Genomic DNA, 112107 nt, shown 5'->3' on the forward strand with positions numbered 1-112107 from the left:
CACTCCTGATTTACAGCTATGAAGCATTCGATAACGCTTAATGGGTCTTTTTACATTGACTTGGTCTATTCTAATCTTAATGAGTGAGGAAGGCGCCTATGATGAAGATATGCCATGTTCTGTACTGTTATGGCTGTTGACATAATTTACTCGTAAAAAAAGAAAATAACAAATACAGTAAAAAGACGTTTTCCTTAAAGATCCATTAGCTGTAACTTTGGTCATTTTTAAATTTTGTTTGTTCTGTGTATCATCTGCAGTTTCTGGTTTGAATCCCTGAACCATGGAGAAATTCCTAATATTTAGCTCAGAAATATACCCTATATGTGTATAATCTGCATTGTTATTGTTTAAATTTTGTATTCAGGTCCGGACTAGAATACATTTATCAACAATAACAATGGTCATTTCACATATACAGGCCATGTTGGCAAGCAAGACACCGGGCATTGGTCATGATGATCGGATTATAGTAAAATTCTGCAGTTAATACATTGAAACATAGTAGTGAAAAATTAGTCAAAAGTTACAGCTAATGTCCCTTTTAATGATGCCAACACCCAAAGAAAGCTGCACGACAACCTGTTAGCTGTATTCTAAGCAGATTAATTGGAGAATTTAATGACAAAACGAAATTTAACGAAACAAAACAGACGGCATTTCAAAAAAAATTGCATACAAGCTACATTTTGGTTATCAATTACAAGCATTTTATATAAGAGAATATTTTCCATCTGAAGGATTAATTATGCGAAGATGTATCTTCAAATCCTGTACCTATGGTTCAGTGCATCATCAAACATGAAAAATGATCCTGATAGTTTATTTTGTTTTGTCTTTTTCTCTTCGATTACACTTTTAAAGACAAAAACAGACAAAACACAACAAATCTTTTCCTCTCGACCAACACAAGTGTTTTAATAAAATAATTAAACTGAACAATAAAGGAAGTTTGATATGTGTTAAGGACGTTGTACATCCAACAATTTTAATTTTGTGCAGTCTTGCCGGCGACAAAACTACGATTGTAATGTAAAATTGTGTAATTGAATTTATAGTATCTTCCGAGTTTTATAAGTGAAAAACCAACAGTGGTACAAATTTAATATAACTTTGCAGGGTAAAAATGTAGTTTTCTGCAATGCAAAAGGACAAAATGAATAAAGAAATGTAGACTCTCATGAAATAAACAAATCTGAATGGATAAAAACTGTGACTTTTTAATATCTGTCCTAAAGGACAAGGAAAAAGTTTAAGGTTGACAGTATTTATCCCCGTTTAAAACAGGTATCGAAAGCGTAAACCTTTAATATTTTCGTTTATTCGTTGGATGCAAAACCCGCCAGTCACAAATAAAAATTCACAGGGCAGAATCATTGCGATCAGTTCTATAATAATTGGTGTATCACAAGGAAATTTGTAACAAATCTATCGTGCAGACTTCACCTTATCCTCAGAGTTTGTTTTTACTCCCTTCCTGTCATCGTTTCAAGTCTTCCACTCAAAGATCATATTCTCTTATATTAAAAATGCAGTACATGTTTTAAATAATGTGTAAGTCATTAGTGCGTTATCTATCGTGCTAGATTTTGAATTGGGAGTCTCCTCTTTAATAGTAAGAAATATTAAATTGAATTGAATTGAATAGATTCAACACATATGTCACCCAGTGCCTTACATGTAAATGTACCTTGCGGTGTATATTACCACTCTCTCTATATATACTGTGCACGACACAAGTGTCACATCTTTTTTCAAATGCAATATGTTGTTGGCATTGTCTCTCCTATTTGAAGCTGTAAGCTTCACTGGCGAACAAGGTTGACAATATTACAGCTGTACTCGCCTGTTTGTATGTGCAGTTTACACATCCAGTATCGCCTTGTTTGCATGAAACATTGTTTTGTGCTATAACGAGTTCCGGAGAAACATAAAGTGTCAACAACTATTATCATACTTAAAAAATTGTTTTCACCACTAAAAGTTAAGGTGTATAGCCATTATTAATTTATCTCTATGTTATAAATTTTACACTTTTTCTGAGATTAGCCCCGTTGAAATTGAAACAGTTTAAGAGAAAGTGGGCTTAACCGTCCTATTTTTTTGAATAAGGGGTCCTTAAGCACTCATACCCTACACCTTATTTACAATCCTACTGCATGCAAACGGGTTTCATTTTTGTCATTTTTGATACCGTACCTTTCAGCAAAACACACGCCTAAAACTTGATAGGGAATATTGTATGGTGTATTAAATTATAACAAAAATACCGCAATTATACGGTGTCGCTCAAATTTGATCAGAATTGGTACATACCAGTATGGGTTAACAAAGATCAACAATAAATGTTGTTTCTATCTGTTCAGCGTAGGAAAATTCTACGTTGATGTTATGACAATGATTTCTGCACAGTACAACCAGAAAAACAACAAGAAATATTTAAACCAGAAAAACAAGAATGACAAAATTAATTAAGGTCTGAAATTTTAGGTAATGGAGGTCAACTTTAGCAACATGCATAGCTGAAAGGCAGCTAGCCCCTCTTAGTTTGACCATAGACGCTCTTCTTCCCCTCTACTGACGGTCTTCCTCCCCTCTACTGTCTATGGTTTGGGCAGTTCTGTTAATATGTAACAGTTCATAAACAACTCCCCTCTACTGACGGTCTTCCTCCCCTCTACTGTCTATGGTTTGGGCAGTTCTGTTAATATGTAACAGTTCATAAACAATGACAGGAAATGAGTCAAGATAAGTGGAGTTTGCCTGTCACTACTGCACACATGCAGAAATTCCCTTTTTCTTACCTCATTTGCACATTTTTGACACTGATATGTTCATTTGAACATTTGCACATTTTTGACACTGATATGTTCATTTGAACAAATTCACATCTCAACCCCTACATCTACCTGTACACCAAATACTGAGATGGTAGCTTTGGCGGTATGGGAGCCTTTGTGTGTGACGGACATACATCCGCACATACCCACAAATATACAGACACAGACGCCACTCAGACTCACCATATAAGCTCTTTTTGGTATTTATATATATATAAAACCAAATATGAACAAAAGTAAATAAGAAAGAGGGGGCACACCGGATCACTTTCTGAGTTCTGTGATCCTGAGGTATGCCTACTCCGTGACTGTTCAACTACAGGCGGGCATCTTTTTTGCCAGTTTCAACATAACACTCGCCTAAAATTTGTTTGTGAATATTATTTTTTTCAGATTTTTATGTGTGGTAGAGAGAATAAACAAGAAAAATGATACGAAATTACAGTGTTCCCTTCTCACTTTTCGGGATAAATCTTACAGAAATGTGTTTGAATGTTTAATTTGTCATCAATGTAAAGTTTGATATGGAGGAAGGGGAGACAACCCCGCATTATTTCCTTTGTGAATTTTATAGTGTCATGAAATGAATGCTGTTGAAAATACATTTTCGATATGGAAGCTGAAGATATTGAAGGCGTCATCGATAAACAGTTTCCATAGAAAGGGTGAGCAGAGAGGATTGTGTAAGTCTCTACTAACACTTTTTAATGTAAAATTATTGTTATAAATAAAATGTGTTATGGTTTCTGTTGGCGAATTTGTTTGCTGTCTTTGATCCAGCAGTATATGGACGGAAGGCTTTCCTACAGAGGCACGTAATACACTCATCAATTGGGATTATTCGTGATAAGAAGTTAATATCAAAAGTGATCAGGTAACTCTCCTAGGCAGCGGCTGTAGTTTTTAATGACTTGAATGTGATTGGTGTCTGTTGGGTAAGATGGAATTGTTGAAACGAGTGGATATTAGTGATGATGGAAACATTCAGAACTGTTCGTGTTCGATGACAATTGTCGAGATAATTGGTTTAAATGGTATCATTTCTTATGGATCTTAAGGAAAATATAAAATTTGCCCAGTTGTTGCAGTGCAGATACGGTACACGTAATCTCTAGTTTCTTTATTAATTTCAGTTTTTAAACTCCTCTTCCATTACAGCTCAGATTTTTTATTATTACTTATGAGATATGAACTCAACCTCTTGTTTATATCCGTAAACAACTTGGATGGCTTTATCTGTGTTTAACGTTTTTTCTGTCATTACGGTTGGTAGCCTTTACCAGCTGGTAAAACTGTAAAAGGATATTGATGCATAAATATAACTACATGTTTGTCATTAAGCGCTTCCATCCACTTAATAGCTTTTAATTTAAAGTATATATTCTTGATAAAGATTTCAATAATTCATGAGCATTACTTTATACAGTATATTTTTATATCTTAAATAACATTTTAGTAGTACTTTAAATAAAAAACACGTGATAGTATGTTCATGTTCCCTTTATTTTATGATGAAAATGTTTTTGTTATCGATATTTTAAATTGATTTGCATTTATTTGACACTTTCCGTTCTTTGCCGTACATACATGATAGTTCGTCTTTCTTGACATTAGTATTTCTAAGATTCATTTTTGTTTGATATCATTTTTAAAAATCTTGCGATAAGCGTACCAAGTTGGTATTTCTAAATTTTCAGAACCCCCTCTGTAGTTTCAACATTTTATCTCTCCTGCATGTTATCGAAATTTTAAGCCTCTCTCTCAACTCTAAGTAGGGCTTGGAATGTTTGGCATAAAGCCATGTATGAGCAGTGTAATCAGCAATGGTTCTCTGGTGATACCCGGCGTCACGTGATTTACTGAAACCCAACCTCAAAACGTTACGAGTCGAGCAAGACTTAAATAAAATTACAGGTTGCTGCCACCCCTGCACTGACATGCTTCCTTATGGTCCTGAATATCCCGCGTAAGGCAATCATTTATACCAAAACTTTGCAAGTAATTCGGTCATGTCAATGTCGCCAAGTAATATAATTGGAATCTATTGCTACATTGACATCGCCGTGGGAAAAACGGCCCGACGACCAGATTTGAGAAATTGCTAAGGGATGGACCATTAGACCTTGGGAGGGGGGTGGTCACAATGCAATTGTGAAATTTTTTTTTTACTATTGTAAATTTCTAAAAAAAAAATTTTCCAATTGAGATTAGCTATGCAAATTTTTTTTTTCAGAGTAAATTTTCAGATTTATAATTTTTTTTTAGTCAGTCGCTGTCTGAAGATAAAGATGGCAAAGATGTGGTGCAAAGCACCACAAGCGGCCGCACAAGCGGTCACCGGGGAGGGGGGTCAGGAGGGGGGTGTCCCCCCTCCTGCTGTTGGAGCTTTTGAAAAATAGAGATTAAAATAGTGTTATTTGGTGGCACTTGGGGAGTATTTTTGCGGGGCGAGGTCAGGAGGGGGGCCGTTGGAGCTTTTGAAAAATAGAGATTAAAATGGTGTTATGTGGTAGCACTTGGGGAGTATTTTTGCGGGGGCAAGGTCAGGAGGGGGTGTCCCCCCTCCTGCCGTTGGAGCTTTTGAAAAATAGAGATTAAAATGGTGTTATTTGGTGGCACTTGGGGAGTATTTTTGCGGGGGGGTGTCCCCCTCCTGCCGTTGGAGCTTTTGAAAAATAAAGATAAAAATGGTGTCATTTTGTGGCACTTGGGGAGTATTTTTGCGGGGGGAGGTCAGGAGTAGGGTGTCCCCCCTCCTGCTGGAGCTTTTGAAAAATAGAGATTAAAATGGTGTTATTTGGTGGCACTTGGGGAGTATTTTTGCGGGGGGAGGTCAGGAGGTGGGTGTCCCCCCTCCTGCTGGAGCTTTTGAAAAATATAGATTAAAATGGTGTTATTTGGTGGCACTTGGGGAGCATTTTTTTCAGATTACACATCTTCCTCTGAAACATGGTCTTCTTGCTCCTCAGTAGCTTCCTATAGTTTTGAAAATTGACTATTTTGGTTTCCTGGCTTCCCTTTCTACTGCATGGTGAAATGCCTACATTCACCCCACCAAACATCATGCATATCTCATGATTTACAATTGGTGATTTTGACAAGCTTAGAAGCTGTTTGCAAAATACAGTGAACTTTGCATATTTGTGTTTTTGGAGCAATTGTTGCCCTTTTTTGATCAAAACATCGATTTCTCTGTAGCAGCATGTCCAAATTGATTGGATGTGTATAGATGTGGTGAAATTTCAATATTTGTCTTTTTAGGGCAATTTGTGCCATTCATGGTCAAAAAATCTGTATTCTCTGAAAGGGCTTGTCCAATTTCTTTGAAATTTGCTACATAAGTCCCTTAAGATTTGTTTAAATCATGCTCTTTTTTGTGGTGGAAAAATTCTTCAGATAATTGTCATTCAGCATTTGCTACACACAAACGATTATTAATGCAGATTTATTCAGTATTTGCTATCGAGAAACTTTCAAAGTTCAACCCTTTTGTGTGTTTTTGTGTTGGGATTTGTTGGATAGATGGCATTCTACGTAGTGTATTGTTGAATGTTAAAAAATGTGTTGCTGTTGTTTTTTGAGGCTGTTTTTTGAGAAAAAAGGATTAAAAATGCCTTTTTAAAAGCAAAATAATACATAATGACTTGATATGTTGTTTTATCATTATTGACGTGTTTCTACTTGTTCACCCATTCTTGCATTCATCATTGCAATAAAATGCTGTGAAAAAAAATGAACCTGATGTGGCCTGCATCTGTTTACCTTGATCTTAAAAGGCAAATACAACTTTCTGTCTTGACAACCATACCATAGTTTCAATGTTTTATCTAGTGTACCTGCTTGGTTTGTACGCAGGAAACAAGTAGAAAACAGGCTCTATAATTTTATAATTTTAAAGTGATCAGAATACAAAAGTCCTGAAAAGATAAGATAATCACAACTTCCAGTATAAGGGATACAGTCACTCTAAATGTATAGATTAAAATTAAAAATGTGCCTGGAGGATGTACTAAAAAATACAGAAAGTTGCTTCCTGTTGGTAAAATCTAAAAAAAATTCAAGATTTTAAAGACTTTTGCAGATTTTTTTTTTTTTTGCATTTGTCTTCTTATTTATTTTTTTTTTATTTTGCAAACTAGTTTGAAGATTTTTTTTCCCTAACTTTCTGCTCTGAAAATTTTTTTTTTCTGTTTTTGACCACCCCCCTCCCAAGATCTAATGGTCCGTCCCTAAGCCAAAACTGTGAGCACGTACGATGGACTAGTTTGTACATGTACAGTTTGATTTATATGTTTATTTGATATGTACTACGCACGATCTAAGTCACGCTTTCAAAGATCGCGGGAAGATTGTCAGCTCTTTCTTATTAGTTAACATTCATTCCTCTTTCGCTAAGCACATGGGACTTTTGGACGATTCTGCCGCCAAATACATATGGTCGTAAGTGATTCTCATGTAGTTGAATATACGTGTGGATGTATATCGAATCTATCGGTGATTACTGATGTAACAGGACTGAGATACCTGAGGACTACCTTCTTGATCTTGACTTGTTATGTGAATCTTGTTGAATATACTCCGTTGATTTGTTCGTTGCAAGAGTCGTCTGTCATCAGGTAAACCAGTTCTACTCATCATTTTTGGCTGCGGTAACGCAGGTCTTTCATTATAGCTACTGAACATGTGACAGGAATGTTTATCATTGTCAGAAAATTGGAGGTGAACACAGCTGTGTTTCATGGCTAGGATCAGGAAGGTGGAAGGCGGCTGACATAGCATAATGTATAGGTCAGATTGCGGTTAGATGCTGTTCTCGATTACCAAGAAGTAAGCCATAAACAGTTCAAATATACACTAGTATAACTAAAACTATTCAAAAAGGTTACATGTTAAAAATACACTTCAAAGATGGTTTCAGACCGTCTAATGTAGTAAAAGTTAAACAAGATCTAGAACCATTTTGTTGTATTTCATTACTTTTGTCTCGAAAAAATCTAAAATTGTATGAGTTTTCCTTAAAAACCAAACAAGTAGGCCTAGTATTGGGGCAGAAGCTGCAACTGTTCTTGCAGCGGATCCGTAGCCCTACCACTCCCTTTGCTTGTTGTGTTGGCCCCACTCCCCCAACACAACACACAAAGGGAGTGGTAGGGCTACGGATCCGCAGCAACAACTGTTCATAAGTTTTTCAATATTATTATGCAGTATATCAAATACAGTTTCTTGCTGTCTGCTTACAGCATGCTGCAACACACAATATTCAGTCTGTCGACAAAAGTTTGCACATATGAATATTGGCTGATAATTGAATTAGAGTCCAGACTGAAAATCATTTGTCAATGATGCAAATGCGGGGTACATATGCACAGGTTGTGTTGGCAAGCTGAATAGGACAGTTCAACACGCCGTAGGTATATACGTAGTTAAACAAGAATGCTGTTGTATGAACTGAACAAAATTGTTGTCAAAATTATCAAAGTCAATAAATCTACTGCCCTGCTACTGTCTTTGGGCAGTGTAGCTGTCACTCAGCATAGCGATAGCGTTACAGATAGCTCTGACTATGAAGTAGCTGAAAAGAGTTATATATTAGTTATTAGGGTCATGTGACGCTTATGACACTTAAACATACATGTACACAAGATCGGGCAAGAAAGTAAAACAAGGACGACCTTGAGACTTCAAAGTTATCAGGCATTTTTGAATTCTGACATAAAAGAATAATCAAATATTTGAGAAAAAAGATGAGGGTCACCATGCTTGATTTTGTAAATTTTCACATTCTCATCGTTAACACAAAAGTAAAACTTTGTACAGAAAATAATTTTCATCAAAAATGTGTGACTAAATGGAATTGTTTCGATTTTACTAAATTTGCCATTATTACAACAAGAAGTTAAAATGTTCATTTGATGGAATATTTTTACTTCCAGTATTGTCAGTTTTGAAAAACTTATAAGTAGCACCTAAAACAGCCAAGAATTCACAACTTGCTTACTCTCTCATGATCATCATTTTGTGCTCCTCAGCAGGTGCCATTGGCCTGGCCAGATCGAGTTAGATCAACTTAAGTCGGCTTTATCAAAAAAGTCCACTGATATGTCTAAAATAGAATCAATTTAAAAATTTGCCTAATAATATGGCTCTTCAACTGCTACTAATATGTATTGTTGAATATAGTCGAGCGGAACTGCCCAATACATGCTTATTTTTTATTGTTCGCATCCCTAATAAATATGCGGCTATATGATGATAATTTGGGGGGACTTGAAAATTTTGGATCATATATTGGGGGACTTGAAATTTTTTGAGGTTATCGAGGAGGCGCAATCTGAAGAAAAACGATTCCAATCACGATTCCCCTAGCCACCGAAAGCCGTTATTTGTGAGCGTAGCCTAAAGAAGGAGGATTTCTTGCGGGAGCGTTTTGTCAGATAGTTGACAAAGCCTCGGGAAAAGGCTACTATTATTATTGCTTTCGGTCCAAACTTTTCAAGGAAATAACAAAGGAAATCTTAGGAAAATATTCCGTTAAAGTTGATAAAAATCTTTGCTTTTTTATATACTAATTATTAGCTTTTCCATATGTTTGTGCAATACACGATAACCCACGACGCATGCATATTTTCTATCAATGATACACAGCCAAAACAGTCAAAAGTTCTAATTTAATATCAGGTATCTTAAAAACAACATCCAATGAAATGATTAATACTACATCTGGCATCTTAAACACAGCATCCAGTGATAACAGGTAAATTTTATTTTATATCAGTCATCTTCAACACAGCATCCAATGATAACTGGTAATTTTATATCCGTCATCTTTAACACAGCATCAAGTGAGAACTGAAACACAATTCTAACAAAGCTTCTTGCTGACTGTTCTTGCCTGTTCGCGCCATTTTGAACTCTTCAACTTTTCTTTCACATGACCGATCACGTCTTCCATAGCCTCAAGTTTCGTGTCATTGGAGACATTGGGCTGTAACATTGCTGTTTTTGCTTAGCTCAGCGCCGAAAATTCACATTAATCAACAGTAGTCCTTCGTAAAACAAAATAGAAGACCGAAAAACGGCAACAAAACCACAGCTTGTAATGTCCTTTGAAAGTAGGCTCTGTATTCAAAATGTGTCAGCTGACCAAGTTGAAGAGTTCGAGGATCACCTGCACTGTAAGTCCGTCATAGTCAAATTAGCGTATATGTCCTTGATAGAAGTGAAAATGCTAGCCCGGTGAAAGTCGTCGTTAAAAATTAAGCTATCTTACATCATACAACCCTGCCAACTGCCGTAAGCAACACTATTGTTCTTAAAATCAATGTGATTGGTGCATTGTCTTTTAGGATGTTTGTCTTTTAATCGCGAAAGATCTCTCCCATCCATGTTTTTAGAGCCTTGGTCTTCATAGTTGTTGAATTTGATCACAGGAATGAAGATCGATTATTTTTCTTTGCAGCCGCTGTTGAATTGCTATCGCCGTGACAGGGAGAAAGCAATCGAACAAAATGGAGGAGAACGTCGATTCAAGAAACAGTCACGCTCAGACTAAGGAAGTCAACCTTGACGTTACGACACAGGTATGTGTGTGAGATGTCATATTGTCCGACAACGATGTCAGGTTCAGACATTGAATATAGTCCTTCATATGTCTCATGTTTTGTGTCTGGTTTGAAATAATGGCAAATTAAAGGAGTGGTATGACCATCAAATGATTGCACCATACCTGCTATAGACAAAACACAGAAACTCCATCATGGCGGCACTTAGGGCAGTTTATTACCGTTACCACTTCTTGAATGACGGACGATTTCAGATTTCCAAGCCTGTGGAACAATATGTCTGATCCATAAGACATGAGACTCAAGGGTTGGACCCCGCAGTCCCTTCTCTAGAATGAAGCGGTCAGATTAAGTTGACAGTTCCAGGTCTCTGTCCAGAGATATGAAGCAACTGCTGACAAAATCAGCTCTGTCAGCATTTGCCATCAGCACTGACCACACTTACTTTGTATATTGACTTTGTTAAAACACAGGCAACAGTAACAAACGACACGCCAGACATAGAAAGCAGTGACAGTAGAAACGACAATTAGCATTGCCAACAAACAGACAATTAGTGCTACCATCGTGATGTAAACAGGTCCAACCATTTTCAACTCGATGATGTCATACTTGCAGTACATTTCAGCTCAGCGTCATACCTTCATCTGTTATTTGAAATTATACAAAATAAATTGCGCACTAAACTGTTTGACAAAAGGGGCGATTTCAATTTGAAATCATTAACTTTTCCTACTTAACCAGTAATATTCCATCAGGTTATGGAGTGTACATTACACAACTCCCGAGATACTGTAAGGCTTTGATAAATATGGAAGACTTCCAAGCCAGAGACACAGCTTTCTAGTCTTAAAGCTAGTGAGACAGGGGTTTTCGAAAAGTAGGTTGGCTAAATCATTTAAGAAGTTTTATGGTAGATATGGAAATCGTTTAACAAAATATGACAAATTTTTCACTCAAGTGATGAGAGACAGTATTCCTGACTGTGACTCATAACAGTAGTTCGATCTTGACGGGTGTAGCGCGCTAGAAGGGTACGCTTACCCATTCCAGACACCTGGTACCACCACTCTTCTAGCGCTTCGAGATTGCACTATTGATTTTATCAGTGTTTTCGTTGGTTTTTTGTTTGATTGTTTCTTGGACCTGGTGAAGTACTTGCCTTAAATGATAACAATTGCTTGAATTGATTTGCTGTCATATTGCAAACCCGACACTGGTTGGTGCAACGTTGACAAGCAACAAGTGATGCTCTAATCATATGTAGATCACGGTTCAGGCCCGAATATTACCCTTAAGAGTCAGTGAACTCAAAACAGAAAAATACTTAAAAATTCATGAATAAAATAAAACCTCGACAGTCCATACTTATTTCAGCTTACATGATTTGTCGTCATAGGCTTGTGCTTATATGTGACGTAGTCTGTCTAGAATTGGATGTATATTGAATCTAAGGAAGAATTTCTGTTTCCCTATCAATGGACAGGAATTGTCGTCTGAAAGCAACGTCCTTAGAGAACGTCGAACAGCAAAAGAGGAAGCGAAGGAAATACTGGCGAATTTGAAGGGTGACATTGCCTATGGAATCACTGAAATCCCACGTTGGCATACGGCCATATTGCTAGGATTTCAGGTATTTCGAGTATTAATGTACCCAAGTTTATCGGGAAGATCTCACTTCTAGCATTATTTACATAACGGTAGACAGGCCGCCAGTCGCTTGGCTTTTTACGGCAGCAGTTGCTTGCTGGCCAAGCGTGGGCCAACGCGTTCGACTCACGATCTAAACAACAGCCTACCACTAACGCGACAGTCTGCTTATAAAGCTTCTCCCTGAATTTATTCTGTTTTGATATGTATATGCCAACGGACTTGGAGCAAGTCTACAATGACGGTTAAAAGGTTAAGAAATATCATGTATCCCATGATCAACTGATAAAAACAATGGAGAGAGTAAAGCATTTTGTGTAGAAGTCACGTGACTAGAATCGCATCTCCCACCAGCAGCACCATTCTGGTATTTTAATATGAGCTTATGAAGTGTGAGTCAATAAAATTACCGATGAATGCATAACTTGCAAATCCGCGTGTTTTTTTCCTTTTGAAAATTAGCATTACCTGACGATGTTTGGTGCAACTGTAGCCATTCCGATCTTGTTATCAGATGCGCTATGTATCGGGAAAAGTGACGTTGCTCGTAGTGAACTTATCGGCACTATATTCTTCGTGTCTGGTATGGCTACTCTACTGCAAGTACTGTTTGGCGTCAGGTATGAATTACAAAATTATACAGGCTGTCTGTCAGATAATTGTCATGCAAAGATAATTTAACTTTTGTATTTCCCGAGACAGTGTATCATAAGCGCACGTTCCTGCAATCGAATTCCGAAAAAAATAACTGAACTAAATACTACATTATATTGATAATTGCCCACTGACGATGATTACCTTCTGCCCTTGAGGTTATCAGTTGATGTAAAATCGGAATACATTGTTAAAGTGTTGAACAGTGCAATAACGGTTGATAATTTAAACCGGGTCCCAGTAAAGGCTAGAGGGCTTGACTTGTAGCTAATATTTTGTAATTTCCAAAAAGCCTCTTTGAAAGGCGATGTACGTTAAAATAAGTTGTGGTAAGATGGTTAATAATATTGCGTCTGTATGATTCTCAAAAACATACGTTTATCATAAAAGTGTAAGAATATTTCATGATATCTGTAATATTACTGCACTTCCAGATTACCCATAGTTCAAGGCGGTACATACTCCTTTTTGACTCCCTCGTTTGCATTGCTATCACTACCACAGTGGCAATGCCCAGCAGAGCCTGGACCAGAACTTGAAGGTAGGTTAAACCTTGGAGAAGCAACGAAGTCAAAAATGTGAAAAATATGTATAAAACTGTTTCAATAAGATATTGAAATCAATCGTTAAATATGAGACATTCTTCATAAACATGTTCAAGTTTTTGTTACAACTAGTCTATCATGCCTTCGATGATTCGGGTAATCATCTATGACCCATTGCTATTTATTACAAAAAATAGTTTTCTTGGTAATTGTTACCTCTGTTACGCCCTGTGTGTAAGTTTACTGTTTTGCGGTACTCGTTTCAGCAATACTGCAGAACATGACGTCATCTGAACGAACTGAACTATGGCAAGTGAGAATGAGAGAGGTACGTAGAAGGAATAATCACGATGGAGCCTAACAATTATTTTCTTCAGCACTATCGACGTTCTAGCAGGCAAAGAGTACCCAATACTGTGGTAGTTTGCCGTTGCCTGTCACAAGCCATCAGTTCAATTGAATCTATTCATTCAGAATTGTTGAAATCATACGAATGTTGCCAACGTGGTATATGAAATCACTTCAAAATTATTCGTCAGATAGGTATAAATTTATGGTTTCCAAATTCCTCAGAGATAACTGCACCTATTTATAATGTGACTGCATTATCCGCGATTTGTGGATTTGTTTTTACCCATTTTCTGTCTCACTGAAAAGAACGTCATCAATTGCTGTGATATTTGACCAACAAATTACAAGATTACCCCATTATACTTTGTTGAAGATAAACATGTATTTGTATTTTGTATTTGAGTTATTCTGATGAATATCATCTACACGAACATAGCTGACAATTGCCTCGTAAGGTCTTGGTATTCGTGAGAGATTACTCGATAAAGTTTACGTGATATTCGGACAACATTTTGAAAATTGCCACCGTATTGCTCAACACTAGAAGACCGAGTCTGCATCCAAGCAAGCCGAACGTTTTTCTCAATACTCATTCTTACTAGATTCTAGTCCACAAACTACTCGTAGCCTACAGCACAAAACACAACAATTTCATTGTGGATACGTTAGCCTAGCACGACTACAACAACTGTGCTGAATTCGCAATTAATATAAAAGCATGTCTAATATTTTCTCATTTAGGCCCTACTAACTTTTTTGATTTGCTGTGTTTGCACCTTGGTAGTAACGAACGAGTTTTATAAAGTCTGATCATTCTATATAGGCTATTGAATATTATTTTTTCAGGTAAGCTCACTCTACTACTGTTCAACTTTCGCGCTCAATTTTCCTTTGTCCGTCCTTCCCAGTATTGGTTTCTTTAATTTCACTGCATGTGTCTTGTGTTCTGCTGATAAAATCTGCTCTGAAATTGAATTAAATAGCTATAATTGTTTTTCACACTTCACAGATTCAAGGTGCCATCATGGTTGCGTCGTGTTTTCAAGTTCTCATCGGCTTCACTGGTATCATTGGTATGCTTCTACGTTTTATCGGTCCGCTAGCTATCGCTCCAACCATCGGTCTCGTCGGTTTATCTCTGTTCGGGGTAGCAGCAAACTTCGCCGGCACCCATTGGGGAATATCATCGTTGTATGTATTAAGCTAATCTCCTTGAATAGACTTACGTCATAACACACCACGTTGTTCATTAGACAGATTGAACGGAACGCGACGGGGAACAACACTAGAATTTTAAAACCAATGATTTCATACTTATCATGTGGAGTCTCCAGATCACTAGTGCCTAAATCTTAGGGAAAATGAATGTTGATTGTTTTCATAGGCCCAAAACATCAATTAGACAAAAACAAATATTCATTGTAAACACTGTTTCAATGATTATTTAACTTGACAATTTATCTATATGGATCGGGTACTTAAAATGACGAATGATTTTTCAATATGTTTTCATATTTTTTGCTTAAAAAGAGCGACACTTAAATACAAGATGCTGGGATTTCTGTATTGAGTGAAACTTACCTCATTTAGATATTCACTAGCAATACCAACATTCCATTATAAATCATGTAATCACATTGACAACTTAGAAGTGCTTGACACCATAAAACGTTGCATTGTTCACATTTTTCCTGATCAACCATAAACATACAACGGAAATCAGAGTTCGACTTCTTATTGCAGACAATAAGGGTGCGTTCACAAAAATGGTAAGCGGGGACTGGAGGAATCGCAATTTAAATCTTTTTTCAGATCTCCCCTCAATACCAACCCCATCTATATGATCAAAATTGTTAAAGTCCCCAAAATTATCATAGGGCTGCATACATTAGGAATGCACGATGAGTAAAAATATACATGTATTGCGTAGTTCTGCTGTCAGATGATTGACACTACCTCTTATCAGCAGGTTGTAGAGCCATATTCTTAAGGCAAGTTCTTGAATTGATTGATTTTTAAATGCATCAGTGGACATGTCGAATTTATCAGTCTAGGCCGACGAGTTTATTCAAATCAGGCCGGGTTAATGGAACCCCGGCGCTGAAGAGTTCCTAAATGACAATCATGAGAGAATATGCAAATTATGAATTCCTGGCTGCATTTTGCCAAATTGTGAAAACTGAGTACAGTGACCTACCGAAAAAATGATTTTTAAAAGTACAATTCATATACGACTTAGATGCTACGTATAACTGTTCTACAGAACTGACAATACTGTAAGGTTAAAATATTCCATCAAATAAACGTGTTTAACACTCAGAAATTTTTGGTGTAATAATGACAACTTTGGTAAAGAGCATGATTGGAACTGATTTGGGATAATTAAATGATGAAGTAATGTCTGTCTAATCTGGAAATGTAATCTCTCTACTTTTCTTTTTACATTACACACTTGTTTTTATGAGTAATTTGTAATATTGCAACATTCAGCTACACGGAATCGAACACTTTTGAGAAATTTTAAAAGTATGAAAATCCAATTATCCCAAATTAGTTCCTATCGTGTTCAAAAATAAATGATTACATTTAATCACATTTTTTCATTTAAATTGGAACCTTTACTGTTCAAAGTTTTACTTTGTGTTATTGTACGATGAGATGGGATAATTTCAATCATTGCATGAACTTGAAATGAATGGTTTTATATATCATTCTTAAGTGATTTTCGAGAAAAACTGACTTTTCATCGTACATTTGTAGAAAATCAAGCACGGTATCCCATCTTTTTCTATAATATTTGATTATTCTCATTTACGAGAATTCAAAAATCCCTGGAAGCTGTTAAGTCTCCTGGTCTTCCATGTGTTGCTCTCTGGCCTGATCTTGTTTCAGTGTCAATTGAGCATCCATGACCCAAGTCTTTTTCAACTACATCAGAGTCAGAGTTGGCCGTGGGCAGTAGAAGGACAGTAGCTGTATGAACTTTGTAGTTTAACAACTTCTTGTTCTACTCCCTACAGCATGTTGAGCTGTCCATTATTGAGCTTGTCAACACAGCCTTTGTATGTGTACTATGCATTTGTATCATTGACAACTTTCGGTCTGGACTCGAATTCATTATCACCAAATTTTACATATACAGGTTTTGTTGACAAACTGAATATTGTGTATTTCAACTAGTTGTAGAGAGACAACAAGAAACTGCATTTGATACATTGCATAGAAATGTTGAAAAAATTATCAACAGTTGCAGCTCTGCCCCGTTACAAGGCTAACTTGTTGTTTTGAACGAAAATTTAATGACATTCATAATTTTTTAGATTTTTTCGAGATTAAAGTTATAAAATGCGACAAAACGATTATAACTAACATTAGAGTCATTTGTGATGATATCAAAATATTGGGAACCAAAATATTTTCAGCCCCCCCCCCCCCCACCTAGGCAGAGCAAAACTTTCAGGTCCCCCATCGACTACTCCCAGAATTTTCGGATACGCCTGAATTTCTCCAGCCTCCCTTCACCACGTTTTGTAAACGCAGCCTAATTCTTGCTTACCCGTCCATGAATTTCAAAACGCTCGATATCCTGCTCGACAAAACATCCGACTTAAACACGTTTGCCTGTGGACATTACTGTGGTTAAAATTCTGTGAATATTTTAACGCAAACAGTTAAAGCACATTTACAAGCTGTCTAATACCGGTAGCTTTATAAAGAAGGCATTTCCCAGTGCAAACTTGCATGCACGCCTTTTCGTCATACACACATACATACACACATACATACACATATACATACATACATACATACATACATACATACATACATACATACATACATACATACATACATACATACATACATACATACATACATTCATACATACATGTTTGTATGCATGTTGGGGAAGTCATATTTCGTATACTTTTGGCCAATTTTGGTAGTTTTGTCACAAACATAAAGATCAAAATATCCCCTGCCGATAGGATTTACTTTACAGATCCTCTTGAACTATAAATTACGAAGAGTATATGGCCACTTATGCGCTCACCAATCTTTTCGGCCCTCTACGTGAAATGGATCTATCTAATTATGAAATTTTCAAAAAATATAGCTTTAATAGCAGTTTGCCTGCTACTGAAGTACAACAAAAAGTCAGACAGCCAACATATGTGAGAGTGTGGTATTTGTACACACGGTGTTTACACAATCTTAAAATGTCAGTTGAACTTTTTCAGTCAGCCATTCCGCTAATTTCAATGAACAGTTGTATCTCCTTTTTCTTCTCCTCCTTTCACAATGTTATCTCCTGTCTTCTCTAAACAGGACGATGGTTCTTATTATTGCTTTTTCTCAGTATTTGAAGAATATCAATATTCCTTGTCTTGGATGGTCCAAGGAGAAAGGCTGTAGCGCTGTATGGTATCAAATCTTCAAACTTTTCCCGGTATGTCAAAGCAAGTGGTTTTCACATCTATTTTCCGTCCATCATGAACACGGAAACACTATTTTTCCGGTGTACATATATGTAAAATACATTTATTTGTACAAGTTGTATTTTTATGTCGATTGATTGATGATTTTAATAACTTTTGTTTTATGGTATGCGTTGACAAGCTGATCGAGATTGCGATCTGAATCTCGATTGTGCAATACTACATAGCCAATGGCATGTTGTAACAGTTCATAGGGAAAAAAGGCATTACACATGTTTGAAGAAAGCGATGATTATCAAACGTAATATTACTACCAGTATTATCCACTGCTTTTACTACCACAACTACCGTCATTTATCATGTTCATGGTAACATCACGAAACGCTTAGCTCGTGCAAAATATGTTTGGAAATAATTTCAGTTTGAATAGTTCAAGATCATGCTGTCAAAAACATTTTTATCATAATCTACAGCCAGTTTCTATTATTATACTTTCTCTCATTGTTCTTATTGCGTTCTTCCCCTCGACATTTGAAGCTAATTAAAAAACGATATTTTCCAGGTCATTCTAGCAATTCTGTTGTCATGGCTTCTATGCTACATATTGACCATAACCGATGCTATACCAGACGATGATTCTAGATATGGGTACCCTGGCAGAACCGATACGAAGGGAAATGTATTGGAAGAATCGGATTGGTTTAGATTTCCTTACCCTGGTAAGAGTTCACGTGTCTTGGTTGACAATGTAGTGACATCAGAATGTCAACATAATCGCATTCAGTGTTTATTGAAAGTGTGTCGGTATTTTGAATTCACGTTTAACTACTGAGCTTAAACTTCAACTGCGTATATCGTGGTCTGAGCAAATCATTCTTCATATGGTTCAAGTCAATTATAGGTGTAATCTCAGTGGCATATTTCAGTGAAAATAGCATCAAATGATCCCCCTCTGCTGTTTACATAAACACAACTAGCCGCAAAATGTTATGGGGTACTGTTGCTTATAGTTACTGCCAGTGTGGCCCCAATCTTTAATTTGAGGAGGAGGGTTTTTTTGTGTTAGGTAGAGGACAAATTTAGGGAGCTTTCAATTCACAACGAAGTATTGAAATTACAAACTTACTGAGGAAAGATGACGCCACATATTGCACATTCCAATTTTATAACGAATGCAAAATCTCATTACGTTAGAAACTTTTTACGACAATTTTATGAGAATTGCAGTATAAATATATTCACTATAGATAGCGCAGATGACAGGTCCAAACTGATCCAATAAGCTTCCACTGGCATTGTATGCGTATATCTCTATCCATCGATCTATGTATAGGATAAAGCCCGAGTACGAGGGCTCTTCTGGTATATAAAGTCCAACCCAACGATAAAATGTCGAGGCCGCAGGCCGAGATATTTTATCGCAGGGTTGGACTTTATATACCAGAAGAGCCCGAGTACGAGGGTTTTATCCGACTTAAAAACTATCGCCCCTTACTGATATATTTTCGTTTTCAATGTGTTTACGTCAACCGTCCCCTTTGTCAATGTAACATGTTTAGGATATGAATTAAAACTTTTATTTGTGAAATAGCCTTCCAATGTAATGGAACATCCTATATAGGCGAGCGGCAGACTCACCTATTTTTCACACTTAATGTACCCACCTTACATACGGCCACATCATACGTCATTTGAAAGCTTATTATCTCTACTTCAAGAATATTGACGATGTGGAGCTGCCAAGTAGGGCCATACCTCCCTAATTTGCATAATTCACACGGGTATTCAATTTGCATAAATGCGATATAAAATTAGAAATTTCATTGTTAACTACTCTAAACATACTTTTAAACTATCGAGTGATATATCAAATGAAAGGTATTTGCCTGTAAATACAACATGGATATTCAAAGATATATTTAAATTAATGTCACTGAAATATTTTCCATATTTATTGTAAAAAAATTATTTTCCCCTTTTGAATAACAATATTTTAAAAAATTTAACACATACAGCCACATCAAACAGCCACATCATTCGTCATTTGAAAGCTTATTATCTCTCCTTTATGAAAATGGACAATGTTGAGCTGTTTAGAGGGCCATAGCCCCTAATTTACATAATTTACATGGGGGCCCAATTTTGCATAAATGCGATGTAAAATTATAAATTTACTGTGACTTCTCTAAACATACTTTTAAACTATCGAGTGATATATCAAATTGAAGGTATTTGCATGTAGAATACAACTATGATATCCAAAGACATATTTAAATTGATTCCATTGAAGAATTTTCATATTTATATTGAAAAAATATTTTCCATTTTTGAATAACAATATTTTAAAAATTTTAATGCATACAGCCACATCATACAGCCACATTATACGTCATTTGAAAGTTTATTATCTACTCTTCAAGAAAATTGACAATGTTGAGCTGTCAAGTGCGGTCATAGCTCCTAATTTGCATAATTCACATGGGTACGCACATTACAGAAATTTGATATAAAATTAGGAATTTATTCACTAATCTATGCATACTTTAAACTATCAAGTGATATATCAAATGAAAGGTATTTGCATGTACAATACAAAATATATACCCAAAGAGATATTAAAAATGATTTGTTGAATTCTTTTCATAATTATATCGAAAAATATATTTTCCCCTTTTGAATAACGAGATTTAAATAATTTTTACACATACAACTACATCATACAGCCACATTATACGTCAGTTGAAAGCCTATTGCCTCTGATTCATGAAAATTGACGATATGCAGCTGCAAAATACAGCCGTAATTCTTTAATTTGCATAATGCACACGGATACCTAATTGCATGAGTCCGATATAAAAATATAAAAATCCATTGTTATGTAGTCTTCACTTACCTTTCAACTATCGAGTGATATATCAAATGAAAGGTATTGGCATGTAGAATAGAAATATGAATTCAAAACACGTATCTTAAATATTCTTATTGAATATTTTTATTCAAATAGCGATATCTTGACTTATTTTTAATATGCATAAAATTGTGTAGTAATAGGAATAATGCCGCACTATGCAAAATAAGAATAAAATATATACAAAATAAGAATAATTTAGCAACACACAAAACAAATATCGCTCTGACTGAGATTCAGAGACAATGTATGACTTTCATTGGAATCCAGCACGAGCTTGATAAATTCATATCAAACATAAAAAATGCATCCTACTCTGAAATGTTGAAAGCTCTACTCAAAAAATCACATCTTTAGACCTCATTATCTGTGAAGGTCATCGATGCATCAAATTATCATTCTCGACTTAAGAACACACACGCACAATCAACAGATACCAGATTCAGTTTATGCAATCAAACGGCACTATTCAAGGATTTGTGAAAGGCGAAATATTACAATACATAAGAACAATTATGCCAAAACAATACGATACAAAATGCAAGATTTTTTGAGATGAAAGTAATCAAGTATAAATAAAGAGTAAAAGTAATTCTAGATCTTGTTTGATTATTACTAACTTTAGAACAATCGGATGACATTTAACTGTTATTCGATTTTCATTGAATTGCCTTCGAAACCTTGGAATCGCAAAAAGTAAAAGGGAACCAAAACATTTTCAGGTCCCCTATAGGCAGATCAAAACTTTCAAGTTTTCCCCTACTATTCCTCAAAATTTCGATTCCATCCCGAATTCCTCCGCCCCTCACCATCATTATTTGTGAATGTAGTCTAATTACATACATATGAAACAGAAATATAAGCGTTACACCTATGCCAAACAAAACCTACAACAGCTCGATCTCCGATTCACTTGAGCATCCAAAAACACAACAAGACAGAAATAGTAGACATTCTATAGCTTCCTTACTTGAAAAAACTTAACTTCAGTGAAACAACGTGGTCAAATAGTGCGCACGTTTCACCAACCGAAAATGAATCAACTCTATTCTCGAAAGGTAGCATCAAAGGATTGCAGTGTTACAGTAGTCTTTCCACTCCAGTGCGGGTTCAGGGCAGGATACGTAGATTAGGGGTACGTCTCGCTGCAAATCAACACTTTACACAAAACTGCCAAACATAACATACACAAAATTCAAACAAGAATAAGACATGAACGATGTGTGGAGTTTGCTTTCTCTTATTACATGTCACCAGTTGTGCCTGCTGTCAAATTAATCTTCCATGCACAAGGCAGCTATAACTGTGGCAACCCTTTTACTCATGACAAAACTGTTTAAGAAGAGGATGATGAATTTGTAGAATTACTAGATGAACTGGAAATGCATGACACTGTATCGGCATGAATGACTTGGATCACGAATTTATTATGCCATAACTTTGACTACAGCTTACTCTCACATATTGCTTCGGCTACAGAGTTACTTTTCAACAACTATACTAGTGTCATTGGGGATCTTTCTTTATGTTTGGACTTAATAGTAATTGGTGAATTTTCCCACACATCTTTAGGAAAAAATGTCGGCGTTCAAATCATTAACCATATATGTTAAAAATATAGTCAGAAGTAGTTAAACAGTTTAAATTCACTCGGATGGAAATAAGTACAGCAATGGTGTAAAGTAACGTCATGCAAGTGCAAGCAATAGATCATTATGGGTTCTCTATGATTGTGTCATATGAATGATGAAGATATGACATCAGCAGGATTAGTTTATAACAATTAATATACAGCAAAGAAAAAACATAATCAAAATCTCCTAGGTGCACCGTGTTCATCAGTTATTTACCAAGGCGACTGTTTCGGGGATTTGAAAACAATACAGTCAACTGCCTTGGTTCCCAAGCAGTACTGATCAGGTGCCACCTGGTATATATATATATATATATATATATATATATATATATATATATATATATATATATATATATATATATATATATATATATATATATATATATATATATATATATATATATATATTATATATATAAAAATATTGCTGTGAAACCAATTTAAATATATCTTTCGATATCTATTTCATATTCTACATGCAAACACCTTCGTTTTGATATGTCACTCGATAGTTTAAAGGTATGTTTAGTGTAGTGAACAATGAATATGTAATTTATATTGCATGGATGCAAATTGGATACCCTTGTAAATTATGCAAATTAGGGGCTATGGCCGTACTTGACAATTCAACATGTCCATTTTCATATAGAAGAGATAATATGCTTTCAAATGATGTATGATGTAGCTGTATGTTTGGCTGTATGTGTTAAAATGTTTACAATTTTGATATTCAAGAGAAGAAAATATAATTTTCAATGTAAATATGAAAATATTTCAGTGAAATAAATTTAAACATGTCTTTGGATATCAAAGTTGTATTCTACATGGAAATTCCATTCATTTGATATATCACTCGATAGTTTAAAAGTATGTTTACAGTAGTTAACAGTGAATTTTCTAATTTTATATTGCACTTATGCAAATTGGGTACCCGTGTGAATTATGCAAATTTGGAGGTTATGGCCCAATGCGGTAGCTCCAAATTGTCAATTTTCTTAAAGTAGAGATAATAAGCTTTCAAATGATGTATGATGTGGCTGTGTGCTGTGGCTGTATGTGTTAACATTTTTAAAATATTGTTATTCAAAAGGGGAAAATATTGTTTTCCATACAAACATGAAAATATTTCAGTGAAATCAATTTTAATATCTCTTTGAATATCCATTTTGTATTCTACATGGAAAGGCCTTTCATTTGATATATCACTCGATAGTTTAAACGTATCGTTAGAGAAGTTATCAATAAATGTCAAATATTATATCACATTTATGCAAATTGGGTACCCTTGTTAATTATGCAAATTAGAAGGTTGTGGCCCTACTTGGCAGCTCCACATCGTCAATTTTCTTAAAGTAGAGATAATAAGCTTTCAAATGACGTATGATATGGCCGTATGTAAGGTGGGTACATTAAACTCCTAAAATAAGGCCCTTTGTGGATTCGCCGCTCGCCTAATAAATGCCCTAGGGCACATTATATAAATGCCCTAGGGCACAGCAGATTTTGTGTTGCAGCTGGTTTCAGCTGTGTTACCAAATTTGAATTTTAAAACGTACCAGATGTCTACAGAATATGACATGTTCACTTTTGATTGGACAGTACTTTACTATGGCGCTGTCATTCGTTTCTGGAATTTGGTGACCAAGGCTTTACGAGTAAATAAAACACCCTGCATTGAGCACTCTGATTGGTCAATCAACAGTAGATAGTTTTTAACTATAGATAGAAGTACTTGTGCATATAACAAATATACCATTGGAATTTCATCCAAAAATGTCGATTGACAATACACAGGTGTCTATTGAGCAAAACATCAACAATCCCCCCCCCCCATTAGAACTACCATCGTCAGTGCATTTGAAATATGTTTGACACTGATATGACTGCAATATTGGATTAAATGTGCATACGTGAACAAAAATACCATAATGGAATTTCATCCAAAAATATCAACGCACAACACATCACACAAGGACCCTAGAGCTTTATATGGCTTGATCATAAATGTAATACTGTTTTTGAAAAAGCAAGAGTAAGGCTTGTAAACGTGAGAAATTATCATCAAATTTCAAAGAATAAGCTTTCAGAGGACAGACATAATGATGTGAACATAGTGTAACAAGGGAAGTTCGTGTTTCAATACAAAGGTATTTACATCAGTTAGATGAATTTAATAAGCCTGAATGTATTTTGTCACAGACCATTGGCTAACTTCGAAATAACCCGATCATAGTGAACTATTCTGTCATTTCTCATACCTACTTCTAAACAGTCAAGGTTAGTGAAGTTCGTCAGTGGTGCACACAAATGCAAACTATTGTTTTCTGGGATTTTCAAGACACGCCCTTAAACACCCAGACTTATTCTGACCCACTGTACACCATTTTCCTCTTCTGCTTCAGTCATTACTTGTCTTTCACATTGACCGATTTAGGCAAGGAGTCCCAATCTAAGATAGCTGACCACTGTTATAACAAAGTTGGCGGTTCTGTCAATGTCATAAGCGCATTCAAACTTTCAATTTGGAGCATGTGGAGGGTCATGTTTACAAATCCTAAAATAGGTCACAATTTAGAAAGGAATATTGGAGTGAGTGGTTTGGTTCACATTTAACAAGGTGAAGATCTATTACGTCAGCGGTCGTTCAGGTTTCAGAGGTTTTGACGTTCTCGTCAGCAAGCGTTGTGTTTTCTCTCAACGATTCCTCATAGGAGTCAGTATTGGAGTGGTGCGTTCATCTCTTGCCCCTAAGTCACGCTAGGTTACAACGATGCATGCTGGAGAACAAGTTACCTCCAAGCCATATCTGGTTGATTCACCTTTTCCTAAAATAGTGCTATTATCCCTAAATGTTATGGTTTTCATAAGCTCAAAGTATTGTGGAATATGATTGGTAGTGTGGTTCATGAAGAAACACGTACTCTTATTATTTCAGTTCAGTGGGGAATACCAACAGTCAGCGCAGCTGGTGTCTTTGGAATGCTGGCGGGAGTATTGGCGTCATTGATAGAATCCATCGGCGATTACTATGCCTGCGCCAGATTGTCCGGAGCGCCACCACCGCCCACTCATGCCATTAATCGCGGTATCGGCATGGAAGGTATCGCCTGTGTTTTGGCGGGACTTTGGGGTACTGGTAACGGTACTACTTCATACAGTGAAAACATCGGTGCAATCGGCATTACAAAGGTAAACGACACTGCAAGCTTCGGTTGTTTGTCATAGTTACAACACTACAAACGTCAATGGCATTTGTTCTCGAGAATCATTCTATGTAATAAAGCATCCATTTTATGCAAATTTTACCCCAGGGAGGGCATTATCTAGATAATGCCCCGGTCGGGGGCATATTTAGATATTGCCCTGCACCAGAGCAAACATAGAACAAAACACACGTAAACGACAGTATGACAGGTGCATGATAATATGCTACTTTAATAATTCATCTATTAATTACATGATCATTGTTTTGTCATTTTTAAAGAAAACACCCATTTTCTGGGAGAACAGCTTCCACCTTTACGTAATTGAGTAAACCACCTTTCGCGTCGACGGCTTCATTTACTCCACCTTCACAATCTACCTCGTCGCTCGTCTTCGTCGTTTGATTGCTGTCTTTGTGGTCAGATGTCTTCGGTATTTTCGGTGCATTTCCCTGGAGCACCTTGCTCACTTCAAACTGCTGCTCAATACTGGTACGCTGTAATTGTACAGAGAATATCGCCATATGAACGTTATATTACTTGGGATTTCGATTCTGTGCAGTGATACTGTATACATTAATTTTCTTTAATTGTTTGACATACAATTTGACATTTAGCAGTAGGTTGTTCGGTACTGTCATTATTCACCAATGTTACTTGTTCTTGCACAGTACCAGCGTTACAGGCTACTTGGCTCAATGTTTGTTAGCATTCCGTTTTGTGTGATTAACAGTTTACCTTGTAGGATCTGATGGCACAGCTTTGGTGACCTGTTTTTTCGGCAATAAGCTGCTCATCTATTCCATCACTATATAGACGTGTGGCGGCAGCTGCCCTCAAACTGTGGTTTGTGTAAAAACATGATATTCCAGCGTTCTCGCATAGTCTCCCTACTGTTTTCGCAATTGTATTTTTTCCAATTAGCGTAGTTGAATACCAACAATCTGTGTATCTTCCTGGCTGGCTGCAGATAGTAGGGTGACCGGACGATTTTTAAACTTAAATTTTTTGCCAAAATCTTGATGGCACCTGTTGAAAGTGTTGGTACAAAGTCCAAATCTGAAAAAAATAATTTGACTAATTAGCATGATCAAAATTTGGCAGCCTCTGGAAAATCAAAGTTTCCAAATTCTTTCCCTGAGTTATGAGACAATATGACCAAAAATCGGATCAAATATTGTTAAAATGGCTCAAAGGTGACTAACTGTACAATAATGAGTCTGGTGAAAGGTGTATTGATAGTTTCCAAATTATTTCTGTGAGAATATTGTATGGGTTGATGAGTCCCAGTGAAGGAAAATGGAAGATTGTCCTCACGCTGACCTTTGTGTTTACAGTATCATGGATACAAGCCATTGTTTCTAGTCAGAGACAGGTGCGCATCGGTGAAAAAGCACATTGTTCAAGTACGAGACTATTGCGAACTTTACTTCCCTGCTTTGGAAAAACCATGGGCGCTAATTTGCGCTGCGTAGCTTAGCTGTTTTAGAGCACAAAACAAGTAGAAAAATATCTAAGGTACAATTTGCCCGCATGGCTATTCCTTCCCTCCTGGAAAATGATGCCAAAAGTCATAACCGTTTCAAATTAAAAATTTCGTCAGCAGTTTCTCGGAAGAAAAAAAGACCTTTTAGGAAATTTTTGCACTCATCTTTACTTCCTAGTCTTCACAACCTTCACTGTGAAATGCAAGTGTTTCCGTTCACGCGATCTCTCATAGTGACCTATTGCGTGCGAGTAGACGACTTCCATGATGGCGTCCCGTCTGACATTTGTTGACAAAATGTGTTCATAAACTTCAAGATTTTCACGTCATTACCATGTTCATAGACATGAATGTGCACAACTGTTGCATACTTAAGGTGAATTTGTACAATTTATCACTACCTGGGTCCCCCTTTATGCCTTCGATTTCGAGCATTCACCCTCAGAAAACTTGTGTCAGCCCCATCGTAGGGAATAGGAGGGCCTCTCGTCCGGTCACCCTACAGATAGTATATGTCTTTGGGGCGATCTGGGGGACTACACAAGATAGTTATTATTCACTACATGGCGAAATCAGAAGTAATTACGCAGGTTTATAATATTAATGACATTGAACAAGAACTTACCAAAGTTTGTTGTACAAACGGACGATGCATCTTTCTTTGTTGTCGTTTTCAAATGCCGTGGTAATCTTTCACTGCACTTTCCTACATGCCAAGCCGCCACGGAGTTTTCGACACATCCCCTGTGTACTCGAGATAGTTTTAACCCACAGATTTGCAAAACTTTTGTACTATTTGACCGGGACGTAAATTTCTATGCTCTTGACCCCCTTGCAAGGCAAAATGTATACCAAACAAGACTACCTGGGCGTCCACTAAAGTTTGCGGTGTATAGTCCCCTATCAATTTCTGCTCCCAGAGTTTGTCCTTGTCGGCCAGTGACAAAACTTCGGCTTGGCGTTTTTGTATGCCAATACCCATGCTACTTCTAGTTTTCATGACACAGTCTGAACTATCCTGGAGCTGTTTAAAGGCAGAATCATTTGATTTAAAAAGCGGTAGCATTTACCTTGAACAGATAAGTGATTTTGTAAACTCATGACTAATTCATAAAATGGTTTGGCCAGGATATTCACTGCCAAACTTCTTCGTCATTTCGAAAACAAAACGCGATAACGCATAATTCAACTCATCTTTGGTCATTTCTTCTAGCTCTGGATTGATTACACTAATATTTAAAGAATTGTCCTGTGCCAGCTTATTTCTTTCACTTCGCCAAAATTTAAAGGTATTCACAGCCCAATTGTTTTTATACAGAATACTTTTTGGAATTCTTTCGAGTGCCAATTTTTGTATTTCAGCATCACTTTTTATGTTTAAACGAGAGGAACCACAAACACTATTGGGTACATTAGAAGGTGTCGGCTCGGTATGAGCGAGCGGGGCGGACTTTCGCAAACCTGGTGGAATTGCAGTTTCTTACAAAGCAGACTCTTCTAACGTTTTCTCGTTAGGAAGTTCATCGAAGTCCTGGAACAGCCAGTCATCCGAGTTGCTGGCGTCTTCTTGCTTGTCAGGTTCTATTCTGAATGAATTTTGCGTAATAAATAACTCGACGGTTGTCGTTATCTGACATGATGTTTTAACCTCGAACGCCGTGAAGTGAATGACGTGGCATGTAGAAATCTGTTAGGTGTTCGCATCGCTTTATGGTTAGCACGTGACAACGCTCAACCAATAAGAATAAATGAATACAGGTGTACATGTTAAGGTCATTGATTGGCTGACACACGAGCGCTAAGCAGTTTCTGATTGGCTAATATTTGCACCAGGTGTTGTTGACGTGTTGTAAGCCGGATAATGTCACTCGTGTCTTGCAATCGTTGAGATACTGACCTACACTCGGGCCTACGGCCCTCGTGTCGGTCAGTATCTCAACGATTGCACTCCACTCGTGCATTATCCTGTACATAAAGTTTGATGCCTTTTGCATACATAAAATCTTGCCTAATACTAGTCTGTGGCCATTTGAGAGTGAAATCAATCAGAGTTTGTACAATTGCTGTTCCAGGTGGGCAGTCGGTTTGTTATTGTAATTGGCGCTCTTATCATGATGATTTTTGGGATGTGTGGTAAGTTTGGCGCCCTATTTGTGGCCATACCGGACCCTGTTATTGGAGGAGTTTTCAGTGTAATGTTCGGTAAGTTTTGATTGATTTCTCAGATAAGGTACACACGCATAGATATGATAGAAAGTTACTTTTATTATGTCACTAACTTGGTGCTCAACACTAGAACACTAAATCTCACTACGATTTTGTGGTAATATTCATTTTGATGGAACGACGATTTGGCTTTACTTAATCTTATCTGAGAAAAGTTTTCCGTTTCAGGTATGATAACAGCCGTTGGTATTTCTAATTTACAATTCGTCGATCTGAATTCATCAAGAAATTTATTCATCGTTGGATTTTCGTTCTTCATGGGATTGGTAATTCCAAACTGGCTGAATGCAAATCAAGGAATCATATCCACAGGTACTTGTTCAACAAACCGTCGGATTCTATCGTTTTATCTTTCGCTTCCAGGATACGTATTGGGCCCCTGCAAACAATGAATCATTCTCGCGAGCCAGAGCAATAATTTCCGCTCCGCTGACCTACGCAAAAACAGGTAGCGATAAGCTGTTGCCGTAAAGAGGCGCGTGGTTTACAACGATGACAATGAATTATCTTCAAACAAGCTAGTTAATTGGTAACCCTATTAAAGTGCGTAATCTGAAAGTTTAGATATTGGCAAATAATGTTATTTATATTTTGTAATCCTTGTTTACATAAAACAATGAATTTGAATAACTTCTAGCAATCGGTTTTTACTTTCGCTTGCACCGAACGCTGTCGAAATTTCACGATAAAGTAAAAACATAATGAACTCGAGAAGCGTGTCTAGGATATTCTGTTCACATTCTTTTTGTTTCATATTCTATTCACATTCTTTTTGTTTCACACACTCTTAAAAGTGTTAGACCGAGGATCTATCACCAACCAAAAAATTGTAACCTCATAAAATGATCTAGAAACTCAAACAAAAAAAAACCGCAAACACACTTAACAAGATTGATTAGGAATTTTTGATCACACAAACTTCAGTCTTAATGGATAACATGATTTTAGAAACGTACAGCCACTGTCTCTCAGATCAACCCTTGAATTGATTCATTGCATCCAATGACAAGCGCTAGAGTATGCATTCAAACTTAATGTCTGGTATTCGATAAAACACAGCAGTACCATTACACAGTCGCTAACTGCTTTTCATCAATCATCACTTGTAGGAAATCAGGAAGTGGACCAAATAATTACAGTGTTACTAAGTACCAGTATGTTTGTTGGAGGTCTTTTAGGATTCATCCTCGACAACACTATCCCTGGTAAGTATAGATAATTGACATTTTAAAGAAAGTAATTGGCATTTTCTGATTTTCTACCCAGCTTAATACATTTCGTTGTTAAAGATTTTGATGAGCTTCCCCTTATAAAGTTGCAGAAAGTTGTATCATCGTCATCATCATCATCATCATCATCACCACCACCACTACCTTCTTCTTCGAGTGGCTTAAGGTATCACCACAATCATTGTTGAAATTGTTAAAATCAATAAAATGGCTTCTCATTCAGGTGTGCGTTATCGACCCGGACCATATAAACCTGTCTTGAGCATTCCCTTGACAAGGTAAAATTCAACAGATCAACAAATATAGGATCACGTGCAAACGTAAAGCATTGTATTGCAAGTCAGAATATCGCCATGAAGTATATTTCCTGAATTTTTGTCTTTCATGTCAGTAGATGGATCACGTGACTTCAAATGGAAGCAAAATAGATATCAGATGTGAAGTGAATGTGCTCAAGTGGTTTACACAGAACATTCAGATATCTGTCATATAATTATATATAGCCAGTTTCATCAACTTTCACAAGTATCCTTGGAATTAGGTCACCAATTACGGAACGTCATTTAATGTGCAAATGAGTTGTTTATTAACTTGACACGGGTCAATGATTCATGAGACAATTAGATCTATATAAGATCAACATCTGTAGAACGTTTCATCAACTTTAATCCCGTAATTTCGGAGTAATATCCCTGATTTCAAAGGTCATAAAATATACAAATGAGCTATTTATTAATTTGACACTGCTCAGTGCTTCACGCGACAGTTAGATATTTATCAGATAAATATCTGTAGCAGGTTTCATCAAATTTAGTGCCATAATTTCAGACCTATATCACTAATTATAAAGTTCATTAAATATGTAATTGAAACCCTAATTAATTTCACACCACTAAATGCTTTACAACACAGCCAGATATCTGTCGGATCAGTATCTGCGGCAGATTTCATCAAATCTGGTGTAATTATTCTGGAGTTATATTATAGGGTTATTCACAAAATACGGCCCTGTATGGGCGAGTCCAATACGTCACTCACTGAGCCCTCATCCATACAGGGCCGTATTTTGTGTATAACCCTATTATTATACACCTTCCTCCATTAATCGTCCGTATAAACTAATTCTATGGTAAATTTTGAGGGATGCGGCACGCATATGAGTGGAGTGGAACGCGCGCTATCTACTGCTCCGTAGTACAAGTCCCTTGCGTTGGCACGAAGCCAATTAATTTTCAGTGCAGTAAAAGCAAACTTCGCTGAATGTTTTCAATTTAATTAGTTTTTTTTAAATAAAAATCAATTGCATTTAGACTCAGTTTGGTGTTTAGCGTGTTTTAAACCTTATACTACGAATACATTTTGGTGGAAGTTGTTATTATGTCTATAACTCACCGTAAAATAGTTTGTTTACATCCGATAATCGCTAGGCCATAGTTCAAACAGGCGCGTCGCGCGTCTCCCGTATTCGGGACTCCACGTACTATACAAAATATGGAAAGTTATTGGACGGTCAAACTCCCATAGGTTACGGCAGTAGGTGTATAATACCAAATACAAACACTTCACAAAATATGCAAATGAGCTATTTATTAATTTGACACTGCTCAGTGCTTCAAGCGACAATGAGATATTTATCAGATTAACATGTGTAACAGGTTTCATTAAATTTGGTGCCATAATTTCAGGCTTATATCACTAATTACAAAGTTCATTAAATATGCAAATGAACCCTTAATTAACTTCACACGACTAAATGCTTTACAACACAGCCAGATATCTGTCCGGATCATTTGGTAAATATTTCGGAGTTATATGACTAATTACAAAACTTCATAAAATATGCAAATGAGCTACTTATTAACTTGACACTGCCCTATGTTTCTCACAATAAGACATCTATTAGATCAATATTTGTAGCAGGTATCATCAAATTTGGTGTAGGAATTTCGGAGTTTTATCACTAATTACAAAAGTTCATTAAATATGCAAATAAACGGATAATTGACATGACACTCACAGTATCATCAAAGTGTTCTGGAATTTTCATCTGTGAAAAGTTTCATGAAATTTTGTCCAGTTTTATGTATGGTGACACTGTCATTACTGTCTCCATAGGAAACCATTATATTAAAAAAATGATATTTCATTTCTTCATTAATATGCAAGCCACACCAACCAGAATATAATCAGTTCTTGCCATTAGCATATGGTACCCGTCTACAAAATCTGACTTGAATCCGTTGAGGCGTTTTTGAGTTATCTTATAAACAGACAGATAGACAGACAGACAGACTCACATACACATGCACAGACTGGACAGACAGACAGACATCGCTATGACATTAGCTCACGTGTGTAAACACGTGACCTACAAACCGAAGTACTTCAATTTTTTGTTTTTCGTTCCTACTCATGTACGTTTTTTGAGATTTCCAAGAAAAAAAAACAGGTATTTTGAATAGTACTTTATTGCATTAACTTTAAATTTATGGATAAACGCACAACTTTCCTCTTAAGGGAAGAACATCGTTACATGGGATTCATGCACTCATCACTGCAAACCGTTGCCATACAGAACCCTACGAAAATCATCGAACCATATCTGCTGTCCTTGAAATACTATGGCGATAGGCACACATACCTCAATATGGTATAAGCAGCATTTGCAAACATGGCAGTTAGAATTATGATAAACGATGCAATATTGATACCTTGCCATATTTTCGGTAAAAGTATTATGATCAACTAAAGTTTTCTATGACGACCCATTCAAATCAAGAGAAATCTCTCGCTTTTTACAAATAATCTGGAATCCATCATTCCCGGAAAAGATTTCCGGTATTTCAAACATTTTTTGATGCTACTGCCGAGTGTTACAGAGAATACGAAATCCAACTCAACGTGGTGTTTTCTTGAGGCCAGCCACGTTGTGATGACGTCCTGGTTTACCACGCCCTTTGAAGACTGCACACAATAGCTGGTCTTCCATGAAAACATTATGATACCTTACACGTTCAGAATGTCCATTTCAAAAGCGTAAAATTCCCAAGCTCCTGATTCAAACCCATCGAATCTAAGTAAACGCCCATTGATATCTGTTTAGCTTATGCTTCAAGCATATTTTCTCTGTCACGTCAGGCACTCAACAAGAAAGAGGACTAGCTCAGTGGAGACGTATGTTTGGTGAATCTGAAGACAATGATGACGAAGAACACACACAAGCAGTGAGACACGAGGTCATGAAATGTTACGAATTTCCTTTCGGCAACAGCTTAGTCCACAAGTGGAAATCTGTCACGTCTTATATTCCGTTCTGTCCGACCTTCATCGAATTCAGTTGTTCGTGCAGGAAGAAAAAAGAAGGTCTGGACAACAATGACATTGACGCTGTTGACGGAATGTACCTGCATTCAGTCGATACCGGAGATGAAAAAGCCACTTAAACGCCAGAACCAGGCGACAATCCTGATGCGCTAGAGTAGTTTTATAGAAAATAGAACTATGTTGTTCGTATGCATTATTAACAATTTTTCATATACGAACCTATGTATCGATTTGGAAATATTCAATAATAAATGTATTATCTTGGGTTCATTATATATAGTTAGCATTTCAGAGTTGGTAAGAATGTGTTCATTCCATGAGTGCATTGCTTCAAACTACGAGGTAGCGGAAATACCACTTACAGTCACATTTCTCATGAACACAAAAGGGCTGAGATGGGTGCATGATGAATGCCTTTGAATATCATTAACGTTGACTAAAATTTGTTATATCAGCAATAAAATTGTGAACTGTATTTTCATCAACATGAAGCACGTCAGATAGTCTGACTTTCTGTCAACTTTACACTTCTCGAAACCACCGACCAGAAATCGTCAATCTGTAATTCTTAGCTATGCCCTTTTCAATTAGACTGAAAGATTCCGTCGCGTGCGGGCGCTCCGGCGCACTGCGACCTACGACCCTTTCACGCGACGGAATCTTTCAGTCTACTTTTCAATATGATTTGTTTGAATTTTTCAAATGTGTTACTTCATTCAGTTTTGTTCACTTGGTGATGAAATTTCTGTAAGTTTTTGGAGCCAAAGTTAATTTTTCATCACATATAATTGTCTGTTAGCACAGGTTTTCAGGTTTTCAAATTTGCTCGGTAGGTTCGAAGAGGTACATGTATCTTTTAGCAGTTTTCTACAAATATTTTAAGCATATAATTTACAATGTCTATTTCCTGGTTTTTCATAGTTTTCTTCCAAAATCACCTGTTCGGAAAGTCTTTCAGGCATCTACGGCAGTTCTTCCGCCGTTTGGCTATATCGATTTGTGTTGTTTAGGCTGACTTTGTGCTATGCTACAACATGACAAATTGTCGGGGTTTGAAAGTAATAAACCATAGTAGTCAGGTTTTTGAACTACAGGCTAATGGATTTCATCAAGAAATGTGTAATTTATCCAAAAGATGGCGAATTTTAGCTTGCAGGATAGTGCTTGACGCAGAAAAATATACTAAGTGTTATGGAATAAAGTGTTCGTTCACAGTTCACTATGCATGTATAGCTTTTGTACGTTCAGTCACAGAGAAACATGGACAGAGTCGCAACGGGTATTGTTTAAGGCGTGAAGCAGTTACGTAACCCATCCATGTTCGCCTCGCCTCAGGTTGCTCTCGCCTCTCTTTTCCGAAGAGTGCCGACCATGCATCCTTCCGTAATTTTCGGATTTTCGCCAATTGTTAAGCGAAAGTATGTTCGGCAAAGTTTGTGTTGTTGTTGTCGTGTGGTGCTGAGCGGAATTGACGTGCTGGCGAAAACGGGAGTGTTTTGAGCTTCAGGAAAGTGAGTTTTACCTTTTTAAAAATTCCTCTCATATTTTTTTGAATATATAATGAGTGTGTTTGAACCAAATTTGAAAGTCTTTTATCGATACTGTCTGGTTTTCCTCAATGGTTTACGGTCAGTCATACCGTCTTTTACACGTGCGTCAAGGAAGGACATGTTTATGTAATTTGCTGGTGTGTTATGTTTTGATTGGCGTGAAGCAGTGTCTCTGGCTTGAGAGCTTACAAAGTAACTATGGTTGCTACGCGACTGGCTGTACGATGCCATCTCGTCGTATTTTTCGCATAATCTCGTGTAATTATCAACCACAAACAAAGCCTCCAAAAAGTTTAACACCTTTGAAGCTCATTTTAATATGAAAAGCCAATAGTCTACCGAGACGACCATGGAACAAAAGGCATGCAAGCGTTGCGACTCTGTCAATGTTTCTCTGTGGTTCAGTCATAGACTCTCGAGAAAAACAAACTAAATACGTCTTTTTTCGCAGACTTGAGTATGATTTAATTCTATAAATGAGGGAAATGCCTACGATGAATAGGTGCTACATTCGGTGTTGTTACAGCCCGAGGTATGACTATATGCTAACAGAGAAAATAATGACTCAAAATCAAGACGTTCGCCTCAACATGATGCCGACATACAAAGAAAACTATACAATAACCCAGAAGCTATTGCGTACGCAGGTTGAAGAACGAGATCAAGAGAATCGACACCAGGTTATCACATATAAACTGTACGTCACAATGTTTCGTGATGAAACAGGAATCTAACTTTCGTTATCAACTACAAGCACTTAAAAGGGGCGTCGTTATTAACCAATCGATGAAGAAACTTTGAAGTGTATGTATGATGTACGTGAAACATTTATAATGTTTTGAAGTCTTGCCGAGGACAAACCGGTAATTGTAATGTAGAACTGTATATCCCAAGTCTAGTCCTAGTATACCTGACAACAAAGAGTGTCACACATTAGATATAGCTGTCATGACTGCTAATATATTTCCTGCCATGCAAAAAGACGAAATGTTTAAAGAAATACAAATACTATAATGCATATAAGCTAATCTCAATTAGTAAAAAAGTTCAACTATTGGCGCTCATTAATAAAGATAAAATGGTGAAATGAATTTTATATTTCATTACGAAAGATAGTATCGAAAATAAGTGAAAACTAACTTTTTCCAAATGTAGCGAATTACATAAATATATAGTACGTGGCTGACTCCAAAAAGTGATGATGATGGTGGTGGTGGTGGTTATGATGATGATGATGATGATGATGATGATGATGATGAGGATAATGATGATGATGAAATGTGGTACTGACGCAATCCTGCGCACGCACAAGTCGAATCGAGTCCTAGGTTGTTTTCGGTATTTCCCGATTACTGCAAGCTTTGCGTGCCTGTCCCTTTATTTTCTGTATAACTGACAGTCCTCTGAAGTCCGCTGAGATGGTTACGGGATATTTACATCAATTCAAAGATTTACAGTAGCGTAATAATTTATTTAAAAAGTCTGTGAATCGATGGCACCAGACATTTTGTTTATTATACCTAGACATAATAATCATTTATGTTCGCGCGAATTTACGATGGCTAGAGATGAAATCATAGAAACACTTGTAGGAGTTTGCATATATGATAAAGCATTGTTATCTCACACAGTTCCTGGTCTTTATGCAGAGTCGGGCAAGGACGGTAACGGGCGTTGCTTTCTCAGTTTTCTATCGTTTCAATAGTCTGTCGACAGTCCCTCGTGCCTTGAGTAGCATCCAACGTAGCGTAGGCGATCGAGCGCCGAAGGCGCGAGGTCGAGTGCCGAAGGCACCAAATACCGGGAGCTACGCCAATACGCGAGACCAAGCGGTACAAGCGACTGGCGAGAGTCTATCGTTTCAAACACATGGAGGAAACCCTTTCAGTTCAACACTGGCTGCGCCAAAGGCAGCCTCCATATCGTTTGACACGTTCCTGATACCGAGCACAACAGATATCATTATTTTAGCTTTACACATGACTTTTCGATCGATTGCCGGGATTTTCGAGACTCTAGACGATGACTTCCACACGAATAAGGCGTAAAGTCATTGATCACTGACCGCGCGACGTCAAAAATTGGTTTATTACAAAGACAGTGAAAAAAGCAAAAGTGAAGGTTTTAAAACGATAGGGTCTTCAAAAGACCCCATCCCTCTATCATCTAATTCACCCTAGACGCACAAATTTAGGGGCAGCCGACAAAGCTCTTCGCGAAAATAAGGAAGCGGTCTCTTAAAGGGAGACAATTTTGTTCACATTATGGAGCAAGGACAATTTGTGGTTAATTTGTGGTTACCAGCAGGCGGGAAAACTTTTTCGAGTTGGTAGCTTGAAAAATAACTACCTTCTAGTGATATTGAAGGTCTTACTGTTTGATGGAATTTCGCAACGGGTAATGGCAAAATTAAAAGATAATGAGCAGGCGACGGGAAACTTACGTAGTGTGACTGGGCAGTGAGTTTTAGGCGGGATGAAGGCCGATGGGAGTTTTCTGTGTGAAGAGGGGAGAAGGTAAAACTAGTCAGGGATGGAAATTTTCCACATATATTTTAAAGTCTGGTGCAAACAGCTGCCACTTCCCCTCTAGGTTTTAAGTTTAAAATACTTCATATACCATATTTATATGTAAACTATTTTGACGAAAAATAGTTTGTCGACCCAATATTTACTTCCCTGGCAGCATTCCGGCATTATTTCTATTACCACTATACTGCCGTCCAGGAGTTACAGTTGAAAATCTGTTAACATGTTAAGTTTGCAGCTTTTCAGCAAGTAGGCGTAATTTAGAGCAAAATCACCACAATGACGCTGTTATAACGATAAATTACAGACACAGGGATGTTTGACAATGTGTGAAATATGCACCAGAAGATCAAGGAATAGAGTCTCCTGATTTCCGCACACGTTGTTATTATTATTTCAGAGTTTCATTATTTCATTATTTCACAGTTGGTTGTCCATGTTCTAGGGCAACAAGTCTCACGCCCACAAGATATTCATAAAAATCGTATGATTCCGGGTGAAATTCCCCTGTATAGCGTTCACCCGACTCATCGCATCCCTCCACCCACGCGTGCGTTTCACATGAAAGCAAAATACAAATCATTGCGTTCACTCCACTAACATGACTAAAACATTCACAAATCACAGACTTGAAGCAAGTCTATTTCATAGGCTACTTGAACTAAAAACTAGATAAAGTAAGTGAACGAATTTGCTTTGAACATGGTACACTACCGCCATCACTCACACACACACACACCGCGCGAATGCGTCCGTTGTTATTTTCATTTCACAGTTGGTTGTCCATGTTCTAGGGTAACAAGTCTCACGCCCACAAGCCTATTCATAAAAATCGTGATTTTCTTATATAGTTTACTAGCAATATAATCGAAATAAAGGCCTGTCCTGACCATTGCTGTTTATTTATGGTTTTGAGCGACAGGAAAACCACATTAACATTATTTCTTGGTTACACATCGCTCGTTATTTTGTTGATTTCCCTTGCACTTGACCTTGAATGAACAATGATCGTCATCACCAGTTCAACCATCATTTCTTTAATCATTTCTCCAAAGTTAAAAAACCCAGCTAAATACATTACACAATTACATTTCATTAAAACTTCGATTAAAAAGGCAATATTAGAGTATCTTTCTCACACGATACGGTCGGTCCAATCAGACTATTTCACACGGGACACTTGACATGTGACAGGAATTGTACGTACAAAATATCTCAACAATATATTTCTGCCAAAAACCGATAGACAAGGAAATTTAATTGGTTTCATAATGGTATACTCTGGTATTGGTGAATTATCTTCTTTCCCTCCCTGAGCAAAGTGTAGACTATCGAATATAACCTGAGTATTACAGCCAGGATGCAATATTTAATACTATCACAGTGTTGAGGACAGTCGCAAAGATAAAAAATACAGGAATGATACGATATCTTCTAAAAAAATCAACGATATCATAAAATGTACACAAGACTTTTAAAATGTTACAAACGTTAACAAACATAAACCCATACTTTTTCGAGCTTACATATTAACCCTGTCATTCACAATAAATATTTTGATGGCAGTTGTTGTATGTGTTTGAAGGGAGGACAGGTCATGCTTCACTTGATCTTTGCCGTTGACAAGTTACAATGTAAAACGCGAAATTCTGGTCAACGACAATGGTAACTCATTTTCACACTGCTATGGTGTTCTTGATGAGTGTGACAAGATTATAATACCGCTGCCTTTTGTACAGAGTTAGAAGGTATTCAGTGATTGACTTACATCATTCGAACCCTAAGTAAGATGATTGATAGATAACTGCTTTGATTTCAAACTTCGACTCACGGATGTTATCACCTGTTCTTCCTTGGCATTAATTCATGTCACATTTTCTACACATGCCTCTCTATCGTTTCAGGATTGTCCTCTTATTCTGGCGTTTGAGTGGCTTTTTCTTCTCCGGTATCAACTGAATGCAGGTACATTCGTTCAACACCGTCAATGTCATTGTTTTCCGGACCACCTTTTTTCTTCCTGCACGAACAACTGAATTCGATGAAGGTCGGACAGAACGGAATATAGGACGTGACAGATTTCCACTTGTGGACTAATCTGTTGCCGAAAGGAAATTCGTAACATTTCATGACCTCGTGTCTCACTGCTTGTGTGTGTTCTTCGTCATCATTGTCTGCAGTTTCACCAAACATACGTCTCCACTGAGCTAGTCCTCTTTCTTGCTGGGTACCTGATATGAGAAAGGGAACAAGCTTGAAGCATTAGCTGAATTTTGACCATTCATATCGTAACCAGGTTAGAAAGGCCAAAAGTAGGAATTCGACTATGAGCGCGACATCCAAGGCGTTCAGACCATCTTAATATTATGCTGAAAATACAACAAATACATTCCAGGTGATACTTTTTGGAACGGTATTGTAACATTGATTAGCTCACTGCAATATTATAGGGGTGGATTCTGTGTATTCGTTAACAGTCAGCCTGAATCTAATATGAGCATTTTGGAACATCAGAAATTCCTGTCTTCTATTCTGTCTTCTGCTGGGGTGTTTTTAGAAGCGCAGAATATGTTATAGCTTCACTTCAGAACACACGATAACAGCTTTATCTCGGAACAAATTGATTGACTTACGTTAACGTTTCAAAGAAAATAAAACCTGACAGACAGCCAATATATAGGCAATGTCTGACAACAAGAGATAATTCGAGAACCAAAGAATTGAGGACAATCAACTTGATTTAGGACTAATGATACTGTGGTGACCGATGTGAACATATTATTGCAACCATGTAATTTTACTTCATCTACTTGCACGTTAAAGTGAGCTATCAACAATTGGGCGAAATTTGGCGCTTAGAGCACTCTGGGTCACGCGTATCTAACAACGAGAACACTAAACCGTATTGCAATAAAGAGAAGTTTCTATAGTTAGTGCATAAAAATTCGACACTGTAGTTTTTAAAATATCAAATATCTGTTGCAAAGCAAGGCTAGACATCACGCCAGTCGATGTATGGAATTTTAAGGTTGAGACTAACAACTGAGCTTGGATAGCACACTTACTCGTTTGTGCAGGGACCGTGTTGTATTTCTCAGAGACTTGTAAAATCAGGCGAATGTATGTGCAAACGTCATGAAAAACATCATAGAAGTCGACTTATGGCAGAGTGAGATTTGGACACGATGTAAATTTTTCCAAAACTGAGAGTAACTTGTATTATAAATATTTACCATATGCGATCACACTGCCCGGAGATCAATTCACAGATATTTGGTAAAATACGATGGTTTGTTTTATCAGATTCTGTGTATTCTAATGCACACTGTATTACGTACGTTTTGCACGAACTTTGAAATTTACATCTTCATTGCCCAATATACGGAGTACTAAAATTGAAAAGGTGAAACTTTTGGTCGGGGGATATACATCATCACGAGCTGCAAAAATTAAATAAATTCCCCGTTTTTGTATAATAGAGTGCCGGTGAGCGCTCTTAATCAACTTCTGAGAAAATAAGAAATATTTGTACTGATGGGTGTTGACAGAAATGAAACGTTTTCCTGCCAAGTCGATGTTCCACAAAAGAGATTACCATACAATAGTAATGTTTTTAACTCGTAGATTAAGAAGGTATAGAAGAAGCACAATATTCACCATGGTTTTGATAGTGAATGATTCCTCAATAGGTATTGGTCATTTTAAAGGAAGACCCCAATGAATGCACTGCACGGCAAAATCTTTACATTAACCTATCTCCTCTTAAACTGTTATAAAGAACGGATCTTGTCAATTTCTGTCCCTTGCTTTGAAACGTAATAGTGTCAAAGCATTGGATAACCGTTTATCTGTACTTACCAGGGATGGTATTGTCGAGGATGAATCCAAAAAGACCTCCAACAAACATACTGGTACTTAGTAACACTGTAATTATTTGATCCACTTCCTGATTTCCTATAACCAAAGCGGAATGTTTCAAAGTGATGAAATAATACATGGGTAAAGGTATATTAGCTAGATAGCCAGGTGTGCATGTATGCGACTTTAAAAACCGTGACTGGACACTTTCATGCGATCAATTTGCGGATTGATTTTCTACTAAACCAGTCTGGATTTAAAAATACTTATAGCAGCATAACGACACATACAATGTATTATCCCATCTGGCTGTCTTACGGCGCCACTAATAGACAAGGTTACTGGGGGTCCACTGTTTCATTGGCAAACTTATACATTGATTTACACGTCAGGCATCCATAATCAGAAAATGTTGATTTCTTCAGGAGATAGTTTCATAGCAGCAACATAATGTAAATATGAAAATATAACTGACGGATGTTTTGTTGATAGTACCTGTTGAAATGATTCCTTGATTTGCATTCAGCCAGTTTGGAAGCACCAGTCCCATGAAGAACGAAAATCCCACGATGAACAAATTTCTTGAGGAGTTTAGATCGACGAATTGTAAATTAGAAATACCGACAGCTGTTATCATGCCTGAAACGGTGACGTTTTCATGGACAAAATTAAATTTAATATAAACAAATCGGTTTCGTCGCGTAACCAATATCAAATTAGTATAACAGCATTTGTCGAAGACAAAACATTTTGTTCGATGTCATCAGCTGATCAGGTGAGAGTGCATATTAAATAGTTGCAGACAAAATATCTACTCAGTATCTAGTGACAAAGGAGACTCATCATGATCGCTTGAATTGTGTTTTTCCTGTTCCAGTGCTGAGCAGGAAGTCACCGACAAAGTATACGGTAAGTTTTCAGCCACGTCGATGTGTTGATGGACTTTATCGGAAATAAATCATAACTTACCGAACATTACACAGAACACCCCTCCGATTATAGGATTCGGTATGGTGACAAACAGAGCGCCAAATTTACCACACATTCCAAAAAACATCATGAACAGAGCGCCAACCAGAATTACAAGACGGCTACCAACCTGAAAAACAGTTGCAGACACTGATATGTTTGACAGCTCTGCGATTCTGACACTCTAGTATGTTCGTTTGTAAGATCGTCTATTGCTTCTGGCTAATTACCTCCAGAAATAATATTAAATATACGTCAGTAAAGCCTATAGTTGGCAATTTCATTTAAATTGGGAGAACTACGCTTGTATGAAGATGTTAATTAATCTAGCCTATATTGATCTTGGTAGAAATCACTATTGACAGTGACTATTGCGATATATCGTATCACGCTGACAACCTGCAGTGATGTTGACATCATATGACACATTGCGTGCTATGAAGATATTGCACACTTAAAAGTGCATGGAAGACAAGCCAAGGCAGTAAACCAAGTTACTGCCATGAAAACTTATACGTGTGAGCATGCATTGTGCACAATTATAGTAGCTACACCATGATACTGTTTATGATACGCGGTGCTTCAGCTATTGTTTTTTGAACATTTCAAAAAGAGTGCAAACTCATCCCATTGCAAAGAATAACTGGATGATTGCCCGAACACATTACCTTTGTAATGCCGATTGCACCAATGTTTTCACTGTATGAAGTAGTACCGTTACCAGTACCCCAAAGTCCCGCCAAAATACAGCCAATGCCTTCCATGCCGATACCGCGATTAATAGCATGAGTGGGCGGTGGTGGCGCTCCAGCTAATCTAGCGCAGGCGTAGTAGTCACCGATGGATTCTATCATAGACGCCAATACGCCCGCCAGCATTCCAAAGACACCAGCTGCACTGACTGTTGGTATTCCCCATTGAACTGAAATGAACATGAGTTTGTGTTTATCGTAAAGCTTTTTACCATTCTTTTCTATATAGATTTATCAATGCCATGCAACATTGTAGTTCATAGAGTATTCCTGCAGAAAACTGAAAACAATTTCATCAACATGTTGGCGGCAGATGAGGAAAGCAGGATGAATCATTCTTTTCCCTAAACTGACCCTTAAATCAAGTGTCTGAAAGACATGTAATGCCAGTACAAACAAAACCAGTTCATCTAGACGTTTGCGGCACCAGACAAGCTATTCTAAACCCTTGACGGTACTTTTACATCATCGCGTGTTGAGTCCAGGATACGTTTTTTTTTCAGCTCCCAACGATATTTACAACTTCAGTTAATGTCAACGGTTAAACATTAAAATACGCATATTAGCACACACTTTGTAAGCATAGAATACAGTTATGGTAAAAGTTTAACGACTTTATACATGTCAATAGTTGGAAATTGACCGAATAACGTGAACTCTTACAAGGGTAAGGAAATCTGAACCAATCCGAATCCTTTAAAATATTCTCCCTGGTATCAGTTCTAGCTAGGTAGCCATACTTGGAATCGTCCTCTGGTATAGCGTCGGTGAGAGTTAATATATAACACACTAGCCATGACAACATAATTGCAAGAATTACCTATAAAAAGAGTTTTTAAAGATTAGTTTCAAAGTAAATCAAAGTCACAGAAAAGAAGGAGAAGGTACAATCAGCGTAATGTAGTAGTATTTGACAGAACTAAGTATGGAGATGCTAGAACATCAAGTTCATGGTTTTGTCATGACATACATCTCCCTTGCCGACATAGCCGCAAGTCATATGGCGTTAATTTGCTTACAAAAGATGAAATGATGATGATGATGATGATGATGATCATCATCATCATCATCATCATCATCATCATAACAACAGCAACATCTGACGCCCCTTTCTAGTTTTCTAAACGTGACTCATACATGTCTTGCTTACATCTAACACAGCGTTCACAGCATGAGTCGGATGAATTGTCTTATTTTATTTATTTATCCATTTGCTATTTATTTATTTATTTATTTACTCCGGTTCAGCTTGTCAAAATGCAAACTATAAAGTGATTTTACATCGTGAGTTTCCATGTTCATGTTGTACAGAAGAAAGATGTGAAGACGTTTAACATACCGGGAAAAGTTTGAAGATTGGATACCACATAGCGCTGCAACCTTTGTCCTTGGACCATCCAAGACAAGGAATATTGATATTCTTCAAATACTGAGAAAAAGCGATAATAAGAACCATCGTCCTGTTTGGAGAAGGGGCAAGAGAGTATATTGTAGTCATGAGTGAAATTGAGGGAGATGCGAGAGCGACGCGTCGACCATTAACATTTATTTGTATAGGCAACGGTGAGAGAAAAGCCAAAAACTAATAAGCAAAGCGTAAAGATAACGGATATAAACTCATGGCAACTGTTAGCGTCCTTGTGACAGAGTTAATTTCAACATCTTAATACAACTTTCGTAAACATGTTGAAACTTTTCGTATCCATTCAACTAAGTGTAAAAATTAAATATATTAATGATTTAAAGTGGTTCGCCGGAAAATCGAATTCACACCAAAAAAGTGCCAACGGAAAAACATATTGCAATAGACTGTGAATCTGAATCCTGGGCGTTCTCAAATGCATAATGGAGAAGTAGCATAAGAAACAGTATTCCGGAATAAAATTAGATACATTAGGCCGAAAAAGATAAATAGTTTGTTTCTCATCCCCGCGCGCGTCAATGTAGACCCGCCGCGCCAACCTTTTTTTTTTTGCATCTCAAGAGGGAACGAAAAAAAAATGAAAAAAAAACTAACGCAAAAATACGCGACAATAGTGCGCCACAAACGGCTGCGTATGTAACTTAACTAGGCATGCGCAGCGTACAGTTCTGAATCACAGGCGTGGTGTTTACTGGGTAGTTTGTATAAGTGTAGTGTATGCTACATTCCGACGTTCTCTTCCGTAGATAAGGCTACGGAGCAGAACGTCGGAACGAAGCATAAACTAAACTTATACAAACTACCCAGTAAACAGCACGCCTGTGTTCTGAATGATGCATGGCGTATTGTGATCTGTCATGTTTATCTCCATAAAAGTGACGACCGGGGCGAAAGTACTGAGACCCTTTGGTCTCGTGGATGTAAATGCCCAGTGTTCTTTGACAGAAGTGTATCAAGACCTCACAAGAGGAGTGTTGTCCACTGGCGATCGATTTATCCTACCGAATGATTATAAACAGTGCTGTGTCGAGGTGCTTGTGTCGAAGTAGCCTAGATTCCTTTTCCGTCCGCTTGCCTCCGTACCTCCGTCCCGTAGTGGGGACGGAGGTACGGAGGCAAGCGGACGGAAAAGGAATCTAGGCTAGTGTCGAAGGAGTTGAATGGAAAGTTCCAGAGCGTACATGTACCGTTAACGGCGAAAGTTACCGACTGTTTAGACTTTGGCAAGTACTTTCAGTTTACGTTGAACAATGATGAAAACCCCACAAATAAAAGCACCAGACCTACTGTGAATGCATTTGATTTACTGCTTCGTTCTCGGGGTGAAAAAGTGTGGCCAGCTTTCCGAAATATAGATAGACCAAACGCAAGATTTCAGCTGCATAATGCCATTGTGAGGTGGCTTCAAGGTCAAGATCTAGGGTGGCAAAAACAAAGTAAATGCATGGGAGATCAGTTTGTTCATGTTCTCGGAGACTGTTTATGGATCACTGACCCACATGACAAACGTTCCATCAACGATCTTGCCCGATACCAGAGAACTTTGATATATTCCAGGGGTACAATTTACCACAATCTCACAAACACGTATTGAAGCCATTGAATGCTGACGAACTCACATCTATAGCACAGCAATTATTCAACATGGAAAAAATCCACGATATCTTAAACGAAAAAGAAAAGTTTTCACTAAAAGAACAAATTAAACCGTTAAGATCATACCAAAGCAACACAAATATTTTATGATATACAAAACTGAACTAGACAGAACATTGAACATCACACAGTGCTGTAACATTCCATTCAGAACTGTACACTATGTCATTGAAAGCTATCAAAACTGCATTCTGCACTAATAGTCAAAAAGCAGCACTGTTGATATGCTAAAAATTTGCTGTGCATTTATCTCTGCATGCATTCCTATGTTCTCATGTTGTAAGCGTGTTGTTGTTGATGGTTGAATAAAAAAAAAGTAGCAGCAAAAAAAAAACCGCGTCACCGCATCACTTTTGCAAGATGCCTAGGATGAGAAACAAACTATTTTTTTTTTGGCCTTACTATGCTTTACAGTTTCGTTTTCATAGTCCGTTCCACAGGGGAGAGCAAAAACTGTATGCGTTTAACGTATTGAAAGAATTCTTATGCCAGCATGTTTATTTTTATGGCTTTGAAATCTGCATGAATGATATTAACATATAAAAGTTGCAACCTTTGACTTTATCCCAGCTGTTTTTCTTTCACGCATGAAGTTATTTTGCTGATAAATACTACAGCGATATATGTCACTGTGTAATAGCATCAGTAGAAATTTACCTATTGTTCTATAAGTACGTCTAGTAAATTTATCGACAAATCATTCATCACTGAAATGTGTTTACCGTAAGAATCTCTGAAAGTATATTGTTGGGATTCCAAAAGTCTCAAACTGAAAGCTTTTAAAAATCTAGGTTGTCGTTTACATCTGTCTACATTTGAACAGCGTGTGTTATGCCCTGAGTAGATAATCTCGGAAAGTCTCTTTGAGATTTACGAAGAAGATTAGCCTGATCTCAGGCATGTAGTAAATGTCTTAAACTTGATACATACAACGACGATATTCCCCAATGGCTGCCAGCGAAGCTTGCTGCTGCTCCGAACAGAGATAAACCGACGAGAGCGATGGTTGGAGCGATAGCTAGCGGACCGATAAAACGTAGAAGCATACCAATGACCCCAGTGAAGCCGATGAGAACTTGAAAACACGACGCAACCATGATGGCACCTTGAATCTGTGAATTGTAAAAAAACCATTTATTGCTATTTGATTCTATTTCAGGGCACATTTTATCAGTAGAAAACTTGAGGAAGACTAAAGATAAAGAATAACTCCAATGCAAACTCTTAACAGCGAAAGAGTGAGCTTTGCTGAAAGATATTCAACAACTCATGCAATTACGCCTTGCCGTTTTAAAACGTCACAATATTGTATGAAATGTGCCCGCTAATACCAACGTGTACACACATTGAGCAAAACAGTGTGGTTTATTAGCCACAAATTAGCACGATTAGAATTATTTTGTCCCAATCAACAATGATCAATACTGGATCCACTTTTTGAGTTAATAATCTACATCACCCATAGTGGGTGGGTACAGTTTTGTTTTTGGAAATAGGTCAAACGGTATACGAATAAATGAATAAAGAAGAAAATCGTCAACGTCTCCATTGAGGATACTTTTTGGTGAATACGTCTCATTGGGGTGGCCGACACAATCTTGCTGAGTATTATGGGACAAAACTGAATAAACTTGTCTTATTCACAATATTGGTGATATGACAGAACTAAGTCGTTTCCCTGTTCTGAGACCAGTAAACTGAAGCGTCAATGTAAGAGCAGACGAATAGAAGACAATGACTATTTGCAGACTATAGTCACGGAGGTCAAACATTTTCACCCTTTCACGTACCTCTCTCATTCTCGCCTGCCACAGTTCAGATCGTTCGCCTGACGTCATATTGTGCAGGATCGCTGAAAAAAATTACACAAGATAGTAAGCCTAAATGCAAGATGTTGTACAGACAACAAATTTAAACTCACTGTGTCTTTGAAAATTTGTATTTTCAGGCTCTTCAAATGATGGAAGGCAAGGCTGATTGGTTATTATAATCACCAATCTGATTGTCGCAAGTCGGGCAATATCAGATAACAATCATGGAACAAGCAGGCATGTGGCCCCTTATGTCACATAATGTAGACTAGCTATTTTCAAATGATGGTTGACGAATCTGCATATGAATGTTTTTGTCATACTTTCCCAAATTTAACCTACCTTCAAATTCTGGTCCAGGCTGTGCCGGGCATTGCCATTTTGGTAAAGCTAGCAAAGCAAACGTTGGAGTCAAAAAGGAAAACGTTCCCCCTTGAACTATAGGTAACCTGGAATTAGACAATTTTATGCACTGCAGTGAACGCTTGGTTCGATCGACTATTGGACGACCATGCATTGGCTCTTTTACGTATTTTGAAACGTTTGGTTGAATGTAAGGGACTGGTCAATTCCTTTGGTCTGGAGACGCGGGACCCCCTCTTTGGAAAACAATGACAGGCTGCCCCCCCCCCCATTCCAACTTTCGAAAAGAGGGTAACCCTCCGCAAATCTATAGGTAAAAAGGGTTTTAAACATTCTGTCATTCTGTTTGGGGGAAATTGTTGACCTGTCAGTGTAAGTATAGGGATTTTAAATTTCACACTTTCTGTGCATAACTAGATGTCCAGTACTGTAGTACATAAATTAGTGCCATCACAAATATCAAAGAGAGAACAGCAGTAAAACAAAATCTTAAGTGGGTAATTAAACTGTTACAACCATCGTGATGTTAAGTGTTAATGAACTCATGCTTCACTCACTGAAAATCTGTTTTTCTTCTCATTGGTGGGTAAAGCTTACTATATTTAAGGGACAGTAGTGATATCTTTTATTATTGTGCATTATTTTTATTCCATACATTAACAAGAGAAATGCACAGACTTCAGGTTGTCAACAAGGCATACATATGTATAAAACAGACATCAAACAAGTCCAATAATCAGAATCATTCAAGGCAAATAAATTTCCAATACATGAATATTGGTTGGCATTGCAATGTACCTTTAACCCTATTACCATCATAGTGGACCTCTACAGAGGCAAATGGGAGCGAAAATGTTCAGAGAGTACATGACACTGTGGCTGATATTACAGAACAAGAACAACGGAGTTGTATTGTCATGAAATACAGCTACTCTCCCTTAAAAAGAGAACTAAGACAAGATCAGTTTAACTCTGCCACGGTGTTGTTATAATGTTTCGATATAAAAGTTTCTTTTCAGAGACAAAGCATTATTCCAGTTCTCAGAAACCATACTTGAATACTTGCCCTTGTGTTAGCTTCAAAGGTATTGAAATATAATTTTTTCTATCTTGGCCTTTCGTGCATGTCACCTCTTTAATGAAAGGTTCAGAAACTGTACAATCACCACTTGTAGTATTAACTAACAATCACGCCCTTACCAATACAGGGGCGAAGAAAAATGGGTTTTTTAGTTTCAATTACATCTCCGGAAAAGCCCTAGGGAGCTAGTTTTATAAAATTGTAAATGATCGATGTTCACAATGTATGGGGGATATTTTGTTTTATTGTTTAAACCATTTTTTGATTCCTCATGAATCTATCACCTCCTATGCTGAAGAAATTGACGAATCCCAGCTACCGGCGTGATGCTGGAGTATGTTTCTTTGCTTGCCACACCACAAGTATGTTTCCGTTTTAGATCAATACTTTATAATACCGAATAATCTCAAGGGCTCAGGTCTTTCATATTAAGCAGTAAATTATCAATATAAGGTCACACAAGTGTTTGGTTCAAGCCGAGTAATGCTTTGTAATTTGGTATGGGGATCATTTGCATAGGGTGTACTCTCCCACAATTAAGCTACGGGAAAAATTATGCTTCCATGATATTTGCTAGAGAACTAGCTGATTTTGATATTGCTGGTCACCGTCGATGGCTACGATGATGGATAGAAGTGAAACTTTCACCAGCCAATCAAAGGAAAACATACCTCACCAGCCAATCAATCAAAGGATAACATACATCACCAGCCAATCATACCTCACTAACCAATCAAAGGAAAACATACCTCACTAACCAATAAAAGGATAACATACCTCACTAACCAATAAAAGGATAACATACATCACCAGCCAATCATACCTCACTAACCAATCAAAGGATAACATACCTCACTAACCAATAAAAGGATAACATACATCACCAGCCAATCATACCTCACTAACCAATCAAAGAATAACATACCTCACCATCCAATCAAAGGATAACATACCTCACCAACCAATCAAAGGATAACATACATCACCAGCCAATCATACCTCACTAACCAATCAAAGGAAAACATACCTCACTAACCAATCAAAGGAAAACATACATCACCAGCCAATCAAAGGATAACATACATCACCAGCCAATCAAAGGATAACATACCTCACCAACCAATCAAAGGAAAACATACCTCACTAACCAATAAAAGGATAACATACATCACCAGCATACCTCACCAACCAATCAAAGGAAAACATACCTGACGCCAAACAGTACTTGCAGTAGAGTAACCATACCACACACGAAGAATATAGTGCCGATAAGTTCACTACGAGCAACGTCACTTTTTCCGATACACAGCGAATCTGATATCAAGATTGGAATGGCTACAGTTGCACCAAACATCGTCAGGTAATGCTAATTTTCAAAAAAGAGAAAAAAAAACACGCGGATTTTAAAGTCATGTGTTTATCGGTGATAGCAATGCAGCAACAGCAATATTTATCAACGTCATTTAGTAATTTATTGATCTTCAGTTTTAGCTTCATGAGAAAAGCTTATGAGAACTGAGCTTATGAGAAATGAGAAAATTGATATCCCAATAAGCGTATGGTGCGGTTTGTTGAGATGTGATTGCAGAGACGGGCGTATCTAGTCGTATTATCCTGCACACAAAATGCCTCGTTTTCCAAGTCATCGTAAAGTAGGGCATTACCTATGTTGAAATTCTTCTCCTTATTACCCTTAGAAATGATTTAGGAGAGAGTTCACAATACACCTAGACATATTGAAGGTCAAAATACCTGAAATCCAAGCAATATGGCCATATACCATCGTGGGGTTTCAGTTATGCCATAGGCAACGTCACCCTTCAAATTCGCCAGTATTTCTTTCGCCTCTTCTTTTGCTGTTCGACGTTCCCTAAGAACGTTGCTGTCAGACGACAATTCCTGCCAGAAAAAAAATGGTGAATCATCCATATTGTCGACAGGCTGTTAACACTAAGAACTATTTTGATACCAAACATAAGGCACATAGGTTGTTTCCCATTTCAATCTAGCACTGTTATCAAACCTCACACACCTACCTGTGTCGTTACGTCCAGCTTGACTTCCTTGGTCTGAGTGAAATTGTGTCTTGAATCGACGTTCTCTTCCATTTTATTCGACTATTTTTTTCTCTGTGATGGCGATACTAATTCAACAGCGACTGCAAAGAAAATGTAATACATCGACCTTCAGTCTTGTGTATAAATTATTTTGTCTTGTGAACAATTCAGTATAACAACACTCTCGAAACCTGAACAAAGGTTTATATTTTTGCGGAAATATCTCATAAAACGCTAATCACAAATTCGACATAATGTCAAGAAAGATTATTGAGATTTTTTCATCAAAATAAAATAACTTCAAACGTATAATATTCTGATTCTCGATCACTGAATTTCAATGAAAAAATAAAATAGAAAACTAAACACTAATACCAAAATAATAATGTTCTTTGTTAATGAGATCTAGAGTGTGAGTCCGAAAAGATTGTCACAACATTGTTTTAGATAATACGTTTGTCATGAGAAAGTTCATAGTGGCGATCCAATGGTAAGACTGAAACCACTAGGAAGGACAGTGAAGGACAGTGAAGGACAGTGAAGGACAGTGAAGGACCACGGAGGACGGTATTTCTGATTACAGACAGGACAAGAACAGTATTTAAAGTGCGCAACTGAGTGAAGGACAGCGTAACCTGTCAAGAGTAGGTTGATGGACAGTGTTGAAGTCTATCATTTTCACTACACAATGGGGTGATAATATTTTCGTACAGAATAGGGTGATAATACTGCTCTGCGTCTTATCCTTGGCAGAAAATGTTTTCTTTCGCCTAGTTGTGTACAGATAAAAAATGTTTAACCACTTAATAAGTTTACTGTCTGGCCTTTGACGTCCTTCTTTGTCAATCCTTTTAGTTTTCGCTCGAGCCACCTGACATATTTCGGTCGATAAAATTGAAGTAATTGAACTTCACAGACTTCAGCTTTCTTGATGTACTGTTTATTGCAACTTAACCAATGTTCTCAAACATTCTCACGAATTACATAATTTATACGGTACAGTATACACCTTAGTATGCAATGGTATATTTTGGTGTTAAGCATTATTGCCAATGTAAGGCTGCGTTCACGAATAACGATTAGGGGGGCTGGGGGAATTTCGATTGAAATCTTATTTTTTTTCAGATCCCCCCCTAAGTACCCCCCAAAAAATTTTCAAATGCCCCCCCTCTATATGGTCAAAATTTTTCAAGTCCCCCCCTAACTATCACAGGCCCGCATATTTGTAAAGGATGTGAGCGCAGAAAAAATAAACATGTATAGCGCCGTTCCGCTCACAGGTGTTCAACACAACCTGTTTTAGCACTTTCTATAGTCATATTCCCAAGGCAAGTTCTTTAAATGCATCAGCGAATTTTTTAGATTTATTGGTCTAAAAGCCAACATGAGTTAATCCAACTCTGACTAGGTCAATTGCTCCTACTGAAGAGCACACAAAATGACAATCATGAGAGAGTAGGCAAATTGTGAATTTTGGCTAATTGCCATATCGCACAGTGACCTACCAAAAATTTGTTTCAAAACTACAAGACATATATGGATTAGATGCTACTCAAAATTGACAACACTGGAAGGTAAAATGTTTCATCAAATAAATGTTTTAATCTCTGAAATTTTGGATGTAATAATTTTAAATTTGTTTAAAAAAATAATTCCATTTGGTCACATATTTTTTCTTTTAGTCTTTACTGTTCAAAGTTTTACATCAGATTCTGTAACATTTTATAACAAGAATGAGAAAATTTAGAAAATCAAGCATGGTGACCCCATCTTTTTTCTTTAATACCCGTATTTGATTATTCTCATATGCCAGAATTCAAATATTTCTATGTGTTCTTCCATGTGTTGCTCTCTGGCCTGATCTTGTGTACAAGTATGTTTCACTGTCATGAGCATCATTTGACCCAAACTCTTCTGCATGTACATCAGAGTCAGAGCTATCTCTGTCACTGCTCAGGTATGCAGTGACAGTGACACCGCAGGAGGAGAGCATTAATGATAGTGACACTACCCGTAGGCAGTAGCTGTATTAACTTTGATAATTTTGGCAATATTTTTGTTCAGTTTTACAACTGCATTCTTGTTCTACTCCCTACAGCATGTTGAATTCTCTAGTATTCAGCTAATGCTATCACAGCCTATATATGTGTACCATGCATTAAAACACTGACAACTGACTGTCAGTCTGGACTCCAATTAAATTATCACCAAATACGTATTTATATTTATATATACAGGCTTTGTTGACAAACTAAATATTGTGTGTTTGAGCATGCTGTAGGGAGATAGCAGGAAACTATAGTTGTTCCATTGCATAGAAATATTGCAGAAATCATTAACAGTTGCAGCTTCTGCCTAGGTTACGAGGCTCAAGTTTGTTTTTTACGACAAACCACACATTTAGATTTTTTCGAGATACAAGTCATGAAATGTGACAAAATGGTTCTAAATTTTGTTAAATTATTACTATGATGACATTAAAAATGGTATTCATTTTTCATTGAATTATCTACAAAAACTTGGAATAGGAAAATGTAAAACACAAAAGGGAACCAAAAATTTTCAAGTCCCCCCCTACAGGTAGAGCAAAATTTTCAAGTCCCCCCTCTACTACCCCAAAAATTTTCGAATCCCTCCCCTGAATTACTCCAGCCCCCCCCCCCCCAATCATTTTTTGTGAACGCAGCCTAAGTAAATAACCCTGATAGGCGAACTTCTTTTATAATTCAATCCATCATCCAACAGCCGAAAACCATTTGCAGAATGAGTACCTATCACCCATTATCCAATGAACCGATGCACAGTCGCTTGTGAATCGATGCATGACGGCCGCTTTGTGGTACGCATTAGAAAAGTGGGTGCATACCACACAGCAGCCGTCGTGCATCGACTCACATGCGCCTGTGAACCGATGAGGAGTGAAGCGTCTTGCTCAAGAGCACAGCAACATGCTAGCTCATCGGTTACGGGTATTGGTAAAGTAATTGACACTGGATCGGATAGAGGTATGAGATGGCGGCTACAGAACAACCAGAGAGGAATTTGAAACGTGTTTTTATTTTCTACCTTGACATTTTCGATGGGGAAAGAGTTGCTGTTAAAGGGTCACCAGCGGGTTTCCATAATGACACGAGCGTCTGGACGATCCCTTTCATCCCAAGACGACATTCGACGTATTCCAGTTCGGACACGTCACAAGGTACGAAAAAAGCGACCTACTATAAGACAGCCACTGATATCTCATGGTCGGTACATATGTTTTTATTTTATTGTATTTTATTTTTATTTTTTTTTATTTTATTTTGTTGGGAATTTTTTCGATTTTTCAACTCCAACACTGCCATTGTTAAATGAATCGTTATGGAAAGCGTTGTTAACAGCTGTATTCGAAAGTTGAAAGTTGGACGGAGCAAAAAGAGCCAAACGGGACTTAATTGTTTTGGCTTAGTTTGTGACAGGTCAGGTGACGATGATGCTTAATTTAATACAAGAGAACCCGCCGACGATAAAAACTGCTGTTATGTCAAAACTATAACATTACATTAATAGTCTCTCAGCTTAATTATAATTGTATATTCGATTTAGGCCATTATAATAATTCAAACTGAAAACTTAAACCATATCAACAACTCTAACAATATTTAGCGGCACTCGGTGTCTAGATTGTATGTAGATTAGCTGACACATACTTTGTGTTGTTTGTTACTGTTCCAATTAACATGTGACTGTTTTGAATCCATAAAGTCGGCTTACGTAATATGTAATGAGCTTTGCACCATTTTTAACAAAAGTTTGTTGAGAAGTAGACTTGCTCCAAGTCTGTGGTCATATTAATTTATCAAAAAAGAATAAATTGAAGGACTAAACTTCATCAGACTGTCGCACTAAGTGTTAAGCTGTTTTGTATAACGTGGGGTGAACGCTCGCCAGTAACTCAACTGCCGAGAAAAGCCAGGCGACCGGGGGCTTGTCTAGTTAAGAAGCAAAAAGGAAGCCTTTTGGGACCCCTCGAGCCCCACTCTTTCCCCATTAAAATGCATCATAGATAGAAAAAATGGTTTTCAGTCGAAATACACCAAAGAACAACAAAACCCGGCTACAACATAACTTATAGAGGCGCTGTCAACGTCAAATGCGGTTGAACTCAAAACATGTTTTTATGCGACCACAAACTTACATTACGCAGCGTCAACATTGCTATCACAATGCAACTTGACCTTCGGTGAAAACACTTCGCACCATTAACAATCTACTATGGGGCATTTAGTGTGATGAACTATAACGATGACGGCGAATGTTTAACTGTGGACGCGGGAAAAACAAAATCGCGAGGACGCGAAATCTCTACCTGCTCATGACCGACATACGGGACTTGAACTCCATGCTCACGTTTCTGCACTGAACTAGCTGTCATCGCCGAAACTTGTGGGAATCTCTGCCCGAACATTACCTAAATTTGGATATATGTAAGAGTGACGACTTCTTCGTCCGAATTTACCTTTTGAACACTTATATCTGGCATGCATAACTTTGCGAATCCAAGGTCCTTCGTCTAAAGCCGACCGAAACTTATGGACCCTCCTCTCCTAGCGCTACAGTACTTCAATTCAGATAGGTGTTGCCACTGGAAATCCTTTGTATCGACCCATGATGAGTCGTTTTGAATAAATAACAAATGGAATTCATGACGCTTCAATGAGATCTTCAGTGAGCAGGTCATAACCAGTTTTACAAGAGCATACCCCGGATGTTTACTGGGGACCGTTGTTCACAGAGTTCTCTTGAATTTATACTTTGTCGATTGCCGCAAAAGCTGTTTCACCTAAATTGTCGAACTTCATGAACCCAAGTTGACTTCTCAATCATTGATTCTATGCATTTTTTGTTCGCAAGATGTATCTCCAGACTATGGATCGGCCTGTCCACATTCCCGTTCCCTTGGTGACCCGTTACTGTGGTGATTACGCCACCAATGTTGACAGTAAATTTCTGAAGACCTTTCAAATAAAATAGGCACAGGTTCCGATTTTGCGTTTAATTTAAGCAACTGCGCAATAAGTGAGAATCCTCATAGAAGTAGGCGTGCATGCATGGATCGTTTCACTCGCACGCCCGCTTGTTCATCGTTTCCATGTGGAGCGCACGGTCATTCACAGCTAGCAGAATCCAACGGTGTCATGGAAAACTGCAAGGGGGCAGTCATGCTTTTTCTAATACAGCACAAAGGTAGAGAGGGGATCATTCTATTTTTACCAATGCCAATCAGGTAAATAAGCCTTGTTTCAATATACGAATTCAGGGTCCGAACCAACAACATACGGCGCCTGAGCCCGCGCCTGAGTCACCGAACGAAGACATCACAAACAAAACCGCTCGGCTAAATCCACACGCTGTAGCGTTCACGAAGCACTCGCACATACGTACTTGCTATCGTACATTAACCTTATATCAAAGCAATGAGTACATCGCTAAACCGGGCTTCAGACAGCCTCGGGGACGGGGTTAATTCTGTCCATCCGCAGAACTACTGACCAAGGTAGAAAATTGTTACTTGAAATTATGGTGATTCTAGTCAATTATCCACGTATTTTCATTTTCTGACGTCGGAGTAAAGTCGGGTACTAGTGTCAGGCAGGGACATCAAAGAGGCGAGATTAAAGAGTCAAAGAGGCGAGATTAAAGAGATCAATGTATTAGAACGTGATCGTCATTTAGACTTCATTAAGGTCAATTTCGAAAACTCTTGAATGGAGATTTTCCGAACTTCAACGAGTGCTATTGCAATTACAATATGTGTAAAACAGATATAAATAAAAGTCTATACGCTTATTATTTCTCTGGAAGTTTTGACACGCTTTTCCCATGAAACGCCGTGTTGCCAGCATGATTTGAATTGTGGTCCTAGACTACTTTTAAAATTTCATTTCGGCTAAAACAAACCGGAGTCACTCCTCGGGAAGATTTTGAAACAATTGAGCCTGGAATTAGGATAAGGCGAGCTGTTGTGGAGTAAATTGCCCTGCAACTTGGAAACATTGCTTTCTACCATCGTTGTTACAGTTACTTAACCTTCAACGTAGAAACACTGAACATCTCCAAAATTTAAAAAAAAAATCACAATTTTATGTTGAAATGGCATGCTAGTAGGGGAGAGGGTAATGATATTGTTATGACGCGGGTCACTATTATTTTGTTCACTCAGTTTGTCAAATGTCACAGAGGACAGCGACCTTAGTCAATCAGTTTAACATACAGGTACTTGACGGCCCTGCAAATGATGTCGGTTTGAGTCTATTTTCAATCATGTCAGATGAAGTGAACTGGATGTTAATAAGACAGGTAAACCATTTACCAGCGACACTGAAGGCAAGGTCATTAAAGGTCATAGCCCTAAAATTAACCGATAAACCACACCAAGCGACGGTATACCAGGAGAGTTTGACCAGTTCACTGAATATATGTACAAGCGATAACCAGTGCACACACATACGTACACAGACAAAGATAAAGACGAACACACACACACACACACACACACACACACACACACACACACACACACACACACACACATATATATATATATATATATATATATATATATATATATCTCGAAGTACACAGGTATCCTCGTGCGAAATTACAGTGCTTGTCGATGTTAAAGCAGAGAGTTAAAAATAATAACACAAATTACTTCAAGTATAAAGTAATGATATCTGTTACTTAAGTTTCATGTATCCTGCAATCATCAGAGTGAAGTGAAAGGATTACTAGCTCGACACTCTTATTTGGGATGTGCCGTTCTATTTGTTGGTGGTGTTAAAATTTGGTAAATAATATTTCTTTTGGTGGCGACATTTTGAAACCAGCTCAGAGCGTTAGTTTAACAGTGTAGATTTGATGTGCAGCTTATAAATATATATATATATATATATATATATATATATATATATATATATATATATATATATATATATATATATACACCAATACACCATAAGTTACTTCAAATAAAGTAGTTATATCTGTACTTAAGTTTCATCATACATCCTACAATCATCAAACAGATGATTGTAGGATGTATTTTATATATATATATATATATATATATATATATATATATATATATATATATATATATATATATATATATATATAATCTTGTAGTCTCGTCCGAGACTATATAATATATAATATATATATATATATATATATATATATATATATATATATATATATATATATATATATATAATCTTGTAGTCTCGTCCGAGACTACAAGATTAGACATTGACAGTTGAGCGTAAAACTTTTGTCTGAGGTTAACCTACGTTAGTGATTACAACCCATTAGATCCAGATAGCAAACAAATTGTATCATTACATTCTGACACAGATTCTTACACTGTAAAGGTGCTATGGTCATTCTTCCAATTATTTTACATTGTCGCGGCAATAACGTTATCATAGACCCATAAATCCCGAATGTAAACTGATGCACGTCGGCCATGCACGCAACATGATCACTGTGGTTGTATTACATTACGTCCGAAACTACAAATTGCCCCACAGTTCAACAGCATCGACTACGACTAAATTCATTTTACATGTAAGATTGTGGTTGTTAAACAAATCACGAGCAAGGATCCACAGTACAGCTCGACGCAAGAGACTGAAGGGAAAAGTTTTGGATAAAAAGATTTCGCTCATCATTTCCAAATGGACTTAGACGTTGAACACCAGTGTCTGTGTAATTTTCATGATATTGTTCGAACCGCATTCTTTCCTCTATATTCCAACCAGTTCCGAACAACTTCGGTCACTTCTACTTTCCTGCAAGCCAATGATCTGGCCCAGTGGGGAGCGTATAGGAACATTGAATGCAGTTTTCGGTGAACAACACAAAGCATGAAAAACGTCAGTCCTGAGAATATTTCACAGACTCTATATTTTTGGTAAATATCATACTTGATAGTTAATAACGACAGTTTGCAAGTATCATTGTGGTGTCCAACTTACATTGAAAGACGATTGTTCAACCGCTTGACGGTGAAAACGCTTGTGAACAAGCTTGCTCTGATTTCATTTCATTGTGTACCGGTAAACGCATCGCTTCGATTCAATCAGTCTAATAAATGTCTTTTCCAAAACTTTCTCTATTAAATCAAGCAGGTAGTAGTAAAAATCATGTTTACTTCCATAGGACGACTGTACATAATCGGTGAATCCAAACATCAAAGAGCGATCTCTGACCACTTCCCGTCGTTTTGGTCTCTGTCTATATTGTGACATATCATAATCTTATAAATTAGCGCCAATTGGGAAGATATACACATCAGGTGAGGCAAAATATTCGCATTGATATCATTACTTACAAAAGACAGGCCAGACTTCTTTCAAGACGGTGACCTTTCAAAATTAAAATAATCTGCAACAGTTTTTCTTGTGTGTCTTCCTTTTCATACAAACCTTTTTGAAATTTGGCAGCCCAGGGCAGCAGGTTTTCCCAGCGATCGAAAGCGTTACCTTTGAGTCTGCGAAGTAGTGAGTTAGTTTCTGCCGGAACACAGAAACTCCTCGTCTGTGGCCGGATTCACTGACTTGGCATCCTTGCACCGTGTACCGGCGGCTGACGGACTGTGTACACGATGTAAAGCAAAAACAAAATGATTGACAGTCCCATAATTACTTTGGTCAATAAGAAGAACGCATACTGATAATTTTTGCATACATTAAAACATTTGTTGCTCTCCTCATAATGCGAAGCCACCTGGACATTGAATACGTTACCCGCTTAGCCAATATGGTATAAAGTTCGCATACATTGACCGCGTATTAAAACTGATCGGCCGACCATCGCAAATCTTGCGAGATTTCCAGAGAAATGTTCAAGAGTTATATTCAGGGAAAATATGTGTTCATCTCTGTACCAACTGGCAGCGGTTATGACGGACGTAGGAAGTCTCCCCAGGCCCATATTGTTCTGATTTTCATCACTTCGGACACGTAAGAGAACTGACTAAAGCTATCTAAAGTCTCCCCACTTATAGCTCTGATGAAGGAGCAAGCCTAGAAGTTGAATGAAGGACTAAAAGCTGTGTACATCAGCTACCAGCTAGTTGATATGACCTGCGTAGGAAGGCCGGTTCAAGGGGATCCAGAGGTAACTCCTCCCAATACGCAAAATACGATGATGTCATTGTATGAATAACATATTAGTGAATACGTCATTTCATCAATAATTTATAGCAATGTAGATCGTGCAAGAAAACCAAGTCTGTGAATCCAGATGAAACTTCCCTGTATGGCGTTTACCCCACTCAGCACATGTTAAAGAGAGGATGTCGTCGGAACTGCGTGTGTACAACTTTCTTGTTTACAAACAATGTATTTCATGCATGATATCTAGATCCATCACGTCAACAGAGCTGCAACATTTACATTTTACGATATTCAATATTAACAACCATGTTTAACTTTCATCGATCGCCAACGTACCCTAGATACAGTGTTTAGGGAGCATTCGTTTTTTAGGGGGGGTCAGTGGAACTTTAGCGACAAATGAAATGCAAAACGCGACTCCCGTCCAACGTTAATTTCTAAAATTTGCCAACCAAAAGTTCATCAATTGTTAATTGTGACCCCCTAAAAAATCATTCCGTCGCGGCTTCGGACACGTAAAGAACATTAAATTTGATTCATTAGCCCTTTACACCTTGGGGAAAAAATCGGGCCCTTCGAAAGTGTTTTTCAAGAAAATGAGTGACCCTCCCTAATTTTCATGCACAAAAAACAGCCCTTGCGACCCTCCCCAAGATGTCGGTCCGTATCAATAATATCCAAATTGACATATAATTTTGTATTTGACCTTTGAACTTTCAAAGAATCCTTTTTGAACTTTGCAAATAATCACTTGGGTGAAATTCAAATATCATACTTGTTTTCCACATCTGTTTTTTTCAAACCTAATATTCTCATCACGTACTTTTATATCAATTGTCAAACATTTATCAAAGCACAGATTTAGCTAGTTTGGTATTGTAAAAAAAATATTCATAGTTTGTTACAGATCACAATGTATAGTGAATCAACATGTTGGTTGAATTCCAAAATCAAATTTCTTGCTTACACATGCAGCTGTAACCCACCCTTGTCCAATCAAGCTCAAGCATATTAAAGGGACATAAGCTGTAACCTATGGCAAGTTTTTCAGCATTCTGCTTCTGTATATAAACTACCGTGTCTGACCCTAATCCGTTTGTCATGCTGAAATTTCGAGTATTCTTTTTGTCAACACAGCTTATATGTGTGTAGTGATTATTGTTTATTGTTTACAAATGAATTATAGTCCGGACTTGAATACAATTTTCAACAATAACAATGTAGATTATACTAATACAGGTTGGGTTGATATGCTAACTACTTGGCATTAAATTACAGTTTAGGGATTCAATGAAGAAAGTATAGGGAAACCACAAAACAAAAGTTGTGAAAAAATAGCCAAAAGATACAGCTTAATAATCAAGAGTCTATAAATACACAGATTTAGCTACTTTTGTATTAAAATATATCCATACTAGTACTTTCCTCATTGACTACAATGTATAGAGAATCAGCATTTTTGGTGAAATTCCAAAACCAAATTTCTTGCACACACATGGACTTGTAATCACCCTGGTAGTCTAACAGTACACTAATACCGATTAATAATCAAGAGTCTATAAATACACAAATTTAGCTAGTTTTGTATCAAAAAATTATTCATAGTTTCCTCATAGACTACAATGTATAGTAAATCAACATTTCGGTAAAATTCAAAATTAGATTTTTTGGCCATTACTCCATACAAACATTCGTAAAGGTTGGCCCCCAAATCATTGATTGTAAAATTTGACCCCCTAACACTCCTGATTTCAACCGATCTCCTCCCTCCCCGTAAAAAACGAATGCTCCCTTACATCGGTCCTAGGGGTCCCTGCCAACCTTTGAGTAGAGTTCCGACCACAGTCTTCCTTTCACAAATCGCAGACTTGAACCAATTCTAAAGACATGTGTACTTTCTTCCACTTGTAGAACGAACAACACTAAACTAACATATGGAGCGACGTGTTGTCGACTTAAAAATCCGCTGTTCTCAATATTAATCCCCAGGTTCGCGCATTTTAGTGGATACTCCACCCGGTCAATATAGTATAGTTTTCATTGTTTTTCGTCAAACCAAAGGCTCGCCCGGAAATTTTGTAGAGCCCCAACATTCAACGTTTGATAATCTGTTATAATTTGCAAAGTCGTTATCAGTTTTCCGTTCTGTTAAACGATATTTCGCCCATATCCAAGCAGGCGAAAAGCTGTTATGTTTAACAGCAGTCAATTTTTGCCAACTACCAGCTCCTAATAAAAACACTGATTTAATTTAATAGCAAAGACATGTAACAAGGTCACTTTAATATGAGTCATGGAAGAACACGTATGCTACTTTAGATCGTGACATACTACAAAGCCCGCGTTAAGTGGGAGGTCGCTTGGTGCCAATATTAGATAGGAGCGGGTCGGTATTTGCTGGTGCACAGTTCCTCGCGTCAATGATTTCGCCAAACGGCATGCAAAATATAACGACATTTTCTCTTTTGACACCAATTCTAAACATTAATCTCTTTTACAAATCACATTGTCCTCTGCCGACAGACATTGCCATTTGCACGTAGTACCTTAAGCTTTTCAGTTTACAAAAACACCCTGGGGTCCGAGAGAGATGTGGGTTTGATTTGGTAATGTGCCATTATGAGAAGCGCATCTCTAACTCTTTATAATTGAATTGAAATACTTAATTGGAAATAAATCGAATTAAGCAGATACAAATGGTTTGCAGTATTTATCAGACAAATTAGATCACTGATGTAACAAGTTATGTTTATATATTACTGTGTTCTGCGTATTCGGTCAAATTTAGAAATTCATGCCTAGTTTTCAATATTGATCAACACCGGCTACTAGTCGAAGCTTGTATTGAATTATGCATCATGTATGGTATCATCCTGACAACCGATTAAGTCATTCATCTTGCAAGCATTTTTGTTATTATTATTAAATCAAATTGAACGTATTAGCCACAGATTACTGTTCGCTGTACAAGCCGTATGGCCAAATGAACCCATGCTATGTGTGTCACTTTCGTGGAATTCACTTCTATCAGCAATCTGAACATACAATACTATTTGTCGATTTAAAAGTGACACGACCTAATATTGTAGGTATCATAACTTCAAAAAACGATATTATGGGATTTGTCCAAAACGACTTGTGTTTGGGCTACCTCTGACCTTTCGATTTTCTCAAATTACAGTTTTGCTGAGAAATATGACGATATTACAGTTTTTTATCCGATCTCATTTATGTTAGCTCGTCTCGCATCAGCTGTCCGTCTCTGTTTATATCAGATTCTGACTTAGACGATGAACGATAACAGATAACTTATTTTATCAAATCAGACGCTAACGCCTTCTTTACTCTCTGCTATTCGAGGATGTCGCAGAGGTGCTTTAACACTCTGAAATGTACGTTACAGGATGCATATCGTCCATAATAATAATAATAATAATAATGATCATAAGAAGAAGTTGACATGCGCAGCAACATGATTCATCCACGTGTCCATAAGCGCTGAACGAGGTGACAAAAGCGGAGGAAATTTGCAAACAATAAAGATCAAATAAAAATGGCGAAACGCTGAGAAAAAATTCTACTACAAGGCAAAGAAGAAGACGAGAAGAAATCATACAAATTGAAGATAAAATAAAAATGGCTGTCGATTTATAAAAACAGACGGAGCTTGAATATACTCTATAGACGTATCGATGAGAATGTTTTGATTTGACCGGTTGCATTACGCGGTTTGCAGGAGCTCAGGCTGGCAATGACAAGTTTGCTAAATGCGTGGTGGTATAAAGAGAGTGGTGAGACTTGTTTGAATGACATTCAGTATGCCGATACAAACTGCAGGTATCCAGAGGTGCTGACACAGCAGAATGTATCATGGGTCAGAGAGATCACATATTCCATTATTATATTTGATGTGTTCTGTGATATCTCATTGCATGGAAGTAATGTTTTGATTTTTAAAAGTCCATCAGAAGTGAAAACAAAGACTGATCCGAAAATCTTTCCTAGTATTTACCTTTGAAACGTCTGAAGTGTGGGAAGTTTGATGATATTAGTGGTAATTTTTGTGGTAAATTTACTCCCTAACGTGTTCCAACCTGTGATCAACTCAGAAGTTGAATGCTAAAAATCCTTTACAATAAATCGGCAAAAGTCTGTGAGCTTGAAAATAACAGATATTAAGTTGATATGGCAATATACCCTCAGAAGGTGGTATTCACCTTTGGCATTCACCGTTTTAGTGCCTCATCTGGTTTGACAGAAAGATTATGCAGTAGCTTTGCTAAAAAGCGCCGAACATGCAACAAATGAAATTTCAGGAAGAAGACAAGTTTTAAAACGGTCGTTTGCAAATGTTATTATCGACATTACATGATCAACATCCTTGCTTTTCGACAAATTTATTCGTCATGGACCCGACCCCATATCGCTCTTCGGGTCTTTACTTTAGCCATAGTCCCCTCCATACCCTAAACTTTAGCCGACATGTCATTATTTATATAATAATCAAAAGAATCATCTAAGCTGTGGAGTCTTCGAAATTGCTGTACAAGTAAACTTTCAAGAATACTGAAATAGCGTCACCCTTTCTCGCAAATAACAACAACAACAACAACAACAACTAATAATAATAATAATAATAATAATAATAATAATAATAATAATAATAATAATAATTTCTTGCCACATGCATTACAATGAAATGGAAATTGATTTTTCACGTTCGCAGTTAATGGAAGATTTAAAAATATCACAAAAATACGAAATGAGAAAAAAATATGTCAATTGATTTAAAGTTCGAACAGATGATGGATTAAAAAGTTTTGCGAAACCGTTCAGATTTTGTTCTGATGCATCGATAATGCCGCCAAGAAGGTAAAACTTCGAAATACTGGGCTGGATGATTATCGTCATTATGATAGATTTGGTTTTCTGAATGGTCCTGGATCGATAAATTAATTGCAATGATAGTAGATCTGCTGAACCAATGATCTTCCCTGCAGTGCTAACGACTTTTACTAGCGAATACAACTCTGCAGAAGTTATATTTCCAAAGCAGACTATTATAGCATATATTAAAATACTTCTCAATAGTAGTGCGAATTTGCGGTAAAAGTCAACCAAAATGACACGACCCATGCCAATTTCTTTATGTGTCTCAGAAAATTAAGGTGCTGTTGAGCTTTCTTAATCAAAGAATCAAAGACTGTATTTGTCTGCCAAGACAAGGTATCATAGAGTTGAATTCCAGAATATTTAAAAAAACACACAATTTCAACCTCACTGCCTTGACCTACAATAGGAATAACTGGCTGACTGACCTTTTTAAAATCGATGAGTTCTTTTGTTTTATAATTACTTACATTGAGTACAAGATTATTTATATCACACCATTCAATAAATTAAGGATTTCTCTTCTGTAATTTGACTCATCATTATTACTAATCAATCCAACTGACGAAGTATCATCTGCAAATTTACCATTACATTTCCCTCAAACATATTTGTACAGTCGTATGTGTAAAGTGAATATAGTAACGGACTTAAACACAAACTTAGGAGCGCCCTAGTTAAGAATAATGGGAGAGGAAAAACGGTTACCAATCTTGACCACTTGGGGTCTTTAGTGTGAAGTATACAAATGATACAGCGTCCTCAAAAGAGCTGTTGGCACTATACGCAAACTGGTATGGGCCAAAAGATTTTGGCAATATTGACTTGATATATCTTTAATAACACTGGTAATAACACTGGACGTTCAAAGCATTTCATATAATGGCAAGTGTAAGTGCAACGGGACGGTAGTCATTCAGGCACTTTGATTGTGATTTCTTTTGGACTGGAAATTATGATAGAAACACGAGGGCACAATGCAAAGGGAGATTGATGTATTGAAAATATCAGTAAAAACACTCGATAACTGATGGGCACAATGACGAAGGGCGCAAGACAGAATGCCATCCGAGCCAGCTGCTTTGCGAGGATCGACCCTTGAGAAGCACATTTTCACATCAGACTCTTCGATCATAAAAGGTGGCTGTTCCGTGACAGTCTTCAGGCTTAAATCATGGCTCTGATTATATCTTGTCAAAGCGAGCATATAAATCATTCAGACGATCAGGAAGATTGACATCGCTATTGACAATACTGTTTGATTTCTTCCTGTACGATGTGCCTAGGCCTGCCTCAGTACCTTATTTTTTTAGTATATGACAAGCCTTACCTGTGCCATATCTGTGCCTATTACCTTATTTATTAATTGTCCCCCTAATCCATTTCATTAATTTGTTTTGCCCATCACCAATGAGGGGGGGGGGGGCTTATCGCCCTGACCAAATAACTAGTTAGAAGCTCATAAGGCAAACAACGGGAAGGGATGTATCTCTCAGGGTCCGATTTATTAAACTCTGCATTTTCGAAGGATTTGGTGACGTAAATTTTCAAAAAATAGTGTGCACCAGATATGTACAGAAGCAAGCAAGAACGCTGACTAGTTATTTTCAGATTTTCAAAGGTCATATGCCTGTGCTCTCGCTCGTAACGATCGTAAATTACGACAAAAATGAAAACTTACGAAAAAAAATATTGAAAGCATGATCGGAGATTTACGAACGTTTTTGTTAATTTTTAACGATGATTTTCGGTTAAGATTATGAATACCGGGGAAATAGGTTGTCATATCTCGATTTCGTCTTTCAAATACTATCCTACTCCTATCGTCGGCCGTTGGTTGACAGCAAAGTTCTTGGCCTTGGCACGCAATTCTCAGGTGATAGAGTTCGACTTTCACCCGAGCTAAAATGAGCGTGCGCGAAAAGGTGTCAAGATCCCATGGTCGTATACTTTGGTTCGCTTTGTATTAGAGTAGTGTTATGTAGGTCATTTCCCCCACACTCATCATGACCTGAGTTCAATTAGTCTAGAACATTCCCAAGGTCACTGCCCTTGATGACCTCACAACCTTGAATTCAATTAGTCATGTTTGGAATGTTCTGGAAAGTTGATTAGTTGTGTAAGGGAGATAATTTTAGAACAGTAATTAGCATGTCAATAAAAGTTCTAGATTGTTCTTATATGCCTTTATAAAAGGGACGTGCTCAGCTTCCAGTCAGACTTTTGGGATCGTGTCTCTTGTGTGTTACTAAACCAGCAGTAGTCATTCTCAAGACTTTTCAAGACCTTCACTGCCAACGCTGGATTTATACTGTGGACTTTGTGCAGCTTCAAGCCTGCAAGGACTGTTCATTCATCCGACTGACTGTTACAACTCTGAGACTGGAGCTCTGCCGTCCCAGCTGAGATAAGTAGTCTGTACACTTTTAAAGCTTGTACTCTATCCCTGACTTAGCAATTAGTTTTATTTTCGTAATAAATTTTGTTTAAACGTTAACTGCTGAGTTCACCCTTTTGTTCGTTTTCTCTGTATTAGAGTAGTTTCGAGACACCCAAACACTCACATGCTATCAACCTTTCTGAATGGACGGTAGCAACGGATACTTTAGATCGATAGTCACGGTATTCTCAGCTTTGAGAAACTAGGCGTAAAAACAACAACTAATTTGACAAAAAAACCCGGGAAATAAGGAAACGACGATAAGAGAAAAAAGATGGTCGAACTACGTCCCGACTGTGGTCGCAGAAGGTAAGTACTGCTAAGTTTTTGTCAGTGTATGGAGAAGCGAGATTCAATCGTATTAGTTTAAGGTTAGCCGGGAATCTTAGTTGGTGGATCATAGTTTCGTTTGACATTTGACGATGCTCATGTCAGTGAATTGCCAATATGTTTCCTTCAAAATATTTTACAAGAAACTCTCTCAGCAAATGTATGAATGCCAGTAGTTTTCTCTTATGCTCTATGGACATTGCTGTGCACAGTCACGCAACGAAAGTCTAGATCACAAAATGACGATCGTCCGCAGCGTATTAAAAATATCAGCTTACTTTCTCTCAAAAGAATAAAAATAGCAAGATCACCAATTCCAATGAGGAATCTAGGTCATTGTTGACTACCAATTGTTCTGATAAGTGATTGGCTTAAAAGAGTTTCAGAGCAGGACACTGTATAATTACGTCAGCTACAGTCGTACCACCTATGAATGAAATACATTCTTTCAAGGTCACAGAGCTTTCCGAATATGTAGTATGAAAAACGGGAGACAGATATAATTTCTAGCATCTAAAAGTTGTGCCAGCACCGATAATGACTACAGAGACATATTTATGACTTATCTTACAATAAACTTGAAATTATTTTGTTGTGTAATCGAAAATGATTAATTGAATAATATTCAAGGGCCGCTTGACCAAAATGGCACATTTTATTGAGGTGACAATATCTATCAGTAAGGAAGAAATATAAAGGCAACAAGCATTCATAACCCATGATGTTGAGTCTGTGAAGTGTCATGCAATTGATCTTTTGAAAATACGTAATAAAATTTTAGTGTTTAAGTATAAGTAAAAAGCACAAACGAAAAAATTCGTTTGCTCCTCTCCATCTCATTTCCGCAGGTTTTCAATCATGAATAAATTCATCATTTTTATAACCTTAAAATTATTCATCAAATGCTAGAAGTATTTGTTGTAAACGGGCGGGTGTCAGCATTACAATTCTCCTTACTATTTTTTGTCAAACAAAGTCAAGTCGTAAATTTACTAACAATTGGGAAAGGCCAGGTAGAGCACAGTAGACGGAGTAAAACGATCGAGAGGTTCTACCAGTCGATGGCATTAGGATGGGAGTAACGCCGGAAGACGAAAGTTGCGACCTTTGACATTACGCTGGCTCATATCTTACCAGCAAATGGGCAAGTTGTAACAAAATTTGTATACTTCCACTATAGCTTCACTGAGTGCCAAGGTTGATTGATATACCGTCAGTTACTCAAATTTAGTCTACAGTCTATGCTTCAGTACATTGAAATGCTCCAGCATCAAAGTTGGGATGTTCAGTTCCGAATCGTTCAATTGTCCATGTTTTGATTTTGTAGAAATAACTAAAACACTGTTGAGCGACAACACTAAAATTACCGTACAAAGTAATTTCAGTCTTTGTCCCGATTGTGCAAAGTCGGGATGATGAAATCTAGTTAATATTTTTTATAAAACATTAATCTTTCCCTGATCGAAATGAACTCGTCTGCCTGTTTATGTTTTGACCAAAGCCAGTGGAGTGGAAGACCGCTTCCACTGCCAATGGCATGACTGTGAACGGCAATACGCGTTGTATTTCATGCATCTGACCAGAAGTTGATATTTTTTGTTGAGATTTACCGTGAAGGAAAGACATCGGGTGTGACAATGAACACGAATAGAAAACCAATACTATCACTAGGAAAACTCTCATGTCAATGAAAGCAACTCGGATCTGCAAATTACGCATTTGACAAGACTTCTTTTCATTGTCGATGTTATGAAACATAACACTGTTTCATTTGAGTATTTTCAAGCGATCACCTTTCTAAAATCTCAACTGTCTGATATGACCAAAGTCTCGTTATTTTAGCTAGAGACATGTTTCGGCGAAAACCGTAATTTGTCTGAAATTTTGCTGTGACATCATTGTGAATAAATTATTGGCAAAGTGATTTGTGGCCATGGAATAAGTCCACGACTGCTAACCAGAATTTCGTGGTCATATAGTTGCGAAATTCACAAAAATTTCCTAGTTTACAGTGTGTCCGACAGGTGATACATCACGAGAGAGAGAGAGAGAGAGAGAGAGAGAGAGAGAGAGAGTCCAAAAAGCTGACTCTGCTTGTTTTTGTGGCGACTTTCTAGATTTGCCATTTTCACCTACTGTTTTTTTCTTTCCTTTGCTGGTTTGATTGTTTGTGTTACAGACTCGGTGACATTATTGGATCGAGTTGTTCATCATGTTCCCTCCTTTGGATAAATTTAACGGAGGTACACTCATGGATACGTTTCGAGTCAAGAATTATGCAAAGAAACGTTTGATTTATGTAGTAAGTAATGAATCTTGGACAGAAACGACAACCTTTTAAAATCCATTTTTGAATTTCCCTGTTGATCTCTCTCCAAAGTCAAAGAGGTAGACCAGAGACGCACGTGACCATGTACAACTAGGCAAGTGCGTTAAACCTTCAGCTCTCCAAATCTGCCAAAGTTTTCAGCTCATCTCAGAAAGTCTGAGTATCAATACTCAATCATCACCTCCGTGAATACCCAGTCACCCCGCAGACCGAAAATGCCGAGAATCCAACCACCGCAAGGCAAGAAAAAGAAGCAAAAAAGCATCACAGCGTTCACTGGACCTGCTTCAGACCAAAGCGACGGCCAAAACGACACCCCTCATGAACATGAGGCCAGCGACGGGGAAGAACCTTCTCCAGATAAAATCACCATGGAAATGCTCTACAACAGACTGGAAACTTTGCAAACAGATGTCACCACGATCAAAACCAAACTCTTGGCATTATCATATGTCGAAGATCGAGTAACAAAACTCGAGGAGAGGCAAAACGACTTCGAGAAATCGAGTGAATATGCGGTTACCAAAGCCGACGACAATGAAACCAGGATCGCCTCCCTCGAACAGAAAGTCTGTCAACTTACAGAAAACTTAAAAAACACTCAGGAGGAAAGTATTCGAGCACAACGTCGACTAAGAGAATGCTCCCTCCGCTTCTACGGTGTAAAGGAAGAAAGAAACGAAAAGCCAATGGAGGTTGCCCGACAATTGCTAACGGACAAGTTCGAAGTAAGTGATCACGGAATAGAAAAAGCCTTCCGAGCCCCAGTAAGAGGGAACATCACCAATAATCGGTCACGACCTATCATTGTGAAATTCACTCTACCGGCGAAAAGTCAACAGATATTACGCAAAGCCAAGCAAGCCCTAGTCGGAACAGAAATCTACATCAAACAAGACCTGCTCCCCGCAGATTACAAGAAAAAACGCCTGTACCACAAGATCATGGCGCAAGCTTACAAGGACGGAAAGAAACCAATCTTCCGGAATGGAATGCTGTACATCGACGGAGTCAAGTACTCAGGACCCCCACCAACACTCGATGTGGTTTAAGAACCGCGCCTCAGACCACCCATGCGACTGCATGAACATTCGACCAGCAGATTGGCATTAAGGTGCGGAATTGTGTTTTTATCGTTTTTAGAAAGTTTAGCTGGAAGTTTAGAAAGCTAAATTAGAATTGTCTAAATCTAAATCTAAACTTAGAAAGTTTAGCCAGAAACGATAATTATCGCTTTCTAAATAGCGTTCTAAATTTAGAAATTAGCTGAAGTTTAGAAAGTCGGGCCTCGGGTGAAAACATTTTTCCAAGGATATATCGGATAAAAACGATAATTATCACTTTCTAAATAGCGTTCTAAGTTTAGAAATTAGCTGAAGTTTAGAAAGTCGGGCCTTGGGTGAAAAAATTTGTTCGAGGATATATCGGATAAAAACGATAATTATCACTTTCTAAATAGCGTTCTAAGTTAAGAAATTAGCTGAAGTTTAGCTGAAGTTTAGAAAGTCGGACCTTAGGTTGAATTTTTTTTTCCAAGGATATATCGGATAAAAACGATAATTATCACTTTCTAAATAGCGTTCTAAGTTTAGAAATTAGCTGTAGTTTAGAAAGTCGGGCCTTAGGTTAAAATTTTTTCCAAGGATATATCGGATAAAAACGATAATTATCACTTTCTAAATAGCGTTCTAAGTTTAGAAATTAGCTGAAGTTTAGAAAGTCGGGCCTTGGGTGAAAAATTTCTTCCAAGGATATATCGGATAAAACGATAATTATCACTTTCTAAATAGCGTTCTAAGTTTAGAAATTAGCTGAAGTGTAGAAAATCGGGTCTTGAGTGAAAAAAATTTGTTCGAGGATATGTCGGATAGAATCAGGAAAATACTGTATCAGTTTTGCCAAGCGGCAAATCCAAAGCTCAAATGTTTTTTCCATAAACTCGCGAGAAAAGCACCCCTTATTGAATTGACCATTGCAACGGGCAAGAATTGAATGTCATGAAGTAGAGAAATGTGGCTCTGAGTGAGCGATGACGAAAAATTGTGAATGTTATTCTTTGACCGTCAAAACAAAGACTGTCAAATAGCCACCGCTAGTGTTAATGACAAATAAACCAGATGTGTGACGTGAAGACGAATGTAAATAACCATACTGCCACAATTCGCATGACCAAGGTGTATTCAGACACAGACAAGAAGAGGGTCAGATAGTTCCACGACAATCGTGTCCATTGTGGTGCAAATTAATGCTAATAGCCTTATCAATGCCTCATTAGCATTAACTTGAAGCACAAATTGACGCGCGCGATCGTAATTGAACACACCTTGGTCATTAGAACTGTGGTAGTATTGTTCCATTTTGGTTTATTGGACAAGCTCATTTGAGCTTTGGATTTTAAAACTTACTTCTGGGGGAAACGGATAGTATTTTCCGGGTTCTACAAGAAAACTCCTACATACTCACACTTTTTACTTTAATAAAAACACTTGGGAATATACAGATGACAACAGAAACGTTGTATCAGCCTTTTTTCCGACATATTCTTGGAAAAGTTTGCGGGACTTCATCTCACGCACTCCACATTTCACTGTGAGCACGCAGCCTGGAGATGGCAGCCTGGCCGGCAACACTTTTGATAGGGCCAATGCATTAATTTGGAGGTACTATCTCGTCGGTCTATTGGACAAGTCACATTTCAGCTTTGGCTTTTAGAACTTGCTTCTGGGGAAAACTGATTGTATTTTCCAGGTTCTACAAGACTGCTCCTACAAGCTCACACTTTTCCCCTTGAAACACTAGGGCATATACAGATGACAACAGAAATGGTGTACCAACGTTTTATCCGATATATCCTTCGAAAATGTTTTCCACTGACTCGACTTTCTAAACTACAGCTAATTTCTAAACTTAGAACGCTATTTAGAAAGCGATAATTATCGTTTTTATCCGATATATCCTTGGAAAACCTTTCCACTCCAACCCCGACTCTCTAAACTACAGCTATTTTCTAAACTTAGAACGCTATTTAGAAAGCGATAATTATCGTTTTTATCCGATATATCAAGGAAAAATTGTTTTCACTTCAGGCCCCATTTTCTGAATGATTCAATCTTTTACTGTGAGCACGCAGCTGGAAGATGGCGGCCTGGCCGGCAACACATTTGATAAGACCATTAGCATAAATTTGCATTAATCAGCACAAATGGACGCGATCGTTGTGGACAAAGATAATCTCAACACACCTTGGTCATTTAAGTTTGGCAATATGGTCACTTTTATTTACATTCGTCTTCACGTCACACAGCTGGTTTATTTGCAATATACACTAGCCGGGAGGTTGCTTGACAGACCTTGAAAAACAAACATTTACAATTTTCTTCACAAATTTTGTTTTTTAAGCTGACTCACTGTCATATTCCTCTACTTCGTAACATTATACTTCTTGCCTAATGCAATGAGCAGAAGGTATAGTATCTCGGGCATCACATTTGAGATTTCGATTGTAAAACTTACTTCAGGGGAAAACTGATTGTATTTTCCTGGTTCTACAATAATTCTGCTACAAGCTCGCAGATTTTCATCCGATTTATTCTGGAAAAAAGTTTCACTTCAGGCCCGGATTTCTTAATGACGCCATATTTTAATGCGAGCACGCAGCTGCCAGGTGATGGCCCCACGGGGCAACACGTTTGATAAGGCCATTAGCATTAATTTGCATCATTACTTAATCTGCTCCTGTCGTGGAACTAAGATAATCCCAACACACCTTGGTCATTTGAACTGTGGCAGTCTGGTTACTTTTACGGTATTTACATTTGTCTTCAAGACACACAACTGGTTTATTTGTCATAAGCAATAGCCGGGTGGTTATTCGACAGACTTTGTTTTTGAGGGACAAAACAAACATTTACAATTACTCCTCACAAATTGTGTTTGTGCTTACTCACTGTCACATTTCCCTACTTAGTAACTTTAAACTTCTTGCCCAATGGTAAATTTTATAGGAAGGAGACTATCTCGGTGGTCTATTGGATAAGTCATATTTGAGCTTCGCATTTTAAAAATACTTCTTTGGGAAACTAATAGTATTTTCCTGGTTCTACGAGACTACTCCTACAAGCTCACATATTTTCCCTTGAAACAATGGGAAAAAATACACATTTAAAACAAATGCTGAACCAACGTTTTCATCAAACATATCATAAACTACAGCTAATTTCTAAACTTAGAACGCTATTTAGAGAGCGATAATTATCGTTTTTATCCGATATATCCTTGGAAAAAAATTTCAACCTTAGGCCCGACTTTCTAAACTTCAGCTAATTTCTAAACTTAGAACGCTATTTAGAAAGTGATAATTATCGTTTTTATCCGATATATCCTTGGAAAAAAAATTTCAACCCAAGGCCCGACTTTCTAAACTTCAGCTAATTTCTAAACTTAGAACGCTATTTAGAAAGTGATAATTATCGTTTTTCCGATATATCCTTGGAAAAATTTTTTTAACCTGGGGCCCGACTTTCAAAACTTTATAAACTACAGCTAATTTCTAAACTTTGAGCGCTATTTAGAAAGTGATAATTATCGTTTTTATCCGATATATCCTTGGGAAACTTTTTCCACTCCAAGCCCGACTTTCTAAACTACAGCTATTTTCTAAACTTAGAACGCTATTTAGAAAGTGATAATTATCGTTTTATCCGATATATCCTTGGAAAAAAATTTTCAACCTAGGGCCAGACTTTCTAAACTTTCTAAACTACAGCTATTTTCTAAACTTAGAACGCTATTTAGAAAGTGATAATTATCGTTTTTATCCGATATATCCTTGGAAAAAATTTTCAACCTAAGGCCCGACTTTATAAACTTCAGCTAATTTCTAAACTTAGAACGCTATTTAGAAAGTGATAATTATCGTTTTTATCCGATATATCCTTGGAAAAAAAATTTCAACCTAAGGCCCGACTTTCTAAACTTCAGCTAATTTCTAAACTTAGAACGCTATTTAGAAAGTGATAATTATCGTTTTTATCCGATATATCCTTGGAAAAAAATTTCAACCTAAGGCCCGACTTTCTAAACTTCAGCTAATTTCTAAACTTAGAACGCTATTTAGAAAGTGATAATTATCGTTTTTATCCGATATATCCTTGGAAAAAAAAATTTCAACCTAAGGCCCGACTTTCTAAACTTTATAAACTACAGCTAATTTCTAAACTTTGAGCGCTATTTAGAAAGTGATAATTATCGTTTTTATCCGATATATCCTTGGAAAAAAAAATTCAACCTAAGGCCCGACTTTCTAAACTTCAGCTAATTTCTAAACTTAGAACGCTATTTAGAAAGTGATAATTATCGTTTTTATCCGATATATCCTTGGAAAAAAAATTTCAACCTAAGGCCCGACTTTCTAAACTTCAGCTAATTTCTAAACTTAGAACGCTATTTAGAAAGTGATAATTATCGTTTTTATCCGATATATCCTTGGAAAAATTTTTTTAACCTGGGGCCCGACTTTCTAAACTTTATAAACTACAGCTAATTTCTAAACTTTGAGCGCTATTTAGAAAGTGATATTATCGTTTTATCCGATATATCCTTGGGAAACTTTTTCCACTCCAAGCCCGACTTTCTAAACTACAGCTATTTTCTAAACTTAGAACGCTATTTAGAAAGTGATAATTATCGTTTTTATCCGATATATCCTTGGAAAAAAATTTTCAACCTAGGGCCAGACTTTCTAAACTTTCTAAACTACAGCTATTTTCTAAACTTAGAACGCTATTTAGAAAGTGATAATTATCGTTTTTATCCGATATATCCTTGGAAAAAAAATTTCAACCTAAGGCCCGACTTTCTAAACTTCAGCTAATTTCTAAACTTAGAACGCTATTTAGAAAGTGATAATTATCGTTTTTATCCGATATATCCTTGGAAAAAAAATTTCAACCTAAGGCCCGACTTTCTAAACTTCAGCTAATTTCTAAACTTAGAACGCTATTTAGAAAGTGATAATTATCGTTTTTATCCGATATATCCTTGGAAAAAAATTTCAACCTAAGGCCCGACTTTCTAAATTTCAGCTAATTTCTAAACTTAGAACGCTATTTAGAAAGTGATAATTATCGTTTTTATCCGATATATCCTTGGAAAAAATTTTTTAACCTGGGGCCCGACTTTCTAAACTTTATAAACTACAGCTAATTTCTAAACTTTGAGCGCTATTTAGAAAGTGATAATTATCGTTTTTATCCGATATATCCTTGGGAAACTTTTTCCACTCCAAGCCCGACTTTCTAAACTACAGCTAATTTCTAAACTTAGAACGCTATTTAGAAAGTGATAATTATCGTTTTTATCCGATATATCCTGGAAAAAAATTTCAACCTTAGGCCCGACTTTCTAAACTACAGCTAATTTCTAAACTTAGAACGCTATTTAGAAAGTGATAATTATCGTTTTTATCCGATATATCCTTGAAAAAATTTCAACCTAAGGCCCGACTTTCTAAACTTCAGCTAATTTCTAAACTTAGAACGCTATTTAGAAAGTGATAATTATCGTTTTTATCCGATATATCCTTGGAAAATTTTTTTAACCTGGGGCCCGACTTTCTAAACTTTATAAACTACAGCTAATTTCTAAACTTTGAGCGCTATTTAGAAAGTGATAATTATCGTTTTTATCTGATATATCCTTGGGGAAACTTTTTCCACTCCAAGCCCGACTTTCTAAACTACAGCTATTTTCTAAACTTAGAACGCTATTTAGAAAGTGATAATTATCGTTTTTTATCCGATATATCCTTGGAAAAAAATTTTCAACCTAGGGCCAGACTTTCTAAACTTTCTAAACTACAGCTATTTTCTAACTTAGAACGCTATTTAGAAAGTGATAATTATCGTTTTTATCCGATATATCCTTGGAAAAAATTTTCAACCTAAGACCCGACTTTCTAAACTTCAGCTATTTTCTAAACTTAGAACGCTATTTAGAAAGTGATAATTATCGTTTTTATCCGATATATCCTTGGAAAAAAAAATTTCAACCTAAGGCCCGACTTTCTAAACTTTATAAACTACAGCTAATTTCTAAACTTTGAGCGCTATTTAGAAAGTGATAATTATCGTTTTTATCCGATATATCCTTGGAAAAAAATTTCAACCTAAGGCCCGACTTTCTAAACTTCAGCTAATTTCTAAACTTAGAACGCTATTTAGAAAGTGATAATTATCGTTTTTATCCGATATATCCTTGGAAAAAAATTTCAACCTAAGGCCCGACTTTCTAAACTTCAGCTAATTTCTAAACTTAGAACGCTATTTAGAAAGTGATAATTATCGTTTTTATCCGATATATCCTTGGAAAAAAAATTTCAACCTAAGGCCCGACTTTCTAAACTTCAGCTAATTTCTAATCTTAGAACGCTATTTAGAAAGTGATAATTATCGTTTTTATCCGATATATCCTTGGAAAAAAATTTCAACCTAAGGCCCGACTTTCTAAATTTCAGCTAATTTCTAAACTTAGAACGCTATTTAGAAAGTGATAATTATCGTTTTTATCCGATATATCCTTGGAAAAAATTTTTTAACCTGGGGCCCGACTTTCTAAACTTTATAAACTACAGCTAATTTCTAAACTTTGAGCGCTATTTAGAAAGTGATAATTATCGTTTTTATCCGATATATCCTTGGAAAACTTTTTCCACTCCAAGCCCGACTTTCTAAACTACAGCTAATTTCTAAACTTAGAACGCTATTTAGAAAGTGATAATTATCGTTTTTATCCGATATATCCTGGAAAAAAATTTCAACCTTAGGCCCGACTTTCTAAACTACAGCTAATTTCTAAACTTAGAACGCTATTTAGAAAGTGATAATTATCGTTTTTATCCGATATATCCTTGATTAAAAAATTTCAACCTAAGGCCCGACTTTCTAAACTTCAGCTAATTTCTAAACTTAGAACGCTATTTAGAAAGTGATAATTATCGTTTTTATCCGATATATCCTTGGAAAATTTTTTTTAACCTGGGGCCCGACTTTCTAAACTTTATAAACTACAGCTAATTTCTAAACTTTGAGCGCTATTTAGAAAGTGATAATTATCGTTTTTATCTGATATATCCTTGGGGAAACTTTTTCCACTCCAAGCCCGACTTTCTAAACTACAGCTATTTTCTAAACTTAGAACGCTATTTAGAAAGTGATAATTATCGTTTTTATCCGATATATCCTTGGAAAAAAATTTTCAACCTAGGGCCAGACTTTCTAAACTTTCTAAACTACAGCTATTTTCTAAACTTAGAACGCTATTTAGAAAGTGATAATTATCGTTTTTATCCGATATATCCTTGGAAAAAATTTTCAACCTAAGACCCGACTTTCTAAACTTCAGCTATTTTCTAAACTTAGAACGCTATTTAGAAAGTGATAATTATCGTTTTTATCCGATATATCCTTGGAAAAAAAATTTCAACCTAAGGCCCGACTTTCTAAACTTTATAAACTACAGCTAATTTCTAAACTTTGAGCGCTATTTAGAAAGTGATAATTATCGTTTTTATCCGATATATCCTTGGAAAAAAAATTTCAACCTAAGGCCCGACTTTCTAAACTTCAGCTAATTTCTAAACTTAGAACGCTATTTAGAAAGTGATAATTATCGTTTTTATCCGATATATCCTTGGAAAAAATTTCCAACCTAAGGCCCGACTTTCTAAACTTCAGCTAATTTCTAAACTTAGAACGCTATTTAGAAAGTGATAATTATCGTTTTTATCCGATATATCCTTGGAAAAAATTTTTTAACCTGGGGCCCGACTTTCTAAACTTTATAAACTACAGCTAATTTCTAAACTTTGAGCGCTATTTAGAAAGTGATAATTATCGTTTTTATCCGATATATCCTTGGAAAAAATTTCCAACCTAAGGCCCGACTTTCTAAACTTCAGCTATTTTCTAAACTTAGCACGCTATTTAGAAAGTGATAATTATCGTTTTTATCCGATATATCCTTGGAAAAAAAATTTCAACCTAAGGCCTGACTTTCTAAACTTTCTAAACTACAGCTAATTTCTAAACTTTGAGCGCTATTTAGAAAGTGATAATTATCGTTTTTTTTTGCCGTGTTTATCGTTTTTAGCTAGTTTAGCTCCCATAGGGAATACACGTAGTTTAGAAATGGCTTTCAGGAAAAGACACAATTCCGCACCTAACTCCTTTCTTTCTGAGAGCTACACTGCCACATCATCTTCACTCAAGTCATGCGACAACAACTATCTTTAACTTTTGCCAGAACTTTTTTTATTAGATTTAGAAGATATTGTTTTTTCTCCTTTAGTCCTTTTCTTATCCTTGTTTTTTACTATTCTATCCCCAAAAGGGTAACAACCAACAGAATGGAAGTAAGTGTGCTTTTAAAATATCCCAATTTCATCAAACATGCAGAAATTGAAATTCTTATCACGTAACGTGAGAGGTCTCAGGGAATTTAAAAAAAAAAGAAGGTGTTAACATGGTTAAAACATAAGAAGCCAAATATTGTTTTCCTTCAGGAAACACACAGCACGTCAGATAATGAGAAATTTTGGTCATCCCAGGCTTCGGGCGACTGCTTTTATTCTCACGGGACACACAATAGTAGAGGTGTCATGACTATTTTACGCAACTGTAATCATACTGTGAACAAAACACTAACATCCGAGCATGGAAGGTACATTTTGCTAGATGTAACAATTGATGGCAGAAACTTCCTGCTCCTAAATATTTATGCTCCCAATGATGAAAAATCTCATGTTCAATTTACACAGGAACTTCTTGACATACTGTCGTCTCATGAAGTTCAACCAGACACAGAAATTGTCATCGGCGGAGACTTTAATTTTACATTTAATAATGAAATCGACAGATCGGGCTCCAGTGGTCGTAATTGGCAAAAAGCCAAGGAGAGCATTTTGCAACTGTTAGAACATCACACTTTGATTGATATATGGCGAGTATGTAATCCCGGGGTCACTCATTTCACCTGGCGTAGACACAGGCCTTCCATTACACAAAGTCGCTTAGACTACTTCCTTATCAGCGAGTCACTGCAACAAGATATCAGCTCCACCGAGATTATCCCTTCCGTTAGCACAGATCATTCAGCAGTGACTCTGACCTTTGACCCTGTCACCACACCATTTGGTCCGTCATATTGGAAACTAAATACCAGCTTATTACAGGACAGTGTTTACATTGACGAACTTTCCCAAAAGTTTACCCTATGGCTCCAAGATTACGACGGAATAGAGGACAAAGGCCTCAAATGGGACCTCCTGAAATATGAGATTAAAAAATTTTCAATCTCATACTCAAAACAAATTGCGAAACTCAAAAAGCAACGTATCAATGAATTTGAGGGAGCAGTTTCCGATCTAGAGACCTCCCTCAGGCCAAATGCGTCAGAGGACGACATCCTCAGACTCCAAAATGCAAAAGCAGAGCTCGAGAAGGAATATGACTACCTAACTGAAGGTTCAATTATTCGTTCAAGAGTCAGATGGCATGAAAAAGGGGAGAAAAACAATAAGTATTTTCTAGGGCTCGAGAAGAGGAGGGGGAGAAAAGGGCATATCAAAAGAATCATTGGCGCAAACAATGAACTGAAAACATCGCAGAAAGACGTTCTTTCTGAGCTGAAGACATTTTACAGTACTCTCTACTCCTCCAAAACCAACCCAGAAAGGGATATTACTGACCACCACTTCCTAAAAAATGACAACATCCCCAAACTTGGGCACCAGCTCATGAAAAATTGTGAGTCACCAATAACCCACAATGAAATTTACTGTGCCCTCACCATGATGCCAAGAAATAAGACCCCTGGCAATGATGGATTGCCAGCAGAATTCTACACAACATTTTGGCCGACAATAGGGCCAACAGTAGTTGATTCTCTCAACTATGGGTTCGAAAACGGGAGTCTCTCCAACTCCCAGAGACAAAGTGTGATCACACTAATAGAAAAGAAAGGGAGAGACACCAAATACATCAAAAATTGGCGACCGATCTCTCTCATCAACGCCGACGCTAAAGTAGCTGCAAAGTGTCTCGCCAATCGTCTGAAAAATGTTTTGCCTAGCCTCATTAACTGCCAGCAGAGTGCCTTTGTCAAAGACAGAGATATAAGTGACTACATCAGGCTGATAGAGGAAATTCTCTGGCATACAGACGAAAACAACCTCCCGGGAATACTGCTTGCCATAGACTTTGAGAAAGCCTTCGACAGTTTAGAATGGGATTATATTATGGAATGTTTAAATACATACGGGTTTGGCCCACTCTTTAAACAATGGTTCATTACATTTTACACAGACTTGAGCAGTTGCGTTATGAACAATGGTTTCAGTACCGGATATTTTAACATTGAAAGGGGGGTGAGACAAGGAGATCCATTGTCACCCTATTTGTTCATCCTTGCGCTAGAAATATTCTTAATTAACTTGAATGATGACGCCAATGTCAAGGGTATCAGGTCAGGAATAGGTGAATGCAAATATGCCGCATTTGCGGATGACCTGACGACCTTTGTAACAGATGAACAGTCATGTCAGAGAATATTTGAAATGTTGCACGAGTTCCACTCACTCTCAGGCTTGATGGTCAACCCTACTAAAACAGAAGCTATTTGGCTTGGTAAGTGGAAAAGACGTAAGAAAAAACCATTTGGCATCAAATGGCCGACTTCACCAATCAAAATTGCAGGAATTTACATTTCGTATAACCAAGAGTTAAACACCACTCTCAATTATGCAACTGTACACCACTCAAGCAGATCGAAGGAACTCTGGGAACATGGAAAAAGAGATCCCTGACACTCATGGGCAAAGTTCAGATTTTGAAAACATTCGCCCTATCACAACTTAATTATGTCATGAGAATGACCACAATAACACCTGAAATTCTTAAGAGATTTGAACAGCTTATCTTCAATTTCCTCTGGAATGGGAAAGATAGAATAACCAGAAAGGTAATGGTCAGAGGGGTTTCCGAGGGGGGCTTAAAGGCTCCCGATGTGAAAACTACACACAAGCTTATGCGTATAAACCTTATTAAAAGGTATTTAGATGAAAACATAGAACACCCCTGGAAACTCTTTCTAGACCATCGCCTAAAATCTGTAGGTGGAAAGTACCTATTCAAGTGTAACTTCGATTTTAACTCACTCAGCCTGCCCCTACCGAGATTCTACCAAGAAATGCTTGAATCCTGGTCGGTATGCAATGTTGAGGTCAATGACTCTGAGATTGACATTACTTGTCAAACAATTTGGAACAACAGAAATGTTCTAATTGGAGGGCATTCTGTCTATAATCCAAAGCTAAGACAGAAAGGGTTTGAATTTATATTCGATTTACTTACCGAGGAGGGGTATCTGTCATGGGAAAAATTATCCAACAAAAACCTCCAAGGGAACGAAGTCCTCCTTCTTTATGGAGTAATCACATGTCTCAGAGTTAGGTGGCCGGAGCCATTGCTGGTTGAACCGGTGTTTAAAGATGAATATGAATATGTGTTTTTTAATTGTAACTTTCGACCCTCCCACAAAGTTACCAGGGAGAGCATCAGAAACGCCATTTACAGTAAAGAGGAACTAAGTCCAATTAATGAACGATATTATGAAAGAGAATATGACTTTACTGGACCATGGTCTCCCATATATAGTCTACCATTTAAGGTAGCCATAGACACAAAAACACGTGAATTCCAGTTCAAACTTCTTCATCATATTCTATACACAAACTACGATTTATCTAGAAGAGGCATGGCCAATCACCGCTCTGTTCATTCTGCCAAAACAGCAACGAGACACTAGATCATCTTTTCTACACCTGTAAATTCACTGAGACCTTCTGGAACGAGTTTCACACATTTTCGAGGCATCTCTCAGTTTGTTCACGAGACATAACTTAAATGAAGTGCTCTTTGGCGTTGACGGTTACTCTGACATTCATAATCACTTGCTACTGTTAGCCAAAAGACACATCTATGCCATGAAAATGAAACAGAGTAAACCACACTTTGCAGCTTTTATGTTGCAAGTGAAATTCAACTACCATCTAGAGTACGAAATAGCTCTGGAAAAAGACAAATTAGAGAGACATTGCAACAAATGGATTTCAATTTTACACAAAATCGTAGATAACTAAGCACTGTACTTCATTTTTATCTTAAGTTCATGTTACTAAAAAAATGTTACCAATAAAACAATTTTAAATACAAAAGAAAAGAGGTAGACCAGGTGTGATGATTGGTCATGGAATGATGGATGTCGTAATTTCTACATCGGGGAACGTTCCTGAAATGATACCAAATACTGTCGGGGAAGTAGTAGTTACTGAATGGTATATTGTACAAATGGAGGTATTACAAAACAGAATACCAACCTAAATTTCGAAATAGTGCAGTTGAATTTCCTTAACCTTTTATGAGACATCTCCGTCATGACATTGTTCGTCCTTGGTATGTACACGGCTCAGGGACCGTGGTCTGTACAATGATGGACGTAAAGCAATAAAGTCTGTGGCATGGTGGCATTTTGATATCAAAACGGAGTATTAGGATTGCAGGAATAAACGTTAGGAGACTGTCGCGGTTCGTGGTGCGCCAGAGAGAAGCAATGAACTCGTACATGTCGCGTAGATCGTGGAGTGATGGCTTGGACAGCTGGTAAGTACAGTCATGGAGGTACCAAAAGATCTCCATGGTAAAGCGAATGTCCAAGAAATGCCAATTTGATTTTCTCTCATGATGAAAAGGAAGTACTATATTTGGCTGAAATTTCATAAGGCATCCGCGGACGAAATTTTTCTTTCAGACTCAAATATGTTCGCGCCCATTACCTAACACTTAAATTCAAAGCGGACACCCAATATGAAAATATAACGAGTACACCCCCTCCAACCTGGGCAGTAACGGTACTAAAGAGAAGCCCTGAGCAGTGTCGCCGAAAAATAAAAACCATGAAGGCAAAATTCAAAGATATAATCGATCGCAATAACAGAAGCGGTCGGGGAAGGAAGACTATGCCATTCTTGGATGAACTGTGTGAAATCGTGGGCGATCAACTGGCGATAAATACATAAGCCATTTTTGTTACATCACTTTTACGTCTTTTGCCATATGAGCGCAGAACAAATTAATGAAGGGGATTAGGGAGGGGATTAAACAGATATAGACAGATATATGGTTTTCTTTTAAATACTATACAGAGATACCAAGGGTAAAGTAATAGGCACACACACGATACAGGTGAGGCTTGTATAATGAAAAGAACTTTAAGGTAGAATGCGCCTCGGGGACAGAAATGCGAGCTTTCAAATTTTACCAATTCTCTTCTGATCTACCACTTGCGAAGGTTCATTTTAAGGCTCTTGGTGCAAGAAAAGTTTTCACCGCCTTAGTTTTTCGAAAATCGAAATTTTTCTCTTTACCCATAGAGTTAACACAGGGATGGCAGCCATTTTGAATTTCAAATATCGGGAAATCTTAGGTAATTTGTCTCTCTAGTAACCACATTTTGCACGGTGACCCCTGATTTTTATTCTTGCTTTGGTAAGAGAATGGTCGAAAGTTTCATGGAGGAAGGTTTGAGCAAAAGTTTAAGCTTAAGTCTTTCACTTTCGAGACGCATATGACCTTAATACATAACATTTAATGATCATATTCATAACTTCTAGATGAATGATGCTTGTAGTACCCTGTAGTTCATCGAGGAAGAATATTTTTCACATAACGACAAAATGACATAATAGCTGATAGCTAGCCAATAGCTAGTTAGGAGTGGTTGAAAACGACTGAAAACGACTGATACCTTGTTTGAATGGCTGAGTAGCAAAAGTGGCAGTTTGTACAGGCTGTAACATGACTTCGACTATATAGCATGACATATGAGGAAGTGTGTCACAAAGGTGTGAGAGTCTTGCTGGATGTTTGCATTCTCGCGAGCCAGAGCATAATTTCCACTCCGCTGACCTACGCAAAAAGCTTAACCATGTTAACGGGTAGAGCTAAGCTAAATTTGTAAATTGTTACAAATTGTCTGTAGCAAATCAATCATGTTTCGGCTGTTCTCATGGTTTTACGAACGACTAAGTTAATCTAAATGTTGTTAAACTACTGGAATAGGTTTGGGAAGTTGTTTGTAATTTTGTTATAGTAGCTATACAGATTAGTTCTAGTTGGGTAAAATTCAAAGAGATAGTATAATTACTGATGAAACAAAGGCAGGGGAATGAGCGGCTGTTGGTTTACACAGAGAACCCTACTGAGAAAGAAAACTATTATGTGTATGTATCGGCTACAAATCAGACAGAAAGTATGGTTATAAAAGCAAGATTAGAAACAACTTTCCAAGCCCATTCCAGTAGTGCAGCAACATTTAGATCAAGTTAGTCGTTCGTGCCGCAACAAAAGTTATACAGGCAAGTCGTGGGTATACTTTGCTTCGCATATAAATGTGATTATCACAAAATATTTTTTAACAAAGTAATCTGACCAGCTACAAAACGGAAGACCTGTTTTCCCTGGGGACTGATTTTGGCTCTAGCACACCAATACCGCAATAACCGACAGCCAACATCGCAAATTTCGCACACATATTGGATACGTCGACCGATATAAGTAACTGCGTATTAGTGATTAACCAAAGAATATTAATGATTTATTCATAAAATTGACGATTTTTCATGTTATTGAAAATCTCCATCGGGTGTATTTGAAAAAGGTAAGCATATCAGTGATTAATATGCCGGAACCTAATATAAATATATGAGTGAACTCTGGGAAGGCCAAGAAAAATAAAAAGTTTGTTTCTCGTCCTAGACATATTGCAAAAATGATGCGGTGACGCAGTTGTTTTTTTTTTTATTCTCAGTTTTTTTATTCTTCAACCAACAAGAACGGGCATAAAAAACGTGAAAACGACATAGGAATGCACGCAGAGATAAATGCACAGCAGTGTTGCTTTAGTATTTTTGTATAGCAGCAGTTCTTCGGTTTGACTTTTAGTGCAGCAATGCACAATTTTGTCAGCTTAATATAACAAAGACATATGTGTACAGTTCTGAATGGAATGTTAGTGTCAGTTATTTTGTTTACGGTTCTGTTTTATACAGCACTGTGTTATGCACTATCGTCGCGTATTTTTTCGGGTTTATAAAACTTTATTTCCTTACGACCAGGAAAAAAATTATTGACGTGGCGGGTTTGAATTGTGACGCGCGCGAGGATGAGAAACAAACTTTTTTTTTTCTTGGGTTAAGCGGTTTTTTTTCTATCAGCACCATAATATGTACTACTACTCAATAATTTTGCGATGTCTTCGTAGTCCTACTTCAAATAAAATTTGACTTGACGTGAATCATGACAGAAAGGATAAAAAGGAAAGACAAACAATAGTTGTCTACAAAATCTGTTGATGTGGCTTGCCTAAAGGAGTAACTTGCAAAATTAATGAATTTTGATTATAAGGAATTCAATTGAACAATGAGTCCAGATTAACCTGTAAAATCAGTCCCAGAATGAGAGTTACATTGTAAAGACTTATTGTCATTTTGATAAACTGAAGTTGTAAGTAACGAAATTTTATAATCGGTCATGTTGAAAACTTTTTTCCAAGTCCAATTTGTTGACTTGATGAATTGTCAGTTGATTGGAATCTTTACTCTTTGACATGACTAGGTCAGTGGTTGATTTGATACGTCATCGGTTGATTTGATACGTCATCGGTTGATTTGATACGTCATCGGTTGATTTGATACGTTATTGTTCACTTAGCTACATTATGGGTTGATTTGATACACTATCTCTCTATTTATCTATCCGTCGATCGACCAATTTATCCATCTATCTATATATATATATATATATATATATATATATATATATATATATATATATATATATGTGTGTGTGTGTGTGTGTGTGTGTGTGTGTGTGTGTGTGTGTTTATATTTATATCTATAGATCTATTAAACATTCTATTAGTCGAGCAATCGATCAATTCATTCAATCATTCAATCGACAGAAAGATCGATCAATTGATAGATCAATCAAAATATTTTTCCTGTTAAAAGTCTATAGCTATTTCATATGTCTGACATGTCCCTGTACCAAATAGAACAGATTTCGTACAAAGCATTGCATTTTTTATCATGTCTAGCTAAAAAATCAGTAGAATTCGAGATTTACTGTAATTTGCAATGTTAAACTATGGGGTACGGGGTAGCTTTTGGTCATATTTCACAAAAACCGTAGAATATATTGCATAGTACAATATGTCATCTTAAAGAAGAATAAATTGACTTTCTAATGATACCAAACAAGTGAGGTTATGTTGAAAAATAAGTTCAGCAGATGACTTACGAGAAGACAGATTTGACGAAAATGCATGTGGGTTGAAAAATCGTGATTTTGCGGTACCCTTCAAAACATGACCATAACAGCTATTGCATATTTTTTCTTTTAAATTTCCATTTCATATTCTAGGGACCCCAAGGCTTCTGAAAAATACAGGTTTGTTATCCCGTGGGGGTGCACGTAGACCCCCTCTAGCCCTCGGCCTACTAGTTTTCCGATTGTCGAGTCCTATTTACAATGTAACAAATAAATATGACGCAACTTAGGAATGCCAACACAAATAGTGAAGACTGCTAGGACCGCTAGTTCGAAAATTATTGGCAGGAAAGTTGAAAGTGATATACGAACCCAAAATAGGAGTTTACTCAAAAATGTGAGTTCAAAAGATGAAAATGCGATACACGAATCCAAAATGGGAGTTCGAATTTTGGCCTTGATTTACGCGCCATAGGCGACTCTGCGTACAATTGGCCATGTACACCTGTAAAATGCATTAACTCTTGGCCACGGGAGGTTTTTGGTACATGGCCAGGTGTGTTCTCGGCGGTACTAGCTATAGCTTCTACTGAAGCCCTTCAAAGTGCTATGATGACCATCGAATAAAACTGACGACGTGCTTTCGAGATAATAATACAAGTTTGTCTCCTTACTTCCGAAGGAAAGGTATGACGGGGTAGAGGTGACTTAGGACGATTGGTCGAAACTGTCAGGGGTCGACGTGACCAGAGGCCGTCTACGACTATGCGGGTGCACGTAGAGTAGACTCGGACGTGGATGAAGGTGTCTCTTTACTTAAATGTCGAGCCTACCGTTCTTGATATACTGGAAGGTCTCCATGAGAAAATGTAACTGTAACTCACCTTGTAAAAGGATAACTGCGAGAAAACTAAGTGGCGCAAAGACGGCAGTGAGGCTGTCACCACCAAAGTGTATGCTCGATTGACCCAGTTACTTTGGTCTCTACGAAGAGGACCTCATGGCGTTAGGGAGCCGTCATTATTTATGGCCTGGGAGTCGGAGGAATTTGAGGGTAGTCACTCAAAAAATTAAAAACTTTAAGGGGGTGGCTCAAAATGTGGAGAGGAAGAAGGGAGGTTACTTTATTTTTTGTGCGAAATAAATTGAAACATCTCTCAGATTGCACCTTTGCACACATCAATTTCTCAACATTTTCGATGCCCCCCTCTCGAGCTCTCCCCCTTGGGGTGGTCTAAAGTGTTACTAGAGAGAGACAAATTGAAAATACCTCTCAGATTGCACCAGATTGCACCATTGCAAACTTCAATTTCTAAAAGTTTTCACAGGATCTAGGATAAAACTGAACTGTTGTGAATTCATGATTTATTATCACAGAAACATCTATTTTAATTGACTTCAATAATCTTTTCAACATTTACTGTATTCAGGCTTTTCATTAGAAGCTGGCAGCTGGAGAAATGACACGAGAAGGTCACAGATTTTCCATTCCTGCATTTTCTTTTGTCTTCAATCTCTGGCAAACTGAGCACTGTATTTCACAAGTTGTATTGTTATTGTTCGGTTGTTGAATATTGTGATTCAAACGCTGATCATGTAAAAAATATGATAAATATTAGTGTTCAATGTCATTTTCAAAACGTTTTACCGAGGGCAAAATAATTTGAAACACCTCTCAGATTGCACAATTACACACATCAATTTCTCACAATTTTCGATCCCCCTCTCGTGCTCTCCCTCTTGGGATGATCTAACAGTTTTACTTAGTAAAATACAAATTAAAACACCTCTGAGATCCCTTGCGCGCATCAATTTCTCAAAATTTTCCATCCAAGATAGGGGACAGCCTCCTCCGACACTTTCCCCCTCAGCCTCTTGCGTGTTCTCCCCTGTACTTTCAAATTCTGCCCTGTCAGATATCCTAGTGCAAACCCTGTCATGATACCCATCAAGCAATAAACTATAATAATAATAATAATAATGATAATAATAATAATAATAATATTAAAGTGCATTTGTAATGCGCCTAAACTATATGGTTGGATACTGGTTATAGCGCGAGTTTTTATATCTGTATTTTGTTGTGACTTTGAATTTCATTTTGATGGTTTCACCTTTTTCAACTGTCATGAGAGAACGGATGATAATCTAGCATATGGTACATCAGGATTTGAAAGGTCTTTACTATTGCTTTATTTTGTAAATTTTACAAATACATGGATTGGTATTTAATCCGGTCAGTCAAAATTTCTGAATTAGAGAGGGGGCTACTACAAATTCGATCATGGTTGGCAGGGGGGATTACTCGAAATTTCGGAGTTTCTGATGAAATTTCTCCGACCCCCCCCCAGGCCGTAAATAATGATGGCTCCCTTACATGAAAAAGTCAAGCGTTCACTCAACAACAGAGCGGCAGATATTTACATATAGATCGATGTCATGCAGAAAGGAGTTCTCGCAGCACTAAGAAGATATGCTAATATCAAAACTAGGAATGGCCAAAGTGTGTAATCCTGGCAGTTCCGTCGACTACGGACTGTACCATTGAAGCCAACTTTCATCCGACGCTTCAAACGTAATTGTGTGTTTCTTCAATATTTATGTAGGACTGTACTTAACCCTGAATGTTCTCCGTCAAAGCGTGTGAAGGGCATGCAACTATAAGCAAACCTGCAGAAATACAATCACTGAGTTGAATTCTTACATTTGCATAATCAATCTCAATCTGTTGTATTATTGTCCGGCACCCTCCACAAAGATGTTGCTGTACTTTGCTATAGCTACACAGTCACCTGTGGTCTATTCCGCTCTGCGTCTATGCGCCCCATTGACGTGTGTACATTTACCTGAAAAGAACCGTTTCTTCTTAGGCATATATGTACACACGTCTATGGGGCGCATAGACGCAGAGCGGAATAGACCACAGGTGACTGTGATAGCTACTTTCGATTCAGACACAGTCTCGTGTGGTTCCGATGCGCGGCGGCAACATACCTCACAGCGGCTGCCGTGTATCGAACCACGTGCGACTCTGGATTCAGGCAATCGTCAGGCGCCGCAAACAGAAAATTTGAATAGAGGTGTGTAATACTCGCAGATATTGCACGCAGATATATCAAAATGTCATTCTTTTATATGGTGAAAACTGTTGACAACTGCCCCTCACTACGTTTTTTTCCAATATTCCTTCCCGCTTGTTCCCCGGGCCAATGGGAAAAAATGGTCAAAAATACATTAAAAAGCGATTAATTGAATGATTTTTATACTCGATAGTAGGTAAAACATTGCCATTGACGACGGGAAGACAAACTAATAATAGAAAAGACGGACGAAAATATTTGCAAGGTTCAACGAAAAGAAATAAAGCCCTTATTGATCACCTCTGTGTGCATTTGTTCATTCAGTAAGCTTACGTTGTCTCTATATGTTGTCTTAATTGAATATGTGTTCGTAAATTTTAGTAGATTTGGATTAATGTAGTTGTATGCCACTACCGCAATGCTAATTTCCCATATAAGGATAACAAATATTAATTGATTGATTAATTGAATGAATAAAAAATGAATGAATAAATAAATAAATAAATAGATAAATAAATGACAAGCCCTGATACCAGTTCGAAGTTGCTAATGCTTTAACTTCTACTTCGATTCACACAAAAAAACACGGATGGAGTACAACGTTCCAGACCAATAGATTTGATAAACTTTGATTTCTTAAGTTTGTGTATTTGATAATGTTCAGCACTTGGAGTGTATGTTCCATACGGTGGGTTCTGCATTGTCATGAAATCTGCGATGTTTTCACATTTCATTAAAAAGATCTCAATCTCATTTCGTTGCGTAGTTGATCTGTTACTGATACTAATAGGATGTGGAAGAGAAACTTCACAACTCGAGCCAGACAAGTATGACATAGCGAGCAATCAAATTTACCGGGACAAATTTTGGCAAATGTCATGGTGTAGTACTTGATCAATTTTGTAAGCGCCTTCGTTTATTGATAGCCTAATTTCACGTACTTGTACAGTATCATTTGCATAGTTCACCCGGTTGCTTGTTTTGGGTGAAACTTCTGTTATTACAGTAAGTATAAACAATTCGTCAATCTCCTAAAACATGATGGTTACTCTGTAAGCTGGAGTAACCGTGCCTAAAATAACAAAGAAAATGACGTCTAGTGTTTTACTATTCGTATTTTCTATTCTAAGCTTTTCATACAATAAACTGGTATTTATTTTTTAGATAAAGATCTTTATTTGTTCAAGAAATGCAGATTGTACCTGTACGTACTAAATGCCTATCTCCTCTTGAATTCAGTTATAAATCAGTGTTTTTCCTTTATCTTGTCACTGATGTATCAGCAAGTACATCGATATACATGTTGTCAGATGTTTTGTATTATTCATAAGCATCTGCGATTAATGGTGTTGATTGCGAGCCATAGAAGTCAGCCTGGTGTGAACTTGTTAGAAATATGAGCAAATTTTTTAGTTTACGAATGTGACCTTATTAGTATGTTGCACAAGTATGGACATTATCAGCAAGGAGATGTCTCGAGGTACTTTGAGCCACTGTATGTACATGTTAGTCAGTCATTTGTTATGCGCGAGTATTGTATAATAATATCATTTTGCGTTTAGATGCCGTACGATACAAATTACTAGTACATGTACATGTATTTTCATCTACAATAAGCTGCTTATTGCAGCTGACTCGAAATCCAAAAATGTATGGACAAAACCAGCTCACTTGCACTCAGAATTGATTCATTTTTCTCAAAGCTAAATGAAACTTAACACGTTTGCCATAGAATGTGTTCCATGGTGACAAATGAATGTTGCGCGGCCCGGGGGGGGGGGGGTTCAAATTCGCCGTAGATTCAGCCAGATTCACATACGACTTCTTCACCGACAAATTAACCAAGAGCATTTACGGGTCTGCTCATGCACAGCACAGACCACAAACAGACTTTGATAATCAGTCACTTACCGCTCCAAGCAAGTTTGCAGGTTGAAGTGTTTCGAAATTCTCGGTGTCAAACGGACGAGAAGTTGACTTCAGTGGTCAAATGAGTCAGCTGCCCAGGATCTTTGAAATGATGACGTCGAATTAGATTTTAAATCTTCGATCGAGTATTGCCTGCTCGATGTGGGTCAAATAAAACATGTAAATCAAACAGAAAAGCCCGGTGTACTTGCACTCAGCTTTCGCTGAAGAATTGTGTCAAAGTCGATCGAGGACCAGTTGTTGATCCTCTTCAAGTTCTTTCTGACATCCATGCACGTACAAGAATATATCTGTCCGCCTGAAGGGTATTTAGCCAGTGTCAGTAAGTTGCTCAATAATCAACATCAAAATTCATTGACTGAAAAACATTTAGCGAGTGTTTGGCTATTCGCCGAAATATGACGACATCTATCAGCGTTACACTGCCAATGTAGGGCTTACTGATGAAGATTTGTCCTGCCTAGAGAAATGCTTAGGAAATTTAGGAGACATTCGGAAACTCCCTTTTCAAACCTATTATGGGGAAGGGTTAGGGTTAGGGGTCAGTGGCAGCATCCTTTGATTGGATCTGAGCCTTAGTGGCAACTTGCCAAGCTGAATTTCCAGGCAACTGCCAGTAAAAAGTAAAACAGTTATATCCACAGTGCCAGTGTACACAGTCAAACATTCCTGCTCATGTCACGTGACAGGAAGCCGAAGACAAGATAAACATGATATTTCACTTTGAGCATACGTCAGTCCATTTATAAATTTACGTTTCCAGTTGAAAAGCTTCGGTAATTTACCCGAAATGCGTATTGTAAGTTGTAAGTCGACAGTCATTCATAGTATCTCCATCAAGTTGTTGGTTCCATAGTTCTTTCCCAAATATTCCGAGCCTTTACTCTCAACCTTTACCTTTCTAAGCAAACAAGTTCAGGTCTTTCTGGGCTTATAAAAGCGAATGTCCATGTATACCAAGTGTATCTCTCGTGTATCTATCGGTAACTTTAATACCGGGTGGCCGAAAATCCGGTAAATTATATGTCACAGTGACTATTTAGACTGCTACTAGAATTGTAGAGATTTTATCATACAAAGCATTCTCTGAATATTTGCTATGTAAATTTCTAGAACAGAATAAAAGAGAATAAGAATTACCAACAAGAAGTCTTACTGAATAAATATTGGACTCATATCAATTTTAACATGGAGTTAATTATTACATGCATCCGCTGACTAAGGTGTTTGTTGTTATATTAAAAGTATTACAATTCTCGAGCTACTCTGTTTTTTCACGAATGTATTCACTTTGTAAAGTTTGGAGAATTTCAAATGGATAAAATGAACACAACTATATCGATAAACTGATCTTCAACTCCGCCCGGCTTATACGTAGTACAATAACCAACTTGGCTTGGTACCAAACAAGAATCGATGGTGTTTAAATGTGAAATTGTTTTACGTCACATTGCATGCGATCGTTGATAAACGTCATTATAACCCACTGGCCTTCATAAATTCAACGATTGAATGTGTCATTCATTAGATTTGTAAACTGTGGTATATTCTCAAGTAGGTCAAATATTTTCACTTTCTTTAGCCAGCATATTGCCAAATTTAACGAGTACGTACGTGCCTAGCAGAAGTCTTACCAGATGGTTATCCCATTCGCTATAGTCTAGGATGACATGTGGATACAGCACTACATAGTCATTTGACTTATGTGGATGCTCAATTGGGTAACGGCCTGAGCATTCATTGATATTCGATGACACGCGCTTTGAGCACCGATTTGTATAAAACCAAGCCTACGCCTGTTCTAGGGAATCGTTCTCGTTCTCGTTCTCGTTAACTATTCTTCGAAATGTGACCCTCTTAACTCATCGACGAACTTCCAGTGACCCAACTCTAAAGAGGAAAGTAAGGGAGCGTTCAGTTATTATGGCCAGGGGTGGGCCGGCAAAATCCAGGGGGTCACCTCAAATTTGAAAACTGCAAAGGGAGTCATGTATTTTTCAAACAGCTCAGAGGCGGGTCACTTAATTTTCGTAAGTGTCCGTCCCATCAAAAAGCAGCTTCAGTGTTCAGAAATATTCTGGGAGATAAAAATGATTCGTTGCATGATTTCATTCTCTGAAGTTATTCACCTGTAAACCTGAACAAAAGTATAATTATCTGTCACATGAACATCTTGACTTGACAACTCTGAGGCTTGCCTTATTGTAAATCAAGCTCACTGCACTGAGGGCAATGAACAATTTCTATTACTTACATATTAGAGATATAGCAAGTACTTTGTCAGGGAAATTATTTAACACTTACCTGTATTGAGACTACTAGTACCATGAAAAGTTAAATAATACTTTTAGGTGAAATTCCAATATCATAATTGTTGTCCACATCTGAACTTTTAAATACCCTATTTGAATCAAGTACATTTGTATCAATTATCAAACACCTATAAAAGCACAAATTAATTTAGTTTAGCATTGTAAAAAATTATTCTTAGTTTTCTCATAGACTCCAATGTATAATGAATCAGCATTTCGGTGAAATTCCAAAATCTAATTTCTTCCACACATATCAACCTTTAACCATCCTAGTGTCATAATCTTCCAAATTGGCGCACAGAATAGTAATATTTCACGCTCAAAATACATTTGCGTTCTGGGACGCGAATGATCAAGCTGACGTTTCTTTGTTTGGACTCTAACAATGCTGGCGCCACGAAATACCAGCACAGTATCGACAACATGATCTCGCTCATTTACACGTTTGAAAGAATTACCCAGTAACTTATTTTTCTCATGGAGGTATTCTGCGTACTACCCCCATGTTTTATTGTGTTTCAACCTATCGTAATATTGAGCCGTTGTTATCATTTTAATTTATTCATGGCGTGGGTTTGAAACAAAGAATTGTAGCAAGCCACGCACGGGCATGTGATAATTTCTACTTTTGTAATCGTTTCTAATGTCGGTAAATTAAAGCATTTTCTTATTATATTCTTTATGGTGCCACCATGTCGTAACGTAAAGGAAAGAAGCTGGATCTGACGACGAGTGCTGATGTATAACTGGAACTTATTTATTGAATACGGAACCATGACTACGCCTAAGGGCGCAGTCAACGATACATGAATCTGCCGGTGTGTCAGTCGGACCAAGTTAGTGTGTCCTCTGTTGAGTCTTGGTCACTCCACGGAGGAGTGACCATGATCTAACTTCTCCTTCGTTAGTTCCTGAGGGAATGTCCTGTCTCGATCACTCCACAAGAGAGTGACCGTGGTTATCGGTCCTTGAGTTCTCGTTAGTTTGTCCTCTGAGTTAGTGTGTCCATTTATACAGTATCTTGGCTATGTCGGATGCCGACGCCATAAAGAATATAATAAGACAATACTTTGATTTACCGACATTAGAAAAGATTACAAAAGTAGAAATTATCACATGCCCTTGCATGGCTTGCTACAATTCTTTGTTTCAAACCCACGCCATGAATAAATTAAAATGATAACAACGGCTCAATATTACGATAGGTTGAAACACAATAAAACATGGGGGTAGTACGCAGAATACCTCCATGAGAAAAATAAGTTACTGGGTAATTCTTTCAAACGTGTAAATGAGCGAGATCATGTTGTCGATACTGTGCTGGTATTTCGTGGCGCCAGCATTGTTAGAGTCCAAACAAAGAAACGTCAGCTTGATCATTCGCGTCCCAGAACGCAAATGTATTTTGAGCGTGAAATATTACTATTCTGTGCGCCAATTTGGAAGATTATGACACTAGGCTAACTAAGTACTTTAAAATGAATTATCAAATGTCTACAAATACACAGACTTTGATAGTTTTGTATTGAGAAAAAAATCATTCATATTTTCCTCATAGACTCCCATGTACAGTGAATCTACATTATGGTATAATTCCAAAATCCAATTTCTGGCGAACACATCCATTTGTTACCACCCTAATCTAATCAAGTACATTGATATCAATAATCGAGAGTACATAAATACATGGGTTTACCTATTTTTGTATTGGGAAAAAAAATATTCATACTTTCCTCATAGACTCCCATGTATAGTGGATGAACATTTTCAGTGAAATTCCATAATCAGATTTCTTGTACACATAATATGCACCTTTAACCATCATATTCTAATCAAGTACAATTATGTTAATTATTGAACGTCTGTATATGCACAAGTATACCAAGTTTTTCATTGGAAAAAAAATACTCACAATTTTATCATTGACTCCCATGTATAGTGGATGAACATTTTTGGTGAAATTCTAAGGTCAAACTTTTTGTCCACATGCCAGTTGTAACAACCCTATGTCATTTAAGTACATTTATGTAAATTATCAAATATCTATAAATGTATAGATATAGTTTTGCATTGAGAAAGTATTACATAGATTTCTCATACATGTATGAGAAAATATATGTATATTATGTATAGTGAATCAACATTATCAACAGCTGATTTTTAATTAAATCCAAATATCAAAATATGTACACACACGCTTGCGCAAAAATATTGCGATCCACCAGTAATTTCTGTCCAACCCCTTTGAGGGGTAATTTCAAAATTATAGCAAGTCAGAATGGGAAATCTGAGCATTAACACCTTTTGAGTTTGTAAGGAAGGTCATTTGAAAAAATCTAAGCTCTTTTTTGGGGGGGATTCTATCGCTCCATACCCCAGGTGTTTGTGTGTGCAGCTAATTCAAGCAATATGGAGGGGGGTCATGAAATTTTTCTCATCTTGAAAGGAGGGGTCATCAATTTTTTGGTACAATGGGTAGGGGAGGTTCACTTATTTTGACTGATGCGCAGGAAGAATTTGCCGTCCCACCCCGGGCATAATAACTGAACGCTCCCTAATATATGATGACCCTCTAGACGTCAGTTTAGCGGTGAATAGGAAATTCTTGATGCAATTATTCACACAGTATTTCGTTAAAGGGCAAAGTCGGCCATTTTTCATGAATTTCGTTTGATACGAGATAGGACTTATATTGTTTGTCATGTTGAAAGATAATGAATGGGTGACCATGCATATATTCGACCCCGGTTGTAGACACGATACATGAAACCATCACGAGAATGAATGAAAAGACAGTTTGAGGAAGTCATGGATACTCATTCTGGCAACTTCTGCGATGCATCTGAAATCAAACTGTATGAGAGTAGCTTCTCCTTGGATTAAATTCAAATTGCACGGAGGGGAAATAACTGCTACATATCAGTGACAGTTATTATGTCAAAACCAGCCAAAAAAGATAGGACACTCCGAATTGCAGACGTCAGCGACGGTAGGAATGATGCCTTGATCTCATTTGAAGACTAACACTTACTAGCCGTATTACCTAAACAACGCAGTGATTATCCAATAAGGTGTCATTCAGTCCACAGTCTCCTTGGTCATTGGTAGCGTGGGGATTGAGTGTGTTTCCCGAAGATAGACGTAAACAACACACCAAGACGACGACGACAACTTAAATTTACGAGTAAACAAAAACACAATCTAAATTTGTTAATGTTTCAATGACTGGGCACTTTTTTCATTTTTATTCTTCTTGAATGAAATCTCAATGTTGCATTCTGACATTTTTACTGTAGTCATCAATGACTATGGGTGACCAAGATGACATCAGGTGATATTGACAGGATTTGATTCTTATATCGTAAACATACGAATTATCAACTACCAAAATCAGACAAATGAACATTTTGTTTTTAGGTGGTACAGTTGGAGTGATGACTTCATTAACACTTGTCACTTGGCTTACGTCATTTGCGTTTGTTTCGCCTGTTAACCATCATGGCCAAAATCTCATAAGCTGTATGGACATTCTCTTTTCTCGAATCATATTTTCATGAAATTGCCAACTACTGCCTCAATATTATTATTTACCATGATGCTTCTTGATATAGGTACATGCTCTTTGGTACCTGTCAACAACTTGCAACAATACTTATTCCCTCTCCAGCCAGATTTCAGCTCTTAATTCCAGTACTTCCGCTAGCTTCCTTGGTCACCGACCATATCGTCAACTCAACTGGACCAACATATGGCATACCTTAGTTGAGCATGTGGTTTTTGTCTGTGAGAATAGTTTATGAAAGACGTTGTACCCCAGAAAGAGTACAAAAATTTATTTCTGCTACAGTATTCTCTGTTTTAGATTATTGTGATACCGTTTTCTCAAAGATGTTGCGTTACCAAAAAGTGCAGCTGGCAGTGTATTTTTCATTTATTCGAATCCAGTGTGGGCTACAGAAGTCTGATCATATAACAAAGGCAACGCTTTCACTTAAGTGGCCTACTATTAATCAAATATATGACCAACACCTCGAAAATTTTGTCAAGTGTATTCAAAACAAAGTTCTATCTCACTCGTCTGACCAAGTCACAAGAATCACTGATCAATCACTGTTATTGACACTAGTACTATCGTTATCCTAAAGCCCAACACAGGTTTTTGTATTTTTCGAAATAACTTACATCTGGTATCGCCATGGCTGGTATTGTTTTAATTAAGCGGTCTACTTAACTCTCCAATGTTTTTGTCACCGCTTTTATGATCATTACTATTCTTTCGACCGCTCTCCTTTCACACTGTGCAGTAAATTGATTTTTAAAGATGTACTACTTTCAATGTGATGCGTTATCCCAGTACATGAAAACATCTATAGTTTTCACCTGATTGGATATTGTGTATCTCTAGTACCATCTTTTGCACGGTGACGCTTGATTTTTATTCTTTATTTCGAAATGTAATAGTTTGGGTTTTCCTTACAGCAATTCTATAGCCCTTGAATTTGAAGGCACGGTCTACTTTGCCTTTTGCTCTGTTAAGAGACAAAGGTGCACGTTTTGACAATCTAGAAAATATCTGTACCACTAGTTTGTAACTCTGGATGCGGGTAATAATGTTTCTTGATCTGATATCAAATGTCACATATGGAGAGAAAGTTATCTCTGCAAGACAGGACCCCGTCTCTTATGATATTCGCACCTCAATGAAACATTCTGACAGGATTGTGTGATTATTCAGATTATGCAGCTCAGTATTCACCGTAACCAGATTACTGCCGAATAAATCTGGTCAGTGAATGTCGTAAGAAGACTATCCTATCAGTGATGTAACAACTAATTCGCGTGATAGCAAATACACCACACACGATTGTTACCACAGATGTAATCGTATATATAGGGGAGCGTTTGGGTTACCATGGTGTCACCATTGTTTACATGACTATCATGTGACAGGTAATTTGCAAAACCTTTCAAAAATCGTTTTCCCCATGTTTTGTCTCAATTCTTCATAATATCTAACTCAACCTTTCTGGAATGCAAGCTAGCTGTCCCGACGCTCTTCCAGAGCATGTCTCAGATTTTTAAAATCTTGCTTAGTTTTTTTGGAGCACAATTTTAAAGAAATCAACTAGGATTACATTCACCGCTCTGGAAGTTTTTCCGGCATAAAAATTGTTTAAGAAGGTTTAAAAAAAAATTGAGACATCTTTTGGAAGATCCTTAGGACAGCTTGCACTCACACAAATTTCAGCCCTATATCTCAAAGCATTGAAACAAAACATAGGGAAAACCGATTTTTGACAGGTTATGCAAATTACCTGTCACGCGATAGTTACGTAAACAATGGCAACACTATGGTAATCAAAACGCTCCCCTATATCTAGGCTTTCCGAAAATATATAATTTACGGGGGTTCTTAGCTTATTAACCACTAGAGAATTGTTGGGCCGGCAAAATCCAGGGGGGGGGGGTTACCTTAAATTTGAAAACTGCAAAGGGGGGGTCATGTATATTTCAAACAGCTCAGAGGGGTCACTTAATTTTCATAAGTGTCCGTCCCGTCAAAAAGCAGTTTCAGTGTTCAGAAATATTCTGAGAGATAACAATGATTCGCTGCATGATTTCATTCTCTAAAGTCATTTAACTGTAAATCTGAACAAAAATATTATTATCTGTCACATGAACATCTTGACTAGGCAACTCTTAGGCTTGTCTTATTGTAAATCGAGCTCACTGAGGGCAATAAACAATTCCTATTACTTACATATTAGAGATATAGCAAGTCTTGTCAGGGAAATTATTTAACAGTTACCTGTAGACTATTAGTACCATGAAAAATGAAATTATACTTTTAGGCGAAATTCCAATATCATAATTGTTGTCAAAATCTGAACTTTCAAATACCCTATTTGAATCAAGTACATTTGTATCAATTATCAAACACCTATAAAAGCACAAATTAATTAAGTCTAGCATTGTAAAAAAATTATTCATAGTTTTCTCATAGACTCCAATTTACAGTGAATCAACATTTTGGTGAAATTCCAAAATCCAATTTCTTGCACACATATCCATTTGTAACCACCCTAGTCTAATCAAATCGAGAGTACATAAATACACAGATTTACCTATTTTTGTATTTGAAAAAAAAATATCCTTAGTTTCCTCTTAGACTCTCATGTACAGTGAATGGACATTTTCAGTGAAATTCCAAAATAAGATTTCCTGTACACATAATACGCACCTTTAGCCATCATATTCTAATCAAGTACAATTATGTTAATTATTCAACGTCTGAATATGCACAAGTTTAGCAAGTTTTTCATTGAAAAAAATATTCACAATTTTATCATAGACTCCCATGCATATTGGTTGAACATTTTTGGTGAAATTCTAAAGTCAAATTTTTTGTCCAAATACCTGTTGTAACAACCCTATTCCAATTAAGTAATTTTATGTCAATTATCAAATATCTATAAATGCATAGATATAGTTTCGTATTGAAAAAGTATAAATTACATAGTTTTCTCATAGACTACCATGTATAGTGAATCAACATTATCAACAGCTGATTGTCAATTTAATCCAAATATCAAAATATTTTACACACACGCTTGCGCAAAAATATTGCGATCAACCCGTAATTTCTGTCCAATCTCTTTGAGGGGTAATTTCAAAATTATAGCAAGTCAGAAGGGGAAATTTGAACATTAACACCTTGTGAGTTTGTAAGGAGGGTCATTTGAAAAAATCTGAGAATCTTTTTTGGATTCTATTGCCCCCTCCAGAGGTGTATGTGTGTGCAGCTTTACTCAAGCAATGTGGGGGTCATGAAATTTTTGTCCCCTTAAAAGGGGGGGGGGTTATCAATTTTTTGGTGATATGGGTGGGGGTTCACTTATTTTGACTGATGCGCAGGAAGAATTTGCCGGCCCACCCCCGGCCATAATAACTTAACGCTCCCAAGTGCTCTGTAATTCAGCTGATTATCATTCCATGAAGTCTTCACATATGGGTTACATAAGTCTCACTTTGGTATACTGAAGAAATACTCGTTATATTTGCATGGCATCACTATCTCTTTCAATGCACTTCACTAACAATTACTTTACTTTAGTGTAACTTGCAGAGTTCGTCATTATGTGTGAATTACGTAAGAGTGTGATCTGTGTTAACTTTGATCCTATCGGATTAAATGCTGTCTGTCTTTCATTTGTCTTTTGTACCGCATAGTCTCTCAGGACTCGTATCGTTCCTTTGAAAGGAAGAGCTTCACTGAGACTGTACGGTTGTTTTTTGTTTGGTTTAGATTTTTTCAATTTAAATTGCATGTCTTGATTTATTGAATTTTGTAATGTCTATGCATTTGTGCGTAGCAATCTTTGCAACTTTCTACATTTCAATATGTTATACTAGTATGAGGCAGAAGTTCAAATTCCCTTTTGACATGTTATGCCACATCGTACTGTACCGTACCAGGAACCTCACCGTACCGTACATATCGTACCAGTGAATTAGGGGGGGTTGCATAACTTATCAAATGACCTGCATATAAGATCGACGTCTCATGAACACTTTGTGTATGACTTGCCTATACTGTTTGAGAAATTTGTGAGCCCGTTACGAACCATCTAATTTGTTGTCTAAATATTTGTATGCTGTTAAAGTTACACATCTTGCAAAGTTCATGTGTGATTCACTGTCCTTTGCAGTGATGTATTGATACACGTGTTTGGATAATATGTGTGAAGTACAGTCTGAGAAGAAGGCTTCGTTCTGTTTGACCTACGTCGTTCTGTTAGACCAGCGTTGTTCTATTAGACCTGAGTCTTTCTGTTTTGCCCTGCGCTCTTCAGTTTGTAATTGCAGCGTTCTGTTAGACCTGGTCGTTCTGTTTGAATTGCATCGTTTTGTTTGATCTTCGCTCTTCAGTTTGTTTAGATGTAATATTAGGGAAAGCAACCCCCACACATCGTTCATATCTGAATTGTTTGCGTTTTGTGTATGGTTTTGTGTATGTGTGTATCGTGTTTAGCTGTTTTATGTAACGGGTTGATTAGCCATGGCGAGACGTACCCGTACGTGTCTTGCTTGGAGGGGAGAGACTAGCGTTACACTGCGATCCCTTTGAAGCTACGTTTCGAAAACAGAGTTTCCTTCATCAGTTGCTTAAAATTCATTTTTGATTGGTGAGGCGTGTTGAATGATTGATTGATTTTATGAGTTAATATGTCGTTCCACTGAAGTTTGTTGTTCAAGTAGGGAAGCTATATCTACGGTTTGGTCTTGTTGTGTTTGTGCATGCTCATTTGAATCTGAGCGCGAGCTATTGTAGCTTTGTGAAGTCTGGCATTTATATTTGTATCGCATATTCCTGTTCCTTCTGTATGCGATTATGGTTGCTTTTGGAACAGATTTTTAGTGTTTCGTCTTTTTCAAGTTCGCTCCAGCTTTCTATTAGGGCTTGTTTGATTCTCGTCGTTTCGATGTATGGATTGTATGTTGTTATGAAGACTAGTCTAGAGTATTGTTGGTGGTGTTACAATGTATGCTGCAAATCACGAGAATGCACAAGCGTTTTATTATAGGAATCTTTAGTATTACGAATAATTTAGGTCTTGACTTTAGCTTTAGGTGATAATATTCTGATTGGCAGGAATTTAATGTAGCGTTTGACGAACATCTTGAAAGGAAATGTGGGAACTATCAGGTAAGAGAAAAAGTTGTAAAACTTGGAGATGATATGATAAACAGATTCAGTATCAGTGATATCTGGAGAATTAGGAATTTCAACAAACTGCGTTTTACTTGGAGAGGGGAAGCCCTTAATCCAGTCTATTGACTATTAGTTGGTATCCGATTCACTGCACGACTTCGTTTCACATGTTGGTATTGGTGCACCCATCAAGTCTTACCACTTTGCCGTTCATCTAAGTTGAAGTTGCTACAAATGTGACGAAAGAGGCAGGGGATATTGGAAAATTGACTCTTTACTATTGGAAGAGGAAGATTTCATCGAAGGCTTGCAGCATGAAAAAGATATTTGGGACAAGATTTCACTGACGTTCTTGATCCAAGGCTTAAATAGTATAAAATCATGGATTTTTGTATAAAATACAGCAAACGGGCTAAGTGTCAAAAAGACAACGAAAAAAGCTGGAGCAACAAAATGGACCTCGAAATTAAGAAAGTGAAATATAGAAAACAAGGAGAGACATTAGTGAAGTTAGGAGAGCTTTAGATGATATTGACGAAGTCGAAACACAAGGTATTATCCAACGTGCCAGAGTAGGATGGCATGAGCTTGGTGAAAGAAGCAATGCTTGAAGCTTTAAAAGAGAAATCGTTACAAAAAGCACATGCGTAAACTTCAAACATGTACTGGTACTGTTACTACAGATTTAAATTGAATTTTAAACACGCAGAAAGAGTTTTATCAAAATTCATACCAGACTACATATTGTTTTCCTGAAGGAAAAGCAGAAGAGTTCACTGGCGATTTGCATATTCCTGCACTGTCAGAGTTACAGATAAAAATATTTGTGAAGGTTATTTGAGTTTCGAAGAGTGCTACCAAGCTTCGAAAAAACATGTCTAGTAATAAAAGCCAGGGGAATGGCGTTTCGGTCCGTGACTAACGGCGGCCAAGTAAAGTTCTAATATTACCTGAAATCGGCGAATTCGATTTTAGGCGTAATTTCAATTTTTGGGGATAGTTTTTATTCAGATATTGCGTTTTTGTACTCATTATTAAGAATTTAGGACGATTTTTAGATTTGGTTCTTCAGTATTGTCTCGAATTTCAAACTTCGTTTTTGAAAATTCAGAAACCAAAATCGAGAAAACAGAAACGAAAAATAGTAACTTTCTTTCAGATGCCAGGGAGTCTTTCGATAAAATTTCACATTTGGGTATCTACAGCATAGCGAAGTTTAAAGCCCGACATCCAACTAAACGGGGACTCTCAGCGATAGTGCGCTATTCCCTAACTCCATTCCCTCCATAACTTTGAAATACTGAAAAAAATGCCAAATGTTGAAGCAACTGTCCCTAATATTGGGGTGACTTATTTCCTATCTCCTGTATTGAAAAGTGCACAATTTTACAGACAGCATGGGCGAGCTTCTTTCTGTTTCTATGGTCTATTACAAATGTATATGATAAATGTGGCATGAGTAGGTAGGGGGTTTTGATTATCCGGCATCTCTCGTTCTTTAATAGGTGAAAGGGGTACACATAGTACACATGTACATGTACACATAGGGGACACATAAATTTAATTTTTGCGAATCTTTTATTCAACGGGTCAAGGTTTTATACTGCAATATTTCTGGTAATTAATAATGGTGTCACCTCTGGTTAGGCAGTCGTCACGCTGGAGTGCAGACTGCACTGACATTCATATTACAGTTGTGTCTCGCCGTACCAATTCGGTTCTGTACACAAGACAGTGGAAAAAAAAACACTGGCACACCACCATACATTAGGGACTGGACATAAATTACAGGGGAGTCGCCATTTTTCGCGCAAGAATTGTTGAAGGGTCATAAAATTTTGTGCAAGCCTATGGGGGAGGGTCACCTTTTTTCATGCATCAAAGCTAAACTTGCATGTGCACGTATTGAAGAATATGGTATACTGAAAACAAGAAAAATACCTTCTGGCAGTTTCATTTTCTGCCATTTCCATTTTCGGTGCGCCTTTCAGGCGCAAGTTTTAGGGTGTATTCAACAGTTTATTAATGATCCAAGCAGCCATATTGAGGCAAAAGATTTAGATTGTCATGATTTCTACTTACCCAACTCCTATATTGTGCGTAACTTTCCCTTATAATGACTAAAAGTTTCAACTTGGCCTTTAAATAACAATTTTGGAGATAACTTATTTGATATCATTCTCCCATTGGCAAGACATTGGGTATAGGTCGATGTCAAATGTTCATGTCACTGTATGTACATTTTTATTTTTTGAGGAATTTGACAGAATACAAACTATTAAGAATAGTGCATAGTGTCAACAATAACAACTAGAAGCTTCAGGTCAAACCACCTTTGAATAACAATTTTGGAGCAGATAACCTATGTGTTATTTGTAGTTTCCTCACAGCAGAAAATGGAAGAAATGGGATCGGCACGACTTCAGAAATCGCCGGAAAATTGCTCGCTTTTTAATCGCACATTCATTTTACATGTTGAACTTGAGAGCCCCATTCATGTCCTTCCCAACTGGTATAGATTTTTACTCATTTGCAGTGAGACGGTCATTTTATGTGCGGTAGGCAAAATATATCACCGGCCATGTCTTGGCGTTGGCGGCCATTTAGTCACATCCCTTTGGGAAGTATAGGGAGTAGTAGTACACTGCCGTCGCATGTTGATATGTTGCATGAGCTGTTCAGTCAATCATTTCAATCTTTTTTCGATATGCTGTTGTGTGATAGTGGAAGGCTGGATTCTGAATTAAAGAAACCAGAAGCATATGGTTTGGTAACAACAAGGGTTAAGTATTTGAGAGTAATCCTTTCAATAGTGACCTTGATGAAATTTAAATTAGGCGCTTTAAAATAAAATTCTTCTTTTGCCATTCACGTTCTGGTAGGTTTTCAGAGAAAATTTAGAAAACAAAGACAATGTTAACACTATTACAAATAAATCTATTTTTTCTCAAAAGAAACGAAATAAAACTTGAGCTCATATTAATACACTTGTTTTTTAGCCTGTGTTTGTTTTTTTCCCTGGCTTGCTGATATGTTTTTCAAAAATCAAAGGATGGCAAACAAAGAATTTTCTTTAAATGGCCTTAGGCTTTTTTCTCACAATTGAAAATTTTAAACTGACCGGTTTCACTACGTTTGTGGTGGTTAAAGAATCCCATACGGTATACGGGCCTACAACTTCCACTGCAACATCTAGAGCGGAACAATAACTTCAGCGACAGACGTAAAAATACGCGGCGGTGGGGTGTTAATAATCCTTGCACGGTAGTAATGCCACTCCGAACGTTGATTTGAACTGCACACAAGATTTGGTGAGTTACCAAACGGCGGTACCTACCCATAAAATGCAGTGGTCCTATAATACTTAAAACGTCCAACGATCGATGGCGGATCGCGACTACGAAGACTAAGAATTCCAACTGGTGCCGCCAACGAAGATGTTCGTGCGCAGTTTAATTTCAGCGGGCGGGCAAATTAAAAAATAGCGTCAATGACACTGTAGCTCCCATCCTGGACTATTTAGTGTTTGTTCTCTGGTCAGATATTTGAACATGTGTGAAAGGGATAAAGTGCATGAAGTGAAAATACTTAAATGAAATGTACTGGAGACAGTGAAATATGTTTAATGTAATTATTCAGAATATAAATGGAAAAAATACAGAATTAGATATATCGAATACTGTGATACAACCATTAACTCAACAAGTCATTTACAATGACATAGTCCCCACTTGTAATAGGAGTATTAGTCTTGATGGGGTAGGAAAATGTGGTCATTAAGAAGTATCACTGGAGTGTATATGTTGAGATCTATGGGCACATAGGTCTATGTCGTTGTTCCCAATTTGAAACACATGAGGCATGTCTAAGTTATGGTTCTAAATCGGGAAAAAAGATCAGACCTCTAGCAGTATTGGCCAGCCAAGAAATACATATGCGCATTATAAATGAGGTACAAGATGTGACATCTTAAGGTCTAATATCCTATCAAAATTGCAGGGTATAGAACTTGTGGTTACTGAAATATGCATATATATGTATAATCAAGGTCAAAGGTCATCGAGGTCACATGACATTTTGAAAAAAAAAATTATATTGCTAATTAATCCCTATATGCCAAAAAATCAGATCTCTAGCTCTATTCGCTTGCCCAGAATTAGATGTGTACATAATTAATGAGGTAAAGCATGTGTTGTCATAAGGTCTCCCATCCTACTAAATACAAAGGACATAGCACTTGTGGTTACTTATTTATTGACATAAACATATATTTTAGGTAAAAGGTCATCGAGATCACATGACATTTGGTCAAAAAATTTCTCTCCTATAGTTATCCCTATATACCAAAAATCAGACATCCAGCTCTATTGGCTCGCTCAGAATGAGATATGCACATAATTATTGAGGTACAGTATGTGGCGTCATAAGGTGTCCAATCATACCAAACATGAAGGGTGTAGCACTTGTGGTTACCGAGTTATGGAAAAATATGTATATTTGAGGTCAAAGGTCACCGAGGTCACGTGACATTTTGTCAAAAAAATTGTTTTGCTAAGTTATCCCTATATACCAAAAATCAGACCTCTAGCTCTATTGGCTCGCTCAAAATTAGATATGCGCATAAGTAATGAGGTACAATATATGGCGTCATAAGGTGTCCCATCATACCATACATGAAGGCTGTAGCACTTGTGGTTACTGAGTTATGGACAAATATGTATATTTGAGGTCAAAGGTCACCGAGGTCACGTGACATTTTGTCAAAAAAATTGTTTTGCTAAGTTATCCCTATATACCAAAAATCAGACCTCTAGCTCTATTGGCTCGCTCAAAATTAGATATGCGCATAAGTAATGAGGTACAATATATGGCGTCATAAGGTGTCCCATCATACCATACATGAAGGCTGTAGCACTTGTGGTTACTGAGTTATGGACAAATATGTACATTTGAGGTCAAAGGTCACCGAGGTCACGTGACATTTTGTCAAAAAAATTGTCTTGCTAAGTTATCCCTATATACCAAAAATCAGACCTCTAGCTCTATTGGCTCGCTCAAAATTAGATATGCGCATAATTAATGAGGTACAATATGTGGCGTCATAAGGTGTCCCATCATACCATACATGAAGGCTGTAGCACTTGTGGTTACTGAGTTATGGACAAATATGTACATTTGAGGTCAAAGGTCACCGAGGTCACGTGACATTTTGTCAAAAAAATTGTCTTGCTAAGTTATCCCTATATACCAAAAATCAGACCTCTAGCTCTATTGGCTCGCTCAAAATTAGATATGCGCATAATTAATGAGGTACAATATGTGGCGTCATAAGGTTGTCCCATCATACCATACATGAAGGCTGTAGCACTTGTGGTTACTGAGTTATGGACAAATATGTATATTTGAGGTCAAAGGTCACCGAGGTCACATGACATTTTGTCAAAAAAATTGTTTTGCTAAGTTATCCCTATACACCAAAAATCAGACCTCTAGCTCTATTGGCTTGCTCAAAATTAGATATGTGCATAATTAATGAGGTACAATTTGTGGCGTCATAAGCTGTCCCATCATACCATATATGAAGGGTGGTAGCACTTGTGGTTACTGAGTTATGGACAAATATGTATATTTGAGATCAAAGGTCATCAAGGTCACATGACATTTTGTCAAAATATCCGAGATATCTGCGTGAACGGATGGACTCACGGATGGACGAACAGACGGACATGACCCAATCTATAAGCTCACTGGACTTCATCCGTGGGGACTAAAAATTGTGTCACTGCATCCTTTTTGCAATATGAATACGATGAGAAACTAAATTTTTATTTTTTGTGGCCTTACACATGGGAGTCTATGGAGATCTGCCTTATACATGGGAGTCTATGGACGTGTAAACTAAAAATATGGAAATTTCACCACGATTTGCCCAAATTTGGGAAAGGTCACTCCTATGCACTTCCATACCAAGTTTCAAATCAATCGGACTTGTGGTTTCAGAGCAGGAGATTTTTTGACCAAAAATGGGAGAAAATTACAAAAAAATTCATGAAAAATAGCAAGTCCAAGATACTGACCCAAGATGCGCACAATCATTTCATGTCAGCCCAAAGTACTTACATGCTAATTTTTCATGTAATCTGCTCAGTGGTTATTGAGTTTTTTCAATTTTGACTGTTTTTTACATTTTTTCACTTAATTTGCATATTTTTGGCAATGACAACTTCATTTGAACAAAATCTCATCTACAGCCCATCATCCATGTACACACCAAATATCAAGATGAAATGTACAGTGGTTTTGGAGTTTTTGATGTTGACGGACAGACATACAGACATACAGACATACAGACATACAGACATACAGACATACAGACATACAGACATACAGACATACATACATACAGACATTTCCCTAGCCTATAAGAATAGCTTCCATTGCCATATATACATATGGCTATGGGAGCTAAAAAACTAATCAGCAGGCAGGGAGAAAAAGTTAATATTTACAGTAGGCTTGGAAGAAATTTCAGTTATTACAGGGCGGGGGAAAATTGCTGACAGTGGGTACCGGAAAATAGGTCTCAGTACAAAATTAACACTGGCTTTCTTTGTCCTTTTTGACAAAAAATATATGGAATCTAGTAAATAAAAGTGGGTTCGAATTTCAGAGGTGGGAAGACGGTATAGTGGGGAGCTTGAACTTTTGTGGGGAGTGGGGGAGCGGGCAGACGATAGATACAGGGTATTAGGCATCAAAATTTGACACGACCGGCTCTGTATTGTTTGGTCACCAAAGTCCCTTTGATGGTATCATTGCTGATGAAGTTGAAACCAACAACAGCGGATGACGAGCGTGATGTTTGACACTGTAATCAATACCTGTCAGGTATTTACATCCCATCCAAGCCAATTATCATGGTGTTCCTTTACATGGGTTTGCAACCATATCAATCTCATTGAAACAACAACAGCAACAACACATTAGAATTAGTATTCTCTAATTTTAATTGTAAAGAATGTAATAAACAAGAACATCAACCACATTTCTAAGCTCCTTTTCTTTTGTCTTGTTATCAATAGCTCTCTCGTAACTTCCTGTAATTTTACTCCAATGTTTCTGTTATGGATGAACTGTCTGACTCAACGCCTGTCTCAGTTGATGTCGGAAATTGTCGCAACTCACGATACTCTGACATTTACTGAACAATGCAAAGACAATATTGTCAGAAAAGGTGCTCAATTACAGCAAGCGACCTAGTGGCTGATATAGCTCCTCTATGATAATTAAGGATAATAAGTGTGGCTGGTTTGTCAACTAAGGGAATACTGAGGACCATGTGACATATGGATGGGAAAGTCCAACCTGAGATCATTAGCATACATCAGTGCCCACTGTGACTGCTGGCACACTTTGCCTCAATGCTCACATTTAACCATAGCTC

General features: G+C 37.3%; 2 protein-coding genes across 8 annotated transcripts; one reads left to right on the plus strand and one right to left on the minus strand.

Annotated features, from left to right (window-relative positions):
* Positions 1-7132: 7132 nt before the first annotated feature.
* LOC139139754 (solute carrier family 23 member 1-like) lies at positions 7133-34626 on the plus strand. 2 transcript variants are annotated; one of them, XM_070708649.1, is made up of 14 exons: positions 7133-7456; positions 10300-10420; positions 11889-12035; positions 12515-12672; positions 13141-13247; positions 13518-13579; positions 14612-14793; positions 17929-18049; positions 18601-18757; positions 25518-25771; positions 29344-29473; positions 29666-29809; positions 30607-30702; positions 33865-34626. In XM_070708649.1, the coding sequence occupies exons 2-14, from the start codon at positions 10349-10351 to the stop codon at positions 34167-34169; spliced, it is 1935 nt and encodes a 644-aa protein (XP_070564750.1). In that variant the 5' UTR covers positions 7133-7456; positions 10300-10348; the 3' UTR covers positions 34170-34626. The 2 variants fall into 2 exon arrangements, with proteins under 2 accessions (XP_070564750.1, XP_070564751.1); XM_070708650.1 differs by having other exon boundaries at positions 7197-7280; positions 33865-34317.
* A 4518-nt stretch (positions 34627-39144) lies between these two features.
* On the minus strand, positions 39145-94108 carry LOC139139753 (solute carrier family 23 member 1-like). Of its 6 annotated transcripts, none has more exons than XM_070708647.1 (14): positions 93621-94108; positions 52078-52199; positions 51794-51940; positions 51250-51407; positions 48940-49046; positions 48577-48638; positions 47717-47898; positions 45047-45167; positions 44371-44527; positions 43624-43877; positions 42956-43085; positions 42482-42625; positions 41987-42082; positions 39145-40359 (listed from the first exon to the last, which is right to left on the minus strand). In XM_070708647.1, exons 2-14 carry the CDS (start codon positions 52147-52149, stop codon positions 40043-40045), a joined length of 1947 nt encoding a protein of 648 aa, XP_070564748.1. In that variant the 5' UTR covers positions 52150-52199; positions 93621-94108; the 3' UTR covers positions 39145-40042. The 6 variants fall into 6 exon arrangements, with proteins under 6 accessions (XP_070564748.1, XP_070564744.1, XP_070564745.1 ...); XM_070708643.1 differs by lacking the exon at positions 93621-94108 and adding an exon at positions 89514-89655; XM_070708644.1 differs by lacking the exon at positions 93621-94108 and adding an exon at positions 60567-60734.
* Between the last annotated feature and the right edge of the window lie 17999 nt (positions 94109-112107).

This window comes from Ptychodera flava, chromosome 9 (genome assembly GCF_041260155.1).
Source record: "Ptychodera flava strain L36383 chromosome 9, AS_Pfla_20210202, whole genome shotgun sequence".
NCBI classification, from domain to species: domain Eukaryota; kingdom Metazoa; phylum Hemichordata; class Enteropneusta; family Ptychoderidae; genus Ptychodera; species Ptychodera flava.

Coding starts and splice junctions, on each gene's coding strand:
- LOC139139754 (XM_070708649.1), top strand. CDS start 10,349: ATGGAGGAGAACGTCGATTCAAGAAACAGTCACGCTCAGACTAAGGAA. Junction 14,794..17,928: donor CATTGGGGAATATCATCGTT/GTATGTATTAAG, acceptor TTCTCTAAACAG/GACGATGGTTCTTATTATTG. Junction 29,474..29,665: donor AGTTTTCAGTGTAATGTTCG/GTAAGTTTTGAT, acceptor TTTCCGTTTCAG/GTATGATAACAGCCGTTGGT.
- LOC139139753 (XM_070708647.1), bottom strand. CDS start 52,149: ATGGAAGAGAACGTCGATTCAAGACACAATTTCACTCAGACCAAGGAA. Junction 47,899..48,576: donor GGCAGGCGAGAATGAGAGAG/GTACGTGAAAGG, acceptor TACAATTCACAG/ATTCAAGGTGCCATCATGGT. Junction 44,528..45,046: donor CAATCTTCAAACTTTTCCCG/GTATGTTAAACG, acceptor CTCTTTTTATAG/GTAATTCTTGCAATTATGTT.